The sequence below is a fragment of the Pseudopipra pipra genome, chromosome 14 (assembly GCF_036250125.1).
Source record: "Pseudopipra pipra isolate bDixPip1 chromosome 14, bDixPip1.hap1, whole genome shotgun sequence".
NCBI lineage: Eukaryota > Metazoa > Chordata > Aves > Passeriformes > Pipridae > Pseudopipra > Pseudopipra pipra.
The window spans coordinates 6,353,460-6,496,542 of record NC_087562.1 but is presented as its reverse complement, the minus strand read 5'-3'; the positions used below and the strand labels follow the sequence as shown (position 1 = coordinate 6,496,542).

Here is a 143,083-nt window from a genome sequence, read left to right as displayed (position 1 = left end):
AGCCCGAGAGAATGAATCACAGCTTTTAATCATGAAGAGGCACCTTGTACCCTGTCTGCGGTTAAAATAGTACTGAGATGCTTTCTCTTGAGAAATCCTCCTTGGGTTTTTAACTTTTTATTTATTGGTCACGTGATTGGGTCTGGAGCATATCTGGAGCTTGGGAAATTGCACAGATTTAATATTGGACTGCAATTCATTATATCTGACCATTTAAGTCTATATATGTTGGGACAGTGTTTCATTGCTTTTTCAGGTCAGGAAGTGACTATCCCGTATCCTGACTTGCACAGAGCTTGCCAAAAAAAATCAGTTGAACCTCAGATTTTATTCATAGTTCACTTAATTTTATAAGATTTTTTCTCAATTAAAAAGTACTCAGAGGATGCGTTTTAAAACATTGAAAGGTGCTGCTCATAAAATGTAAACTGGGAAAAACCAAACGCAAACTTGGGAAGAGTAAACTGTTTTATTTAAACTGAAAATATTTCATATGAATGGAAAGAGATTTTTTCCTGTGTTTATAAGCTGATCTTCTCTTTATTATTCCACATGTCAGTGCTCTACAAACTTCTTTGAATGTCAGTGATGACATTAAGAAGGGGAGTAAACAGAGGAAAACACATTAAAAATTAGCCCTTGACAGTGACTCAGGGTTTAATAGCATAAAGCCGTCCTTGTAGTATTTGTTAGAGGCTAAAATTACGTGGCTCTGCAAAACTGTAACTATCACTAAGTTACACAAAAATTATCTGTTAAATACATGCTTCTTTTGGTCAGCAGCTTGGTGGCCATGATCTGTGCCAACTGGCCTAGAAACTGTGAAAATCAGTTTATGGCTCTGTCCTGATTCTCTGGTAAAAGTGTCTGTTTGAAAAGTAGGGTTGGAAGGGAAGGAGAGGACTTGGGAAGTTTCATGTGGAATGGAAACCCAGTGTAACAGAGCACTGGCCTATTTAATACCTATATTTAGTGTCTCCTGATCCCCCAGGGCTGCTCTATGGACAGGTACTAAATGCTGGCCTTGATGGAGAATTCTGCACAGTTTAATAAGCTCTGGACAAAGCCTCAAATTACTGGTCCAGAAATAAGGAACTGTAAAGAACTTCTGGGGTCTGTTTCCTCTTTTTAATTACTTTGCTCCTTGCTCTGCTACTTCTGCAGGAAGTTTGTTCCAGAACCTTTTGCTGCCAGTGGAAATGACTTTGTCTAAAGAGACCACCAAATTCAGCAAACTAGACATTTTCACATGGTTTATTTCCCCTCTAAACCCATAAATGCCTTTCTGGCCAGCATGTGCTGTGTATGTCAATATTGCTCTTTATCCAGAGAGTTCTCCCTCCTTGCCAGTGTTTTCCCCTGGATGCAGTTTCAGGGGACAGTTGTGTCCCTGCTCCACCTCTGCTTAGCTGAGCTGAACAGAGTCCCTATCCCATGGAACATTCCCATACCTTCCCATATGCACATCAGCCCTCTCTTTTCCTCTCTTTCCCCACCAATAAGAATGGAATGGAATGGAATAAAGTAGGACTCTGACTTGCAGAAATCCTCACTCTCATCCCCTCAACTTGATACCTTGCAGTCTTAAATATAATATCATATACTACTTCAGCCTTCAGGGTCTTCCAGTTCTTTCCAGGTGCTACACTGAGCCTCTTTTGTAGGGATTTGGTCTCCAGGATACATTTGCTTCTCTGTCTAATCTTGTTTGAATTTTGTTACTGTAATTCTTGAGAACACCACTTAAAATTGGTCTCCAGTTGGCTCTTTGGGAATTGCCTATAACCTCCTACCAATCCAACCTTTCCAGACAATGGGATTAACACCCCTTTAAGTATGTTTCTTACTGGATTTCTTACTGGGTTACAGTTTGCAAGCTCCCACCTTCTTCACTTTAACTGGAGTCTTCCTCAGAAGCATGACATGTTTTTCTAAGTTCTGTTTAGAGAAAAAGATCAGGAAAAGACTTAATGTCAAAATTACCCCAAGTAACCTCACACCACATTTTGTTTCTTTCTTTACATTGATGTCTGCAATGACCCTTATTCTCTCTTTTCTTTCCTAAACTTTTCAGGTGAGCAGGAACAGCTGCAGCATCTGTAGCTGCTCAGCTCATCCCAAAGGATACATTTATTTCTATCCTGGCTCATGGAATGTGCCAGCTTTTCCACTCTTCTGGCTGATTTCCCCCCCCTCTGTTCACTGATTTCAGCACAGAGAGTCCTCTGAGCTTTCTTTCCACCTCAGATGTGTAACTTCCATTCCCATTCACTTATGAGCCATCCAGCCTTTCCTCCGTGTTCCACACACTCTTCCTTGCTGGAAACATGTTCAGTGCATTCATTTAATTTTGGGAATTAGACTCAGTTTCTATCAAACTCCACACCATCCTTCCTGCATAGCAAACCCACGTCTTCTTTTCTGGTTCTCTTTTTATTCTTCTGGTTAAGGAACTTCTGTTGTTTATTTTAATATCCTTTGCAAGGTCTAACTCAGCTTGACTTTTGGCAATTCTTACTTTACCCCTGTGCTTGCTGACCTCTAAAATGCAGCTTCCTTTGCAGATTCATCTCTTTTTCCACCCTTATCCCTAACAGACCCTATGAAATGAGCCAGTGAGCTCCAAACCCTTCAGGTTTTTCCTCTCTTATTTGCAATGTGAGTCCTACATCAGTTTTCCAGTTTTGGTGCAAAGAATTTTCAAACATCCTGCAAGTACAGGGCAGCAAAAGCTTAGCTGGAGCTGCTTGCCCTAATCAGAGCATTTAATAATCACTCCTTGAAATAAAATCACTCTTTGAAATAAAAATAATCAAGCAAACAGCCCTCATAGCTACACATTTGGGGATTTTTTTCCCCTCTTCTACTTTTTGTCAGTGACCACAATGGCTGAAGTTTTTTTCCTGATTCTCAATCTCCTTTTTCAGAAGATAATCTCTAAGTACCAGGGAGAAAAAAAAAAAAAGGCTTAAAATGTATTTACTTTTTGTGATTTTATGGTCAAGGTATCTGCCGGTGATCACATCTCACTTGCTATTATTAGTAGTGCTCATCCTTCCATGTGTCTCATGTTGAAACAATTCCTTGTGGTATTACATTGTCTAAAAACACCTCAGATCTTTAGTCAAACCCTGAAATCTGAACAATTCTTTAAGAATTAAAAACATAGCACTGATTTGAGCTTGACATTGCTGTCATGATGATAGATAACATGATATTCCTTAAACAACGGAGACCAAGGAACTCCAAGAGGTAAACTAGGTGAATAAATATATGGTATTTATATATATGATAACTTCCTCCCTTGAAAGAAACTTCTATGATATTGTCTAAGAGTTTAAACCCTGCAAGGAAGTAAAGAAATGAAAGTTACTCATTTCTTGGGTTGCCTGAAAACATTTTTCCAAACCATTATTCAACCAAAAACTAAAGGCTTTAGTCCAGTGAGTTTTTCCAAAAGGTGTCTGCTCTGGTTGCCTTCATTTTTGATTAGGAGCTTGCAAGTTTTCTGCAACATTTCCAATGAAAACCGAGAGATGTGGGCTCTCTTAGTCATTTTGCAATGTTTTGCATAACTTTGCTTTGGTGGCAAATGTTCGTAAATTCATGAGTAATTTTTTAGGAAAAATTACCTTTTTTTTTTCTTTTTTTTTCTTTTCTTCACAGACACATCCCTGGGATGAAATAAGCTGAGTTTTATTTTCCCAGTGCTATCAGCTCCCACAGTGTGGAACAGAATCCAGAGGAACACTCAGCTCCTGTCCCACAGAAATGCCAAACTGCAAATGAAACGGAACAGCTGAAACTCCCATCGAGATACACCAGGGCTGAGGTTGCACAATCATGATTTAATCCTCTGGTACTATTTGTTTTATGCTTGCAAACTCTGAACAAATATCCAGAGACCATATTTATTCAGCGTCTCTGCCACAGAATACTGTGGGGTCAGAAAAATGTGTCCAGGAAATGATTAGACCAATTAATGGTGGATAAATTCACTGGTGGCTACCAAACTTGGGAGTCTGGATGCAATATCTAGTTGGATGCAATATGCTGGGAGCTGGAAGGACAAACCAGGGAAAGGATCATTCTGTTCCTGTCCTTGTTTTTAACCTCTTTTCCTTAACCTTAGTCTGTTGCTAATAGAGCACGATGATGATGATGATTGTTATTATTACTACAAATGATCCGTGTTTAATTTAAAATTAGAAGTACTTGCATTCTGCTGCATCTTCAGAACTTCTATTTTCTCATGCCTCTTGAAGACCTGAAGTCTTCCAATCAAGACTAGCTTCTCCAATCAAACATCATTTCATCAGAAAAATAAATTATTTCCACAGCACACTAGACAGCCTCATCACCCCACCTGACTTCACAATATCTGGGACTGTGTGCTCATGAGAAATGAATCACTTTGATCATTACTCAACCATGGAAGCATTTGATGGAGACCCTTCCTGATTTTGATGTCATCTAATCATTCTTGGAAGTTACCAGTAAAGGACTCGATCCCACAGCTGTTAATTGCCTCATTCCTTCTCTCTTACAACTCCTCCACTAATTTTTCTTCCAGTAAGAGCTGCTCTGAGGTGATTTTCTCATTGTCCAACTGGGACAGGCACGTTACCACACTTGAGTTTCAACCTTAATTGGTCTGAGCTAAACATTAGTATGTGGTGGAATTTGTTATGATTATGAACAGTCTCTTATTTTTTAAAAAGTTCTCCTTAAGCTGGCTTTGAGATAAAGCTGGTGGCACAAATGGCCTCAGTGTCTTGCTCTTCTTTGTAAATCAGAAGTGAGTGTTCAGCAAGAATTAAGTTCACCAAGACCCAGCTAGAATGTGGTTTGGGAGAAAATGATTCTTTTTCACTGGGGAAAGTGAACCCTGTAAACTAAACCAGTGCAGAAATTCTGAGTGAAACATTTCTGAAGCACAGAACAACTTTGTAATTATTTGTGTTTTCAAACTGCTTCTGTTCACATGGTTTTCCCCCTCCTAACTAGCTAAAAGGTGTAATGTTCTATATTCTACTCTATTGTAGCTCTGTCAGCTAAACAGTAGAGTCATGATCCAAACCCACTGGAACTGAGCAGCTTAAAAAACAGTGGCAGACACCAACTCACTTGGTAGTTTGACTATTCAAACTGGATTAGAAAAGAAAACAAATGCCATTTTCAGCCAGCCCACATGATCCTACATTGCACCAGTTTCATTCTTCCTCACCAAACACATAAATATTTGCAGCATTTTACTCACATTATTAAACTGCTCTCAGAATGGATAATGAGTAAGTTGGTTTCTGGTTTACCAGAGACAAACAGAGCAGAGGGAAACCTCTTCTCTTTTAACTGACCAACATCCAGCCTGGCAAAACTGGGTTGGTGGCCACAAAATACCATTAGAATCACATCTGATACAAACAAAGATTTTTTATTTGCTATTACCACTGGTAATTTTATACCCACCACCAGATAAAAATTAACAACAAATATCCAATCCATTTTGAGATGTGTTTCTGTATTGGCTCGTGGACTCTCTGTGAGCAACTTGCAATACCCTTGAATATATTTGTTCTCCTGCTTTGTTTGATGAAAATCTCTAAGGAGTTTTTATTTCATCAGACCTTAAGTTTGTTCAGAAATGTTGGAATTAGAAGTTTGTTGCTCAGTTTTAATGGACCACATGGTATTTTTCACTGAAGGAGCATAGGAAAGAGATTTGAACCTGAAAATTCAAGGTCTGGTTTCTATAATACCTTGCAAATCACTTGGCACCAATTTTCCCAGTGCACCTCAATTCTTATAATCCCTTATAAAGCAAAGTGCTTAAGGGTTTATTTAGATGCTGAAATGTGTGGATGAACAGAAGATGTACTTAAAAACATGTTTAAAGTTAAGAGCATAACAAATACTTTGCTGAATAGCCCAAAGAGTTGCAAAGTGTGATTTCCCCCCCTTAAATTCAAATGAATACTCACAGAAATATTTAGCATTAATTTCCCATATGGTGTTTGGACAAGCAAAGGGAGGCAGCACAATCTGCTGTAGCCACAAGTAAATACTGCAAAGAAGTTTTCATGCTCTGGATCCATCCTTTACAGGGGCTGCACATTTGGGGAACAGGGACTCCAGCAGGTTTCAGCATCAGGGAAAAGCAGCAGCCCCATGGGAGCTGCCTAATTACTAATTACCTGGCAGTGACCAGTTGAGGAACATCAGCTTAAGATATATGCAAAAATTTCTGTCTATATTAAACCTCAAATACTTCAGAAGACCCATTTAAAACAATGTTCACTTGCATGACCAAAAATTTACGTTGTTTAGATAACTTGCTTCTCTTGGGGTTAATTGTATAGCTAATTGGGATATTTTTAAGCGCAGTTATGATACAGTTTCCTGGACCATTGCCCAAGGGACATAAAACTGTGCCCTTCCCAAAAAAACAAACTGATGGTCACCAAACATGACAGCCATGGCTCACTAATGTCACCCTTACTCAGGTGAGCCTTCTGCTGGCTCCAGAGAGCATTTTGCCTTAGGAAAAGAATAATTAAGAATGTCAGGATGAGGCCCAGGGCTGCTCCCAAACAACATGAGTCTTTTTGGGTCACTGTCTACTGCACCGCCATCAGAATTTTGCAGCCTCTCTATGGAAAGAGGGCAGAAGGCAGGATTTCTTTTAGAAAATTAAGGATTTCTCTGATCTTTTGGGGGTCTGTCATGCCCAAAGCACGGCAGGTCAGTGGCTCTTGTGTTCCTACAACTGAGCACTGGGCATTCGCTGCTTTCCTTCATTAAATTGGAGACCTTGGTGGGCTGCTGGAAAAAAAAAATCTTAGGAAAGAGGTAGCAGGGAGGGGAGGGCGAGCGCGTGAGAGAACCACATGTTCACGTTGCCTGTGTATGAACAGCAAGATTTCTGGCTTGACATTTATTGAAAAAATACATCTTACACTGTATCCACCCAACACCTGTTGAGAAACACTGACCCCATTACAGAGGTTGGATTTACACTGGCTCTGTATAACACCCTATAAAGGAGGCCACTGGTGCAAAAGATTAAAGAATGCTGTTAAGTAAGTTGTTTTATTTCTTTTGAGACTGAAAGAAAGCTGCAAAGTGAGAGAAAGCTTTCCTCGGTTATTTACTCTTCATTACCGGGGATCTTGAAGGGCCTTGTATAAACTGCTCTAGTCGGGTCATGACAACACTTTATAAGGTGCAAATGTTGAGGTGGAGCCAGTGCTGCACTGCCGGGGAAGCAAATGGAAAGGTCCCTCCCGACTCAATGGAAAGTTAGTGCTAATAAAAGCTCATGACTTTGGCACAGCTTCCCAGGCACAGGGGGCCCATGAACACCAGTTTGCACCGGGGCTGCAGAGCCCCGAGCAAGTGCCCCAGCCCAGCACATGGTACAGGCTGCCCCCGGTGAAGTTGCTCCATGTGAACTCCGTAAAGTCCTTGTTGGAGATAAAAATCGTACGTTTAAGGGTTGGGGGAGTGGAGAGGGGAGAAAAAAAAAAAAATCCCTTGTTTTTTACAAGCTGCTGTATAATGAATAGCCCGTTTCAAGGAATGTGTGAGTTCCTATTAGGGCTCAGTGAATGCTGCAAAATATTTTCAGTCAATGTGTGTCCCAGTTTTCAGACAAATGGCTTTCTGTGCGTTCGCTCCCTTCTGCTCTCTGCCTTCCCCAGTCATTTGGGGGATCTGGTTCTACCTGGCCAAAGGTTGGTGGACATGGCTCACCTGCCTCTCCCCCCCTTTTCATTCAGTGAACTGTTGTGATGGGACCCTTCAGCTTTTTGGGGCCAAGCAGGAAGTTGAAGGAAGGGGTCATGGACATGGAGTAGTTACATCTGAGTAGGGCAATGGAGGACTGACTGTGACCCAGCCATAGACTTTTTGGGCTTGAATGTATTGCCTTGAGACATCCTCAAATGTCTGAGACACCTACAGGGGGCTGACAGATTCAGTACAGGACCTGTGGGAGACACTTATCCTTGGGAGTAACTCTTAAGGTCAGAGAGACCCCTGAGGAGACCCCAAACAACATTAAACAGCCACATGTGGGTTGATAACTTTATCCCTTTAATCATCCTCTCCCTGAAGACTGGCTGGAAATGCAGAGACTCCGAAAACCACAGCTGAAGAAGACAAACAGAAAAGAGATCTGTCCACTGCTCAAAAAGGAAAAAGCAAAGGAGACTCAGAGGCAGGAGGTGTTTGTTCTCATCAGCAAAGATGAAGACTCCTCAGAGGGGTGAGGGCCCCAGTCAGAAACTGCTCTGCTCAGTCATTGTTCAGCAGAAACCTGAAGCTCTTCTGCCTCAGAATAAGCCCCTTGCTTCAGAGCAGATGCAGTGAAAAATCTGAATTTCTTCTTCTATTTTTACATCTGTCTGAAAAAAAATTGAAGCCCGGCTACAAAAAGCTCTGGAGAAGTGGGCAAGGCAGCTCAGGAGCCTCCAGAGGTTCTCTGCTGGCTTTGGGATGTCTCACATCACATAAGGGTTACTTTAGGCAAAGAGAGTCCTTGTCCCTCCCCCAGTTGCTCCTGTCCCCAAGCACTCCCTGGCTACGGGCAGGGATGGATGGACTCTGGGCAGCAGATGTCAGGGTGTGAGAAAGTCTCTCTTTATTCAGCCAGCCTTTGAGGAAGCTTCTTTCTCATCCCACCCTTTCCACAGCTCTGTTTGGACACAAACACAATGTTTGTGTAGGAATAATTCCTTCATAGCCAGGAAACAGACTCTGAATGAGACCTTCTTTGTAAAAAAATATATATTTTTTTTCCTTTTAGTGCCTCCAGGCTGGGAATAGTCCCTGATTTCCCATGCAGGAGTGGAAGGCTGGCATGTGCTCTGCATTTGCAACAGGCAGAGCAGCTGCACAGAGCTCGAGGAGTTGGGCTCCTTCTGTCTCAGCAGAACTGAGCCCTGCAGGTTCAATTAATAGACTTTGGAAATGACCCAAGGCCTGACGATCCACAGGCTCGTTTTAAGTGAAGGAAGGTGGCTGTTGGAGAAGAATTAGACCTGCCAGGATCTGGCTGCAGCTGGGACACACAGCAAGAGCCTGAAAAGCCAAGAGTCTGGAACCTGTGCTCCGATGGCTGCAGAGCCAAGAAGTCCCATTGCTGGGACAATAAACAAACAGGAAGGGTCTGTGCAGATGAATCCTCATCTTTTGCTCCACATGGACTCTAAAATCCATATGCTCTCCAAGCCCCAGCATTTACCTCTGAGGTCTTTAATGAAAAGGATGAACAGAAAGAAGTTTCACAAAGTAGGAAAAGGGAAATATTTATATTAAAAAAAAAAAAAAAATTATCCAACATCACTTTCTGAATTCTTAATGGCTCATTAAGCTAAAAAAAAAGTCTTTCCATTACTAATTTCAGTTAATTACCATCCTATACTAATAAAGACTTGGATTCTAGGATCAAAGGCTGGTACTTCAAACTAAGGCAAATTCTCTTGAAGTCACAGATTTGGAAAAGCTCCCAAACACACAGTGGTGCAGAAGGCCAGGGAAGGTGAGCAGCAGGAGAGCTGGTGGGGAACACAGACCCATCCCCACACCCCCCTTCACCTGGAATGTGGGCGTGCTCCCTTCTCGTCTCCACCATCCAGATCCAGAAGGAGTCACTGGGCTGGGTGTTACTGTTCCCATTCTCCTTGTCAAGCCTCTGCATTTTGGCTCTGGCAAAGCCCAAGATCAGAGTAAAACATCCTCAGTTGCTGATGATTGATGACTAATTTGCTGTGAAAAGTCCTGAATAAGGAGTTTTCCATCCAAGAACCTAAATTCTCCACTCTGGCACTACTTCTTTTAGAAGAAGTCCATTCAAAAACCAAGTTTCAGGATGAATCAACCAAGCAAGAGGAAGCTGGCATGCCAGCTGAATATTTAATTGTTGTATCTGTGCAGGCAGTAAAAGACTAGGAGGGGGCAGGCAAGGAGGGAGGAACAGAAATATTCTGAGATGGCTGGGAAACGCACAATTTTTTTATTTATCAACTCTGTTTACTTTAAAACACATCCAACTGGAACGGTAGGTGCAGACATAAAAATTAAAATAGAAAACATCCTGGGCCAGCCTCTTGGAGGATGCAAATTGGCATGGGAGTTCCCATGGCTTCCAGAGTCAGCTGCTCTCAGTGAAGTCAACTAAAGTCAACTCCACCACTGCTGCTGATTTTGTGAGGAGAGAGAAGGAGGGAGACAGAGATGAGGCCTCTGAGGTAGCTTGTGCTAAACCATTCAGGGCACGGGGGGGTTAAATGAGACCAGCAAGGAAGGGGAAGCCAAGGCAGGTCAAGGAGCACAGGTGGGCTCCAGATCCGAGTTGTGCTGCTGTTCCTGGGTGGTCCAAAGGTGTAGCCCCACCGAGGGCTCGTTGCAGCAAACCAAGCCCTCACCTCCTCCTGGACCTGCCATGGGCTTGAGGGAAGCAAGTTCAAGTGGGGTCAGCAGGAATAATACGACTGTTGAGTGGTAACAATGCACACAAATTACCAACAGGTCGTGAAATTCAGCTTCAGTCTGTTAAAACGCTGGAAATGTGGGGGAAAAAGTACAGTTAAACTTCATCTGCACCAAAGGGGATGTTGAGGGCTTTCTTAAAGTCTGTGTGATACTCGTCGTGTGTTATTTGTTCCCATGTTTCCTTACTGCACGGATTAATCCCCTGTGGAAGCATCAGAAAAGCTGGACCAGGCTGTGATGGAGCTTTGTGGGGCACCAAAAGTGCCTACAAATCCAGGGCAGATTGGAGCGATTACACATGGCCAGATCTGCAACCAGAAATGTATTTTCCCTCTCCTCAACAGGCAGGAGGCTCCATGGAGATTAGAGGTCCGGAAAGGTCCATTTTTCCTGCAGGATGCTGGACTGTAAATCATGGTTTAGTCCCATCTGGACATTTTCCTCAACTTTTAAATAAGTTGTTCTTCTCCTAGAAAAGCTGTCATGCTTGGTGTGGGTGCTGAAGAGCTTTTTCAAAGTGAACATGAGGACTTTTCGGGGTTCTGTACTATTCCACAAGTGCTACTGGCTGTGAAGAGCTGAGACAGTCACCCAAATATTCCTTTCCCAGCTGAAGCCCCTCCAGGTTTTAGGTAGAGAAAGCAGCGCAGAACCATTTAAAAATGAACAAAACATGTAAGAAATATAATATTTACTTTAAAAAAACTCTCAAATGAATTTATGGCCAACACACATTTGGTCAATTCTTCCTCTCTAACACACCTTTATTAGCTGAAGAGAAGAGCCAGCGACTGCTCTTGCAATAATACTGTCACAGAAACATGCCTCAGTGAACTCTCTCTGAGATAACATCTTCAATAATCTTTCCACTGTTAAATAAACAGCCAGAAAGGAAAACAAGAATGGCTCCAAATATTCATTTCTCCCTAGCAGTTGTGTTTCTGGGAGTGGAATGGTTCTGGATGGAGGATCCTACATATGGCTTAGTTAATGGGTCGTGATAGGAGTGAAAACCTTCCTAAAGAGGAATTTAACGATGAGGGCTCAAAGAAGAGCCTTTCTTGTAGTAATTTATGGGCTGAATGCTTGCTTAAGGAATGCAAATAATCCCTAGCAGCCATGGCTGTTGTTGACATCCATGGGAGCAGGAACTGCACAAAGGGAGCTGGGCTTGGGCTGCCGAGAGATGAGAGAAATGTGGCAGCATCTGGTAGTGTCTTTAAGGAAACTACTAGCTGAGGAAGGGGTCACATTTCTCTAATTTTATTAGTATTGGCCAAATCTGGGAGTTCTCACCTAGACCTTAATTGGCCAAAATGTCTCTTGAAGTCAGTTGGAATTTGCCTGGGTTACAGGCTCCATAACAGCTGAGAAAAGTCTCCAGGACTAAACCCCACTGCCCTTTCTTGTACCAGATGCTCTTATTAAGTGTCAAGAAGCCCCCACAAGGCAGTTTACAGCCCAAGTATATAGGCTTGAAGCTGTCCAACCACTGTGGCTGACAGTGAACAATATTTTCCCTCGCATCTGAAGATTATTAGAGAGAGAAAAGGAGACAGAACCACACTTAAAAATGTGAAGCACAAGCAAAAATTTACGTGGAGACATCTCTGAGTCTGCCAACACCATTAAGAGCACATGTTTTGCTGTTTCATCTCTATTTCTACCATTTTATAGAATCATGGAATGGTTTGGGTTGGAAGGGATCTCAAAGATCATGGAATTCCAACCTCCCTGCCATGGGCAGAGACACCTTCCGCTAGCCCAGGTTGCTCCAAGCCCCGTCCAAACCAGCCTTAAGCACTTCCAGGGATGGGGCAGCCACAGCTTCTCTGGGCAACCTGTGCCAGGGCTTCACCACCCTCACAGGGAAGAGTTTCTTCCTAATTTTCCATAAAACAACACTTTAAGTTATTTTGGAGAACATTTTAAGTTATTCTACCACTTGAGGAGCAAGGACAGTAACACTTTCATTGGGGTTTTTTAATGGGCTTTTCAATTTTTATTTACTTGTCCAAACAATGTCTTCAAAGAAGAAGGGTCAGGGGAACTAAGCTATGCCTATGCTCCTTGGGGTCCCTTGAGCACAGATTGCTGATTTTCAGGCACATTTCTAGAAGAGGACAGTGTGTGAGGTCCATGATATATTGAGTCCCTTCCCTCTGAGCTGGGTCTGTGTTAAGGTTTCATCCATTTATGATGGAGCCAAACTCTTGGCCATTTCTTGAAGCAAGATGCTGTTATATGTTTATAAATGAAGGCTCTAAAATCAAAGCATGAGGATAAACAGCAACTAAAAAGTAAAGAAAACTCATAAAGAAATATCTACCAAGGAGAAATCTTGACAAAACCAAGAGAAAAGGTTGAAGATTATCAAGCTTTTCTTCTTTCCTCACTGGAAGCAGCTGTAGTTTGGTGTTCCCCTGGAAGACATTCACATCTGAGATTTGGGAGCTATGGAAAATGATCAATAATGAATCCAAAAGAATGAAATTTGGAAAGAAAGGCTATGGATACAGTTGGGAATTGTGATGGAATTTTTAAAAGACCTTTAGAATAATGATGAGTGCAGTTTCACCTCCATTGAGCTACAGTACTGATACCACTTTTATCCTCGACCCAAACAGCTGGTTGATACTTTATACTTCAGAATCTTTTATTCACTCTCCGTTTTTCTCACTTCCCTACATATTTTTGTTATAAAAACATCAGTGCACGTGTTTTGATTTAAACAGCCAAAATGCTGGTGAACACTGGTTATTTTAAATGGTTGAGGGTTGTTTAACTACACAGAACTTTCCTATTCTACGGAAAAATGTAGGAAATTAATAAAATGTTCTTACCTTGGACTCTCTAAGTTTATATATATTGAGATTTGAGTGGTGGTCATGTATGAGTGTGTAGGCAAACACATATAGATGCATGGATGTGTGTGTGTGAATGGAGAAGGAGAGCCTTGGACATACTGGGAATTTCCTTGCAGCAGAAGTGATAGGCCATTTTTCTTAAGACTTTTATTGGGATATTTTTGGGGGCTAAGGTGTGAAAATTGGCAGCTCATTGCATTTTCTGACAGACTGCTGAGGATTGGCTAATTAGAAATCAAGTCTAACTCCAAGTCAAACAAGCTGAGGCCACTAAGTCTTCGTGGGATGTTTGTCTGAAACATTTCAGTGAGCACTAACGTTTTCAGAAAGAACAATATTGTCAACCTGTGTTCACAAGTCCGATACAGCACTTGCTCTAAAGCAAAAAAGTGATATAAAATTTGCTTTATGTGAGTGATCAGTCTTCACACTCCTTCCAGCCAGGAAACAGAGCCCAAACCATAGGACTGTTTGTTATTTGTGTAAGTGATAACACCGATTTAGGTGCAGATCTGGCTTTTTAGCAAGGGATTGATGGTTTCTACAGTTTCCCATCTGGGGTGATTAAAGTCAAAGGATTTCCCAAAGGTCTCAAAATTCGGTGATGCACCAGCCCCTGTAGAAGCCCCCATCCTCCACCCCTTGTCATTCAACTGGCTCCTCTGTGCTCTAACAAGCACCACACCAGGGAAGCTGAGGACAGAATTTTGGCCCCGTTTCCTCAACCTTATTAATTTCAAAGCACTCTTCTACTAAATACACACTGTGGGCTCCATGAATCCACGTTCTGGCCCGAGAGACCTGGTAGACAGTGAAATACTTTTCCCCAAAGATGTGATGGAAGCTTCATAACTCAAATCACACAGAATTGGGTCTGACAAAGCACGGGCAAACACGCTGGTGTGAACAGAGTTACTTTGGCAGAAGGAGTCAGAGCAGAGGATTTAACATGCAATGTGCTCTCGTGCATCATTACTCACCCTGTGGTCTGCAAAACACTGGTGGTCCATGAGGCATCAGAACATGGCCCAAGAGATGACAGAAATGTCTTTGTTGTGTTTTTGTTTCTAATAAAAATGCACGTTCTTAAACAAAAATAAATGAAAGGGGAGAAAATGTAAGCCCAGAGCACTTAAAACTTACCCTCACCTTTATCTGGTTACAAAGGGAAGCCCTCACAGCAGCACCACCCAAGAGGTCCCTTGGATTTTACATCCTGCAGAAGTGAGGTTGTCTGTGGATTTAAGAATCACAGAATCATCGAATGGTTTGGGTTGGAAGGGACCTGAAAGATCATCTCATTTCAACCCCCCTTTCATGGGCAGGAAGACCTTCCACTAGACCAGGTGGCTGAGAAGAACTGAGGCAGCAAATGTAGACTGGAATGGGTGAAGCCTCCTCCTTCTGAGAGTGATAGCGAGCTTTCCAAATGAATGGGTCATATAATTTCTCATTTCTGTGTCATATCAAGGTGTTGATTATAATCCTATGTCCACTTTGGGAGTCAAGAGCTCTACTTTCTTCCCACCACACATGGTACTTGGCTTGTCACTCTATGTGACTTCTTTTGCCTCTGTTTGCTTGTGATAAAATCAGGATTGTTTTATTGAGAGTCACATCCTTCTGCTGTTTTGAGGACTGACTAAACCATGCAAACTATCTACAAATGCCTGAGATGCTGCTGGAAGGTCTCTTCCAATCCTGCTGCCTGAATCTCCCATCCATCACTGCCCTTTAAAATAATGAGCAAGGCTGGCTGAAAGGTTTGGGATGAAATTCTGGATTCGGCAGGCAAGGGATGGGTACTATGAATTTTGCATTTTCCTACAAACAGACAAAATCATAATTTCATCAATTGTGACATTACCTAGATTCACAATCTCATCACAAAGAGGATTATCTGGAAGTATTTTAAGGATTAGAGAAGGTTTTGGGAGAAAGCAAAGAGGGCAATTCTTTGTCTCTGAAATCAGCTATTTTTATTCATTCCATGTTGACACTGAACCTACACAGAAAGAAACATCCTTTTTTTCCCCTGTGATCAGTTAGACAGAATAATGCCAGAAGAATGGGAGCATCACCCATTGTCTCACATCAGAACTGTTGGATTCCTGAGACTTTGTACATCAGCATGATGTTATAATGATATTAAAGTGTCTGTGATTTCGTGGCCACCATGGAGCCATGCTGAGGTGGCCTCAGAGACGAGCTGCATTCCCAAGACGTGTGGTCTGTACCATGCAGGCTTAAGAATGCTCTTAATGGTCCAAAAGTTAGCCTTAAGCCTGTTTTCTTTATCCTGACCATTTAAACCACTATCTCTTTTTGAACATGGCCATTTTTTATAGATTGTGGAGATCATTATTTGTACAGTTAACTGCTCTCTCTTTCGCCTTTAACTGTTTTTCTTATATACATATGAAGTGCTTTGGATCCAGCAGAGTTCATAGAGTACAAAGACTTGTGCTGGAAAAAAATATTTGCATTTTGCTCGCATTCAAGAGAAAGGTCAATAAAATAAAGCGAGATGAGAAATCATGGGGTGAAATTCTGGCCCCACCATAGGCAATGGGAGTCTTGCCATTGGCTTTAACGGTGGCCAGAATTTCACCCGTGTTGCCTCAGACATGGTGAATGACTCCTTTTTGTCCACATATTTCAAGCCTTAGGAGGCAAATGGAACAGAAATAAATCAATATCCCACCAGAAATGCAGATTTCACCTTGTCCTCTATGTTTCTGAATCCATAAAACATGGGCAAGTCTGGGCAAGCTTTGATCTCTGGGTTTGACCTGGATTTTTGTTATTCCTTCGGCTTTCAGGAAGGCTCAGCATTGCAGAGCTTGTCTGGATGGGCTCTATAGGTGGAACAACCTGAAGGACAGAAATGCACAGCATTCTTACAAGATGAAAGCACCCCTCATACAGATCCAGGACTGGACAGGCTGTCTGCTCCACACAGTAACAAAGACTGAAACCAGATTGGCCTGGTGCCTGATACAACACTCAGTGCTTCCCTGTGGCTTTCTACTCCCAGGGAGAAAGAGCAAAGGAATCAGCAGGGAGACTAGTGGAAGTCATGGTTTGACAACATCAAAGAGCAGCTTGGACTTTATCCTTATAGAGAGAAAAAGGTTGCCAGGATCCCATGAGTTGGCTGACTAATAAGTGAAGTGCTGCCAATGCTGCGATTCAGGATGACTTGGGCTGACCCAGTGAGTGATGGCCATTGCCAGTGGAAGAAGTTAACAGAGAAAAGCAGGGAGATAAAGAAAAATAACCAAGCAAATACAGGAATTGGGAATGCATAGGAGCACAGGGGGAGTCGCCTCTTGAATCAGAACCGTCTGGCTTAGTAGGAAGGTCAACAGTGACTTGGGAGAAGGCATTTGCAGCCTTCATTACTGCTTCTGTCCTCTGACAGAGACACTGGTGTGTGGGGCTATTTGTCTTGTCCACACTGGTCAGGACAGGGGACAACACTGGGAGGGAAGGGTGAAAATCCATTATTTATAAACCAGGATGGCCAGATGTACATCGGCACTGGGATCTCACATATTGCACGGGGGTCAGCCCCTGCTGGTTATTATAAATGACCTTGTGCTGCTTTATGAAGATGAAGTCCCCAGTGAGGGCTGAGTGATTTGACTTGCATGTTTGTGTGAGAGAAAGCAAGGACAGCATGTGATAGTCCAAGGCTCCCTGCTACAGACAAGGGACAAGGGACAAGGGACAGGCAGCTGCCTTTGGGCAAGAAAATATTTGATGACTGTTTATTGGGTGAAGAACTGCTCAGAGGGAATAGAGTTCCTAGTTCTCCAAAGGAAAATAAAGGGGCACAAAATCATTTGAAGAGAAGAGGAAGGAACAGTTCAGCATCCTTGAGGCTTAGAGTGCTTATGGCTAAACTTCAATTCCTGCTGCATATCTGATTAAAAATCATCTTCAAGATTGAAATCAATGAAATCTCCTCTTGGACTGAGGGGCTGCCCATGGAGTGCTCAGCTCCAGCCCCCAAGTTATCCACCCAGGCCCAGAGGGAGCCACACTGACCTGTGGGGTGATCAGGTGTCCTCACAGCTGCTGAGAGTCGAGTTTTCAAACCCCATTTGGTCCAAGTTCCTCTGTCTTCCTAGCTGGAAGCCTCCAAGTTATAGAATCATGGAATCACAGAATGGTTTGGCTTGGAAGGGATCTTAAAGCATGGGCAGGGACACCTTCCACTAGCCCAGGTTGCTCCAAGCCCTGTCCAACCTGGCCTTGGACACTTCCAGGAATGGGACATCCAGATTCTCTGGGCAACCTGTGCCAGGGCCTCACCATCCTCCCAGGGAAGAATTTCTCCCAATATCCCATTTAAATCTACCCTCTTTCAGCTTAAAGCCAAGTTGGAGTTCATTGTCTCAGCTGGTTCAAATTGTAGAGAACAAGAAGGGAGAACGGTTTTCCAGCTTTTAAGCCAGGATAATTTGCTAGCTTTATTTTTATTTTATTTTATTGTAAAAATGGTTTAAATCAATCAACTCACTCTTCAGAGTTATAGAGCTGCAATAAATCCTAATCTGTTTGGACTCAATTTCCGATTAATTTTTCTGCCAAGCACCTTAATAAAAATGGATTAATTTAAAGCTATGTGGAGAAAATATATATAGAATTTTACAGGAGCCATTTCTTTAGCTGGACTATGCTTTTCTCGTGTGCATGTTTGAATCATTAGAATAGCAACAAAAAGAACTGGTAATCACATTGCCTGTAAAAAGTCATTAGACAGGAATAGAAATATATAAAACCCCACAATTAATGGTAGATGTGTCCATACACACATACACATACACAGATGTGCTTGAAAAAAACATTAGTATAACGATGGGATAACATGGACAGGGAAGGACACTGGTCTGGGGTTTAAATGAGTTAGCTTTTAATTTTGTGGGCTCTAATAGTCTTGAGGAGCCTCATACATTCCTTAAAAACAAAATTCCTTCTTACCACCACCAAGCACATCCATGCAGCAGGTTCCTGGGCAAGGAGGAATGTGGGGTGCACAGGATGGAAGAGAAGGAACCCACCCTGCAAAGCTTGCTGGGTGGGAATGCCCCCCATTCACAGCAGATCCTAAAAGCTGGATAGAGAAATCAAAATGAGGAGGGGCTGTGCCATTTCTGTATCTGGACAAAAAAACAACCTGCCCTAATTTCTCAAAAGAACTTTGTATAAAGTGATGAATACCAAGGCTTGACCTTTATTGTCCACAGTCCCATCACTGTCTCGAGTCAGGGACAGCAAATAAACACTCCTGGCTTGAGAGAATCATTTGTCTGCAGAGACCTGAGTGTTTCTCCCTGGGAGTATTTCTGAGCCCCAGTGCGAGAGCTGCTGCCCAGACAGGTAGAAATCATCCTTGGGATAATCCAGGAGCAAACACAGCCTGAGAGAGGCCTTTTTAGCCCAAGGGATATGAAACACTGCTGAGCCCACGGGACTCCTCCACGGTTTTGTACAGTATTGCCGCAGTGGGATCTTGCTGAGCCTCCATTCCTGCCCTGCCAAGGGGTGTTGCTGGAATCCTGCACATGCAGATGATGGAAAACCACATTGAGGGGTTTCATTTGCAGTTCAGGGGCAGTGGGGCTGGAGCAGCCACCCCCTGCCACGGGACAGGAAGGTGGGAATTAAGCTACAGGTCTTGGGAAAGAAGAACCAGTGTCATCTCTGTTTAAACACTCAGCTTCCACCTCTCCAGAGGAACAGGCTCAGGAAAGATAGGGATATATATTTCAGGGAGTAAGTCCGTGGAAAGAGATGGGATCCTGTCACCTGGGAGCAAAGCAGGGAGACCTCCCGGTTACACCACACAGAGGTGGTCTGGGCTGGGCTTAATGAATGCCTGGGAAACAAAAGGAAAAGGCCAGGGGAGAAAATCATCCCTCTTTCACTCAACCATCACAGCACAAAAGGATTATTCTTAAACTTGTGCTCTAAAAGCATTGTCAATCCTCGAGGTCAGTTATTAAATTTTACAAGGAGCAGCAGCAGACACTCAAGAGTTGAACAGGGGGATCATTTACATGCTCAATTCAAAGAAAATGTAACAAAAAAAAAATCAAGCTTCAAGAAAAATAATCTCAAACAAGCAAGATTTTCTTGCCAAATTCATTCAAAGGATATTTTTTTCCCTCCTATCAGCTGCTCTTGTATCCAAGGACAATGTTCTTTTCCCCTTTTCAGAGAAGTTTTGGACTGGCATTTGTTTATAATATCTTATTAGAATTTACTAAAATATTTTCAACATAAGACCCGTGGCGTCAACTCATCTTTCCTCACTAAAGCAATAAGCACAACACATTGGGCTTCCTGTTTACATCCCCAGATGGCAAATCAATGCAGGCTCATTCCTCCCGTGTATTAATCTCCCCCTTTCCCACATAATCCGTAAATGAAGACCAGATGGAAAGAATTAGCTTGAAATCTCTCCCTCCTCCTGCCCACCTCCCCAAAAAAATGTTGGGAGAGGGGTTTTGGTAGCACTGATTATGCTGCAAAATTGTTCAGTGATTCCTTAAGTTCTTAAGGATGTTGCAGTCTCCCAATAGAAATATGGGATTATACAGCTAGTATGATATAGCACATGATATATTATGGTTTCTACGTTATTCCTCTGTTTACAAGACCAGGGATATTAAAAAGAAGCCACTGAAAATTTATAAAGCAAGTAGCTAGAGACTAACAGACACTAATCCAAGTTTAGGGAATTCAGGGAAGAGACTTCCAAACAACAAACATGGGATGAAACCTCTCCAAGATTTACAAAGCTCAGCTTGGTGTAGGTTATAAGATCTTACATTGTTTGTATGCTTTTGACAGCGATCTTGCTAGATAGAAGACTATGCTCTATATTCCTTATTTTTCAAGGGAAAAAACTTTCCATGAGATGCCTGTAATGCCTTTTGTAAGTAGAGACTCAAAGCTTGGGATGGCTGTTCCTTATGGTACCTTGGCAAGGTGACAGACCACCAACTCACTGTCATCAGCTGTGTTTTAATCCCTTTGGCATTTCAGGGAATTTCTAGGACTAAAAGCACGGCTGGGTGATGGATGCCTTCCCCACACAATGTGGAAGTGGAGGAGTTGCAACATGAGCTCATGCCCAAAGAAAATGGACTAGGAAGAGACTCGTGTCCAGCCCCTTCTCCTCCACACCAAATTTCTTGTGCCTCTTAGGACACACCTGCCTTATTAACAATACCCGCCACTTTCTACGCTTCAGAGGCATCCCCAGATCTCTTGGGACAAAGGGAAAATGGCCTTGAGTTGTGCCAACAGAGTTTCAGGTTGGATATTAGGAAAAATTTTGCCACTGAAAGAGTTAGGCATTGGAACAGGCTCCCGGGGAAGTGTTGGAGTCACCATCCCTGGAAGCGTTCAAAAAATGAGCAGACAGCACTTGGCAATACAGTTTAGTGGGAATGGTGGTATTCCTTTGAAAGTTGGACTTGATGATCTTGGAGACCTTTTCCAACCCTAATGGTTCTGTGATTTTATCATTCTTAATACTCTTTTCCACCCCTGCTCCACTTGGTCACCCCCAGCCCCAGGGATGTTGTGTTGATCAAACCTTCAGTAGTGGGGATATCTCACAGTATCCATTTTCTGTGACCATAATTATGTCATGGCCAATTCCTGATCGTCCTGTTGGGAAAAGCTGAACCTCAAGGGAGGCTGTGCTTACACAAAGGCTTTCCAAACTGCCAGTGGATCTTACCTGGCTCATGCGAACCATGGGAAAAATTCCTCAAAGGGAATTAATGAACTGGTCCAGCTACACCTTCATCCCATTCTAGTGAAAGCAGACCCACAGCTACATCATTTTAATCCTCAATTATTAAATTGTTTAAAGGATTTGACTTCATTGGGGAGCTCTGAAACATTTTAGACACAATGCCAACAATTTCTTTGAAGCCCTGCGTGCTGCCACATGCACTGAACTGCTCCTGAACTCGGGATGGCTTCAGCCTTCCCAAAACTCAGCTCATGCAGCAGCAGCTCAGAGTTTGAATCCCAAGTGGAAGAAATCCGTGTGCCAGGAGTTGAGCTGAGAGGAATATAAGCCAAGAAGACACATTTTTGGGTTTATACCACCATATTCACACTCCCTGCAGAAGCTGGAAAATTCCATTGAGAAATGACTCTTTTCAGTAGACAATAAATAGGAAAAGCTAAAAGATCAGCGTTAATTATCATGGCAATTACACCATTTTTTAAAGTTCTTTGGAATTTTATTTTGTTTTGTGAGCATTGCAATAGGCAGAAAGGTTATTGTTCTGTTTGAATGCAAGTGTTTTATGACAAAACATTTTTTTTGCCTTGAAAAACACCCCCCTCAGTGAGGAAAGGGAGAAATCCATGTGGGCAATGAGGAAAATAGATCTAAACTGAAAACCAAATGAAAAATAAGAATCAAAATGAAGAAATGAAAATTAGTAAAAATATAGACGAAAACCAAATTTAACAATGATCAGTGACTTTTAATTTAATATTCAAAAAGGGGGGAAACATCTAGAAAATCAAAATGTTTACCAAAAAACTTGCAACAAAAATACTCATCTCTACCCCACTAAACATTGGGTAGGACCCAGTGGAGGGTTTGTTGTTTCCCATCCACAAATGCTCTGAAAAAAAAGAAAAAAGACTAAAAAAAAGAAGTTATGCAACTTCAGTCTGAGCAGTTAATTGCTCAAGGAAACAGAGTTTCCTCCAAGACTGATAAATACCACAGGCTATTTCAAACAACTGAGCAGTAAATCAAAGAGAAGTGCTGTTACATTATACAATGAAATCAAAGTGATTTGCAGAACCCTAAATGTTTCTTCATTACCCTTAATCCTACACCATTAAAGTAATGAGGAACTCTGATAAGGTTTTCAGACAGTGACAAGGAACTGGAAAATTATGGGCATTTTTATTTCAAGCATTCTCTCTTGGAGGTTTTGGTTTAAAATATGATGAAATATTGTAAATACTTTTATGAGGTTGTAATAAAAACCCCTCTAAATTAACCTGAAGCTGTGAGTTTTGTCAAAAGCTGAGAGCAGGACTGAGCCATGCTGCAATCCTGGATTTAAAAAGAAAAAAGGATATTTTATATCTTAGTATGATTTTTGCATTCAGAATACTTAAAAAAATAATAAGCCACTACTGTTCAGTAATACAGGGAACATATTTAGAACGTAGAGAACTAAAAACTGTTTTGTAACCAGTATAGAGAAGAAAAATGACTAATGAGATATTTCCTTAAATCACAGATGCCATTAGTACTTTTGATAAAATATATAATAAAAAACCAGGGTACACTAGACCTCTATCATATATAGACATGCCCAGAATGACTTAGAATGTAGTGGATGTGCCAGGATAGAGATCATTCCCATTGTTATATGAACTAATTTTGTGTATGGATGTAGTGAAAATAAATAGATATTGTGTTCAGTTTATCCCACAGAATTAATAACAGCTGAACAAATATTTCCATCTATATGGACTCACAGAATCACAAACTGGTTTGGGTTGGAAGGGATCTTGAAGATCATCCAGTTCCACTCCTCTGCCATTGGCAGGGACACCTTCCACTAGCCCAGGTTTCTCCAAGCCCTGTCCAACCTGGTCTTGGACACTTCCAGGGATGGGGCAGCCACAGCTTCTCTGGGCAACCTGTGCCAGGGCCTCATCACCCTTACACAGAAGAATTTCTTCCTAATATCCAATCTAAACCTACTCTCTGTCAGTTTGAAGCCCTTCCTCCTTGTCCTGTCACTCCAGGCCCTTGTGAAATGTCCCTCTCCAACCCATATTTGTCTACTGACACACACAGAGGCATGGAGAGAAATCCAGAGCATCAGGCATCTCCTTTTCTCATGAAGCTGCATGGCTTATTTTCTGGTTCATTTTGGGATTTGACAGCTCCTTGGAGATTTTCACAATAGTGGATGATTTTCTCCATCAAATCCCAACAGGGCTGCATTGGAAGGGGCTGCCCAGGGAGGTGGTGGAGTCCCCATCCCTGGAAGTGCTCAAGGCATGACTGGATGTGGCATTCAGTGCTCTGGTCTGGGTTACAAGGTGGGGATGGGTCACAGGTTGGTCTCGATGATCTTGGAGGTCTTTTCCAACCTCAACGATTCTGTGATTCCCTGGAGTAAGGTCTGAGCGTCTCCTCCACCTGCGGCACGAAGGGACCTCCGACAAACCCTTGTCACTGCTTACCAGCAGCAAAACTCTGCCTGGGCTGACCTTCATCTGGATAGTTTGCAAAACCCCACACTTCCCATCGTGGGGAACAGTGCTTTAATTCTTCTGAACTGGATTAAAAGGAACATAAGCTAATGGAGGGGTGGCTGTTGGTGCAGCTGCTGGACACAACCCACAGCAGCGACAGCAAAGCCATAACTCACTGCTACCAGTGAGCCTTCTGCTATTTATTTATTGAGTTCAGCCAACAGACTTCTAAGTGATTTAGATGTTCCTCAAGATAAAAACAGTAGAGTAGTCAGGGTTTTTTACAAATCTAGCATTGCACCAGCAATGGAGCAGGAGGGAGGGTAGAGAGGGGGGAATGGCTTGGGTGTAAATGGGCACAGTTTTGTCTTTCTGCTGATCAGAGTTAGCAAAGACCAGGAGGTTTTGCTGCTCCTCAAGCACATCTTTTGTTTGGGTTTAGTACAGAAAAACAGGCAATATATGAATGAAGGGATGGAGGAGCACCTTAGTGGAATGGTGACAGTTCTCTGAGATGCCAAGCAAAAAGAAAAGTAATAAATGACACGAATCAAAACAATGGAGGCTCTGGGGAGAAGAAAAAAAATCAATTACTAAAGGGAATAAAAAGGTCACTGTCAGAGGATGACAGGAATTCCTAATAGAAGGGATTTAGCAGTGAAGGACAGATTCCTTTTTTTCTTTTACTTAAAAGCAAAATATACGTTAACTCCGACGAGCATTTTTGAACTTTGAACTCTCTGACCTTTAAAGCCTCCAAAATAAATCCTGGCCAACTCTGAAAAGCGGGAACAGCAGAGTCTGTCTCTCAGGTGCCTTTGGCTGCATCCAGCACCACTGTGGTGGCAGCAGTTCCTGTGGACAGATGGACAGACAGACAGACAAACAGACAGTGACCAAACTCTGCTCCTACATCCCAGCATCCAAGCAGGGTCACCTGGCTGATTTTTCCAAGCAGTGGCTTAAAGAATTGGGCTGGGGAGGCAAAGTGTTTTATCTCTGCTTTACAACAGATACTACAAAAGTCACATTTTGGCCCAATTTGCAATCTTTCTCCCTCCTCCAGTTTGCCTGAGTGAGGTTCCAACACTGCATCAACCACAGAATAACCTATGCCAAGGTATAAAACACCCAGAGCCATTTGACATTAGTGAAACCTTTAAATCCTGCCCTGCTGAAAATGCAGCTGCTCTCAGTCACTCCACAAGCAACTCTGGGCCTCAGAGGAATAAAAGTGTCACCCCTTTTAGCAAGTTTCTGGGAGCAAAGGAGACCTTTTGAAGTCATATGAATATTTTCTGAGCAGGGTTAGCTTGAGATGCTTGATAAGCACATGGAGGGATCCCTGCCTTAGCATCTCAAGAACCAAAAATGACAGAGATTGTCCTTAAACCTTAACCTCTGCCAAAGTACAAGGAAAAAGAAGAGTGAAAATCACACAGAGCAAACCCCTCACCTCTTCTTCACTGATCTTGGTGGAGCATTTTTGAAGGAGAAAAGAAATCTGTGTTTACAGCATCTCCTGAGCTTTACTGCTCCCTCCCTACCTGTCCTTTGTCCTCATACAGTATAAAATAGTGCCATCTACTGACATCATATTTTAGCAGCTCCTGTGTGCTCAGAAAGCTAATTTTACTGTTGAAAATGTACTTATTTTACCTTGAAAGCTGATTTTTCTATCCTTCCATCATTGTACTAACTCTCTAACCAGGGAATGCTAATCCAGTGGTACTAAAGCAGGAGTAAACTCATCCTGAAAGAAAACATACTTATGCTATTTGAGCTGTTGCAAGGGATTGAGCCTCCTGGTGTCAGTGCAAAGTCCCAAATGAGAAGGCAAAGATATTGTGCAGGTCTGGATTTTCCTCTGTGAAACACAGGAGGGTGTCCTGGGGAATGCAAAGATGGTGAGTTGTTTTCAGTAAAAATCACGTTGTTGTGTGAGATGAACATGAAATCCCTTGTTACTGTATTTAAGACAAGAGGAAACACCTTAAAGGAAGGACCAGAGGCAAAGATGCAGCTTGAGGCAATAACGTTTGTGGAGCCACCTGTGTCTTATATGGGGGGGGGGGGAAAAAATGCCTTTTGGGAGCTGCACACCTGTGGAGGGGAGGATGTGACATCTCCTGTCACCCACTGTCAGTTAAGGTGCTTTAGAGAAAGTTACTTCACATAGTTAACATTTCCCAGACGGGTTAAAAAGAAGGGACTAGGAAGCATGATTTCTCTGGTTTGGAGATCTGTGGTTGGAACTGGTCAGTGTTTACATGAACATTATTTTCTGATAACACCAAAATCACAGGGCAAAAATGAGATTGGCCCCAAAGGTAGAAATAGTCAGCATAGTTTCTCTTTGCTCCCAACCACTCTACACCCAAATGCCAAACACATGAGTAAAACAATGTGCCATGTGGAATTCCTTATGCTGCTGAGAGGGGTGGTGTATTTTAAGACATGTAACCCAGGTTTTCAAAGCACATACAATGCATAGAAAATGTGGACACTGGCCCCCAACAGAAGAAAGACATGGACTTGTTGGAGCAAGTCCAGATGAGAGTCACAAAGGTGCTCTGAGGGCTGGAGCACCCCTGCTCTGCACACAGACTGAGAGAGCTGGGATTTTTCAGCCAGGAGAAGGAAAGGCTCCAGGTAGACCTTAAAGCCCCTTCCAGTGCCTAAAGGGGCTCCAAGAGAGCTGGAGAGGGACTTTGGACAAGGGCCTGGTGTAACAGGACACAGGGAATAGCTTCTCACTGGAAATGGGGAGATTTGAGTGGGATATTGGGAAGAAATTTCTCCCTGTGAGGGTGGTGAGGCCCTGGCACAGGTTGCCCAGAGAAGCTGTGGCTGCCCCATCCCTGGAAGTGTCCAAGGCCGGGTTGGATGGGGTTTGGAGCAACCTGGGCTAGTGGAAGGTGTCCCTGCCTGTGGCAAGGGTTGGAACTGGATGAGTGTTAAGATCCCTTCCAACCCAAACCTTTCTATGCCTCTATAATTCTACATGTCTCAGAACAACCTTGATTTAGGAATAGCTTCAGCCTGCAGCACCCAAGGGAGCAGGTCCCAGAGGGTGACATCCCAGTTTCCAGCAGCATTGCTTAAACCGTGGCACATCCCTTATCTTTCCATGCTGGGTGAGGGCCACCCCACTCCTGGCAGCACACAGTCCCCCTGCAAGGCTCCACACTCCTGCTCCTCCATCCTCCCACCCACCTAATTCCAACGAGCTTTGGCTCTTTGTCCAGCAGCCCCCGGGTGACAAATGAATCCCTGTAACTTTCCATTCAGCGGCCTCCTCGAAGAGGATGTGCGAGAGCTTGATTACAGCCCGTTATCAGATCCCAGCACCGGGATTTTCCCCTCTCCTGTTGTTTTTACGACGACGATAAGTTGTTACAATCTTTCTCTTACAAGACAGCGCTCGTTGCCCGGGGCCGGCTGAGCGGGGTCGCTGATTGCCGTGACTTCCCCGCAGGTATAAGAGCTGCTGATTTATGGCAGGGGAAATTCATATTAACCGTAAATATCTTAATAACAAGCCGTCTGGGAGAGAGGGAGGGCTCTGCATCCAGCACGGACTAATTGCTGTTTAATGGGCAGCATCCACAGCACTCAGTAAAACAATGCTGCTGGCAGAGGGTGTTGCTGAGGTTACAGAAAGGGCTTTTAATCTGCAAGAGGAAATTTGCCCCAGCAGTGCTAACTGCTGCTCTCAGCCCAGTCCTCCTCACGTCCAACAAGAGATAATTATCTTATATTAAACACAGAGATGGAATCTCCCACCCTCAGCCAACAATCAGACCTGAAATACTCAGCCATCACCTGCTCCTCCCTCGCCGTGCCTGTGCCCACCCTCCGGCTCCCACGTGCCCCAAAGGGACCTCACATCTCCCAGCCTCAGCCTGAGGATTGTAAACTCCACTAAAAGCTCCCTAATTTTGTAATATTCTGGGTTTCCTTCACTCAGGAAGGCTCCCAGATGGGTGCTGAGTTGGCAGAGCAGGTGGAAGGTGGATGCTGGGATGTTGTGGGTTTCTACCCAACCTTCCTGCACAGAGGTGGGAGGTCTGGTGACCACCCTGTGTGTCCCATGTCCAAAAAGAGCTGCTTCTTACCAGCTCACCCTTTGCTTTTTTTTTCTCAGCCCAGGAGAGACTCTTTGGATCGGTGTCTACCCCCAGATATCGACCTCCCACTCCTCTCTTAATTCAGACTTCAAAGTAACCAAATCTCAGCAGCACTTTCACTGCAGGGAGAGATAAATTACTCTGAGGATACTTCTCATTTTTTCACATAAACCCTGCAGTTTTTGGTTCACAGGGTCTCTTTCAACACGTAGGGAGGTTTCATCTGTATCACATCCTTCGCAGAGGTCTGAGCCAAAGGACCTCCTCAGGGTTTACACCCAGCTAAGGCAGCAATGAAAATAAAACCCGTGGTTCTGCCTAGATGTAGGATCATTTCCAGGTTTTTTGGGATCAGCTGAGGTCTGGCAGGAAGCTCTGCTCACGTGTGAAGTCTCCTGCCTTTCTCTTCAGGATCATTGTTATGAGAGATCCTGTGCAGAAGTGAGTGATGAGGAGCCACAAAAATAGTTCAAAGGTCTGGCCATTTCCCTACTTAACCATGATATTTGATGGAGTGTAGCTGAAAACATTATTTAAGAACTCGACTTTTAGCAGAACTCTTCAAAGTTCCCTAAACCAAAGGAAAATGGCTTTCCACTGATCTTCCCTTTCCTCACTTCTGATCAATTTAAAAGCAAGAGTGGTTATAAATGCTGGTTATAATTTTTTTTTTTTGGACTTCAAATTTAGTCTAAAGTCTGGAAACAGATTACAAAAAATGTTGTTTGGGTTACCTGTGGCACATGAGCGGTAGACACTGAAATAATTAAATCCCAGGGAGAGAGGAAAATTCTCTATACAGAAAAAAAAAAGAGAAAAAGAACCAGTGTAACCCTGGAGAGCAGAATATGCCCTTTGAGCATAAAAAAAGCATCAGGTTTCTTTAAGCTCATGGTTAAAAGATGATTTCACCAAGGAGTAAGGCAGTTGGTGAAACTCTTGTGGAAGGTGAGAAATGCTCCATCATTTATTTATTTATCTTTATTTTGTGTGTTTATTGTTTTTGCTTTGTGTTTCCTTTTGTATTTTTGTAGGGTTTTTTTATTTTGTATTTTATATTTATTATTTTGTATTTTATATTTATTATTTTGTATTTATTTATTTATTTATTTGTGGGTGCCACACACAGCTGGCCTGAGGCTCCTGGATGGATCTTTTCAAACACACCAGAGCACTAAACCTGGGCTGCAGGTGCTGCTTTATGGGTCACATGCCCAGCAAATCCCTTCTGATAAGCACAGAATGTGTGGGGTGTTGCTCCTCCTATTCCATGCCTCTTTTTTGGCTGCTTGTCACTCAGTTTTCACTCAACACTTCACTTTGAGCATCAGTACTGGCAGATCAGTGTGTTGGCTGCAGATAATTAGAAGTGTTTAGGTGTTTAAATCCTCTCATAGACTCCTCAGCAGCACCCAGAGGAGTTTAACCTGTCAGAACCCGATGGAAAAATTGCTGCATCCATCACAATGTGCAGAACCAGCCTCTTCCACAGCCACCTGGAAAAATAAAGCCTAAATCCAATCCACCCAATAAAAACCAGCCTTTCCTGAGGAGATATTAGTGCCCTGTGCTGCACTTTGCAGCTCTGGCACACAGGATGGCAGATGCCTCCACACCTCAGTGCTGGTTGTCATGGTCTAAAAAGCAGCTTTTCCAGCTCTTCTGAAATCAGGATGCAATTCAGAACCTCATCAAGCTCTGATTTCTCCAAGTGAGGTGACTTTATGCTGAAGAACATTTACCTACATGAACAACTCTCCATTAAATTTCATTTTTTGGGAGTGAGGTCATTACAAGTCATTCATTGGAAGTGAACACTTCACTTCTCTGCCCCCATTGAGATGGCCCAACTGGAAATTACTCCAGTGCACTTGAATATTTGCCTTCTGGAAGCAAAGCCAGTGTGAGAGCGCCGAGAAGAGAATGAAATCACATGATGTGTGCAGGTTAAACACGCTCCTGCACCATGGTGCACACACCCATGAAAAGTGGTGAAAATTCAATTTCTGAGTTGTCTTCAGCAGCACATTCCCCAGTTCTTACCATGAGGGTCTGGGTGCAGAGGATCCCACGAGGGAGGGACAGATCTAGACCATCATGTGCTGGCACAGGGACTTGAGCCTCTTCTCGTCCAAAATGGAGGTGGAGGAGGGGGTAGGTTTTGTGGGGAGCAGAAATGGATTTCACAAGACCAAATGAGGAGAGGTGAGGCTCCAGGTGAGCTGGCTGTGAGCTCCACCTGGGAGATGGACCAAGTTCCACTATAGCTGAATTTGCTCCCCAGAAACAATGAGTTTTCCCATATCCATTATGGTTTTGCAGTGGGACAGATAATGTTTAACCCAGGGGGGTGTAAAACCAACAATGGCATCTTCCCCAGCCAAGATGAAGACTGAGAGGTGGAGGTTTACCAAGCTATTGTTGTTAGATGTCCTCCCAAATCCATGTCTCAGCAGATCTGGGGGCTGCTTTTCCCACACATTTCCAGGGCACCTCAGCTCCCTTCACCAGCTTTTCCTCAGTCCTGCAATCCATGCACAGCAAATGCTGTGCCCACACAGGGTGCCCAGTGCTGTGCATTAACCTCTGAAAACCTCACCACAATCTGAGCAATTTATAGCCCACTCCTTGTTTTTTTCTTTGAGATAACTCTGACTTGTAGAATTGCTGTGATAAATGAACAAGTAGATTCATGGCATGGAGGGTAATCCCTGAGAGGAGTGGAGAGGATACAGCTTGGCAGTAAAACTGGGCAGTGGGTACATAAATTTCTCCCAGGCATGAAGACAAGTGGCAGCAATGTCAGAGGCATTAACACCTCCCCTCAGGTGGAATTGTTTCAGTGTGTCTCCAGTCTTGGGGTCCATACGCATTTCAAAAACTCCTCGAGAAATCAAAGCCTGGGAGGTCTGTGTGAGCCATTCCAGGGGGCTGTAAATTTTATTTTAAAAGGAAGAATTTAGAATTGCATAAACCGTGAAGCTTTTCCTCACAAAGAGTGGAGTGTTTTACAGCATCAGCTTTAGCCAGTCATCAAATCGCCTGTTGTGTTAAAATAATTGTGCAAGTCAAAATTATATGCACATTTCAGGATAAAATACCCACAGTGAGACTAAAATACCAACAGAGGAAGTCTCGACAAAGCTTCTCTTCCCGCATAGATGCTTTTCCCTTGACACACAGTGTGTGGATTTTGATAAAACCCATTTGTAGATGCTTTTTTCATGCAAATCACTCCTATTCCCGAGAAATGTTATCCACACATGCAGCCATCTGAGCTACTCACGACCACCAGGGACTTCATGAGCAGGCAGCTCATCAAAAAGCCCAAACAGCAGCAAGCAAAATAATTTAACAACAGGAAAAACTCAGCTGATGGCTGCAGGGAGGATGATCTGCAGTGGATACCCACGCTGCTGGCAGGGCTTTGCACAAGTGTTTTACACCTGGAGATCACCTGCACTTACCTATCCCAGTGCAAAGCCCAGGGCAGGCTTTAAAACCCCTCTGAGGTATTTTGGAGTTTAGCTGATGACCACTCAAAGCTGACACAGTTCCAGCAAACTACATCATGGTCACACACCAAGGACTTCTGTGACTGTGATCCTGGAGGACTTGATGTCATGGAAAAGAGAGAAATGCCCTGGGGAGATCCCACTAACATCTCTTCCCCGTCTCCTTATATTGGTTTTACTGATATTTAAGATTTTTAAAGACTGGGGATATTTTCTGCCAGATTACAGTGAACCTTATGAGAGTGTTCTGCCACTGCAGGGAAGAGGGACTAGGTGCTCATCAGGTTCAGAGAGCAATGGAAAACAACTTGTTTTATCCAGAAAAAATTGGAAAATGGTGCTCAGAGACTATTTTTTTAGATAGAAGGTAGAAAAAAAAATCTATTTTTACTTTTTCTTTGTGATTTGCAAAAAACCCCACCCTGACACCTTTGCTGTAAGACACACTGCTCCTCTCTCTGCTCTGACAACAACCTCTCTGTGCACACGAGGGAAAATCCATCAGTTCTCCAGCAGTCTTCCTGTACTTTCTCCTCTTGGAGTTAGGAATCACAGGAAGGAACAAGAGAATTTTTTGTCATTCTGCAGGACTTATCTCAGTTTCTCCACTTCACAGTATCCACAGCCCCAGGGATGCCAGTTCAAGGCTGCAGCACCACCAGTCACAAAAATCTATATTTATTAGTCTCCACACAGCTTAATTTCTCAGTGCCAAACACAATTCTGCAGAGTTCAGAGACCACTTACTCCAAATACCAGTTTCATTGCTTTTTTCTTTCTTCTCCCCAGCCCAGGACAGCAATCTGGCTGCACTTAAAACACTCTGCTTCCCATCTTTTATCCCTTGGAAGGGACTTGAGAGGTTTATTACACACTGTGATCTTATCACCAGCTACTCCAGCACAGTCCTTGGCAGTAACTGGGGTGTCCCATGGTGGCTGGGATTGCACCATGCAAGGGGTCCTTTCCCATCAGGATTTTCTGCAAAGTACAACTGCATTTATATCTGTATTATATATATTTTTATATTTATATTTATATTGTTATTTTCAAGCAATGTTGGATGTTTATTTCATCACCAAATGGTCACTGGAAGATTTTGATGGGATATTTATGAGAGTTTTAACCTATTTTGTCAAAGTGAGGATGATGTTACACCACACACTGAAAGCATTTCAGCTTAAGGCTGTTGGGCACTCGTGGTGCTCGTGGCAGCTACAGCAAAAAGAGATTAATCTCCTTTTTTAGTTATCTATATCATTAATTACCAGTGGGTTGTGTAGCCCTATGTATCAGTCACACATGAAAATAGGTTTAATGTCTGAGGAGTAATGCTGAGAAAGGAAATAAAGTGATATGAAAATTCTCTTCTTTCAGTGTATTCAGCCCTACCAGGATCTGTTTAAATGAAAGAGGACATAATTTCATGTTTTCCAGTGTACAAATTCACCAGGATTAAACCTTGCCTGGAGGAAGCCAACTTGCTGTTGATTTACACCTGCCCAGGAGCTAATCCTCTGAATCCAGCCTTAAAGCTCTTTAAGAGAAAAATAAAACCAACAACAGTGATTTGTTCCACTAAAAAAAAAAAAAAAAAAAAAAAAAAAAGAAGAAGGTAAAATAGATGAAGTGATACATGGGAGGAGAAAGAGCTCCCCCATCCAAAATCAAAGCTCAGGGCAATGGCCAAAAAGAAACGGTATCATTTAGGGGCAGATGAAAGAACATGTAAGTTCAGCATGATGTCATGGCTGTTTGTGCAGTTAAATCTCCCTTTATCATCCACCAGACACATAATGACTTTCTAAGGCTCCCACTGGACGGATGGTCCGTCTCTGTAATAAATGTTGACAAGTTTTATATAAAACTGGAGATCATTTCCAATTCCCAGAGCAGCCATTTGAACCTGTGATTAATAACCTCGCAAATCTTATCTGTTTGAAAATAAGAGGAGCTGGGTTTGTTTCCTTCAGATTAGGGTTCAGGGCTTAACAACAGGAAAATAGCCTGCTGAGATCACTCTGGTTTGCATGGCACATAAAAGTGGAAACCAAGAAAATAGGATTTAAAAATATGCTCAACATTCCTATCACAAAGCAAATAAGATACTTCACGAGTCGTGATAACATTGATTCATGAAGTCTGTGACCAAGCAATTGTTTTATATCGGGCAGAATAGCTGTGAACTGAGAGATAGGCACTTGTACATTTAAATTAAAACACTAATTGGGTGATAAGATGTACCACCAAAAATAAATATCCAGACTCGAACTTCTTGGTGGTTTGTCAAACTGAAATGAGAAAGCTTTAGGTAATGATAGAGAGCAAAATGGGGCAAGAGTTTGGGACTCCAGATCCACATTTGACCTGGATACAGCCTCATTTTCCAATTCCAGATCCTGATATCCAGGATTTCAACAAAAGAGAGAAGAAATGGGGGAAAAAAGGAATTAAAAAAACCCTGCTACCACATCGCTCCAGGCTTTCCCTGATGCCTGGAAAAGGCCTTTTTTTTGTGGCAATATGATGATTTACAGAGACAGAAAGGATAAAAATCAATTAAGAAGTGGTGTCAAAATTAGGTAGGTACAGGAGCTGAGTAGAGCTGAATTTTCCTCTAAAATCTACTTAAAAATCCACTTAAAATCTGCTTAGAGCACGGTATAAAAAATGTTCCTAGCACAGTTTGGAAAAAGGAGAGCTCACTCTGAACCCCAACAGCTTTATCTGCCTCTTCCCAATTCCCCCACTACGTGTTTGCACCTACAACCAAAGCCGTGAAGGATGATTAAAAAAAATACTGCTGGTCCTTTCCCCTGCAGAAAAAGGGCAGAAAAGAATTAAAAAGGAATTTTTTCCCCTGCAAAAATCAAAGTGTATTCAGCTGAGATATTCTTTAGTTTTCAGCACTCCAGCACATTGAAACTTTCCTGTGAAATCAGGAGCTTCTTGCCAAGATTTTAATTTATTTTTGAAATGTAGCTTTCTGTCCAAAATTGTCAGTGGGTTTTCTCTTAAAATAGCTCAGAGTTATTGCAATATTAAAAAGAAGAATTACCTTGCCTCTGCCTTGCACCCAGTGGGCTGCTCAGGGGGCTGGAGATAAGCACTGAGGACTCTTTAATTATATCTCCTTAATATAAAACTCTTTGTCTGCCTTTAATTTTACGGCGCTTTCATGCAAAGCCAGGGTGGTGAAGAAAACAGCCATTTCTCCTTGTGCTTTTTGTTAAGTGAAAACATCAAGGGTCACCAATAATTCACCCAAGTGAGGAAAGGATGGAATTGGAAAATGAGGCGGATCGTGGAAAAAATCGAATAATCTCTGTAGAAAAAGCAATTTATCCCTGCACTGGCAGATGGCTACAAACACAGGGATTGTGGGATAACACTCAGCTCATAGGACTCACCTCCCTAGGCCCAACCAGCTTAACACATTTCTCAGAGGGAAAAGAAAAATTGAAGTTTTTCCATCAGTAAATAAAAATTCAATGGCTGATTTCTTGCTCGTTTAAGAAAGATGGTTTTCAACCATTGAATATCCCCTGCCGGCCTGAGAAATGCTCAGGAAACCCCAGATTTCTGTCTGGTTGATGGAAATGTTCTGCTTTGGGACAAAATATGGTCAATAAAAAATGAGGGGGAAAAGAGTCCATAAAATTGGTGAATCTTGGAATGTTTTTCAGGTGAGAAAAAAATACCACATTCCAAATAATCATAGTCAACAATAAGTACAAAGAAATGAAATTTAGTGTTGCTGTTTTAGTTCTTCCTTCTGTAGCATCTGTATTGTCTGACAAGTTAAAATATTAAGAAAAAACAAACCCATTTTGGTTAAGAGCAATATGGCAACGATGTGAATTGGAATGATTTTCACTGCCATTCACCACTTCAGAATGCAAAGATCCCAAAATAAAAATGAATTGAAGAACAAGACAAGGTGGATGAATAATATTCAAGGTGTTATTTGCTTGATCATCACCATAGGACCAGAATCCACGTTTGCTTCACTACAGAATGTATAACAACAATATAATATATGGTAATTATTGATAATAGTAATAATTGTAAATAAACAAAACCTATCTCTAAAACAAATATGTAGCATGAAGGAAACAAATGTGTTTGTCCACGAGAGGTCTCTAGAGTCCTGATAATCACAGGATATTTCCATGTATTCCTGTTCTCCTGCTTTGACATGAGACAGATGTTTGGATGTTCATGTCCCTTCAGCAACTCACAGGAATCTCCATGTGTGCCCCCTCTGGATCCAGCAGATTTTGGCCTAGGAGGAGGATGGATGGAGCTTCTGCGGGAGGGGTGGGAAAATGTCTCCAAAGGGGAGAAAGAAGTGATTTGTGACAGGAAGGGATTGAATCCCTGCACTCCCTGAGCAGAAAAAATATACATTAGCCCATGGCAAAGAGCAACCTTAAGGATTCTGTGATTCTGTGATTCTACTGCATGCTTATCCCATAGGGAAAAGGAATTCTGCCTTGTGAAAACATCTTATCCAGCACCACACAGTCAGTCAATGCTGGCACCACTGGCACTGCAGGTTGGGGGGAGGATGGAGAAGTGTCAAGTCTTTTTTTCATAGTTTTAACTGAAGAGCTCTACTCTGTGTTGGATATTTGCAAAAGCTGCTCTCCCAGAAATGAGAGGTTACTTTAGCAATTTCTCTGTTGAAACAGTGTGAATTCCCTATTGTTAACCTTTCCAGATTGTCAACATTTTAAGGGTCTGCACAACTTTACTGTTGAAACATTAATGTTGATTTTTTTTACCTCCTTATGAAACACATGGTTGTTTATGTTGGAAAATCCCTCTAAGACCATCGAGTCCAACTGCTCTCCAGCACTGCCAAGGCCACCACTGACCATGTCCCCAAGTGCCACATCCACACGGCTTTTAAACCCCTCCAGGGATGGTGACTCCACCCTGGGCAGCTGTGCCAGCACTTGGCAAACCTTCTGCTGAAGAAATTTTCCCAAAACTTCCCCTGGTGCAACTGGAGGCTGTTTCCTCTTGTCCTGCACTTGTCACCTGGGAGAAGAGACCGACCCCCACCTGGCTCCACTCTCCTGTCTGGGAGTTGTAGAGAGTGATAAACTACTGCAGAATAGTTACAGAAAGTATATATTTATTCAGAAATCAAACAAAATGACATTTTGGTGGTATAATTAACAACTATTTCTGCTTTAGTCAGTTACTGACCGGGAAGAAGAAGTGCCAAATATTTACAGAACAAACAGTTCCGTATGTAAATCCCATTCCAAGATGCCTTTGTAAAACAAAGGTTGTCTGAAAGTATTTACAGGTGATAATGGACATATTTGGAGAAAGATCTGGAGAATCCTTTCTCACAATTTCACCTGATTATGTTTCTTTTTGTTTGTCCAAACAATAAGTTGCAAATCATTGGCCAGTCCCATCGTTTACTTCTTGTGGAATTTTGTTTCTTCAGTCTCAGTTACTGCTCTTCTGAGTCCAGGTAAGATTAAATCCAGACTCCATGTATCATTCTCACAAAATATATCTCCTTGCTGATGAGCTGGAGCATTCTCAGCACCTGGGGATTTCTCTTACCACCTTTTGACCAAAGATTGAAGCAGAAGACACATTAAACAGCTCACTTAAAGACAGCAGACTTTATTTTTGGCACTCTTTATTTCCCTGTGATAGTCACAGTGACTGGGAATCACAGAGGGTACGAGTGGAGAACCTGAAGGGAAGGCAGAAGCTGGAAGACACTGGATTATTGCTGGTTTTACCACTTTTGAAAATCCCAGCAATCACTTTTGGCTTGGTCAGCCCTGGGGGCTGTTAAGTCTCATTGAAGGATGTCACGAAGAGAGCAGAATTCTGCTCTAGGAGATTTTTAAAGAGAAAGAAAGTAAGTCTTTACCTCTTTTAACACACATTTCACCAATCCCCACTGGCAGGGAATAAATCTCCATAGCTAATACCTTGGCATAGTCATCCTTGGGAATCTTTCTGCTTGCTCCCCTTACCAAAAATGGGAACATATCCCTGAAAGATAAACAGTGTGTGCTGAGAGCAGGACCCCCACCCAGCCCTGGGTGAGTGGGGTCCCAGAGTGGGATCTCAGGACAGACTTCCTCAGATCATGGCCCTGTGGAGCCTCCCTGAATCCGGCACTCCCAGGGATCTGGGCTTTGAACAATGAACGCCTTAAGTGTGGTTTTCAACTTTTTTTTTTTTCCTTCTGATTTGTGGACCATTAAAAATGTTCCAGCGGGGATACAGGATACCCTTTAAAATATGGAGATTTCTGTGTAGCACATGTGAACTCTTCTTCCTTACTCCCCTTTCATGGAGCCCCAGGGAGCTGCTGGAAATGCCGGCCCTGGGAGATCAAACAAACTCGGGGGCTGTGAATCAGACAGGGGAAACAAATTCAAGAGACAAGGCCCTCCCGGAAACACCCTCTGGAGTCATTCGAGAAGACAAATTGGAAGTGCAAGTCCCAGCAGACCGAAAGGGGAGAGACAGCAAAACCATCCTGAACTCATGAAAGGAAAAGCAGCATCCTGGAGGCAGCAAAGAGATGGACAGGGCGATGCTTCCCTCTGGGATTGCATCCATTTATAGATACAGAGGAGCTTTCCACCAGGACTGGCTGTGATGTGTCAGCACAGCCCCGCTAACGTGGAAGGGACAAAACCCATCCAGGTGCTTTCCTGCTCCTGGGACCTGCACAAAATCACCAGGGTCCTCACTCCTCAGCCAGTGTGAGCTAATAAAATGCCATCAATCATATTTTTCTATGGAATATTGTAAATAATGCTAACACACAGCATTTAAATCAGATGTCTGGTGTGAGTGAGGAAGCATTTATATAAAATAAATGCAGAAAAATATCTCCATCTAATGATTTGATATTTGCTTCTTGAGACAGAGGAGGTGAAGTCATGTAAAACAGGATGCAGAATCACAGCTCACCAATAAACCTGAGGAAGCCTGAGGGAGAAAGAGATGGTCAGAAATGGGTCTTCATTATCCAGTTTATACCAGTTGCAGAAGAGCCTCGAGCATCAGCAGAGCTTCTCTGTGCTCCAGTATGTCCCAAATGTTACATGAGCCTTTGAATGGCTTGGTGTTGACTGAAGTCACAATCCAGCTGAAACCAAACTCCATAATCCCTTCCCACAGCAGAAACATTTCGTATTCTGGTTATATTAGGATTCTGTGGGAAACCATCATGTTTGGAAGTCATGTGAAAATGCAGATCCTGAGTCTTTTTGTGAGCATCACTCCATTCCTGCTTGTGTGTAGAGCTGGATTTCTAGTGGAAGGTGCCCCTGCCCATGGCAGGGGATTGGAACAAGATGATCTTAAAGGTCCCTTCCAACCCAAACCATTCCATGATTCTGGGATTCTTTTCCATGCTTTGCCACTACATTCCTTTCTATCCAAGGCAAATGTAAAAACATGGAAATAATGTTTAAGGAACAATTCATCCACAGTTCATTAAGGTGAGGGATAACTGAGCTAATCATCACTCATTTCAGTTCTTTTCCATCATTTCCAGAATATCAAATTATCCAGGAACAAGGTACTCCAGCACTAAACATCCAGACAATGCCAACTGTGCTGCTTGAGCTGAACAGTCCTCACCAGAAAACCCAAAGTCTAGCAGTGAAAGGAAGGAAACCCCCTGGTATTATGGCACATTCATAATGTGTATTAAAACTGAGGATTCTTCATAGTCCAACACAATGATTTCCAACATGCAAAATAATTTCCTCAAAAAACATTTCATCATTCTATGCAGTCACCATTTAAACTATTTTACTGGGGGCAATTGCACAGCATTTACACGATGCATCACCCACCAGGTATCTGCAGGTTTCATTTACAGCTTTGACCATATTTTGGGGGTTTTTTTGCCGACTTTCCCCCCTTTTTCATCTTGCCTGCTCCATGCTCCACCCCGAAAAGCATAAAGGCTGCTGTAGGTCTGGGCAGAGCTCACAGGAGGCTGTGATGAACATAAACTCTGGGGTTAACATTCAAAGAATGCTGCTATAGAATCGGCCAGACAATTTCTTCCCCAGAGTTTTCCCGTGGGTAAAAGACAGACCATAGCTCTTCCTTTCCATGAAAGGCACTTTGATCTCCCTTGATGAAATGCTTTATGTATTTTGGGAGTTTAGTGTAATTGGCTCTGATGGCTCAAGGCTCTTCCTCATCCCCAAAACTTCCCCCTGTCGGTGTTTGTTCTGAAAGCCCCACACAGCACACGGCTCCTCCGAGTGCACGACAGATCAGGAGGAGCATATTTATGGCTTTGGGAAAATCTCAGTAGAGATCAGTTAAAATCCTCCCTCTCCATCATGGAAAGCATTTTGTGTGGCTGCTCTGCCTTACCGGGAGTCAAACCTCATGTCATCAGAAAGCTGCCTGACATGTACAATTATGAATTGCTCAACAGAGGGCTCAGTAGTGTCTGATGGGATTTATTCTTAGATATCTGGGCTGAACATGATGTCACCCCTCCTGTCGCTGCTGAGGTTTGCCAGCCCAGCAAAGCAGTGGTGTGATACCAGGGCTCCCACAAGGACAGTGTGTCAGGAGAGCAGAACATTTCTCATCACACAGAGATGCACAGATACATCAGTTAGGCCAAGAGACTCTTATTTTCTCACCTCTCCATAAATTATGACATTTATTCACAACTATTGTTTTGGTGTGGAGAGTATGGTAAATAAAGCTATATCTGAAAAGTCACTTATTTTGTTAATCTAATAGGGGAAGGAAAACATTCCTGGCATTATGGTTTTATCAGCTTATAAACATGTGATAGAAGCCTACAGGCCTTAGAATAACAGCAGAAACAAGACTGGGAAAGGAAACACTGAGATCTGGATGCTTTAGTAAAGACATCCAGCAGCCCAGCACATTGTGTAACCTCGGAGCTTTTCCCACTCCTCATCTGTTCAAAACACTATTAAATATTCCTAAACTTTGTAATTAATTTTTTTTTCATTCTTTATCAACCAATTATCCAGCCCTTACTCGAAGGACATTTAGGGCTGACAGCAAAAGCAACAAACAGTGGAATTTCCTGTGCTTCATCCAAAAGGGAGGTTTAAAGGTTAAAGAAGGTTACTCAAAAGGTAGCAAGTGTGCATAATTGGGGTCACTTTTCAGAAAGAAAAGATTGTGATCCATCATCTGATGGATCTCCTTCTGCAAATCCATTTCTAACACCTACAGCAGCAAGAAGTCCCTCACCAGTCTCAGCTGCCCAGGGCTTGTGACAAAGACCTCAGCCATGAACCATTCCCAGGTTTATTGAGCCCAGGGCCATTTCTAGGCTACTTTGATCAAAGCATTGGGGATCAGCACTTAAGCTACCAATAACTGTAAGAGGACACTCCAGTTGATTGTGGCACTCCTACTTTCCCCTCTCCATCCTTCCTGGAAAACATGATAAATACATGAGCAAAGCTGCTGAGACATGTCAGATCTGCATCTCCCCCCCCATGCTGTGGATTAAAAAAAAACAGGTCATTGACCATTCAGCATACTTGGAAAGTCTCTTATGCACGGAGCAGACACCTCCAGATGTCTCCATCAGCGACGTTATTTATAAGTGGACCAAACAGCTTGTTGGGCTAATCGCTCCTGGAGGGTTTTAACTCCACTGAGAAAGCCTGAGCAGGGCCCAACTGTTCCAGAGCATTAGCTACCACTCCTCCCCTTGATTTACACCCCTCGTAAAATTTTATGGCCAGATTAGAATGAACTTCACTTGCACCGTGGTTTTATTAAAGATTTTTTTATGCGGAATAAAAGCTAAAATCAATGCTGTAACTAATTAGAGCTTTAACAGGGAAAGGAAAGTACCTCGAAAGAGGGGGACCCAGAAAGCACCAAAGGGTGTTCCTCTGGAGAGCCTGCTTCAGACACCTGAGCCTGGAATCTGTTAGGAGAGCAACAATAAAAAAGCCACAGTTTAGGGAAGAGTAATTTCGGATGGAAATGTGACTTTTTATGGTAAACAAGAGTGAGCGTGAGGGAGTCGGGGTTCCAGTAAATGGGAGAAGGGAGTGCTTGGTTATCAGTCACTTTGTCTGGAATGTCTTTGAGTTATTTGACTGCTGAGCACGTTCTTATGGAGGGAAAAGTCTACTTTTGAAATAATTAGTTCCTTTGTAGAGATAATTTGGCCATATAGTGCATTTTTTTGATAAATTACAGAGCTCCCTGGGCTACACTTTGCCTCACCAACTGTAAAGCTACAAACATAAATCCAGTAGAAAAAAGACTTTTTTTCCTTCCTTTCTTTCTGCCAGTGAAATATAATGTCACTGAAAATGGCCTTTATATCTATACTATGAACACATGAAAAATTGCAGAAAGGAAGGAGAATAAATAAGTGTAGTAAAATATTTACCATTCTAGACATCAGTAGCCAAGGGCAGATTGATGGGAAATGCTTAGTTGGGGCTGACAGCCTTTAAATGACCTCTTTCCAAGGGCCTGAGTCTTGAAATTCCACATGCATGGGAGCTCCAGTGGGACGTGCAGGGATTTTGCCGTGTCAGGCGCTGGCCCATTGACAGCAGCAGGAATTACAGGTGTTCAGTTCCTCCCAGACGTGCTGGAAAGCAGCTCATCCCAAGGAGGCTCCAGCTGCCTCCCTTCATGCTGGATGAGAGCAGATCACATGCTACATTTCACTTCTGGCCAGGACTTACCTCCATTTATTGCTTTTTTTATGCTCCAAATTAATGCTTTCGGGCTGCAGAAGCACTTCCCGAGATGGATTTTTCCACCGAGAAAGGAGCCACAAGAGAAGGACCACTTCATATGGTCAAAGCGTGGGGCTTGGTAGATTTATTTTAAATTAAATAAGTTATTCCATGTGTCCTGGACACAAGCTCTCTATAAAGTAATTTGAAATCCAGGGAGAAAACCCCCGACAGTCCATTTTTTCAGTCCTCTGAGCTGAAATACCGACCCAGTAGTTCATCACCTGGCAAATAAACCTGCCAGCTCCAAACTTTATTAATCATTTTCTGTACCCTGCTTGAACTTTTCCAAACTGAACTCAGGGGTGCTCTTATTCTCCATCCAGTGGTACCAAAAGAAACAAGGAAAGAGGACAAAAGGAGGGCGATGAAGGCTACGTCATCCTCCTCTGCCTCCTCCACTGCAGGAACATGAACTTCAGAGTCCAAAATTTGGGGGAAAAACCCACCCTTTTCCCCCATAGCATCCCCAGTTTGTAGCCCAGTTTCTTCAAGCAGAAAACAGCCACACCAATACCTTTCTTGCTGGCATGCTTTTTTAATTTTTGGCCTGGACAGGGAACTTTTTTTACAGCAATTTCTCAAACTATCCTTCCAGAGTATTAATTAGCATTTTTTTTTGTTATCTACATTCTCTGACACCTTCAAAGACTTTGCTTGATGATGTGCCTGTATTCCTCCTTTTAAATGTTAATGTTTTAGTCTTCAAGAAATAAAAGAAAGGGAAAGAGATGACAAGAACTCCACAGAAAAAAAGGAACAGATGTTCCTGAGATCATAGCAAAACAAGCCACATACTTAGTAGGACCAAACCGTGATGTATAACATGGTTATTTTTCTAACCTTTCTAAAATTACCTATTTGACTGATTTCTTATGTGTAAAAAGAGGCATAAGGCCTTCCCTCCTGTCAAAGTACCATTGTCTCAAGTAATTTAGAAGCTCCCTGTTTCGGCTCATGGAGACCACGAGTGCACAGACAGATTTAAGACATCTTTGAGTCTGTGCAAGACCTGCAAGAATGTGGTTCTTAATACCACTGTAACTAGAGAAGTGTTTATAGAAGTCCAGCTAAAATCCAAAGCTCTCAGTCAAGGACTACCCAAAAAGAAATGCAACTGTAAGTCAGCTTGGCACGGACAGAGATGCTTTGGGGTGGAAGGAGGGGCACAAGTGTTGTGGTCCAGCTCACAGGCAGAACAGAACAGAGACAAGGTTATAAATCAGGGAGTGGGAATCTCTCCACCCCACTGCACAACTGCTGGAGACACTGATAAAATCAGCCTGTTTAATCATATCAGGCTGTTTCTTACATCACCTCACTTGTCCAGTGATGCATCCCAAGCTGGAACATGCAGTCCCTGCCATGGTATATGCAGGTGGAATAATTTCATATTCATGCACCTATTCTGCATAAAATGCTGTTGCAGCAATAAGTGTAGGAACTATTAGAAAGGAAAAAGTGTTCTTTTACTTCTAATAAAATCTCCTCCAGTGTCAACCTAAACAGAGATTATATATATATATATATGTATATATATATATATATATATATATATATGCACCCAGATTTCACCATTTTCTTAAATGGAGTGGCATTATAACTTAAATGGCATTATAAGGCATCTTTCCTTAATATCTCCTCTCACGATCTTCCACCTAACTATTTTTTTGACATGTTTTAAGTATGTTTAGTTTTCAGTACTTAATGGTAAGATGCATCTGGGTAGGGAATACACTGCAGGCTACCTTGGGCCAGCAGCTCTCAGTGACTAACGTGGGTGCTGGGATTATTAGGGCATCTACAATGAATGATGAGAAATTCAGATCACTTTCTAAATTGGACTCCCAGACCCTGGCTTCCCTTCAGACAAGAGGAAAACGTGTCTGTACCACTTATTTCATTGACCATTAATGCTATTCCTAGAGGACACCTCATTTAGATGTGCTTTCTCCTGCTTCTTCCACTTCATCTCTTATACAAGACTATCAAATCAACGGAGTTTCCTGCAGTAGCTTTTCCCCATGTTTTAATGACTGCAACAACAAGAGAATTTGGAAAGATACAGCTTTTATTTCAAAAACAAACCTGAAAGAACAGAAGAGGTGCTAAGTTGGGTCAGAGATCCCCATAGCCCGGGGTCCTGGGCTTTATGGTGGGGAGCAGCTGCAGTTTAGGAACAACACTGAGGGACAGAGCGTGGGGTGATCCCTCCCAGAGCACTCCTCCTGCAATCAGCTGCTCAGAGCTCTCCTTTAAACTGCCTCCAGACCACCATGGTTAGCAACCACTAAGAGCTGCACTAATAAAAATATATCTCATTTCTCTCCAAATCCTTTTATACCCCCGACGGCCACAGCATCCGGTGACGAGTTCCACACTCCAAACAGTGCGTTTTGCAGAGAATAATACTTTTTTGGAAAGCTGCTGCTTGCTAACATTGCTGGGACAAGCTTGTAGATGATCATGAGGGAGAGGCATCAGCGGCAGGGTGAGGTCCTTAAGTTTTGGGACCAAGCTGCAAATTCGGAACCAGCTGGGCGGCCTCGTCCCTGTAAGAAGAGCAGCAACGCTGAGTTGGCGTCTCGTGGCAAAGAGGAAGAACCAGACACCTACCCTTTCATTTCTAACATGGTTTTGATTTGGGAGCAGATATGAGACGGGAACTTTGTCAGCATTGCCAAATTAAGCCTTCCTGGGGCGGATTCAGAAACATCCAGGACTGTCTGGGCTTGCAGAACGTGCCCTGTTAGGGTTTTATCAGAGACTTTCTGTGCTGGGTCATTTCCTCCCCCTGTGCACGTTTGGACAGTGAGCAAAGGGAGAGGAGCAGGTACCTGGCAGCAACTTCACATTCTAGCTCAACCAGGGGGTGTTTGGCAGTTCAGTGGCCTGTTTTACGTGCTTTACGTGCTTCTGGTTTTCAGAAGCAGCTGAGCTCTCAATCTCCTGAAAGCCATCTATGGCCTTTCCTCTGACAGCCAAGGATTCGTGTTTATTTTAAAAAGCAAAATAAATGTAAACAACAAAATTTGCCTTTTTTTTTTTCATGAGAGAAAAGACTCCATAGGGAAAAAGACTCCAGGAAAAGACTGTGACAATCATGGGACAGAATAAGGCAGTGTCCAAAATGGATCATCCAACTCATAAACCTGTATGGACACCTATATAAGATCCTACACAAACCTTTATAACAAACAACTGAACAAGTGCCCATGGTTTGGTTTCAAGTACACAGTGCTTGCACAATCATTCCTTCTATAAAATATGGAGTGTTTATCAACTTAATAAACATATTAAGCACTAAAGGAATGATATTTTGTTATATCAGATAAAAAATCTGTGCATTTATGCTTCAAATATGGAGCCACATAGGTCAATATAGGAGAATGGGAGTTCTTTGCCTCTTCTTGCTTGTCATTATTTTACCTGTAATAAAATTCAACCAAGCCCCAGCCTTGTGTTGACCCATCCAGTTGGAAATCTGCAATGCACTCGTGGAAAACGCCACTTCCCACCAGGCCATTGAACACCATGGGGCAGGTCTGCTTATCCAGCACTGCAGAAACAGCAAAGTCCTTGCCACCTTGGATAAGAGCAAAAAGGGAAGAATGTCTTCAACCTTCAGCGGTATTTTATCTCAAAAAATCCCAATGTCTATTATTTTTGTGTACTGTTTTTTCTTAAAGAGTAATTGTTCTTCTGCCGCTTTGTAAATTAAGTAAAACCTTTGATCAACCATATTTCCAGCTGAATCCACCTCATAACATATGTGTTGACATCCAAAATTGAAAATCACATAACTGATGTGGACTAGCACAAGTAACAGTCAGCACAAAGAATCTGTAACTCTCCCTCTGGTTCAGATGCCTGGAATCCTGATCCTGCAGTGGGCACACAGTTCTACCCATGACACACCACAGATATAACTTAACTTTAGCACAGGAATGCCCATGGCAGGAGGTTGAAAGTGGATGATCTTTAAGGTCCCTTCCAATCCAAACCATTCCATGGGTTTATGATTCTAAGTAAATTTTTTAAGGTGCAAGATGATGCATTCAGCTCTCAAATTCATCCCCAGGATCACACGGAATTTCACTTTCCTCCACTAAGTTAACTTCACCCCAAAAAGCTGGACCACATTTATCTTACCAGCAGTAAAACTGACTCCATATTCATCCTTGATAACACCATCCTCAGCTATCTCAGCCAGAGAGGCGTTGGACCACTCAATGCCAGCCTTCCTCCCATCAGGGAAAAACACATAACCTACAGTGAGGCTGAGGGGGAGAGAAGTGGAGCAGATTTAAAGTTCAACCAAAACTCAAATGCACCAGCACAAAGGCTGAGAGAATTGGGATTTTTCAGCCTGGAGAACAGAAGGCTCCAGGGAGACCTTGGAGACCCTTCCAGTGCCTAAAGGGGCTCCAAGAGAGCTGGAGAGGGACTGTGGACAAGGGCCTGGAGGGACAGGACAAGAGGGAATGGCTTCCCACTGCCAGAGGGCAGGGTTAGATGGGATATTGGGAAGAAATTCTGCCCTGGGAGTGTGGTGAGGCCCTGGCACAGGTTGCCCAGAGAAGCTGTGGCTGCCCCAACCCTGGAAGTGTCCAAGGCCAGGTTGGATGGGGTTTGGAGCAATCTTGGTCCCAAGGGCAATGAACACTGGTCTTTAATCTTCTGGATGCACAGAGCACCAGTCAGCAAGGTGGGGCTCCCTATGGAATGCCCCACTACAGTTGGACACACCTTCTTAAACACCTGGAAAGTGCTCAGTTGGTGCCTCTAAATTATCTTGACACTCACACAGGCAGCTGCATCAGCCCAACAGTAATTGAGTGGAAAGGAAGCAAAGGAAGGTAAAAGCTGTCCTTGTGACTAACTGCAAATGAAAAACTGGGTGAAGGGAGTAGGAAGGAAGAGGATATGGATGGAAATTGGGCTATACAGGTTCAAAGCAAGGATGTGCCTATAGATGTCCTGCAGAGCAGCTTTGATCACCATTAAGACATAAACTTCCTTGGCTACTTACTTAGTTGTGGTAGCTGGAATGTTAATAACTGTTAAATGTGCTGCAGTCCCATCCTGCAAGAGAGAAAAAAAGGAGAAGCAGTCAAATTTCTGCAGACTCATTTCTGTGGGTTATTCACTGGTTTGACCAAGAAGACATTGGATATAACTCAGGTTATGCAATGTGCTATGACTTCATACTTTAAATCCTCTTCCTCTCAGTACATCTTCCATAAATGTCTGGCTGCAAATGAGAGTACAAGAACATAAATCAAAAACATTAAGGATAAATTGAGGACATTAAGGACAACATGAAGTCCACAGCAAGTGGACATAAGAGGGGGGGAAACAACACCTGCAAAGATGTACAAAACTGATGGGCCCCTGTTTGACCAGACACCTCTTCTAACATATATTCTGTGCCCAAGACCAGCATACAGGAAAAATGTTAAATAAGAAGGAGCTAGAATCTCGTGTTCTTATTAATTTCTTCTCTGCCTTTCAGTCTGGATCCCTTCATGCTCCACTTGGGCTGCTCTGAGGCAAATTTAAGCCTACTCTGTGATGCTATAAATGCACAGACACTTGGGGTATGAGGACTACAAACTTCAAACAGCAGTAAACTTCTTAGCAAAGTCAGATGGCTTTTAATTAGGAGTAGAACAGCCACAGTTATTTGAGTCCTGAATAGCTATGACAAAAAGGGAGAGGTTGCTACCTGATTATACACATTGTGGTGCCATAGCACAGGTTTATTAAAAGGTACACAGGCACATGTTAAATCACAGCAGCTGCTGGATCTGCACATAGGTGGGATTTTCCAAGCTGTGCTTTTGTGTCAGCCAGCACATATCTGGGAAAAGAACTTTTATTCTGAATTCAGTCTTAACTCCTGTAAAGCTGCCTATAATGAGAGTTTAGAATTCTTTATGCCTGAGCTGGCAGAGGAAATGCCTTTTCAGGAGCATCTGGTGGGGTTGGCTGGCAGCTTGCAGGGCCAGCCCTCAGCAGTTCCCCGGGGCTGTGCTGTCCCAGCAGCCCTGACTCTCCTCCAGCCACAAGGGCAAAGAGAGAATTAGAGCTCAGCACAGGCCAAAATATTTCCTGAGTGCTGTCACGAAGGCTTAGGGTGCTTCAAACACCTCAGGCTCCCAATTAGTGTGAATCAGCACTGCAGTGACTCCACTGAGTGCTGGGTACTTGCAGCAGCTGAGAATCTCTCCTGTAAAGCTGCCCATTTAATTTTTCTTTAAAAAACCCCAAACCAAACAGCTACAAGTCACCAAAACAACTCTTGGTTCAACAGTGTTGTAAAATCTCAGCTTTTACACACACAGCTCTGCTTTTGAGAGCTGCTCCCAACACTGGTATGTGCTGATGATGGCACTGGTGAGCACTTCTGATTGCACACTGTGGATGCTCCCAACACCTTATTTCTGGATATTAAATATAGCTGACAAGCTCAGAAACAATTTCCTGGTCAAGTAGCACATTGTTAATATGTTAATACTTACTTCAAAGTGTGCCAAAATCATGACATAACGGTAAATCTCAGCCCAGTTCCTGATACCTGCAAAAAAGAACAAAATCACCCAATCTAAAGTTCACCATTGCTGGAAAATGTGAACTAACAGTACTTGACTTGTCATTAACTTTGGATAAAGAAATAGCCAGTGATTGATAAGCTTGTAAGCATATGCATGTCCCCAAAATAGTTAATGGTATTTCCTCTGAAATGTCTTAACTTCACACCCAGCCATGGAACTGGTTATTTTTAAAGGCAATCTTTAGTCCCAGTGCCCTGGCAGTACCAGCTATAGTGAAGGCATTCCCAAGAGTGGGAATTCTTTCTGGTGCTGTTACCATAAGAGTGGCTCCGAACCCCTTTGAGGGAAAGTTCAATTTTCTCACGATTTTCTATTTCAATTTCTCCCACAGACTGGCCCCACTGCTCGTGTCGGAAATGTTGTTCCTTTTGTCTGGAAAAAAGAAAAGAGAGAACCAGCATGGGCAACATCATCAAGTCTCCTCAAGAAGCCTGAGTATTAATCTGATGGATTTATATCCCACAATGAAGGAGATTTCAGAGCATCTGGACCATGGCTATGCCAGATTTAATAGACTATAAAAACTGCTGGGCTGCCAAACATTTGCTGCTTAGAAATCAGCAGGTATCACCAAAGACCACACACTACTGCTATACAGATTTTCTCTTCTATTTAGACAACACACTCATATTTTCTTCTCATTTTTTCAGTTTTCCAAAGCTTGTATAGTAATTAAAACACCCAATTCTGCTCTTCTTTCATATGATTATATTCGATCCTTTGCTTAATTATACCTGGATCATTGACTTTGGAAGCTGCCTAAATCAATGAAAAAAAGACACAATAAGAAATATTTCTAAAGGTTAAGGTTTTATAGACCAAAACTGTTTGGACAGGTATGTTCATCCACTTATTAGGAAGACCCTGTCTCTGTGCAGGACCCTCCTTAGAACCTGCCAGGTCTGGTGTGGTGCTGAAACCAGGAGACACCTGACAGGAGCCATGTCCTTGATTAGAGCACTTCAAATGAAACCCACCTTCTAAAATCAAATATGACACATGATAAAAACTGAGGAGATCTGTAGAAAAATTACTATTAACCCCAGAAGACATCAATGTTGCCTCTCACTTTTTGACCCTCTGGAAGAACTGGATGGTCCAGGGTTCCTGGGCAAAAGCTCGTGCAAATGTGCTGGGGTGACTGTCAACATTAAAGTTAAAAACTTCTGTGAAGTTCTCCCAACTAGGAAAAGAGGGGAAAAAGTAAAAGACATTATTAGCTTTCAGCTCAAACCATGCCAAGTTGTGCACTTGCTACTCTGACAGTGGCAATCTTAATATTTTATTGGAAAATGCTGATTTCTGCCATTTTAAAAGAACCATGAACCCATTGTACATCCCAAAGCAAAGGTGAAACACTTACTGCAAAGAGAATTTAACTGGTACAAGATCACCTTCCTCTTCACTCCACTGCTGTCTGTAGGGTCCTTTCCTGTAAGGAAAAGCACCATAATTTTATATCACTCCTGAACAAACAACAAAATGTTTCTTATATGTTTGGAAATGGATGGAATATACTACTGTGTGCTAAGGTAGAATGGTAATATATAGTATTACCAGATATATTTTCATTCCTTAAAAATCAATGTGTGTTAGTTACCAAGTGGCTTTTGGTTCGAGTTGGTTAAATATAATTCCAGACAGTGCCGAAAAAGCCTTGGTCTCAAGTGTAGATAAATGGAACTAGAGAGTGCTGCAATACCTGAGCAATCCATCAAAGCTTATTTTCCAGCACATTTGGGGCTCCAAGTATTCAATAGTGAGCCCTCCTCCACTCCAGATCTCTTCAGACTCATCAGGCACCATCATGTTGGGATGTTGTGGGTGCTAAAAAGAGGAAACATTTCAGGCAAACATGCTTAATTCAGTTGTGAGGCTGTAATGTGGGAGAATTCCTGCTCTGAGGGTCCTCTGTGGTTGAACTGGCCTTTCAGATCTATTGCTCTCTGGTAATCAGGTTATTAAAGAGGGAAAATTGCACCTAAAACACCTGAGATATAACACACTGTTGTTTCAGATAATACAAGTTGTGTGAAGGGAGGTCACTGCATGAGCTCAGCTCCTTACACTGTCAGGATTACAGCCAAGTCACGCAGAGCTTTGGGGCTAAATTTATTTTTAGTCTCAATTTGATGAAATTCTGAAGTGATTTAGTGCATGAAAGCTCCCCAAACTCTACATCTGCTCTTTGAAAAATATGCCTTGTTCCCTAAAGTTGCCACCTCTCTAAAAGACAGTTTATGCCTCTTGCTGCAGAGAAGGATCTAAGAAGGTCCAGAACTTGTCTGGCAGTTCTGAGGAACAAGGCCACAAAGTATCTTGTTATACTAAATATCACTAAAAAACCAAAATAATGTACATCAACATTCTCTTTTATTTTTCTATATTCTGCAAATGGGATTTCTCCTGCCTTTTCTGGTCTTGGCTACTTAGCAAAACAAATTTGTGAATAGAGGTAGTTGAGTGCAAAGGGATTTATGTCAGACCTTCTCTTCTTCACTGTGTAGTCACTATTAACAAAAAAAACAAAGCCACAGGTAAGATATAGGACTAATACAGTTTTCAGCAAGAATGAAGCAGATGTACATCTAATTCCCTAAAAACATTCTCTTCTCTTTCAAAGAGGCAATTTCACAATGGTTTTTATAGCATTCACTCACTAAAAAAGGGAAAAAAATCAACCATGGCCCTACAATGTAATTAATTAACCACGTGCTGTGCCTTATGGGAAAGACTGGAGGCTCTAATTCTTCCTGGGAGAATTACCAAGCTATTTTTAAAGAAAATATGCCGGGTTTTGCACATTATGGGAAAAAGGGAATGAGTGTCAGATCCTACTGGGAAAAAAAATGAGATATAATCATAACTCTGGCCAGTTCTACCACTGCCTTTAGACACATCACCGGTGTCTTACTGGTGGGATGTTAAGGGGGTGAAGACACAGAGAACATTAATTTTTGCTCGGGGTCCTACCAGGGGTTTGAGACAGGAGTTAAGCACTGCTCCTGGATGTCACCCCACAGCCACCACTTACTTCAAACTGCCCAATTCCCTCCACCCTCAGGAAGAGCCACATCTCACACATCCCCGCAGGACGTTTGGCAAGACGAGCGATCACAAAGGTCTTGTTGGTCTCTGCAAAACCAGTGAAGTACACGGAATCCAGAGCCTGGGGAAAGGGAAATGGATTTCAGTTCCTGCTGGAGGCGGGAAAGGGAGGGGAAAAGGCCAGTAATTCTTTTTTTTTTTTTCCATAGACTTCTTAAGAATCAAATTTTACTTTCGCTTTTATATTTCATAGGAGAAACCCCAGCAAACAGACAGAGTTTTGCAAACAGCAGTGCAACCTCAGTCATAAGACAGGACAGCTCAAAATTGACTCAGATCCACAACATTCAGACAATCTGGTGTGCAGTATTCACATCATTCATTGCCACAAAAGCATTTTTCCTTTCTTTTTTGCCCATCTCCTCATCAAAGCAAACATAGAATGAAGAGAGCAAGCAGATGAGAAGCAGTTTTAGAGAGGGGACATAATTATTGCATGATAGCCATGGACGAGGTGAAATATTATCCTGAATTAAGATGATTATTTTGTAACAAGAAGCTCCTTTGACCAAAATCCTTATAAAATGTGTCCTCACAAAGGGTGTTTGTCAGGATGAAATTCAGCCACGAAGATGCCATTTCCCCTTCTAGCTCCAAATTGTGTGTGGGACAACTTACATATAGGGGAAACAGAAGTAAAAAGGAAAAAGGATTAGAAAGAAATGTAGGAAAGTAACTAGGAAATGTTGGACTTCAACATAATTAGAGGTTGTGGGCTGGTGTAGGGCAAATTTTAAAATTCCTGGAACAGAAGTCCGCAAGTTCAAACTCTGATGTGTGTTTTCACATATTTGTAGAGAAGTCGCTCAAAGTAAAGTTCTTAAAGCTGGAATGTGGAAATTTAAATTTCTGTATGCATTTTGGGGTGTGGATTAAGTTCTCCTCCTAAAAAAGTAGCCCTTGTAAAATCCCTAAAAACACTAAAATCAGATTATTATGCATAGAGGTAAGGGGGGATTTGGAGGGCACAGAGTCTGGAAATACACACAGAAAAAGCCTGTAGTGTAAAAAATTCAGAGACACCATTCCTGGAAGCATTTTCCACATCTGTTTTTAGGCCCCTCTTGGAAGTATTACTCCAGTGTTCCTGCTTGGAAGAGCAGAGAGGAAAGCACAGACCCCTTGGCTCTATCTCAAACCACCCTGGATGTCAGTCTGATTTGGAAGATGGTATCACTCCTGCCCTATCAAATCTGAGAGACTGGTAAAACATTTCAAATGCTCCAAGCAGCAGTTTAATTAGCAGAAAGGAAAAGCTGAAGAAAACAGTTTCCTTTTTCTTAAAGGCCAAGCAGAAGCCTCAATGCACTCCAGGAAATGTTAGCCAGGAGTTGATTTTTCACAGAAATTACTCAGGATCCCAAATCTCAGCTGGCATTTGCAAGCTGAATCTTGATGAGGCAAAGAAAAGCGAGGGCAATCCTTTCTCATGAGCCTTTCTGCTTCCCCCTCTCACCAAATAACACAGCAAAGCCCACACAAATCTCCCTTTTAGGCACTGGGAGTATTTTGGCAGGGAGCTCCATGGACCCAGGCAAGGTACAGGTTGTAGATAAAGGGCTTTTTATTTATTAAGCAGACAAGTGCACCTGCAAAATTAGATTCAATTCACTGAATGTACTAAATTAAAATGCTTCTGTGTCCCATAGTGCATCTGCTTTTTCCCATGGACACCAACTGGACTGACTAGAGGTGATCCCTCTCCCTGCAAGGGTCAGTTAAGGTGACATCTCCCACCCTCCCTTGGATGTGTTGACTGGGGGGGAAAGGATGCGGGTCCCGAAGCTTCTGGGGTTGGGTTGGGTTGGGTTATGAAGGATGCCGGGAATGGGGGTACCTGAGGGATGAGAGGTGTCAGGGGTGGGATGCAGGGGATGCAGAGGGGTGCAGGTGGAGGTAGCCTGGGTCTAGGGAAGTATGGGTCCAAGGCAAAAGGGTGTTCTGGGGGAACTTGCGTTCCAGAGAATGGAGGTTCCAAGACGTGGGGAACATGGGGATGCTGGGGATGGGGTGCCAGGGCAGCAGGGGGATGCCAGGGCTGCAAGGACATAAGGATGCTAGGAATGGGAGAGGCAGAGGTGCCAGGGAGTGGGAATGGAGCGCCGCAGAAGGAGCTCCCGGGGAAGGGGGTCTCAGCATCGGGGGGTGCCAGGACACTCACGTGGGGGTCGGGGCGGAGCGGGCGCGGCCGGCGCGGCTCGGCGGTGCCTCCTGCGGCCGCCCGCTGCCTCCAGGCGCCGTGGCAGAGCAAGAGGCAGCCCAGGGCCCAGCGCTTCAGCGGGGACCAGGCGCCGGGGGCGGCCGCTCGCCGGGCCCCGAGCAGCGCCAGCAGCGCCGCGGCCACGAGCGCCAGGAGCGCCGGCAGCGCCGGCATCGCCGGGAGGCACCGGGAGCGGCGGCACCGGGAGCGGCGCGGGATGAGCAGCGGGGCGGGATGAGGAACGGTGCGGGACGAGCAGCGCTGATGGCTCCGGCTCCGACCCCGGCTCCGGCCGCCCCCAAACCCCGCCTCAACCGCGGCCGCTCAACGCCGTGTCCCGGGATGGCTCATTTCCGCGAGGGGCTTGTCCCGACCGCTGAGCTCATCCCGGGAAGTTGCATTTGCTCCTTTTATTTATTTATTTACTACGCACTCCAAGGGAAGTTCAGGCAGAGACGCGGCCGAGTTCCTAGGAAACTCTCCGGGATAAGTGCTCGGGTGCAGGTTTTGGGATCTCTTCCCCGAGGATGAAGGCTGTGGGTGTTCCCAGCTCTTTGATGTGTGTCGCTGAAGGAGAGTCAGTTTAAGATTAGATAGATGAAATAAGTTTTTTACGCAGAGGGTGGTAAAACACTGGCACTGGCTGCCCAGACAGAGGTGGTGATGCCCAATCCCTGCAAACATTCACGGCTGGCTTGGATGTGGCTCTGAGCAACCTGCTCGAGTTGAAGATGCCTGTGGCAGGGGGGAGTTGGACTAGGTGACCTTTAAAAGGACCCTTCCAGCTCAAACTACTCTGATTCTGTGATTTCTGATCTTGTTTTATTGGGCTCCCAGTGTAAGTGGGTTCTTCACTCTTGCTCCCACTGATGGCTCCTTCCAACAGGCAGGGAAAGAGCCCAGCAGCCCATTTCATCTAAGGCACCAAAAAACCCCCCTACCCACAGCAGGCATCCCTTCAGTGACTCTTGTAGGTATCATTTCTAGGAGCTATATTTTGGCTGACTGCACAAGAGTTGTTTGCACTCCTTTTGCATCTACCAAGCATTTAGTCTCATTTCCCTATACTAAAACAAACCCAGCCTCTCAGGAGAATTTGAAGTGCAGCTGATCTCACTGTAGAGAAAGCTGGCGCTCTCAGAACCCACACTTTCTTTGTTTCCTGAGTGTTTTGACTCCCTGTTAGCTCTACAGACTTCTCAGCAGACTCCCTGTTACTTGAAAAAGCATTTATTGTACATTTTTATGCCTTGTTTCAATTGTCCCCAGTTTGGTTTTATAACAACCTCTGCTGTGGTTTGTGTTTAATGGATCAGTGCTTATGGTTCTTTCGATTTTCTTCTCTGAATGTAACTTGTTTTTAACAACTTTCTGAGCTCTGCTGCTCCTTTTTGCCCTTTATCTAGTCTTTCCTGATACTGATGTGCACTTGGGCTGCCTTGGTGATCATGTTTACATCGTTTCTCCAAAAGCTTTTAGCATCTTAGGAGTTCCTTTTACCTTCTTAAAAGGTTTCCTCAGTTTTACACAGTTCCCCTTTTCTGAGACCAAGCACAACTGTTCTATATTTCTTTATTGCTGCCCATGGACCCCAGCAATTCAAAAGGAGAAGGGCAGAAGGAACAAGAGATTCAGACAATGATATTCAGAAATTAATTTCTGTAAATCACCATTGCTTCAGTTAATATCAAAAGGGTACATCTTAAAGTTAACCACATAGGGTAGGCAGAGAGCCAGAGAGATAATAAGGTTATTTTCTTACTTCAGACTGTGTTGTGGAGGGATTGAAAATGGTCTAAAAATAGGAGATGTGTCACAATGTTATCACCCTGCACCTGCAGCCCTGCAGATGTGGTTCAGTCCAGAGAAAGGCTGCAAAGGGAATGGATTATGAAAAACAGCTTTTCTTTTTAGCTAGAATTAGTTAGAATTTAAACACATTATTGACACAAAGCAGGATTCAATGGGGAAATATCTACACAAATGATAAACCTTTGGGACTTTACAAACATGCACATAATTAAACCCTCAGCATCTACAGTCCGCCTGAGATGGATAGGGCTACAACAAATGACAGATTCCTCTAAACTCATCCTTTTTTTCCCAGTGCGGCCCCCGAGCAGCTTTGCTGCCTTTTGCCAAACTGTTGGGAGTCCTCACACAAATCGTTTGAACTTCAGTATTTGCATTTCTGAGGGGAGGATAAATGGGGCGTGAATATTTCATATGTTCCTCTGATATGTGAAGCATTCCAAAACTCCCAGAGTCTATCCAACTCACGTGAAGGCATTGTGTGTGTCTCTATGGAATCTGGAACAGAGATAAGCTCCCTTCCTTCCTAAGAGGACAGGAAGCACGAAAACAATTTGTTTTGTGCAGCAGTTATGTTTCAACATTTCTTAGGTAATTTGTTTGAGGACCTGGAGTTATCTCTGGCAAACAATTTATCTTGGCAATACTGTTTGTGGTGGGAATGGGTTCCAAACCACCAAGACTTGAAGAAGAACCAAAGTCCTGACATGTCTGGGAGTGTTTTTAGCATGGCAATACCAATGCTGTGTGTCTTAGAACAAGTCTAAGAGCTGCTGCTCAGCTTAGCAAAAGCATGAGGAGGAAAATACTCAACTGGTTTGGTTTTGAGATTAGGAGGAAATGAGGAACCTGTGACTGATGCACAGTACTAAAACACAAAGAAAAAGCAAACTTAATGTAAGAATTTCTGGTCAGCATAAATTTGCTGCCTTGCTCCTGAGCATCTGCAATATTGACCATCAAACTTCTCATTGCACAGTGAACACTTTAAACGGCACTGCCTCTTTTAAATCCAGCAGCCTGGCACAGGAAATGGGTATGTTAGGATTATATTCCAGGAGAAAAAAACCCTTGTCACCCTCAGAAATCAAGGGCCTGCAAAATCAGATTAGCTCCTAGGTCCAAACTGCTTCTCAAGGTCTTTGCAGTGCAGTGAGCACTGACTGTACTTGCTGTGCAAAGCTGTCACGGCTCTCAAGAAGTGTTTGAGCAGAAATTAGAGCCAAGAGGGAAAAAAAAATGCATCATGGCCTGCATTTTCATCCAGGACATCCAGAAATAACAGCTGGACTCACATCTGTAGCGTGAGCCCCAGTTGTGCCTGTACTTCAGGAAAGCTCAGGTCTGGGAGAGAATTTCCTTGTTTCAGTTTGTATCTAAGTTATATGTCATTATATTGATGTTTCTTTAAAAAAATGCCAAATAACCACCTTGTCTATACACCATATCTCCCTGCATTGGCACCTGGAGGTACTGTTTGCCAGTGTCACACGGTGAGCATGACAAACACTCTTTAGGCTGCCCTGGGGCTGCAGAAACAAGCGCTGCACCACACAGTGGCCGCAGGCAGAACTTACACTGAGGAGTTCTTAAAACATCGGTTCCACCGAAATGGATTGCAAAACTTCCGCTGAATTAGCAGCTCTCACTGATGGAGCAGGTGTGGGAACTGCTGACAACAGGCACAGTCCTGCCATGGAGTCACAGAATTGTTTAGGTTGGAAAAGCCCTCTGAGATCATCAAGTCCAGCCGTTCTCCCAGCACTGCCAAGGCCACCACGTCCCCCAGTGCCACATCCACACGGCTTTTAAATCCCTCCACAACTGCCCCAGGGCAGCCTGTGCCAGGGCTCAGCAACCCTTTCAGTGAAGAAATTTTCCCAATATTCAACCTAAACGTGCCCTGGTGCAACTGGAGGCTGTTTCTTCTTGTCCTATCACTTGTTACTTAGGAGAAAAGACCAATCCCCACCTGGCTCCACCCTCCTGTCAGGGAATTGCACAGAGTGAGAAGGTCCCCTCTGAGCATCCTTTTCTCCAGGCTGAGCCCCCCCAGCTCCCTCAGCTGCTCCTGGTGCTCCAGACCCTTCCCCAGCTCCGTTCCCTTCCCTGGACACACTCCAGAACCTCAACAGTGTTGCTGATACTGCTAAAAAAAAAAGACAGCACAGTACCTAACTTTTTTTGTAACTCCTGGGTAATTGTAGTATTTCGGCCACTTTAATATAATATAATGTAATATAATGTAATATAATGCAATATAATGCAATGTAATGTAATATAATATAATATTCACTTTTATTCCTTGATAAATGACATATTAGTTACATTAAGGAAAACATAGAGGGAAAAGGAAGTTTTAGAGAAAGATCAGCTCTTATGATTTTGTGCCTATAGATGTTGACTTGTGTTTGAATAGCAGAGACATTGAGTGATTTCTGTTAGTATGTGAAACCCAACTGCTGGGAAACAGAAGGCTACACATAAACTCGAGTTTTTCTGAAGTCCTCAGTATATCAGCACAGAAGCAGAGACAAACACAGGCACATGAGCAGCTGGATTTTGTTGCACTTACCAGCACACACAAGCCCTTATGCACTGGCTGCCCGTGTCCCACTAGATGGTGGTCGTGCTACAAGCAAAAAATCATGTAGAAGTGTGCCTGAGTTGTCATCATTTCTGTTTGTCATCTCTCAGCTTTTTTATGTGTATAAAAATGCCCTCAACTCACACTCTGCAGGATTTGCTATTTTGCATCTAATTTTTAAAGCTACTGGGTATATATTTTTCCTAATATGCAGTGGAAGATTCTGAATCAGTGTCATGTAGTATTATTTCCATATAAAACTATTTAACTACCGATGGTGAAGCCTGGATTGACCAAAGTTAGTGAACGACCACTGAACATGCTCTTGAATTAGGTGCCAAATCACCTTCCTAAGACTCCTTAAAGTAGAATTGTAGAATCACAGAATGGTTTTGCTTGGAAGGGACCTAAAGCTTGTCTTATTCCAAACCCCTGCCATGGGCAGGGACACCTATCACTAGACCAGGTTGCTCCAAGCCCTGTCCAACCTGTCCAGGGATGAGGTTTCCATCCCTGTAACGAGGTAAGGAGGGACTGTAATGAAATATGACCATGAAAACATGTGTAGACATAAAGCAAAAACCCTTCAAAGAGGAACTGAAGTAAAACCCACTGCATCCATGTTCAATTATGGCAGGGGCAGGTAGAGGCGTTGCTGCTGGGGATGGAGACTCCAAAGGGATGCAGGCAGGGCTGTGACCAGCACCTGCTCCCACAGGGAAGCAGTAAAACCATGAGGAATCACTCAGCAGCCTACAAATCCAATTTTACTCTCAAACTGTGAGTGTGCCCATGGGAATCTCATGTGGTTTAACGAGACCAAGTGCTGGTGCTGCACCAGGGTCGGGGCATCCCCAGGATCAATCCAGGCTGGGATGAACAGATGGAGAGCAGCCCTGGGGGCAAGGACCTGGGGTGAGAGGCTGGACATGACCTAGCCCAGAAACCCCAAATCCTGGGCTGATCCCACAGTGTGGGCAGCAGGGGAGGGGGGATTCTGCCCTACTCCGCTGAGGCCCCACCTGCAGAGCTGCCTCCAGCCCTGGGGAACATCAGAAGGACATGGAGCTGTTGGAGCGAGTCCAGAGGAGGCACTAAAATGATCAGAAGGATGGAGCAGCTCTGCTATGAGGAAAGGCTGAGTGAATTGGGATTGCTCAACTTGGAAAAGAGGAGATGTGGGGGGACTGACCTAACTGTGGCGTTCCAGCACCTAAAGGGAGATGGAGACAGGAGAGGGACTTTGGACAAGGGCATGGAGAGACAGGAGAATGGCTTCACACTGACAGAGAGTAAATTAGATATGTAGGAGGAAGTTCTCCCCTATGAAGGTGTTGATGCCCTGGCACAGGTTGCCCAGAGAAGCTGTGGTTGCCCCATCCCTGAAGTGTCCAAGGCCAGGTTGGACGGGGCTTGGGAGCAACCTGCTCTGATGGAAGGCGTCCCTTCCCATGGCAGGGGGTGAAACTGGATGAGCTCTAAGGTCCCCTCGGACCCAACGCATTCTGTGACTCCGCGATTTCACACACGAAGCCGTGACACTCCGGTCGCTCCAGCCGCTGCCCTCAGGGCGGACGCCACAAGGGCGCGCCCGCCCCTCCCTCCTCTCCGCGCCTGCGCAGGGGCCGCGCGCGCCCCTTCCGCCTCCCGCGGAAGCGCCGCCTCTCCCCTCCCGCTTCCGGGCTCCGAGGGCTCCGCGGGCGCGGTGGCGGCGGGCGCGGGGCTCCAGCGGCGGGGGCGCGGCCCCAGCGCCCCTCCGCGCCCAGGGAGCGGGGCCAGCGCCGCGGCTCCTCATGCTGCTGTTGCTGCCGCTGCTGAGGTAAACCCGCTCCCCTCCGTTCCCCGCGGGAGGCAGCGCGGTGGCCCCGCGAAGGGCGAGCGCGGAAGGTTACCGGGGATGATCCGCCTTGCGCCGGGCTGAGGGCTGGGCGCCCTCCCTTCCTCCCCGCCCTGCTGCTGTTTTGCCGTTTGGGATCAGTTAATGGGGTGGTTTGGGGGGTCCTGCCGCTGGTTTTTTTATTTATTAAAATAATCTGTAACCAGCCCAGCGCCCGGCCGTGTCCCTGAGCCCCAGCGCGGAGTCTCGGGGAAGCGGGAAGGGGAGGGAGCAGCTCCTCGTTCCCCTCCCCACCTTCCCGGCCGTGCCCCGGCTCTCGCTCCGGGGAGTTTCGCTGATTTACGCGGTGCTGGTTTTCCTGATTTCCAGGAGGGAAGGACGGCGCTTGCAGGAAGTGGGGATGCAAATAGCTCCTAAATGAGAGGGTAGGTTGGTGCAGCGCGGCGTGTGTGATCTATGCCGTGAAAAAGAGAACATCGGCTGCTTTCTGTACTGAATTTCTATACTGAATATACATTTATGTGGTGGTATCGGGATGCAGAATTGCAGTGATGTAACTGTTTGCTTTACCGGAGACATAATTAGGTTGAAGTCGCCGTGACTGTTCACATTAACAGACTCAAATTAGACCTTTTGAAGTGGATGCTCTCCAACTTTGAACATTTACAGATAAAAAGGAGCTGCGCTGATTCATTAGGAGATGAAACCGATGTGAAATTTTAGCGGTTTGAGATTAGAGTTAAATAGCTGAAAGCTCTTTGTGGCTAAAAAGAATTGATAATACTTTTCATCTATCCGAAACTTCTTTGGTTTCTCTTTAACAGTATATTTTGTATCGTATGGATCTGATGGATTTCTTTTTTGTGCCTTTTATGAGGACAGAGAACTCATAAGGAAAGTGAATTGATAGAATTCTGCAGCAGGTGAAAGGCTGAAGATGAGGAACATCGAGGAAATGTGAGACTTTATATGTGTTTGATATGAGAAACGACTGAAACAAAGGCTTTAACCTTCCTTTAATCAATATTGAAAGTTGCTAGTGAAAAGAGTTCAGCTTTGACCTCTAACATTATTCTTTGGAACATGGAAGGAGGAATCATGTGTGGATATAATAGCTGACATAAAAATGTGTTTGCCAGCTTGATATCCCAGTGCAATCAGTATATGTGATACCTGTGTGATATGTGATATGTGATATGAGCTGCCTTCGGTTGAGCGTGAGGGTGGAGAAGGTACTGATGAAGGCAGAAATTGAAATTAAAAAATTTAGAGTAGAATGTGATTCATCCAGTTGCTGTTGGCAAAGGAGTAAAACTTCCAGCTTTCACATAACAATGCTGATACTGCTACAAGCACGGAGCTTTGTGGAGTCTAATCTGAATTTGAGCCTGTGGCCCTGTTCCAAAGGAGGTCGGATTCAAAGCCCAGCCATAGATTGTGTTCGTGTCCTTCTCGGGTGAAGGTTGTTCAATCCAGAAGTGTTCTGTCCTTGGTGTTGTACCTCAGTGAGCTCTTGGTGTATCAGATAGTGTCTTTCTCTGCCTGGCACCAAAGTCTTGTGAAAGATGTTTTCTTTGACTTTCATGCAGGGGAAAAATGTGTTACTGAAAAAACGTCCTGCTGAACATTGTGCTTATGGAAAAGTGACTTGATATCAAGAATCTGTTGGTTTTATTTCTTATAGCAAAGCTGTCTAGTACTTTGTATAGATATATATTCTGAAGACATGCATAGGTTTTTTTTCTTTACTTTTTCATAACTTGCTTTACCCTGAATTCTCATTGCTGTTTTTTGAGGGTGATGCTGCTGGCATAAATCATAGATTGGTTTGGGTTAAAGATCATCTCATTCCAACCCCCTTGTGGGAACATCTTCAACTAGATCAGGCTGCTCAGAGCTCCATCCAGCCTGGCCTTGGACACTTCCAGGGATGGGGCAGCCACAACTTCTCTGGGCAACCTGTGCCAGGGCCTCGCCACCCTCACAGGGAAGAATTTATTATCTAAACTAAATTTCCTCTCTTTCAATTTGAAAAAAGACATGAGTAATTAGATGACCAGCTTCCCAGTAAGACATTCATATTAATGTCTCAGTACTTCTATATACCCTTTTTCTGAGGTTATTTAGAAGCAGCACATCCCTTTCAAAGCTGAAAAGAAACAATTCCAGTGTTTCCCCATGGGCTGGCACTGGCTGTGTAATAAGAGACTGGCATAAGGAGAAACTCGACTGTGTTAAACATGTACTTGCTGAAGATTCTGCTGAATGTGTTGCATGTAAACAGCATCACATTAATTCCATGTTCCCACTGTGAAGTGTCCCTGTGTAGAGCAGATATGGACCAGTACAAGGAAAGGACTACAAGGCATAAATGGGAAATTGAAGAGATAAATACAGTACAAAATATATTAAATTAGAGCAAAAGCAACAAGAATTTAGAGAGATGATAAGCCGTGCCACTGAGGGTATGGGATAGATTTCATAGCATCAAATAGGTTGGAAAAGACCTCTGAGATCATCAAGTCCAACCCTTGGTCCAACCCCGCCGTGGTTCCCAGACCATGGCACTGATGCCACATCCAGGGATGGTGAATCCAGCACTTCCCTGGGCAGCCCATTCCAATGTCTGATTACTCTCTCTGTAAAAAATTTCTTCCTAATATCCAACCTAAACCTCCCCTGGCAGAGCTTTGGGAATACACTGATAATAACACTCTGGAGTTGTATCATGGTTCTCCATCACAAGGTGTTTCAGCTTTTCCAAAGTCCCAGATCACTGAAACTGGGCCCATACCTTAGTAATTACAGCTAGCAGGAGTTGAGTCTGTCAGGCCTGAGCTGGGACTGTCGGTGGTGGACTGGTTCCTCTGAATCCCCACTATTCCAGCTGTTCCTCCACAACATGAGTGCTGAGGAAGATGGACCTTGGCACTGGAGAACGAGGTCCTGGTCCAGGGGAGGCTGTTGCTGGGCTGAGCTAAAGGGCTTCCAGTGCATTTCCTGGGTGATGGAGCTATTGGAGTAGTTTATTTGTTTGCTGGGAGGTGTCTGCTGGACCAGTCACTGGGAAAGAATTGAAACAAGCCACTGTTTACTTGTTAAATGGCTTTGCAGCTTGGCCTGCCTGGATCTGTAGTAAAAAGGAGGTTATTCATCCAAATTAGGTATGACTGTGTACAGTCATTATCTGATGGATATTTATCTGTCAGCACTGAATGGTCCAAATTGCCCATGGAGTTGGATGCAGTAGAAGGTTTGCCTGTTTTACTTAGAATTTCTGCAGTTACTGAAGTTAATGTTTATGCTGTAACCTTATAGTGAGTTCTGTAATTTTGATTTTTGATTTTTACCTGTGATTTCTAGGTAGGATTTATGTATGTAAGCGGGATTATTAGTCTACTGTGCAATCAATATGTGTTAGTGTCCCTACAACTATTGACTTACTGCCATAAAATCAGAAATGTTGAAATAAAGGCATTGTCACTGAAATTTGAGGAATCTTAGGAACTGTCTGTTGTGTAGCTTGAAGGAAAAGGTGACCAAAAAAGATTCAGGCTTTGGCAGCTGATGGATTTTAGCCTGTGTATGAATTTTTATCTTTGTATCTGTTGAAAAAAAATACAGATAAATTAGGGTTTTTTTCATGCAACAGTGCTTTTCCTTTCTTCCTTAGAAAATAGCAGGGAAAAGGACTGTGCTTAACCCTGAAGTGGCTTTTTAAAAATTTAATTATCAGCACAGGGTCCTCATGATACGATTAGTTATGTTGTACCATTTGTCTTCCTAATGCCCTTGGTAAGCTTTGAGCAAACACATTCTAGGCACAGTCACTTTACAAGACCATGTTCCCAGTGATCATGAGTTTATAATGCCACTTCTTCAGAAGTGGTGTTATTTTTCAATAATGTGTCTGCATTTCAGGCTTATGTTTCATTTACAGTAAGGTGTGGGTCAGATGAGACATTCTCAACCTGAGAATTTTGGGAAACCCTTGAGAGTGGAACTGGATGGGATCAGGTTTAATATAACCATCTGTGCAAACAGATGACATTGTGCATGAGGCACTGAATAATTTAGTGTTATCTTCAAGTGCTAGATAAAGATTTTTAAAAGGTCCAATTAAAAGCTATTGCTTGGAGTATTAGTTGAAGAGTAATGCTTTGTCCTTTTGTACTGTAATTACACAACAAAGGCTTGGTGTAAATAACAAAATAGCAAATAAATGAACAGTGGAGCAGAGCTGGGAGCATCTCAGTGGGGATGCTGAGCTTTTGGTCAAGTCTGAGTGCTTTCAAACATTGATCCTCCACCCTCGGAGGGACCAAGGTGGGGGGTTCTAGGCAGCTGGGGAGGAGAAGGAGAGGGGAAAATCACATGAGAATGACTAAATCTATTATTCTTGTGAAAGCTGAACTGGGGTGGCACTTCCACGTAACAGTGAGTGGCGAGGCTGTGATGAACCCAGCTCTTGCACAGGATTGCAGTCGGGATTAGGGAACTGACCGAGCAAATCACGTCCCGTTCTTGTCAATAAATTCTCTGTTTGCAATTCCAGCTGATCACTGTGACTGGAATATTTCACCTGCAGAGGCTGAGCAGTGGCATCTTCTATTGCCTGTCATCTCCAGCTCAGAAGGGGTGGGTGACACTGCAAATTAACGTGATCCACTCACCCTGGCTGCTGCTGTGCTGCTGCTCAGCTGCCACAAAATGCCATGTCACTGACAACTTAATGGGGGGGATTTCACAATATTGTGAAGTTTAACAAAGATGTAAAAGCTTCTTTGTAAAGCAAAGGGGAAAGCAATCAGTAGCTTCATGCAGTTCTATATAATATAGGCATTTTTAAACTAAAAGAAGGTCAATTTAGATTAGATATAAGGAAGAAGCTTTTTTTTAATGAGAGTGGTGAGGCTCTGGCACAGGTTGCCCAGAGAGGCTGTGGATGCCCCATCCCTGGAAATATTCAAGACCAGCTTTTGATGGGACTCTGAGCAACCTGTTCTAGTGGAACAGGATGTCCCTGCTCATTGCAGGGGGTTGGACTAGATGGCATTTAAAGGTCCCTTTCAACCCAAACTATTCTATAATACTGATATGTGCATAAGAAGCACTTGCATTACCTTTTAGTTTTGCAATGGAATATATGAGTTTGTTTAAATAAGGCAAGAGGTTTCTCCTTTTCAGGGGAAATTTGCATTTGTATAATTCCCCTTGAATTGGGAAAATTTGAAAATGAATAGTGAGGAACTCCATCAGGAATGTTGTATTTGGAGTATCTTTTCCAAACAAGCTGGTTTCAGAAGCTTTATTTTGCAAAAAGTGACTTTGTATTTTCCATAGTTCTTAAAAGTCAGAATCCTTATGTTACCCTCAAAATATATTAATTTAAATTAACCTTCCAACGGAGAGTGATTTCCATGTCACAAAAATGTACTTTAAATACTGGAAAATAAAACAACTGAGGAAACAAACCTGAGTGCTTCTTTAGCCAGGTTTAGTCAGACAGAAATTCAGGCCCACACCTCTTCTGTTCTCTTCCCCAAATAGAAATGTAACACAAGGTTTTGTGCTGCAGTCCTGCTCCACATGCCATGTGGTGATTTCCAAAAGTTAACAGCTAAAAATTTCAAGCTTTCAAGTGCCTGGTTTTTTAAATAAAATACAAACTTTTTCATTGGAGGTACATGCAGAGTATTTTGAAGTCCTGCTATTGATGTCTCTTTATTTGTGTTTAACACTGTTTTCCTGAGGAAGCTTTACTGATCAGTTTGGTGTGATGTCTTTTCAGATTACATCAGATATGACTGCATATATGAATAGCCTGGGATAGCCCAAAGGAGGGACAGGATGTCACAATAACATACAAAACATTTGGGAGGTATGTGGGGTCTTCTTTCTGTTGTTTTAAAAAATTTCTTGGTTAAACAAAATGAAGTTATTTTGTGCTGTTCCATTCTTAAAACATTTCTCAAAAGTTGTATACACCCATTTTTGATGAAATAATAACTGATTTGCCACATTGTCTTTATATCCAGGTGCCAATTATGTAGGGTTATGAAACTTGGATTTATTTTTTTTTGACCACAAAGGGTGGTGGATATCCCAAAGTGCTATTGAACTTAATTGGCATAGACTGTAATTTTGAACTACAAACACTTAAAAAGATTGGGATAATTTGAAGTGGCTGAAAAGAGGACCTTATCTAGGTTAAGTCAAGCTTGACTTGGGTTCAAGTGAGGTGAAGTTTGTTAGTTTTTAAGGTATTTTTCTAGTATGTGACTGCCTTCATCCATGGCTTAGTAGCTGCACTGTGGCAAGAAGGGGGATTTTTGTCCATAAAAAACCCAATGTGTGGACAGAAAACACAGTTTAACTATAGAAATTGTACTGGATCCAAGCACCAGAGCTGTGCTTCAGTTGTGCTGTTTCACAACCAGGGAATGTGTCCTTCAGACGTGTCACTGTGTCCCAGGAATTTCCCAGCTATTTTAGCAGTTGCTCTCAGATCTGTGCTGCAACCTGCAGATCCTTATTTTCATTTCTAGTTTTTTGGATTTTTCCTGCCTAGTTCTAGCATTAATGTGTAAGGATCAGAAGGATTTACTGGGCAGAATATGTTTCTCTGATTCCTGATACAGTTTTTTAAAGGTTGTAGACGGACACACCTTCATCAAAAACAACCTCAGTGTGAGTCTCTTTACCTGGTAATGGTCACTCAGACCATTCTGGAGGAACAGAGTGATCCCATATTCAAGGTCTTGGGATGGAAATTGAAGTGCCATAATTCCTACCAGTCATATAATAGGCTGCCATTAATAAGGGAGAAGAACAGAGAGCTCTGCATGGCTGTCATAAATCAATATAAATGCTCTCAGGTTTCTCTCAGACGTGGCCTTTAATAGCATGAATCAATATGATTTTTAGAACACAGTATACTTTTAAAGCAGCAGGGTAGTCTTGAGGCATAATGTTTAAGCTTTAATTTGTCTCCTGTTTGTTGGTAGCACTTCAGTTCTGCCATTCTGTGTCTTTGCTTCTCTGGAACATAATTCTGTTTTCATGAGAACTCTTAAGGTTTCAAGTCTTGTTTTTGTTCCACGTTGGAACGACAACAAAGCCCTAAAAGAGTTTTCACAGAATTAAATTAATTAATGTGTTCTTTGAAAATCTGATTCATGTAATCCACTGCCATGCTAATTTAACCACTACCATTTGTTTCCCTTAAGTTTAGTCTGATCTGAGACCATTTTGTAAGTTATCCAATATATCTTTGTAACAGGCTTGTGGTTTTTCCAAAACAATAGCACTTTTGTCAACAAATTTAGCTGCTTTCTAACTTGCTGTGTTGTCTGTTGTGAGCAATGTATTAGAACAGCTTTATTTCCATTCTGTTTTTCCTTTCTGCTCTTCCCTCAGTTGCTGGAGCCGAATGAAAAGTGAACAGTCTGGTGCCATAATTTGCTGTTTTCAGGGAGACATGAGCTGTAATTTAATGAAGACTTTGCCATTTTAGTTCGAGATAGAAGGGAGTGGCTGTGCTTTTTAGCAGAAGAGGAAGAAGGGTTTATGAGCACAGCAAGGTGGAAATGAAACCATTCTAAAATCCTTTTTTTAGGCACTAAAGTTCTGTGTTTGTGCTGGGGTGACCCTGTCTGGACTCCCCCCAAAGCTGGTCTGTGACTCCCTTCGTCTGCTGGACAGGGGAGAGAAAATATAACAGAAGGCTTGTGGGTCAAGATAAGGGCAGGGGGAGAGAAAATACAACAAAAGGCTCATGGATCAAGGTAAGGGCAGGGAGAGCTCACTCAGCAATGACCATCACAGGCAAAATAGGCTTGACCTGGCGAAATCAGCATAATTTACTGCCAACGAAATCAGAGTAGAATAAAAACTAAATCTTAAAAACTGAAACCTAAAGAACTGAAAACTAAATCCCTTCTTTCCTATTTCATCCTTCTGTAGCCATAGAATTGTTCAGGTTTGGATCCAAAAAACATCTCAGTAGTCTGTTTCGAACTTGGATACGTTTTATCTTCCAGAAACAACGGACTAGAGCCACTTGGATTTCAAAAATGATGCTGATGATAATAACAATGCTGGTCTGTTTGGTTCCTGCAGGGCAAGGCCAGCAAACCATGCAGTCATCAGGGCACAGGTTCCGGGATGTCGAGCACCACCCTCTCCTCGCCGACAATGAGAGCTACGACTCCTCGTCCTCGGAGGCCGACATGGCAGAGAGGGTCTGGTTCATCAGGGATGGCTGTGGGATGGTCTGTGCCATCATGACCTGGCTCCTGGTTGTCTATGCAGACTTTGTAGTGACTTTTGTCATGTTGCTGCCTTCCAAAGACTTTTGGTACTCAGTGATCAACGGGGTTCTCTTTAACTGCTTGGCAGTGCTCGCGTTGTCGTCACATCTGAGGACTATGCTGACGGATCCAGTAAGTATCCAGGAGCTCCTTGGCATTGGATTGTTCCACTTCTTTGTGAGGGGAACAGGGGGGCAGGCACTAAGCTCTTCTCTGTGGGGACCAGTGACAGGACCCAAAGGAATGGCCTGAAGTTGTCAGGGGAGGTTTAGGTTGGATATTAGAAAAAGTTCTTCCCCCAGAGGGTGGTTGGGCACTGAACAGGCTCCCCAGGGCAGTGGGCACAGCACCAAAGCTGACAGAGCTCAAGGAGCGTTTGGATGATACTCTCACTCATGGTGTGACTCTTGGGGATGGTCCTGTGCAGGGCCAGGACTTGGACTCCATGATCCTTGTGGATCCCTTCCAACTTGGCACAGTCTGTGACTCTGTGATTTGCAGAAAAGTTTGGAGAAGCCAGATCAGTCTTCTCCTGCTGGGAAAAGGAGTGTCAGACTCAAAACCTTCAAGGTTGAAGGCATGATATCTGTACCTGTCCTGTTGTTCTATTAATGAAACCATAAAGGATGAGTCAATTTAAAATTAATTTATGAGTAATTAGACTCATGGAAAATACAGTTGCTTTGTAAAATATTAACCCAGGCCCTGAAAAAGCTAATAAAGCTTTAGTCTTCTCTGTCCTATTCTTTTCTAGTATTTTTTCATCAGATATATTTTCAAAACTTGTATACCTTCATCCTATTGTGCCATTTGAAATGTTTTTTCCATTTAAGGCACATGAAAGAGCTTTTAGAGGTAGACAAGCTGCAAAACCCCAGTCACACACTGGCATAAAGTAAGAACCACTGTCCTACATGATTCCTGCATTATTGTCTGTAGGTGTTTGGAGTCACAGGGAAGGGAGGTTTGAGTTGAACACACGTTGAAACAGTGTAGGTATAAGAGCTCTTGGAAGTGCTTAATAAGACTTTTATTCTCAAAGACATTAACTAGTTCATTTTGTACTAAAATCTATTATTTTTTTTTAGGGAATAAATTCAGGGAAGGAGAGCTCAGGGGAAACCCCTCTATTTTCTCCAGATTTTTAAGACAATAACAGTGTAGAGAGAAGTTATGGGAGTGTTCAAAAAGCCAGCAGGGCGTTTTAGTTAATGATTTTCTAGGTCTCTGATTTACTCTGAGCCCACACCCAGTGATGAAATATTACAACTTCTACAAACTGTCACAGTAAGAAAGTTAATGGTTTAAGGATGAATTGCTTAAAAATACATCCTGGTAAAACTGGGTGTCTTTCTAGACCTGTGTTGTTCTCTATGGATAAAACACGATAAAAATTGAGATGAGTCACTGCTTTTTGCCTCTGTTCCTTTTTTGCTGACTCCCAGAATGGAAAACACAACTGTGTGATAGAAACTAAGATTGAAAGAAGAAAGGAATAAACTGCCTCTAAACATATGTGAATTAAATTTATTCTTATAAGTACAAAAATGGATTTTTCATGGAAAGGAATTGGTGACTGAGACTGTGAAAGATGTTTTTGAAATAGAGCATATTTTTGTCAGCAAAATGCTAAGTTATCACCCTTAGTGACAGGTGAATAGGGCAATGTGAGACATTTTATAAGCCTAAATTTACCTGGAGCAAGATAAATCTGTGCTTTGGGAGTTCTCTCTGAGATAATTCACCATGTTTACACCAAAGTATTCACCTCCATGGGAACATTCATATTGCAAAATACACTTCAGGAGTTCACCAGGAGTGTTTGAGGAACTCTCTCAGTTTGTACCCCTTCAAGGGCCAACTGGCTCAAGCTGGAAGCAGCACTTGGCCAAAGAGTTTGTCAGGGGAAGGGCTTGGGCTGTGTCTCAGATAATACAAACACAAGTTTGTTATTCCAGGCCATAGGCAACAAAAAATTCCTGCCTAAGCAGAGGGGTGTTTTGGAATGGGATCTGAATGCCTGCTGGCTTCTTAATTCTGTCCCAGAACTTCCTTCAGGTGTGTGTATGGAGTGAGGATGTTCCCAGTGGGCTTTTCTTGAATGAGAATGAACTGCAGAAGGTTGCAGGGGATTTAAACCGACCCAGAGAAGGCTCTCCCTGGGGGAAGGAAGTGCTGACCCGGAGGGGTTGGTACAGAGAGGCCCCTGCACTTTGTCACATCCCAGTTTATTTCACAATCACTTCCTCTCCCAGATAAGCCTTTAGCTCCATAAATGAGCAAGGGGACAATGGTGCTGTCCTTTTTCTTCTTACTGATCCAAAGTTAGATTTTGAACTCAGGAGGCTCTGGGTTAATATTGTTCCTGGAAGAAGCAATTCCTGACCATCCTCTTCCTAGTTGTGTTCAAACAGCAGCTCTGTGATGAACAGCTCAGAACTAATGACTAAAAATCAATTTCTTTTTCTGATGGGTTATTTTTCTTCTGAATCAATTCCTTCCCCTCTTTACCATGAAGCTACACAAACTTTACCAGCAGCAGAAGGTAGCAGAGGATGCAAGATGTAGAATAAAGAAGCCAGTGGTGGTTCTTGCCAACAGCATCCGAGCTAAAAGTTTAAGGAAAAAGGGATGACAGTTGGTTCTAAAAAACTTGGGTGCATGGGGCGGGTGGCTAAACCCTGGTTCAGAGACTTAAAGTAACATCTTTCAAGTAGTTACTGATTTAACTTTTGTGGATGGCTTGGCCCAATAATCAGATGTCACAACAAACATTCAGAGTAACTTCTCAGCAAATAATGTACCTGGAGGTCAAGATGTGTCTCCTTCATTTCTGTAAGCTGGTGACAGTATATTCTATGAGAATTATGCTAATACTTGGCCATAGATGAGTCTTGCTGAAATGAAGCTGAATTTGAGGTCAAACAGAGGTAATTTATTCATTTGGAATTGACTGAGGCTTATAGCAGACTAGCTTTGAATAAATGAACTTATTTCAGCAATTATCCTGAGGTTGCTGGGATGAAGTCTATGAAAGGTATTTTTAAATGCTCTCATGCCATTTAAGAAGCTTTCTCTCCTCTAATTGAAATGATTTCAGGGGGCTGTGCCCAAAGGAAATGCCACTAAAGAATACATGGATAATTTGCAACTGAAACCAGGAGAAGTGATCTACAAATGTCCCAAGTGCTGTAGTATCAAACCTGAGCGTGCACACCATTGCAGGTAGGCCAGGGGGGGCTTTAAACAGGTCTGCATATTGAATTGTGGAATAACAACTGATATTTATGTTAGTGTTTTTTTCCCCACAAATTCCTTTTGGTATCCAATAAACTTTCAAATTCGTACATAGCAGAGTATTTTATAAATATAATATACTATGGCTAAAAATGAATGTGAATGAGGGGAAAGGAGCAAGAGACTCGAAGAGTTTTAACAATAATTGTGCTCTGGTGTTTTAAATACTTTTTGATCTGTGAATATACTTTTTGATCTGTGAATATTTTTTCCTGTGCATCCTTTCAATTACTGTGCTGTATTCTGGGTAATGCAGAGCAGAGAGAAGAATCTCAGTTTTCTGAGAGAAGCTGATTGAAGAAATGACTCCTGCAATCTTAAATTAACAAAATACAGAGTAATTTTAAACAATCACTTTAATTTGTTCATATCTTCATATGCATTTGAGGTTATATGTGAATTGGCAGATTATTTTCCCAAGATTGTATAAATAATTGGTTAAATTGAAAATTTATTTTAGTAAGGACAGAAGTGATGATAATTTGAACTAAACATGCTGTGGAAGAGATAGTAAATGCATCCATTTTTAATTAATCCTCAAATCTTTTGAGTTTTCAGGCACTGTGGATTTGCTTTTGTAGTGTTTATTGTGTGAGAGCTGAAAATAGAAGTGGCTGCATAATCAGGACTTACATAAATATGTAAATGTTTCTGGTGGCTCTCTCTAGGTGTGGGGAGTGCTGTGGATTGAATTATGAGGAGCATTAAATTTTAGTGCCTGTCAAAAGGACAGAGTGAAGTCCTGTCAGGGCTCTCAGATTGTTCTGCAGGTTTGTGGTTTGTGAATGCAGGGTCTGGGTGGGTGTCACTAATCCCTGTGAACGTCACGCCCGAGGAGCTCTTTCCATTAGAAACACTCAGCCTTGGCACTGGGAGCTTGTTCTTCTCTCAGCTGTGAGTGGGTTTTTGTATCTGGAGTGCGAAGAGAGAAGTTTCATGGATAAATAGTCAAGTGTGGAATTACCTTCAGTAGGTTTCTTGGGGATGCAGTGACACTCCCCTGCCATGAGTCTGGTTCTTTGGCTTTATTAGCTCTGGAGTGTTCCCTGAGCACAGCTGTGCTCCGGGCTGGGGGTTGGAAGCAGCACAGCTGCTTTCTTGGGGCAGAATAGAAGCTGTAAATCCCTGGGGATCCAAAATAGCTGCGTGCAGTCTGCTCAGATGGCCTGGCATCGTGTCCAGGGGATGTGCCAAAGGGACACCTGAGAGCTCAGCTGAGCGTGGGCTGGATCTGGGATCTTGCTAATTTTCTCATCTCATGTTTAGGTAAGTTCCCACAGAGACTTTGCAGGTAGCTGTGTGAAGTCTTTCTCACATCTTCAGTCCTGGTAGGATTTACTAATTTGGAAGGAGCCCTAAATGAAGACATCATATGTTGAACTCTCAATATGGGAGGGAAAAAAAGCTGGAGTGTCAGAGAGCCTGGGGCTCAAATCCGTTGTTTGTAGCGACAATTTGAGCAACGTTTATTGTTAAAGCAGAGCAAGAACGGAGAGTGTCTACAATGAAGGAAATCTCTGATACTTTCAAAGGCTTTGTTTTCCCTAAGCACTAGTTTAGGGACCCAGCTTTGTGTGTCTTACGAATTTTTCTGTTTTAATCCTTGGTAAAATATTCTGTAAGATGTTCCATGGGCAAAGGATGCATTTTGGTGCTTGCTCAGGGGAAAGCACAGAACATGTGAAAGGGAAAGTCAGAGGCTCACAGTGTATGTGGTATCCTTTTGAAAGGCTGCTCTCATGTTTTTCTCAGCAGTTGGATTTCTGGTTTAGTTGTCTTCGTTTCTGTTAATGTGATTCTTTGCCCTAGATTTATCACTGCAGAAGTTATCAAATAGAAAAAAGGTTTCTTTGATTATACTGCCAATTTTTTATTGGTTTACAAACCCATTCCAAGGACATTAAAAGGATGGTCTAGTCCCAAGTATTTAAAGTGGCAATTTCTTGGTAGAAGAGACTTGAAAATGGAAATTGAAGTTGGTTCCTGTTGGGAAATACTTACACTCAAAGCCACAGTGCATGTTTTGAGTAGTAAATTATTAACAGAAGAGACTCTTATGATGTAGTTATGAAAATTGTTGTGCAACACTGCAACAGTTCTTTTAAGGAAGAAAAATAGTTTCGTAATACACATTAGTGATGGGAAAAGGAACAAGAAACTTCTATTTACAGCTAAGTATCTATGAAATGCATTAAACCAAGATTTTACTGAGCATTTAACATTCTCACCATAAGGAAGAGTCTTGTCCTGAGTTAATGGGGTTTGGATTTCACTGAAGGAGCACAGCTGTCAATATTCCTGCCTGTTCTGAGCACCTGCATTTGTGTGGGGGGAATTGTCACTGAGAGTCAAGTCACTGAGATGTTTCCATCAGTCTTCCTGTGGATATCTGTTATCCAGACCAATTTTTAGATGTGTCTTCCTGAATGTTATCTTTGGCATCCAGAAGTGCAGTTGCACCTGTCTGAGTTCCTGCAGCAGCAGTGCCCAGCTGGAGAAGACCTTCCTTCACCCACAGCTCCTTGTTCTCACCACCAGTTCTGCTCCTGCCTCTTGTGTGGGGTGGGAGTGAAATGACCCAGACTTCCCCAAACTCCTGCTGCATAAACATCTGTACTTGCACTATGGAAGGAATAAAATACAAGTGATGGGGTAGGAAGAAGGCACAACCACTGTTTTAAGCCTTGCTGTGAGTTTGTTGGTGTGAGATTGGGAATGAAGGCAGGGTTCCAGACATCTGATGTCTTGGAGAGCTTTGTGTGGGCTTGTGAGAAATTCTGAATGAGCAGAAGTGAGTCCTGCCCACCTGACATCCTCCAGTGCTCAACTTGATTGAGTCTGGATATGATTTTACTCAGCACTTCACATTAATATTGTGTTTAGAGTGGCAGCACAGATTCTGTGTTACATCAAGAGTCTTGCATGGTTGTGGTACCTGGAGTTAACTCACCTTCCCCCAGAGCTCAGGAAAATGAGAGGCTGAACTTGCAGCAGCAGGTGGTGAAATGAAAATCTTTTGAAAAGCCTTCTGAATGTCTTCCCTTAAGTGATACTTGTTTTTCTGTGCCAGAAAGTTGTTGCAGTGTTTAGTTCTGGTATTGGCATTTTCAGATGTAACAGGCACTGATAAAAAAAGTCATTTGCACCAGAGTTTGGATTGTCTTTAATGTGCATAAAACAAGAGGCAGTGAGAATGTGAGGTTTGCTCATTCAGTGCCACAAGTGTCTGAAGGGCCTGGATTTGCTTGATTGTGTATTTGGTTATGGAATGATTCTCATATTAATACTGGGGGAGGGTTTGGGAAGAGCATCTTATAGTTTTGTAGCAACCTAAAGCCGAGTTGTGAGCAAGCAAACAGTTCCTATAAAGAAATGCAAATAAAATCACTGTTTTGCAGTTTGTCAAGAAATATTTCAGCACGTCATCATATGACCACTGGATACCCTTGTTTCTGCTTTAAAATGTGAGGTGTGATTTCCCAACAGAAGCCTTTTTTTCCTTTCTTCCAGTATTTGCAAGCGCTGCATCCGAAAGATGGATCATCACTGCCCCTGGGTGAACAACTGTGTCGGGGAGAAAAACCAGAGGTTTTTTGTTCTGTTTACGGTGGGTGAAAATCAACATTCAGTCTGAATCAACATTCAGTCTTAATCTACCTTAATTATAACAATTTGGGTTGTGCTTAGTACCAGCTAACGGCTCAAGGGCACAATTGTGGTGTTGTTTTGGTTGGGTTTTTTTTTCCTTCTATGCCAGCTATTCTCCAAACAGGAAGATATTTCTCCTCATACTCATTTAAATCTTGTATAATGCTGTTATTTTAAGCAATCTTTATTTTGCTGTGTTCTCTGCAGTAACAGTCAGTGAAATGGTGCTGTCTCTTGTTTCCAGATGTACATAGCCCTAATTTCAGCTCATGCTCTCGTGCTCTGTGGGTTCCAGTTCTTCTCCTGTGTCCGAGGGCAATGGACTGGTAAGCAAATCTTTAACTTTCATTATCATAATCTAGCAGATATTAAGGAAAAGCCATAGCATTCCATCTATTTCAGTCCCTCATAGGAAATATTACAGGAGTTACATCTTTAAGGGAGGTCCTGAACATATTGTACATCTTTCTCCTGTTTTTCTTTTGTTGTTTTTTCCCCTCATTCCTTTAGGCATTCATTGTAAGAGCCGTGGCTGTCAAGGGCATTCTCACACCCTTTACACATAGAATAATTTACTACCTCTGTAATAGGAAGGAAACAGAGCTGGTCCTCAGCCACCTTGGCACTGTATCACCTAAAGCTGCCAGCTGGGCTTTGTGTGTTCCACCACAATTCTGGGAATTACATCTGAAATTTAGACAAATTTCTCCCTCATTCTGTTGTCTGGACCCAGCTGTGGGGCTCTGGTAGATAAGAAATTTCCTAAACTCTCCCAGATTTTTTGTTTAGGCCTCTGACTTGCATTTCCTAATGTTCCAGTGTGCTCATTCTGGTTGTGTGCTTTTGGCAGAAGATGGTTGATTATGTGTTCTTCCTGGTATCTGAAGCAACAGGGAAATCCGTGTGACACTTTTTTTTGCTGAACATTTCATTAAATGGGTGGAATCTTAGTCCATTTTTTACTTGAAACATTCAGCCTCCTGTATATATCCCATCTCTTCCTTGTTTAAGTATAATTGAGTTAATCAGTTGACCAAAGGATCTCCAGAGATGTCGCTGTCAAGTGTAAGGCAGAACCTGATTACTTTGTGTGGTGAATTAAAAAAGAGAATAAAGCAATCACAGCCAAATGGAACATCTGTATTAACTGGCAAGTCAGAGCTGACAGTGGGGATGGGTTTTACAGCAGCTGTCGTGCCTAGAACTCCAAGCTGCTCTCACATGTGCAGTTCTGAGCACTTAAATCACTTCATGTGCAAACATCTATTTGATATCCTTGAAATACCAGAAATGGTATCTCGTGCCTTACAGGAAGCCAGAAGTGTTACTTCCATGAAATTCTTTATTTCCTTGCTCAGCAAATAGAGCTGCTGCAGTGCCAGAAATTAGAAGTTTGTTTTAATTGTGAAATATTGTTTCAAATGTCAGATATTTATAACGTGCTCTGTAGGTTTTTTTTTTTTTTTGAGTTATTTATAACTACATGTATCATTTTCACAGAATGCAGTGACTTCTCCCCACCTGTAACTGTGATCCTGATGATCTTCTTGTGCCTTGAGGGTTTTCTGTTTCTCACTTTCACTGCAGTCATGTTTGGCACCCAAATCCACTCAATATGCAACGATGAAACGGTAAAAAACCTCTGCTTTTTTTGTATCCTATAACAGTAACTCTGGGGAGATGTGATTAGATATTGTTTTATTGCATGAGGAGGAAATTGCAAACCTGAAATAGCTCATTTTTATTTTCTGCAGTTGCAAGGATTGAAATCCTTTCTTGGGGGTTGCTTTTTAACAGAAGTTACTGTGCTGTTTGTTTTTCTGACACACATCAATGACAAAGATTGCACAGCTTCTGACTTCAGTTTTGACTTTCACTTCTTAACTCTCACAAACTCCTGGGATGTGTCATGGGAAGTGTCTGATTTTTCTCAGGTTTACACTTAAAGTAGCTGTTCTGTCTCAGCCCTTCACACTTCACTTTGATACACTTTGTTACAGGATAAGCATTGTTTAGGCCTTAGATCTGCAGTGTTACACCTTCAGAGCATGGTTTGGGATGGGCAATTAACTGGAAACATAAGGAATTTGAATCCTGTGACTGTTCAGTGTTTTCTTCTGTGAGGCTGTTTAAAAGTGTATTTCTGTACTGAGGAATAACTGTGAAAAACAGTTGGTAAATATTGAGCCTTCATTAGTGGGAAGTACAAAAAAATGATCATCAGAATAATGCATTTGAGAGAGTAATCCTGGCTCCAGTAATTGCAGTGCAGGAGCCTTATTGTCTGGTTTCATTAATTAAGTAAACAGCTTGTAGTGTAGGTTTATTACATGTGGACTCTCTACTGTAAAATCAGCTTTTCTGGTCATTTTACCTTTTAGCTTGAGGGGGAAAGAGATACAGATAGACAAACCTTCTTGTACACATTTAGTATTCTAAGTCCTCTGCCCTGTACCCACAGGGCTAAAAAAATTTCTAATTTTTTCCTTACTAAATAAGTGAAAGAATAAGGAACTAATCAGCTCAGTAACTCCACAATAAAAATGCAAAATGAGTTTTGATGACAGATATTATATTTTACTAAACTTTGGGCTCACCAGTATGTGTTTATATACAGGAGATTGAAAGACTGAAGAGTGAAAAGCCAACATGGGAGAGGAGACTCCGCTGGGAAGGGATGAAATCAGTTTTTGGGGGTCAGCCTTCACTCCTGTGGATCAATCCCTTTGCAGGATTTCGGATCAGGCGACTTCTACTGAGAGGAAAGAAAGGAGGACCTGAGTTTTCTGTTTGAGCCTAAATATGCTGGAACTTGCAAGAATTCTATATAATATTTATTTTGGGACCAGAGAAGGCTGTCTACATATAATCTGTGACCAGGTGAAACTGATATCAGACATTTGCTTGTAGCAAGCAGAGTTTTCTACGTTTATTGTCACAGACATCTCATTAATTCAGAGACAGGAACTGGATCTGCAATGGTCTGAACAGCAAGATACCAGAGGAAAAGCACGTGGTCACACTAAAGAAGCCAAATGTTGTCATGCTACTGTAATTTATTTTATGAGATTACTTACCCATTTTTTGTTAAACCCTTTTTATTTGATAAATGTTTGGGGAATTACCTGTGTGTTTTTATAAGAAGTATATCCTTAGGTGCAGTTGTCAATCAGAGGGAGGAGCATTAGGGTGGAAGTTGATCTCCAGTGAGACTTAGCCTTCTCAATCCAGATTTCAGGGAATAGTGCTTTGTTCAGTTCTCATTTTTCAGCTTGTCCTAATAAACAGAGCTGTAAGCTGTACTCCTGTGTCCCTCTCCAGGCACACATTCCTCATATGCAAGTGACTCCAGGGACTGGTGCCCAGCACTGCACAGCACAGGCACTGTCACCCCCTGCCCAATGTCTTCCCAGGCTCACTGAAGCACGGCTGTGGTTGGCACTGTTCATCTCCTCTGGCATTTTGGGAAATGCTAAATCTTCCCTGAACAACTCCTGGCTGTGGGCCAAACCCTGCCCAAATCCTTAAATCACTGATTCCAGGGGAACTGGATGTGGATAGTTTGTGTCTCAGGCCTGTGCAGGGATGAGTGGGACCAGTGACTGTATCCTGCTGTGTGAGATTGAAAGAATGTACTGCAGATGGAGGGAATTCACTGAAAACAGTTGTCTTTGTATGGTCTTGCTCTGCCCCTTTTTTATTGTACAGACTTTTCCTAGAAGGAAAGGTGTTAATGATCCCTTAGACAAAGACATCAGGGGAATGAGGGGAGTTGCCTCTTTCTCACCTTCAATGCATCTTAAATGTAGAAACGTCTGAAATAGAACAAATTATTTTGAATTTAGCCATTTCCAACCAAAACTACTCTGAGGAAATGAGAGCAATATAGATCTAGAACTGCTTTATGTGGGCCTGACAAACAACAGTAGTGCTAAGAAATGTTCATAAATCTGCAAGTAATGATAATACAAGCTGCAAGTAATGAAATTCAGATAAAAGTGGATTCTTTAAAAATTACATTTAGACTATTTTTTTGTATTACTGTTAATCTATAAACCACTGACAATATAAAGGATAAAGCAGGAGCCTTGATGCATAGCTTGAAATCGTGCCTAGAAAGTAAATAGCTCCCTGTTTTGGGACTTGCCTTAAAATTGTCCTGTTCTTGCTTTTGCTCAGCCAGTAGCACTGATGACCTGTCCCACCTCCAGCAGTTCCACGTGCTGAAGAATCTTGCATTACAATGTTTATGCACTGCACAAGCTGTACTTTCTTTTTTTCAGTGAGCTGCTTCTCCATCTCTTTGTAACAGTTTGTGGCATCTTGATTCAGCTTCATCAGGTTTTGTACTACTGGGTGGGTGAAATTCCTGAGGGATCCATGGATTATCTACGGCCCTGTGAACAAAACTGTGCAATACTATGGAATATGTTCACTTTGCTGGGGGGGGGATGGTGTGTGATGCTGGAGAATTCCTAGGTGGAAATCCACTGAAATTGCAGTCAAAAGAACAAAAGTGTCTCGTGTAGCTGAGGGGAAAGCTGGAAGTGCCACAAAAATTTGTGCATATTCAGTTGCACACCTTAAAAGTTTGGGGGGAAAAAAAATGTGTCTGGCTTTATCATGAGGCTCTTAATGTGTATATTGTTTAATGATGGAAATCAGAAAATATCACTCCAAGCAGTTAAACCCTGTGACTTAGCAAGTGTGTGTGTGTGTGTATGAAATCCGGGTTACTTGGCTTTTCAAACCCTTCTGTTGTAATTTTTTTAATGTTAAAAAAAAAATAAACTAATGAATTGAAGTCTTAGTTGATTAACTTCTCTATATGTCACTTTTTTTTGCACATCTATGTTCATATTCACATGTGTTTAGGCTGAACAACTTCAGGGTAATTGTCTTGCATCTTTTGGCTTGTAATTTGTATTTATTTATATCAAGTGACAGGTGATATTCCTCCAAATTAAAGATGCTTCTCTGCTTATTAAGGGGATTAAGCTGCACTACCCTGCTTAGGTCTTGGGCATTTCCTTTCCTGCATCCTTGTTATAGAACCATGGAATGGTTTGGGTTGGAAGGGACCTTAAAGATTGTCTTGTTCCATCCCTGTTTGTACGAGGAGAGTGGGAAAACATGGGAAAACTTAGCGTGGTATTTCAGGCTTTGCACTTCCAAGGTATTTGTGTAAAATACAGGTTTGGATTCCCCAGTTTCTCTGTGCAAGTGTTGGCTTTTTCCACTGGTTCTGCAGCTTCAGGTGCAGGTTAGAGAGGAGCAGCTCACAAGTGTCCACCCCATAAGGGTGAGAGGAACAAGGTTTCCAACAGTGAAGGATGGAGAGGCTGGAAACAGTTTATTTCCCATTTGCTGTAATTCTAAAAAATACTGGGGTGTGTTTTCTGGGTCTGATATCACACTTTTCTACACTGCTGTTTCTATGGAGAAAATAGCTCCAAAGACATGAATACAGACTTTGTGCCAGTGCTGCTTGTGTTTATAAGCAGGTTAATGATTTGATGATGTTTGTGTGCCACAACAGTCGGGCTGGGCTGTGTTTACATATATTTTAGGGAAGAGCTTGTTTACTCTCCAAAGGGAACAGACGTCTCTGCAGATGGATCCTGCCAATTTATCTCCTTTTTATTTTCTTGTTTAATTTCCAGTAGTAACATCAATTTTGTTTCCTGAACCCTGGGCAAGGAGCAATTCATTTATGGGCTATTTTATGCCCTTCTGTGTGCAAATGTTGTGTTTCTACAATTGTTCTCACTTCTTTCTGTTGGTACCATGGTCATCTGTGAATGTATTTAATGCTACTGGAGAAGGAAAGTGGCTTAAGGGGTTTTGAAATACAGAAACTGGACTGTAAAATGATGATGGAATATGTTAATAACACTAAAACAAAGTGCACCAGCGCTGGTTCTGTATATTTTTTTAAGTGTTACTCTTCTGAACAGAGTTACAGGTCAGTTCATGTGCTGTACTTTGTGGTTTAATGTGAGTTGGTGCTTCTTCATTGATGAGATTAATTTTTTATTTTGCTTCTTTCACTCTTTTTTTTGTGTGAGCGTGTGTTCTGAATGTCTTAATTTATTTTAGCCTTTCCCAACTGTGTTCTAGTAGCACATGTGCTACTGTAAAGCACATCCCTCTTGTCATACCCAATTAGAGCTCTGGGAAACAGCCAAGAGGCATCAAAGCAATCACAGGCTTAATAACATAAGTGAAACTTTGCACCTCCAAAATATTGCTGCAATTTCTCTTTAATACTGTAGTGCAAGATAAAGTTAATGTAAGATCTAAATTCATTGTTAATGAAGCCCAATATTATAATTGCTAAGGAAACAGATAACTTAGAAATAGGTAAGACTTTACTACATGACATGCACCATTCTTATAAGCAGTGGCATCTTGCCCAGCCACGGGAATATTCTTAAATAATGGCTTGGAACCCCTTTTGTGAACAAAATCATGATTCCAATAAATCTAATGAAATAGTCTCTTCCAAGGTATGTTTGCATAAGAACATTGGTTTGATTTAGAGTGGGGTTTGACATAGGGAAGCCAGAAAGGGGTTTTTGCTGTGAATCTATTTTGGGCCTTAATGGAGTAAATTATTCTTGCTGCAACCAGCTGAACAGTGGGGGCTGAATCTGATATCCACTGGTTCCTGGACAACTTTATTTTCTTCTATAATATCTTAGATTGTTAATTCCATCAGTCTCAGTGAAAGCTGGGTTTTGAAGCCATAGATGATTCTTTTTTATGAAAAATAATTCCCAAAGCTATTTGCATTGGAGAAATCAGTGGAGAACCTCGGGAAGGGTTTTGAATGAAAGACAAAAGGCAAACTGTCCATATGAAATATGAGAATATGGAATTTATTTCCCCCCTAGATTTATTTTCTTACCATTAACGAGTATAAATGTACATTTAATGTCTTGAAAAGGAATGTAATCGACCTGCTGGAGGAACTGGGAGCAATGTTGGCTCGGTGCAGTTGCATCTGTCATGCAGCAGGAATGCTTCCAGGGGAACCTGCTTTCCAGTCAGAGCTGTTTCAAATGGAAGTTATCAGCATATAATGTCAGATCAAATTCATCACAGGCAGGAGAAAAATAAAACATTGTGATCCAGGTGAAATTCAATCCAGTCTTTGATGGTTTTCAGATCTCTCTGGTGCTGTAGAATGGCAACACTAAATATCTCCCCAAGGAATGAATACTGAGTGTTCCACTTCTAGTGGAAGTTCAGATGCTCCTTCTAACTTCTCTTTCAGTTGATAAGATCCCATTTCCATGCTGTTCTTCCCCCAAGGAGCTCCAAGTGCTTCAAAAAGCCACCACTGGGCACCATCATCTCAGTTTTGCCGTGAACAAGGCCATGCATGGGTTGGGATTTTATCCAGTGGGACAGCACTAAGAGTTTTCCATCATGTCCTGATGTTCAGTGTGGCCACTCCTGCTCCCTCCAGAGCTGTCTGACAGAGGTCATTGTACAAATGAGCATAAGTTTTGTAGATCTCTGATGCTCTGCTTTCTAATGAAGTCCCATTCATTGAAATCCACTCCACAACACAAATACCAGGCTTTAGGAACACTTGAGGCTGTACAGTCATGGTTGGGCTTATTTAACCAGTTGTAACATGGTTAATGGTTGGCCACCTACCACTGATTTAAGTTTTACATTAAGTGCAGAAACACCTAATGTTTTAAATGCAAACAGTTTTTTCTAAATGGTTCACAGAAGATCTGCCTCTTCCTTTTTTGGCTAATTTTGAACTCTGAAGTTAAGGTTGCAGATACTACAAAGAAGCAGGAAACTACAGCAAAATCATATCTGTGTACAGGGAAAATGTGTTTTGGGGCATTTTTTGTTATGTGTGTTGCACAAAGCAGGGATTGGGTAAGTCAACAGCTCCTTGAGCTGAGGGTTTCCCAGACCAGCAGCCACAGAGTGGGGCAGAGATCCTTGCTGCCCTCTTGGAGCTGTGTTAGAAGTGCTCACAAAATAGAAGGTCCATCAAATGACTTACAACTGGGCTCCACATATACTGGGAATGATGGAAAATGACAAAATGTTGGCATTCCTGATCATAAATAATAACTAACCAGCATTAAATGTTGGCTGGCCTGTGTGGAACAAGGCACCTCTCTGTGCAATAAGAAATGTTTGGCCTGGTAAAGGTTATGAAGATATTCCTAAAGCTTAACATGCAGCAGGAGAAGGGAGTGTAATTTTTTGATGGGAATAGACCTTTCCATACCAATTCAGGACACGCTGTACATGTCAGTGATTACCAGGAGCTGTGCAAGGCACTGGTTTGGATGAAGAAAGTGGCTGAAGGCTTTAAAAGGGTCGTGATGGCACCAAGCAAGGCGATAACAAACGCAATCGGAAGCCCTGCCCCGAAGAGCTTGCACTCTCGGTCCTGCTGGGAAGAGCATGAACCCCAATCCCTTGTGCAAAGGTGGTGGGAATCCCCAAGGTGAGGATGCTGCTGCAGGCTGGGACCTGGTGCTCGAGTCACGGCCGGGACAGGGTGTGAGCGACGGGTCCGGCCGCGGGCAGGGGGGTGCTGTGCTTTGCCTCTGCAAAGAGAAAGGGCCCGTTTCACTGTCAGCAGGGTTTCCACGTTGCTCCCAGCTTCTCCTTCCACCTCTCCCTATAAAATCTCCTGCTTGGGCATCACTGTCTGAGGCAAGAGCTGTGCTACGGCGCTGGGTCCTGCGCTAGGGCCTAGTTTATAGTCTTCACTGCCTGTGCTTGTAGAAGGAGATGGAAGGGATGTTTCAGGAGATGCTGTGGGAGAGAAAAAAAAACAGAATTAATGTGGACTTGGATGCTGTTCAGTAGAGCAGAGCCCAAATGATGTCAGCAAACCATACTATGAACCAAGGAGCAGGAGTTTGGGGGATGGGGCAGGGGGATCCATCCCAAATTCAGGCATGTTCTGGCATATTCTTCCTTCCTGGTTTGTGAGGAGGCACAGGGTGGGCTGATAAGCACGTGCCAACTCTTCTCAGTATTTTGCACTTGGGAGATGCCTGCAACTGCTTTTCAATCCTTCCTCTCCTCAGAAGAGAGCTCAATCTGCAGGCCACTGTACAGCATTTCCAGAACACAGCATCTCCCTAACCTGGGCTGTAAGGTGGCTTAAAAAACACTAAATAAACACAACCTAAAATACATGATGTCAACATTTATATGGCAGAGAAACAAAATACACTACAAGAAACAAGAAACAAAAATACCCTATAAGAAACAAAAATACACTACCAGAGGTATATGATTGTAACTGGCAGAAGGAGACTGTGTGCAAGACATTGTGATTACATGACAGCAGTTGTTAAATTACAACTGCTGTTCTACTTTCTTTTTTTAACAGCATGGTCCTACAGTGGACAAATGCCTTAACCAACAGCCATAGCCTGGCAGCAGTGCCCAGGGTGGTTGAAGATAGTCTTGTATTCAGTTTGACAACAACCAGCTTTACACAGGGAACTCCTGCCACTAATAACTATGTGTCCTGTTTTGTGGCATTTCCCAGTGCTGCCCACGACCATAGAAACACACTGTCCCCAATCTTGATTTCTTTTTCTTTTTTTTTTTCTACCTTGTGATGTTTTAGTAACATCTCAAAATCTCTCCGGATCGTGCTGCCATGTGAAAATCCCAGTTTCTCTTTGGAAGCACGTAAAGGAGTCAGCCAGAGGGGCTGTGAACTTTTTCTCATATAAATAAACTTAAATATCTTTTCCTTAACTGTTTCTCCTGCCCAGCCCCTTCGTTGTGCTGACAATGTGAAGATGGACACCTACGGTCTGGAGCTGTGTGAATCACAGAGTTCATGTTGCTTTGGAGGACATGTCCTGGCAGCGGTTCCAGGTTGAGGTTGGGAGGTCCTGACTGGTACTGGACATCAACGGTGGTTCCTGCAGAGGAAGTGGGAAAAGACATCATTCTTTGCATAGTTACTGAGAAACCAGATGCTCTGGGCTAAATCTTCTTTATTGAGAGGATGTGGAAGACCTCTGTGGGTGAAGGTTAATGGCTCATCTTTGCTTCCTTCCTGCTCTGCTGCCCTCTTTACTCTCAGCCTCTCACTGTCTAGGAACAACCTCCTGGGATGTCTGGGCTTTCAACTAATATCCAGCCACATTGTTCTGTCTGTGTGTGTGTCCCAATTGCTGCTCTTATCAGGGTTCCCCATATAGTTATAACTTCTGCATGTTGCTAACAAAAAGTGTGTTGTCTTCTTGCAAACTGCCTCAGCTTGGTGGAAGGCCTAAAAGTCAAGTGCCCCACTGGTGACACACCACAGAGAGTACCCTTTGCTATAAAACTTTTCAGATTTTTAGAGCTAGACTGGAAAGAAAGGGCTCTGGGATTGGACTGGAGTAAGAGAGACCCATTTTCAAGCCACAATTCACGGAGTCATAGAATGGTTTGGGTTGGAAAGCCCTTAAAGATCATCTAGTTTCAACCCCCTGCCATGGGCACTAGATCAGGTTGCTCAGGGCCCAACCCAACCTGGCCTTGGACACTTCCAGGGATGGGGCAGCCACAGCTTCTCTGGGCAACCTGTTCCAGTGCCTCACCACCCTCACAGTAATTTATTCCTAATTTCAAATCTAAGCCTACTCTTAGTTTAAAACCATCCCTGTTCTCCCTACCCCACATCCTCCAGAAGACACAAGCCCAGGCACGAAGCCCTGTAAACAAAAGCTTTGAGATAATCCAGCTTTGGTGTCCTTCCTCAGCAGTGTTCGTACCTCCCAGCAGCATCTCCTGCAGCAGACTGTCGATCCTGGCTACTCCAAAGAGCTTCATGAACTGGACCTGCTCTATCATCTGCCAGGTGATGCTCTGCAGGGGGGGCAGCAGGAGGAGGATGTCGCTGAAGCGGCCCCGGGAGTCGTACTGGCGGTCGTTGATATAATCCTCGAGGTTCACCTGCACCTGGAAGCGCATGTTCTTCACCTTCCCAGGCTCACTCAGGCCTCTGCAGTCTGGGGAGGGGGAAAAGGAAGTTAATTGCTGGCCTGTGTAACCAGAGAAGCGTTGGCCTGTCAGTCAGGCTCTGCAGAGGGAAAAGGATGAGATGCAAGTGATCCTCTGACAGAGTCCAAGATAAGGTGATAGATTAGCCTTGGGATATCTCACGTGGAATAGGGAAGCAGTAAGGGGAATTTTAGGGGGAACAGTAATTTGAGGGGAAACAATAATTAGAGGAGACATGATAATTTGGGGAGACTTTGAAGGGAAACAGTAAGAAAATAGAAGCTTGATTGAAATGGACATCTCTGCCTACTGCCGTTAGTAAAGAGGAAAGATTCAGAAGTTAAATCATAATTATTCTTCCAACCAAACAACTGACAAGAGGGAAAAATGATACGAAGTTAAATTTTTTGGGGGCCCCAAATTTTCCCCTGAAAACTTTGAATTCCAACTACTACCACTAAATCCATGCAGTTTTAGTGCCTGTATATGTTGTAATTACACCTCATGCAGCAACAGGGTCTTGTCTCGCTCTCCTATCTTTGACCTGTGGTCAATCCTATTTTTCATGGGTCACTGGTCCAGCTTTGCTCAAGCAAGTAAATGTGACTTTGGGTAAGGATGAAGTGCTGGTATTTACAGCTTTCCACTGTTGTCTCTGCTGGTATCTAAAACTGAAATTTCTGGATCACTGCACCATTTTCTTCACTGTCTACAGAGAAACCACAGGCACCACGTTTTAGGGATCATAGTGCCAAGAGATGAGATAAAGTGGTTAACAAATGACTGTATGTCAGCATGCAGCTCTGAGGACGTGCCTGCTCGTTAGCATGAATGAACTTCACTTCTGTAGAGCTTCACAGAAGCTCCTTTCAGCTTTCCTTTCAGCTGAAATCTCAGCTCCTCACTGTCACATTGATCTTAAGCTGCACAGAGACACTGATCAGCTGAGAAGGTGATTTGTCAAACTCAATTTGCTAATACCACCCTCACTCTGTTCACTCTTTGGAGAGCTGAAGTTTGTGGTGTTTCTAAAACTCCTGGATCTTGGTTTTGAATCAGCAAACGCAGCAGAAAACAATAATTACTGGAAGATACTCTAATTTCTCCATGCTAATAGATGCCAAGGATAAAAGGGCATTGTTCTGGGCTTGGGGTTGTTCCCCTATCTCTTCTCTGAGCTCCAGGGCAATGCACACTGAAGGGACCCCAGTGCTGTAGCAAGAAGAGTTGTGTGTGTAGAAGCAGCAGTGCCTGGGGAGAGCCTGGGCTGAGACAGAACCCCCAGGCCTCTGGAATGAGCAAAGCTTCAAAACAAGCTGTTGTTTGCCTCTGTGTTTCCCTGTTCTCTGTCCTGTGTGGATCAGCCCTGCCCTGGGCCAGTGCTGGCTGCCAGCAACATCCATTAGCAGATTCCTGATATTTCTGGGTGCCCTGACCAGCCCAGCTCTCTGTGGTTTTTAATGGTGCTTTCTGGACCCTGATAGAGCTCCACTGCTGCTCTGCTGACTCACTTTGCTTATACATAATTCACTACAGGCATATATGTCCTTAATAGTCATCTCCTGCATTTCAGGCTGATGGGCTTTCCCAAAGCCAAGGTAGTGAAGCAGCCAAACTGCTCCAGGGCCTGCAGTCTTGCACATTAGCCTGGCTGGAGTTCTAACTTGCTGAACAGCAAAACACTCAGGAATAGGTCACTTCTGACTGCACTGCTGAGCACTGGCTGTTACAGCACAGGTAGGGTGAAACGCAGAGCTGCTGCCAAGGGGTTTTCCTGGTTATTGGAAGGCCCTCAACTCCTCTCCAAGCCCATCTTGGCAGTCAGGAGGAAGCTCACCTGGATCAAAGAAGATGATGGCTTTCAGGCAGGCGTACTCGTTGTCATCGATCTGGATGTCCCGCAAGGGCTTCACCAACTCGTCCAGGATTCTGGTGGCCACACGAGCGATTTCCAGTTCTGGGCAGTGCATTGGGATGATGAAATCATTCCCTGGGGAGACAAGAAAAAACTCACCATTAGATGTTGGCTCTAGGTCTGCAGACACGGTCTCAGCCTGCAGTTACCCCAAGGCCTGTTTGCCAGCTAGTCCAGGTGCCCATTTGCAGCAGATTTCCAGTCTGCAGCTTCCTGATCTGATCCCCAGTTGAGAAGCAAGCCATGGATCTCATTCTTTGGTCCTTAATTATCTCATTTGCACATGTCAGTGCATCCACACTGCACACAAAGCCTGCTCCATGTTCTGCTCTGCTTTATCCTCTCTTATATAGAGCACCTGTTTGTAAGCAGTGTTGCATCTTTATTTTTGGTGTGGGTTTTTTTTAAACAAATATATCCCTCCTTCTTTTCTTTAGGGTGTGGCTTTCAAGGTCACATTCTCATTTTTCCAAGAACAATCCCACCCGTGGTTTTGGTGACAGAGAGCTGCATGAAAAGGCAATACCTATGTGCACTATCATTTTTAATAGACCTTTCTGCTAAGTCTTTAAGGACTGATATCCAAATACCTCATTGCTTGTGTTTTAGCAATTTCAGTTACAAAAAAAGGCAACACAGTCTGAGATGCCAGTTAAATACTGAGGGGGTTCTCATCCACAATTTCAAAGCAGTAAGGGAAGATTTATAAAAAACCCATTGAATTTTCTTGCTGCTTTTTACGCTTCTCCAGACACTTCCCAAGCACTGAGTCTCATCCTGGGTGTGCAGACCATGCCCAGGAGAGGGGATTTCAGGTAGGCAGAATACTTGGCAATGACTTGGGGGAGTGAATTACAAAAGCAGGAGTGGATTTCACTACCTTACCTAACAACAGAAAATCAGTGTATGGTATGGACCGCTTGGCCACCCCGAGGAGCAAGTGCTCCCCTGCATGGGCTCTGAGCAAGGCAACCTGGAGAGGGCACAGAAGAAAGACATAATATTATATTTGAGAAGCAGGGAAAGGGGTGCTGAGATGTTGCTGTTTAATTAAGTCAAATTTGGTGTTTGCTTAGATATGTCAGATCTACAGATAAAGTACTATTAAGAGCTAGAAAATATCAGAATATGTTCACTTTGAGAAGTGCTACATTCACAGCAAACTAAATAAGAAGTTGTTTTCAGCTAAAAGAGCAAAGAGGGGCTTGAGTTAGTTGAGTTCTTAGGAAATAAACAGCTTTTAAATTCAACTGCCAGGTACCAGTAAAGGGAAAATCAGTCTTCTTTGATTGGGTCCTTTTGCAGACTGGACTGACCAACCCTATTATATTTAGGGGACTTTGCTACTCAAGTTATTTTTAATTGATCCTTTGGCCTTTATTACTCTTTCTCTCCTGTTAGTTTATCACTCTGCATAGGGTGATCTGTATGTTAATGTCAGATTCTCCTGTTGAAAGGTACAGCTGGGAATTCCTATCCAAGGCTGGGAATTCCTATCAAAGGCAGTGGGTTTGCAGGGAAAAGGCTTTTGCATTTTACCTGGTCGTCAAGTGGGAGCTCACAGAACGCTGGGATGTATTTTGCCCATTCCACCAGCACCAGAAGCTGCTGTTTCATGGATTCACACACATCATTGATGGTTGCAACCTTCTTCATGGCAATGTCCGTGCTGTGCACCGGGCTCAGGGATAAATACTGGAAGAGGAACAACCCAGCTGCATTGGGACCAGATCAAAGCTGCTTTCCCACTCTCCAGAGCAGCAATTCATTCTCATGAGGCCCTTGACAAGTCGTTTCCCGTTGTGGTTTCACACCCATCTGCTCAGCAGCGTGTTCTATCCAAGCACAGCCCCTGGTGCAGCCTCCACGAGGTGGTGCTCGGTCCCAACACACTCCCCTCCCTCCCCCGCCTCCCTCCCCGCTCTCCAGGCTGGCTCAGGACAAAATCTCATTGATATTCCCATTCCTAGCAGCATCAGGGCTCAGCTTCCTATCAATCACTTAACCCAGCCAAATGTATGAAACGCATCCAGCCTTTCTCCTCCAACTTACTGTCTGGGACACAAAACACCCTTTTTGATTTCTGAAGGGCTGCTTGGGGGTGGGAGGGTTAAAACATCATTTTTGAGAAGGAAATGGACTCATTGCTGCATGTAATATGCAACATCTGGACCATATGTTTCAGTGGAAAAAGGGTATTTGCATAAGAATTTAAAGGACACTCAGGGTGAAATTCATGGTGGAACATGAAATGAAAAAGCAATCAGCATTAGCTGAAGCCCAGTGATTTTATTCACATTGTTTTTCCACCCTAAAATTCTTACCCTGATAAAGAAGTTATAAGAGAAGATACAATCGACCATGAGGGAAACATTATGTTTGGAGCAGGACAGAGTGTGCAGCAAGGAGGGATAAACTTCCATGTGAATGCCAGGAGTTTTTAGGGGTGCAGCAAAAATTTTAGGATAAGGGAATAGGGGACCCAGGGTCAGCAACATCCCTAAGCCCTGGAATTTCAGCTTTGTTCCTCACACCTCAAAGGCAACAGGGTATCTTACCCTGATAACGCACCAAGGATTTTTCCTGTCTGTTTTTGGGTATCTCTAATGCATTTTCTTCCCTGTGGGTTTGTGCAAGAGCCATCCAAGGACAGAAAGAAGATCCAAAGCCAGTTTTGGCTCATTTTTACCTTGCTTCCTCAATCTCAGGATTACCTTTACCTCAGTCATAGGATATGAGTAATTGTAAAAACTGCAACATTAGCTGTTTTGTCTTTCCTTAGACTTTTTCCTCCTTTTCTCTTTCCCAAAGAACTTGATAAGGATTTTTGTTTGTTTTCTTTTCTTTTTAATTTAGAATCATTTGACTATGAAGAGGATTCTTTTTTTCTCTGCAGCTGTTCAACTTCACTTTCTGAATTGTAAAACTTTAAAAAAAAGAGAGACCCTTTCCTTCAACAACTTCAAATACAAGTTCCTTTGTTCTTTAACTGCCTTTCTCTTACAGTGAATGCCTAATGATAAAGAACATGCTGCCAAACCATGGCAAAGGCTGAACACACACGGCAAAACAAAAAATTGGATTAGAAATTCCACCTCAAAAGGTGGAAAACCCGGATGGTTTAGTGGGTTGGAATAGCTGAAGGCCACGTTTGGAGGGCTGTCCCCACATGTCATACCTGCTGTGCCATGGCCTCAGCCTGGGTGAGCACGTGGATGGAGAGGGAGCCGTTGTCCTCGTAGCTGCTCCTGCGGATGCTGATCCTGTCGCGCTCGTTCTGCACGGCTGGGAAGAGAGTGAACAGTGGTTGGGAGAAAATTCCCCCCACAGCCCATGGCTGCTGCTCCTTGTGGTGCCTAAACAGGAGTGGACAAGGCTTTAGCACCTGCAAGACACTCCACTCTTGTTGGATGCTGGAATAAGACTAAACAGGCTCTGAGGGAGGGAGAAGACCAAACTTGAGAGGGAGATGAGGCCATCTGGGAGTCAGAGCAACACCTGTGGGATATCAGCTGCTCCCATTGGGTTTGATGCAGCTCAGGGGGAGTTTAGGGATTTAGTGTGAACCCTTTTCACCTGGCAGTGCACCCACAGTGCTGGAGCCCTGGCCTTTGATACCCTTTCTGCCATGTCTGCACTAAGGACTCCTCCCCTGAGCTCCCAGTGCAGCAGGATGCTCCTGAGGCTGCAGCTCCACTTACAGCAGCACTGGAAAACTCACCCTCTAATCCCACCTCAAAGCAGCCTTGAAATGTCCCCTGCCCCTGAGGCATCACAGGTGGTGGTCCCAGGGGACATCACCACCGCTCATGGGCAGCAGGAAAAGTGACTCATTAAGCAAGGTCCAAAGAAAGGAAACTTAAATTCACTGATTCCCCCTCAAAACCATTCCTCAGGCTTGCCCTTCATGCTGCTGATTCCAGTGAGCCTGAAACCCTGACAGCAACACTGGGGAACAGACCAAACCAGGGTTTGTCCCCAGCCCAGCTGCCACCCTCTACAAATCCCTGGAAAATGAGCTGGAAGTCAGCTCAGAGTGTCCCAAACTATTAATAACAGTGGTACCACAGATCCTGGGCACATTATAGGGACCACAGCAGAGTGAACACCAGCCCAAGCTCTTTGCAGACAGAAAGTTATGACCATGCCAGAGTGAATTTGAAAAAAACACTGATTTTTGAGACCCATTCCACCCTTTAAACCTTCGTTGTCCCTGAAGCACAAAGCCCATCCAGCCCCTTCTCCATCAGCCCTGCACACTGAACATAAGGCATGGATTGCACTTCAGCAGCTTATTTTTGCAACACGGGCTCCAAGAGCTGCCTCGCCTCCACTGCAGCCATCAAATAACACAGCAGCAGAGAAAAAAGGAGAATTTAGGCACAGTCCAATCTGTTTTCAGCATTGGTTTCTCCCCTAAGCCCCGTTGCCTCTGTCCAGCAGCACACAGGGCTGGGGAAAGGAGCTTGAACACAGACTTGGTGTTTTCCTGGCAGCTCAGACATCTTGCTACAGCTCAGAAAGGCAGTTGTCAGGTCCTTAAAGCAGAGGGAGCAAGAAGATTTAGCATGTGGTGATAGTGCAACACATCCCTCCTCCTTCATCCAGCAATTCCAGACTCCTTTGGTTTTATTTAGGAGGAGTGACTCAGACAAAGCTGTCAAAGCACGACTCACTCTGTGCTTTAACCCCTTGGGTGTAAAACACTGTGGTTTTGTCTCAAAAGTGGCCACTGGAGAAGATTTGTCCAGGAATGATTTTTTTTTTTTTTTTTGCAGAGTCAACAAAATCATGTTGCCATCATTCTTTTGGGACTTTGCCTCCCTGATGGGTCTTGTTTTAGAGCATCACTCTGCACAGGACTCATTCCCGGGAATTCTTGCAAAGGGGGAACGTGGGCACCGTTTTGCCCAAGGAGGGGGAAGGTGGGTTTTTGTCAGCTCGTGTCCAGCTGCTGCTCTGTTTTCCTAACCAGCCTCTGATGAAAGGCCAACAAAGTGAAAGGGCAGAAAACAAGCAGCAGTGACAGAAATCAATATCTCCCCTTATCGGCAGGAGTATTTATTTTCCAAGATTTGGGGCTCAGCCTTGCTGTCAGTCAGGACCTGGCTGTGCCTGGGGGGGTCTGCTGGGCTCCAGCCACCAAAACCACTCTGTACCTCAGAATCAACCTTGCCTGTGAGGGGCTGGATGGGTACATTGATCTGTGACAGAGACAACACACAAACATATTCCTGGAGCCTTTACAAACAGTTAGTCATCAATTTAGGGAAAAAACAACTACAGCCCTCAGAAAGCTCAACTAACCCACCTTAGCACCTCCCTGTGCATGAGGAGTGCTCAGCTAAGGACCCTCACCAGCCTGAAGGTGAGGGTGGTTATAGGAATCACAAGCTATGATTAATCTCTGGAATGGATTAACCCTTCATGGCTTCAAATGGGACACCAGGAAGATGGGCAGCAGCACCCAGCACTCAGCCTGACCAAACCTGTGTCATCACTGACTTTTTGGAAAGTCCCCACCCAAGCTTCTACACCTGGTTTCATATCAGATGCTCCCCCATGTAGCTCCCAGGGGCTAATGGGGCTCTTTTTGCCCACTTTCAAGAAAAGGTACAAATTTTGCCTTTCCAACTGAGTTACACATGTTATTTTACATAAGCCCTACAGACCCAGGCAGACCTGGTCCCCAGTGACAGACTCCTTTAAGAAGCCTCAGCCTGTTTTTCTTCCAGATCTTTTTATGGCACATATTTCAGTGCTTCCCTCATGCTCTGATAAGCTCAATCTTCAAGCGTAAGTGGATGGTACAGACCAACTTTCTCAAGGTGATTTGGGTGTTATCTCTGAAAGTACCCAAGACGTGATGGAATTAGATACGAATGGGAGGGAGTTAATGTTTTACCTGCCACAAAAATTAATCTATTACTGTGTGGTAATTATATTGCTATATTTATTGTATTTGTAAAAAGGAAGGGATAGGTCACTTGTGGTGAGGTAGTGGGAGGGCTCAAGGGACGTGCTTGCCCTGGGGGTGCTGGGCTCAGGTGTGATCTTGGCTTTGCATCAGTAAAACTTGGCAAACTTGCAGGAAAGACTAAAACTCTAGTGCTGACTGACTGACTCCCAGGGGCTGCCGTTTCCAGTATGTTTCTGGCAAAAACTTTGCTCCTCGTTTTTTTTTTCCCCCTAATCTTGTCCTCTGCACATTCCCAAAGCAAATAAACATCGTGAGGGGCCACTGCAGCCCCACTAAAGGGGACGTCAGTGGTTGTGAGTCCCCACCATGATCTGAGCAGGGACAGTGTGGCCCCAAGCCGGGCTTTCCCCTTGGGAAGGGAAGAGAGGGTGAGACGATGCCCATGTCTCCCTCCAGGGAATTGTCATTGCTACAGCACATCCTGACTGTGGGAAGGAGATGGGAAAACAAACATATTCTCCCTGTGACATAGAGGAGCCCTCGGAGGGGGTTTGTTGTTCAGAGCAAGGCTGGACCCTCCTGCCAGGAGCACATGAAGGATTCTGGACCGGCTGTGGGACACGCGGGCGGCTCTGAGCAAACAGCGGCGTGTTTGTGGCATTGCAACAACCCCCTGTGCCCCAAACAACGTGTCCTTGCTGCTTTGCCATCCCAGAGCCTGGGATGAGGAACCTCCAGGGAGTCCAATAAATACGGGCACAGGCACTGGCTGGAAGAGGAGAGCAGCAAACCAGTAACTTTCCACGGCAACTGTGGAGGTTAAAGCCCTGTCTATATGGGAATTAGTGTTTCCATTATTATTCCACTAAAAACATCCTCATTTAATGCTGGGGGAGTTGGGAATGTATTAATAAATGGCATAGGGAGAGAGCAGGAGGAGGGAGGTGCGAGTGCCCTGTGCAGTGCTGGCATTCATTGGTGCTCACAGTGTTTCTGTCTCCACCAACAGATTTACTCCTCCTGCTGCCTGATTAATTTATATCCACAAATAATCTTTTTTCCCCAAGCTGCCTCAGATTTTGTAGGTGTGGTATGTTTTATTTGCAAATAAATCCCAGTGGTACAAACACATTTAATCCTTTCATGGGTTTTGGGGTGATTTATGACTAATGCAGGTGGAGAAGATCCTTTATCTTTTCCATCCTTCTTTGCAGTAAACTGCAGTCCCAGTTTCTGAAAGCTGGCAGAAGAGATGTGTAAACAAAAGGTATGAAACAAGACAGAGGTCCTTCAAAACACTAATAAAACTGTCCTATAAACCTGTCCAATTTCACAAAAATAAATAAAAAATAGCCACATACCGTCCCACTGTGTTGTGGCAGTAAGTGATACGATAATTCTTTTTACTTCTGCATGAAACTAAAGGAGTTCATGCACATTCATAAATTACTTTGAAGGGGATGAAGGGTTAAATATTAACCCCTCTTTTTTTTTTTCCATCAGCAAACTGAATCCTGACAGTGCAGTGCTGGCATTTCAAATGGCTTCCAGGTTTTCACTCAGCTCCATGTGAGGAGATGACCTGGCTCACTTGAGAAATCACATCCTGCTAATTTATTCAAGGTCAAACATGATCTCAGTGAGATGCTAAAAATAGTATCCTGCTGTTTCCTTTGTGTGTTTAAGTACCTGGTGTTCCCCTCAGACACTGGTGGTGTAGTGACCACAAACCTGTCCCGTAGCATTGAGCAAGACAATGGAAATCGAACCTTCCGTGCAAAGAGAGAAAACCAGGGAGAACAGCCAGAAAATCCCCCAAGCACCCAGACCTCCCTGTGGCACAGTCCTGGCCCTAACCACAAAAAAAGGATAAAGGAGGGAATCTCTGTAAAAATCTTAAATCCTCATCTTAGAGGTGTTTCAGGAGACCAGAAGGGGTTTGTGTTCAGGCAAGCCTTTTGCTCTCCCCTTGTCCCAGTTCTGATGATTGATGTTAAAGTGAATTCCTGGCACCAAAAAAGTAATTGGGAAAGGAGTGTTCCTGAATGAGCTAATTTCTAAGAAGTCTGGGGACTGGACTTTCCACAAGACTCAAGTTTAGGCCCTATCTTGGTCTTGCTGGCACTAATGGAACCTGGGTCCCATCTCAATGCACAAGCTTGAAGGTGTGTCTCATGTGTGGGGCAGTCTTGGTCCTTTCTTAAGGTAGGATCAAATTCAAGTATACAAACTAGGCAATCTAAAGATCCTATTGATAATTTTCTTAAACATCTGCCCAGCTGCCCCAAATGGCAAACCTCTCCTGACACAGTTTAAAGCTAGCTCAGGTGTTTGCATCACAGGGATTTTTCTTTAGGCAGAAATTTCCCTTCTACGAGGCTGCATAGCATCCTGAAAAATCTTATCCACTAGAATTGTTTCCAAAATGGAAATTAAAAAAAAAAAAAACAACAGAGAAAAAAAGAAAGATCCAAAAGTGTCACATCACGTCTTACAACACAGGAAGACTGGAAAAAAAAGATCACTCTGGATCCAAAGTTGCAGTTTATCAGTTAGTTTTGCTGGGGAACAGCAAGTTCTCTAACACTGAACACACAGACACTGAGCAGTGGGTCAGTGGGGCACCCTCAGTGTAAGGGTGATACAGCCCTGGCTCACCCCATCCCAGGTGTATTTTCCCTGGGAAAAGGATCATTTCCAGCTTCTTCCCCTCTGCCATGGGTAAACAGTGCTATTACCACACCCTGGAAAGTCTGATTGCTGTTACAGGGGCTGGCTGGGAAGGGATGTGCCAGGGAAAGAGTGTCAAGCTCTTGGTTCACAGAGCACAGCGAGTGTGGATGTCACCACTGCCACCTCCCAGCACAGATCTGTGCACACTGCCAAAAGGTTTTGTACAAATGTTTGCATCCTCCTAATAGAACTCCATCCAAGGCATGGCTTCTCTTTTTCCCTCAAGCTTCGCAATTCTGTTTAATATTAATCTAGAACCACCCCAAGGCAAACAGCTGTGTTCTTTTTGCGCACACAATTGTGCAAGAAAATTTCTTTCCCACTCCTGCACACGTGCTTGGGATATAGCTCTGGTCAGCTAAGCTGATTTCTGTAAAGCACTTGCTCAAGGTGCTTTAAAATCCTCCTTCCCAAACACATGAGCAGTCTGTGAGCACACAACCTGACTGTGCACTCATAAAAGAGTTTCAAAGAATGTGACCATGTGGAACTTGAAATGAGTCATCTTCCATCAAGCTGCAATCAGTGACGAAGGCCTGAGCCAAGGTTTTATAACTTTTACCATAAAACACAATAAAAATCATGCTTCAGCTCAAAGAATGGAACTGATAGCCAGATTTCAGCCTTTCCAAGCACTGGAGCTGCATCAGCAATCGGCTTTATCCCCATCTAGAATTGATCAGATCAGCTTTGGTTTGGCCTTAATTAATTTAAACTCTAATTACTTTTTCATCTGCTGTATTTACTCCATTTCTCCTGAAATAAACCAGTAGGCATTTTTGCTACATCCATGACTTATGCCAAATTTCAAGACACTCTTCTCCAGGAAAACATATGGTCAGAACATTGGAAAGATTGTCTCATCACCAGTGAAATCTTATGAATTACCAGAAAAGAGTGGCAAATTTCCCCTTGGTTTCAGTGGGACCACAATTTCACCCCTTAAGTGAACTCGGTGGCATGGAAAGAAACTCTCAAGCTCCTTTCTACCTCCTTCATCTTTCAGCTGTCAGTGGGTTGGAGAACAGCACAAATACAGGGTGGAGAGTGTTGAAACCACCACCCAACCACCGAGACGTCACGGGGACGTACCACCCATTGTGGGTCGGGTCCCCACTTTGCTGAGCACTCAGTGGACAAGCACAAAAAGCTTGGAATCAGCAAAACAGTATCATCCACGCTCTCCCAGTATGAAGACACTGGATGAGCAGGGACCAGAAATGCTGGGATAGGTCCCAGGCTTTCCCGGAGAAGCCGGATATAGGCACAGGTTAACAGAGTGGGTTTTCTCATGCTCAGCATTAGTCCCTGTGACACTCAATGTTTCCTTCAGTGTGTTGAAAGGGCACTTGATGGTCACTGGTACCCAAACCTACAAAGCTCCACCTCCTTCCTAAAGACAGCCAGTGGGAAGTGCAGCAAAAGGCGTTGGCCAGGTTTGGATTGGCCCTTCAGTACTGGTGCTACTGGTGGCTCATGGCCATGCTGTAACCACCAAGAGGACAGAATAATTGAAGGGCTTGGCTCTGACGCACATCCCTGCTCGGGGGACACCTGAGTCATCTCCTCCAGGAGCGCTGCCCGTGTGCCCTGTGCCACCAAGGACCAGCTCTGCCACTGAAAGGATCGTGCCTGGGCTGTACCTTGCCCTGAGAGTTGCAGGAAGCTACACGAGCATCAGCCAAGCCCACCACACCATCTGAGGTAGTCAACTGATGGCATTCATGAGAATGGCAGATCCTCACTGAGATTGGCACAGCTGGGATTAGGAGTCACACTGGCAGGTATGGAGAGAGGAAATTGCTGCTCTAAAGCACTTAGAGACCAAACAAACCCTGAGGAAGCTCATCCCTTTCCCAGTACTACTTTCCAGCATCCCAGGAGAGGTGAATAATGTCACCAGGCTCTCATTGAAATTGAGATAAAATGGGAAGTGGGGCTTTCAGCCACAACAAAAAAGTCTCTCACTGCAAAAAAAAAGCATCATCTCTCCAGTCAGGGCTGCTGCTGTTCTCCACAATGCTCTGCAGTGGGAGAAGGGTCTGAGACAGCAACAGGCAGTTTGGAAATGTCTCTTTGCACCTACCTTCTTTCTTCATGCCAGCTCTGAAGCACTTCTTCAGCCTGCAGTACCTGCACTGGTTCCTCTTGTCTTTGTCTATCACACACTGTCGGCTGAACCTGGGAGGAGATGGGAAAGAAAACATGGAGCAACCAGCCTGGCATCTGCAACCCTCTCACACTGAGCACCCTCAAATACAGCCCCAGACCTCCCTGATCTTCTTCATGAACCTAGAGAAGAGCCAAAGATTTGCAAGAAATGGGTTGGATCAACATTGGCTTGGCCCAGCTCCTCATCTTCCCGAGCGCTGCTCCTGCCAGACGGGAGCACAGCGACTTCAGACTACCCATCCTGCAGGGACTGGGATGGTTTTGGCTGTGAAAGCATGACTGTGACTGGAGCTGTGCTGCTGTAGGAGCTCCATCTCCCACCTTCAGACAGTTTTTGGGTATTTGGTGTTGGGGTTTGTCTGACTTCCTTGTTATCTGTCCCATTTCATGTACAATAACTGCATTATGGACCACAAGTCCTTTGTGTCTGTGGCCTTGTTTTGAGGCACGTGGTCACCTAATTCATCCTCATTTCTGTGGGGATTTAGGAACGTCTGTGCTGTTCAAGGGGTGGCCCAGGCAGACTTGGCAGCTCTTGCCATGTTGGGTGAAGCGATGGAAGAGGAACCTGCCGTGCAGAGAGGAGATGACAGGGACCATCACCAGGTTGTAAATGCAGGGGCAGTTTCCCAGACTAGTTAAAAGCCAAAGGTACAAAGGCCCCAAGACTTTTCAGTTACTTCATGTACCCGAGCTCTGAGCTGGGCTGAATGCAGCACAGCTCACCAAATAAGGACTTGCAGACAAGCTTGGCCATTTCCTTGGCTTCGACTCTGTGGATCTTCCCTGAGCTGCCAAATATCACAGACATTCATGGATTCCTGGGAAGGGGCGGCAACTCCACTCCCAGGAGACTGATAGCTGAAATTCCAAAGAAACCAGTAGTAGTTGTAGTCTCCTCCCTCAGGAATCCCACAGTTCATGGGATGGGCACCATGTGGGTGGACACTGCTGTCACCCCAGGTGTCTCATGGCTGGGGTGCCCTGGAGTGATAAGGACACCAGGAACATTTTGAACAATTAGGATGACTCACACTGGAAAAATTTGAAATGCCCTTAGAGGAGGAAGAGCTTTGGAACAGAAAGAAAACTTCCAGGTTTTAATTAGAGATGAAGAATTTGAGTGTATTCAGGTTTGGGGTTTTTTTCCCTTTTCTCCTGTGTTGAAATAAACACCATTTTCCTAAGGTCAACCAAGATAGCAGATTTATAATTTATAGCCTTCTCCTGGTCAAAAAATCCTCTCAAATGCATACCTGTGCCAAAGTGGATGTGAATCATCTCTGGTCCATGCTCATTTCTCAGAATGATCATACAATCATCAGTGATATGTCAGTACACATAATTTATTTTATTTCAAAACAAAAATGGAGATGCTGTGAGGGGAGGGATGTGCGGAGGCTTTGGACGTGACAGACCCTTGGATGCTTGTTGTTTTTACAGGGAAAATCAAGAAAAACTGGTTTTGAGATGAAATCTCTGGAGCTTTGGTCCTTTGCCACTTTGGCTTTCCCTTGCTGGGCTGTGACAAGTTCATGGCATCACTCCACACTCAGGGCCTGTATTTATGTATTTTACACACCAGTCAAACCTCAGGTCTATGAGATTCCTTGATTTGCACCATGGGGAAAGCAGTGATGCTGAATTCACTAAAGGGATTTCTCAGTACCACAGAAGGCCTCAGGGTCCAAGACGAGATAGGACTGAGTTTACCCCTCATCTCCCTGTCCTCCAGCCACAAACCAAACTACAGCCCTACTGCTGGCACCCATGGCGTGGCAATTTGGCATTTGACATGGTGGCCTCTTCCTTCGACCTGATCTCTCCACCCCAAATCATTCACAGGGCCCAGAAATTGCATTTTAATCACAGCAGGGGCAGGTACCTGCAGGAGTAGACGTGGTTCTTGCGGACGCTCCTCCTGAAGAAGCCCTTGCAGCCGTCACAGCTGGAGGCCCCGTAGTGTTTGCCGGTGGCCCGGTCCCCGCAGATGGAGCACAGGGAGCTGACACCGTTGGGGAGCAGGTTGGTGTTTGCTGATTCAGCCGCGATGGCCTCTGTGGGCAGAGAACAGGGACCATTAGACCCCCCCTGTGATGGACACCAGAGCCAGGCAAGATGCTTTGTGCAAGCAAACAGCACCGAGCCAGCCCCACACACGTGAGAAAAGCCTCCAAACTGATGGTCGTGCTCTTCCCAACCTCCCCTGAGAGTAGCTCAGCTGCTTTGCTTCTGCCATCAACATTTTCCTTTGCTTCGGTGAACAGGGGGATTTCAAGCTGCCTAACCCTAACTGCTTGTGAGGATTTATCAATTATCACTACTTTTTTTTTGATAGATTTAGAGAAACCTCACCTGGATGTGAGATACATGTTTTTGAGGGATGGAGAGCCACCTCCTCAATTAGTCACCTGGAGAAAATGGTTCAAAGCTGGTGTCTGCAGAGGACAATGGACAAAAACTCCTTAACTTGAATAAATAGAAAGCAGAGAAGAGGTAGCAGAGGCACAAAGGATGAACTGCTTCATGCAATGACAGATGTGTTGGAGATAAAAGGCTGCTCTTGAGAGTTCCTCTGCAGCTGAAAGGCAGAGACAGCAGCTCCCACAGGGATCACTTTAGTTCTAAGTCTGGTTCCTGCTCTGAAATTCCCTCTGAAGAGCTCATTGCTTTCCACTGGAAAGCAACAGAGGTGTGCAAGAAGATCAACCTTCTAAATTAGGGACCTAAAATTAGGTCATATGAATGCCCTCTGTCATGTCCTCCATTTGCACCCTCTCATTTGGGGCAGGAATAGCTCTGCCCCTGCCTGCCCTGGGCTGTGTGTACACACTGCTGAAGACTCCCCTTGGAACCTCTCCCTTGGCTTTAACCACCAGACTCTCTGCCCTCTTAATCCTCCTAATTTGAGGCACAGCCTGGGGACGGAAAAATAAGGAGACACTTGCGAAGACGCAGATGAGTGTTTACATCTCACCAAGAGGAGGAATATTTGTGGAGTCTGCCCTGACCTGGGCACTCACTGCAGGATGGTTTTATGAATTTATCACACCTCTGGGAGCAGGTTCTGCACTCCAGGGGATCTGATCTCATGCTACAGTGACCTTGGAAAAGTCTCGGGGACAAAGACACGTCCTGACGCATCTCTGGGATGACACAGAAAAGATGGGCAGGGATGAGAAAAGCTCAGCTGATGTTGTATTGAGCAATGAGAAATCTTTGAGAAAATTACTCAAAGGGGAGGAATTGTCATCTGGTCTGGACAGCCCAGAGGGAATCTTCTAATCCATAAGGTGTAAAAATAGCCCTGGGTAATCCACACACGACGTGTATATACAGAGAGTGAGAGAAGGCTATTTTTGTGTATGAATACACATCAAAAATTAATAGTGAAAATATTTGCTATGCAATGAAAGTTGTAATCAAAAGCCCCCCAAAAATAATACAGCCAATAAAGCTTTAATTTTTTCAAAAACTGGAAAGTTTTTTAGCTAAGACTGAGACTAAGACATTTTTAGCTAAGACTTCACAAATGCAAAGGTCAGAATTCCCCTCAGTCTCTAAAAAAACCCCTTTTGGTCTTTATTCACTTTCTGATGTATGGATGAATAAATAAGTAGGTTGTAGCATTATGGGAGCAACATGACAGGAAAGAATGACAGTATTAAAATCGTTCTTAGGTCATAATGACAGAAATTGAGATTCACTTATTCCCAAAATCTGTGTAAGATGGTCCTAGCTCTGACATTTGTCAGTAAGTGACACTTGGGTCCTTTAGGAACATTGCCTACATCAGAGCTGCTTAATGGTAATTTACATTGATTTTTAGGGGTTTTTTTGCAATGATTCTTCATTTTATTTTACTTAATAACTCAGTATTAAATGAGCTGTACTACAATATTCCCTTGAGGATAACTGTACTGCTAAACATATGTGCATCTGTTGTTCCATCTATTTTTTTGAAGGAGCACATGACCATAAACAAACGTGCTGAGTGTGCTGGATTCCATTTAAAAAATTGCACAACAAAAATAAAGATAAGAAGGCCAATTTCCTCTTAGCTCCACTCGTGCTTTCTCTAGTGACTTCAGGGGAATCAAGCCAAGGTCATCCAGTTTGGGTCTTAAATGGACCTCCAGTTCCTGATGCTGGAAAGTATTTACTCACCAGAAAAGACTTTTTTTCCTTTGTGTAAGACATTGGAGGAGCTGCTGGCTGATAGAAGGAAGAAATTAAAAATCTGGCCTTAAACCAAGTATTACTGGAGGAAGGACCATCAGCACTGTGTGTGTGAGGGCCCATGGAAATTAGTAAACCAAATTTTGCCCTCACTTGTACCCGTGGAAACACAGACAAACTGTGAGTTGGGTGTTACACAGCTAAAAGTTCAGTCCCTGCTCAGGAGCCATGTGTCCTTTTCAGCTTGGTTGAACATGAACAGAAACAATAAAAAAGAAAAAAAACTCATTAAAGAAAAGGAAAGCCCTAAGCCAGAATGCACATGTTAATTATGACGATAAATTTTAATTACAAAATCCTGTCACCAATCAACTATGAGTTCCAAGTGAGAATTAGCTCAGAGAAGAGCAAAGGCACAACTGGTATCCCACACACCAGAAGAATATTTTGATGCAGCTTTCAAACCTGCCCGGTATTTGGGGAATTCTGGGGTTTCCCTGAAATGACCACTGTGAGAAAAGGCAGAGGAAGGCCAGGATCCCTGCCAGCACAGCCCCCTGCCTGTGAAATCTGCTTCCTTCACTCCATCCCTGCCTGACACCAGGTGATCACCTGCTCAGGGCTTCATTTCCCACGCTGTGCCTCTTTGCTACCTGGAGCTCAGCACCACCCAGAGCTGGGCTTGAGGGCCACTAGGATGGATCTGACCAGGACCCACCTGTCTCACAACAACTGTGCCAAGCTCACAACTGTCCTCACCACCTTAGAAAGGGATGTTGAGAGTTATATATTGGTTATAGATGCTCATCACCATGGTAAACAGAACAGTTCCTAAGCCATGCCACAATGCCTCTGGATTTCCACTGGAGAGATTCAAGTGATTGTGTTCTCCATGAAGAGACCATAACTCCTCTTGACCTTGTGTGGGCCCCAGGCTGAGCTGAGGACTGCTGGTTGTGTCCAGGCTTCTCACTAGGACTAGTCCCAAGGGTCACTGGCAGAAAAATCTGAATTTCAAACATTTTTTGTGAGTTATATATGATCAGTGTGCAGGTTGGGAGTTACATCCCTAGTGCTGATGAGAGTATCCCAGTGGCTTCACCAGCTTTGGGATCAGCCAAGCTCACAACCGAAATACATCCCAATTTTTGGTACCTGCTGCCTCTGTTTGTAAGTCATTACCTAACCAGGGCTGAAATGGTGATGCCAGTTTTGCAGTGATAGGAAATGATGGTGAGGATGTTCTCCTGTTATCTGGCCAATTCCTGCTTTTCCTTTCAGCTGTATTACTGGCTGCATGTCTTCTAGATGCACGTTGTATAAAAGAAAATGGTCTTGCAATACTTTCCAGAATGGCTTTTGCTTTGATCGACCCAGGAATCCAAGCCAGTCTCGGTGCACGTAATTTGCAGCTAAGAAACCCCTGAATTCCACGTGCTGGGCTAGAACGTGAAGAGGTTCCCAATGTGGGTTTGCACACACAGTCAAAGTTGGTGGCCAAAGCCAGCATTGCAAAATCTGTGCACACAGATGTAGGGCAGGGTGGGGGTTAGCACTGAAACCCAGGCAGGTCAGTGGCTTTCTACAGCAGCTTTTAGCAAATACAAGGGGGTTTTGAGATCTAAAACATAGCTTTGATTTAGTGTTCCCGAATCCTACAGGAACAACGATGAAGAGGCCAGCCAGAAAGGCCAGAGCTCCTCCCAGGCACAACCTGCAGCTTGAGAGACAGCCAAGCGTTGCCAAAACATCTCTGGTGGCTTTTTTGTGGTCTGAATTGGGTCAGCAGCAGGGCTGGGAAAGGTGTTTCACCAACCCTGTGCCAAAGTCCCAAGGATCAGTGTGGTGGTTGAGTGCTGAAACAGGAAAACCGTGGGAGAAAACACTCCCTCAACTAAAGAATGAGTGCAGAGTTGCAATAATGCTTCATATTTTAAGCAAAATGAGACAACTCTGACAAGAGCATGAGGAAAGGGGTATTAACAGCACATAAAAACTAAGTGAGAATATGGCTTGTAACACCAGCCAAGGTAAAGCAAAGAAGTTTGTACAGAATGGGAAAATTTCTGCTGGTACAACACATATTTTATAAAGGAGAAAGGGAATTAGCGTTGATTTTTGTTCGTTTCCTTTTGCTGTTCTATTTAAACCAGACAATTTATTATATTCCTCCCATAATGGATTCTATTCTTTATTTTGAATTAGTCTCAAAATATCTGGCAAAATATGGGCTACTTAAAAGTGGAAAAGCCAAAACACATATCTAGGCAAATCTCTGACCAACAGCAGCTTCCTGAAGCAGAAAGCTCAGCACCCAAGATGCTCCACAGCACTAATCAACCCAAATTTTTGATAATGTTCCAAAGAAGGAAAGAGTTGGTTTCAAGAAAGCATGATCTTATTTGAAAATATTCTAATTTTCACATTTGAAATTGTTCAGACTGTAAGAAGCTGCCCTGAATCCATTACAATAAATATTGCATCCCTTCCTGTTCGTGTTTATAGAGGGCAAAGCTGCCACTAGATTCAGTAGGGGAAAAAATACACACAAGTCTTGGGAAAAATAAGGCTTAAAAAAATCCAGTATAATTGTAAAAGTACCTAAAATGAGATTATTTCCTGATTCTAACAAATTTTAAATTATTTCTGAAGCTACAGAGGGAAGTGTGATTTTGAGTTACCCCTGGGAACTGAATTCAGCTGGTAGGCAATATATTTCCATGCATGGATATTTCAGGCCTTTTTTGAAGTTATTTTTACAAACTGTAGAAGAGGACACTTACCCAAGACAAACAAGCTAATTTCAAAACAGCTCGTTCCCGAGAGAACCAGTTACTCATTAACAGCTCAACAAATAACACAATCCCGATCTCGATAAAGTTCAGAAAAGACTCAACCTGTCAGTTCCACTGCATGAATCACCAGAGAGCCCCAAACAGGCTTTCGTGGTTCACTTGCAAAACAATTTTGAATTTTGAGGAAATCTGTACCACTTCAAAAAGTGAAAAGCATCTTGTTGTTCGGCAGCAAGCGACAAAGAGAAACATCTGTGTTAAATATCATTTCTGGAGTAGGATAGGAGGTGGAAAACCTTTCTGCAAGGATAAGAAATAAGAGCCAGTCTATCTGCAGCTGGCAAAAATATATATTTAGTTGGGGACAGCCAGAGCTTTATTGAAGTCAAACTTAAATTCAAATTTCTATGGACCTTTTAGCTTTACTATCCCTCCATGTCCCACAATAATAAGTCTAATCATTTTATATTGTGGACAATAGCCCTACTGAAACTCTGATTTCTTTTGATGAGCCAGCTAATGAGAAAACACAAAAATCCCATCTTAATTTCACTAAGCTCCTTAACAAATTTAATGAAATGCAGCCAAAACTCTCCAAAGGCTTCATTAATGTTGGGATCTCATTCAGTTACATGGTGGTTTCACGCAATATGACCAAAATGCCCTTTATTTTTACACAGTGAGCAGTTAATTTCACAGAATAACATTCACTTTATGTCAGAGTAGTTTTGGCTGCTCAAAAACTAAATAACAAAAACTAAACACCACAAAATGAGCTTTATTTCTGTGAACAAAGCGGAAGTCTCTGCCTATAAACACTCCCGCCTCGCAGCCAAGTTCTTTTGTGCCATAAAAACTGTTGGACCATCTTGGTAACCCTTAAAAATACAAGTAAAGTAATGATTTGGATGTTGTTTCTCAGACCAAGTCCTTAGGAACAACTTGAACGGGACACACGGTCATAGACAAATGTCATTTGAGACGACGTGTTTTCCCGAGGATTAAATATCGACCTAAGCCATAGACGGGAATGAAACATGCATTTGAAGGAAGAAATATTGGTATTAACTCCTCTCATAAGCCACACAGGGGGACAGACCTAAGGAGTGCCATGAAAAACTCTACCAGCATTTGCCAAACTCTTCAGGACATGGCGCTCAGCCCACCAAGGAAAAGAACAACTCAGAACGGGACTGGCAAGCGAAAGAGTCGCATTTCAGCCCAAACACAACCACGGATGCCACAGGTTGACAGATCAGCTGCTTAAATATTACCCCTTCCACCCTTTGCCCCACACCTCCCACCTGCCTTTCCCAGGATCTCAGCTTTGCAACAGAGGTAGTGGAGGTTATTCAAGAGGAAACGAATAAAAATCTCACCGGTGTTATTGGGGAGCACCCGGAGGTTGTCGAATTCCAGCATGGTGTAAGAGGAGTCCAAGGAGTCCACATAATCTGGCATATCCATGTCCATGATGGACTGACAAAGCTTCATTATTACTTGACAACAGCGAGGGAAGCGGCAAAAACCAGCCCTGCTGTCAATCACGGCCAAGGTTTCCTCTGCAAAGAGAGACACCCCGGCCCTCGCGATGACAAATCATTACCCAGCTCTGCCCACAGTCCCCTCCCCGTGCCAGGGGAGAAGGGACGAGGCCGTTCCCTGTGCTGTGCACAGTCCCCTCCCTTCCCGGGGTGCATCGGTGCTCCCTCCTCCTGATAAGGGGATGCAGATAAGGCCTAGACTCAAACACTTGGATTGCATCTTGGGGTCAACACAGCCCCATTTATGGCTCTTCCTGCACAAACATTTGGAGAAGAGCTGTGCAGAGGTGTTCACACACAAGTGTCGCTCTCCCAGGGCAAAGCAGTGGTCACGTCAAATCACACCTGTGCCAGTGGCACCTTGCTGGGCTCCCAGCCCCTGGGGAAAGGGCAAGTGATGTCACTTGAGGCTTGTGAGGACAACAAATCAGTGTCACCAGTGGCTGAAGGCCGTCAAGACAGGCCAGCGTTGAGAACCTGAGGCATTGCCCTAAGATCCCAACAGTGCTGCACGTGGATCACACCTTGAGTTGCTGCTGGAAGGGAAAAATGAGGCTTCATTCCAGCTGTACACATTGTTTCACAGAGGGGAGGTGGAGGAGGTGACTTCTCCTACTCATCACCCACTGCCCCTGCCACCTGTGTCTTCTCCCTCCCAATTCCAGGCAGCCCCAGTGTCCCAGAGCTCCCACTGAGTAGGAGCTGGGTTGTGGTGTGAGTTGTCACGGTGGAAGGTTTCAAGAGATGGCGAATGATGAAAATGGAAAAGGCTGGGAGGAACTGGGCACACTCCCTTGCAGATGGGTGGTGTTGAACTGGGCACACTCCCTTGCAGATGGGTGGTGTTGCATTTCACGCTGACCCACGCCTTTCTGGGAAAGGTCCGTATTATGGAAATACAGTTCCAGTTTTTCCCCGCAGAACTGTGGTGGTGGTTTTGTTTGGTTTTTGTTTGTTTGTTTGTTTGTTTGTTTTTAATTTACTGGATTCTACACAGAAGTTCTTCCCCTATTAAGACTCATCAGCTGTACTGAAAATGACCGGAAATAAAACTCAGCCACGCAAAGTGATGTAGCTTGGAGTGATCGGCTTATTCCCGGATTCATCTTCCAGACGCCTTCCCTGACACTACAGTTCCCTCTCCAGTGACGTTGTTTTGTGTCAGAGGGGCTTTCCTTTCCATGAGCTGTTGTGTGAGATCCAGGTCAATGTCCTGTTGAATCTGGAGGAAAAGAAGAGTCTTGAGAAACAGGGGAATGTGTTGCCAGAAGAGGAGCCTTGGCCAAAAGAAGAGGATTGTCAGACTGCCTGAACTCTCACTGAACCGAGGAGCAGCCCGACCCCATGTATCCTATAAAGCTCCAAACAACAAGAAATATGCCTAAACTGAGTTTTTAAGAGTCTTATTTATATTAATTTTGATTTAATCCCCAATTCATTTTTATTTTTAATGTATTTTTTCACATCCTGGGGATTTACAGTGGACATTGCAATGGGTTAACTGGAGATAGGTTTTTCCTCTATAAAGCTTGGGTGCAGGAGCACTTAGCTTTGCTTTCTTATCATTTCTGGGGCATAAAATAATTTCATGTGCCACAGATATTTTCTTTTTCCTCCTTTCCTTTTTTAAGGACGTGCTGTAACTGGCAGTGCACAAATGACTCCTTGGTTAGATAAGATGTTATGTTTTCATCCTTGGACTGTGCCCCCAGGCCCTCAGTAATGCCAGCATCAGCTAAGTTTGCATCTGATTAGTTGTTCTTGTCTCTTACTCAATGTCAGCCTTGATAATGCCCATTAATCTGGCACTTTTCTTTTTTTTTTAAACCGAGCTATGGGCACAATCCTGCCTGATCCCCAGCACTCTGCTACTATTGCAGCTGAGTTTTCACATTCCTACAATTCCAGGGTTTTTTTTGTTGATTTCTCACCATTAAAATCACCATGTATTGGTATTTACCAGGTTTTTGGGCAGTTGTGGCCCAGAGGGAAGAAATATGGGCTCCTGCCCTGATATTGCTGGCCTGGGAGATCCCTCAATGTTTTCGATCCCTCAGTACAATCAGAGGGTCAAGGCTCATTTCCAAGGAAATCTGGGCAATGAGGCTGTTCTGGGAAAATTTTCATTCTGGGAATGAGAAAAGGTTATAGAGCAAATTTCACAGCTCAGGACCAGATTTCAGCACCACATCCACACTGCTAATCAGGACTGATTTTCTATGGAAGGTGGTGTTGGAGTGATCAACATGGCATTTGTGTTTCAAACAGGTGCCAGCGCCCTGTTCCAAACCACTCCAGCACAAAGTCATCCCTGAGGAGTGACAAAGCTTTGCTGAGGGTTGAACAGTTTCTTCCTTTTCCCCTCCCTGCTTTCTTACATCCCTTTCTGAGCCACAGCTGCAGTTCGATAAGGCTGGGGTTGAGTTTTATGAACATCAGGAGGAATCCAGCTCCCTCAGAGGTGCCCTCACATCTACTCCCACAGTTCATTGTCACAGTGAAGGGACACCTGTCCCAGCCAAGAGCCAGGAATCTCTAGGGGCCTTCTTCATTACCTTATGAGAATTGAGCCTGACAGAGCAGACTAGGGAGAGATATCTCTCTGGTTGACCTCAAGCAAGTGTTAGATATAAAAATCTACCCTTGCAAATCTCTCTTTGATGTGGGAAACAGGTTGGTGACAGGTGAGAGAGGGCTGGGGTTTGGCTTTAGCATCACCCTGAAGGACAGAAAGTACCTGCAGTCCCTTGGATCTTCTCATCAGCAGCAGGACATGGATCAGCCTCTGTTGGTCTGTGGTGGAAACATGACAAGCACAGGAGGCACTTTGGGGACAGGGGGAATCTCAAGTCCTTCACACCCTAAGGACAGATTTAAAGGTAAGGATCTGTAAGGTTGACCAACAACTCTCTGCTGAAATACTTTCCCCGGGATTTGAGATCTCCATGGGGCACAGATGGAGCAGTCCTTGAGGACCTACTTCAGCTCCATCTGTGTGCAGAACTTCTGACCATCCCTGCAGTGTGCCAGTGCTGAGAAGAGCCAACCAGGTCAAGGACTTCTAAATCAAGTGTAGGAGGCTCTGGGAGAACCTCCTGGCTTCTGGGATGAGAGGAGACCTGGTGGGCCCAAAGCCCCCCTGATCTTTCTCCATCACTCATCTCTAACCTTCTCTAAATGCAGAAAAGAGATGGGACCAGTCAGGTCCTTTCATAAGCCAAGCACTGGCCACAGGCAAAGGTAATTCCAACAGGATTCAGAGATATTAACCCCAGTATAGGTTTCCAGAGCTTTCACCAGAATGAATCAGGAAAGCAAAAAACCCACCTCCTGTTCCACATTTCTCCTTTTTCTCACCCAGAGGAGGAGCAGGGGTGGGGGGGGGAGCATGTGCTCAGCATAGATGTTGATGCTGCTACTGGAGCTGCAAGGAGGGGAGCTCAGCAGATGAGAAACCCCCCTGAGATGAGAAACCTCACTGGCAAGAGCAGCAAACGTTCCCCCACAGGCTTCTACACCCCAATCTTACCAAGTAACCTTACAAGAGGGGATGAAGCAGTATGGAAGAGCTCCTTCTGGGCTGCAGAACTGATGCTTTTGGAGGTGAGTTGATCACAATTCATTGCAAAGAGACAGAACTGCATATTTTTTGCAAAACACCTTGTTGGTTTTCCAGTGAGGGGACAGGACTGAGGGTGTCTCTCCTTCCCTTGGGTGTTCAGTCATTGACTCACCTGCACAGGCATCTGAGGTGTGGGGATGACCAAAGGCAAAACTGGATGGTATAACACAGTCTTCTCAGTGTGGAAATGGATGTCAATCCTCCTCCATATGGACATAATCCTCTTTTTAATGTGTTTTCCATTTATTCCTGTTTTGACTCAGCGAGGCTGGATATGGCTGGAGGGTGCAGGGGAAAGGGGAGAAAGGAGAGAAAAAGCAGAGTTATGTTTAATAAAAATAGTATGAATGTTCAACGTTTGTGCTCTGGGAATGAATCAATATGGTTTCTCAGATGTGCTGCAGGGAGGACACAGGGCAGGCTCTGACCAGCACATGGTCCCAATAAGACAACACACTTATTCCTAGAAATAAAATTCAGATGCTTTTGGGAATGCCTGTTGGACAAGATGAAGTGCAGATAAGATAAGAACACTTTGATTAATTAAGAGAGAACACAAAGTACTGTGGGCAAGGCATCAGAAACAACATTTCTTTGGCGAGGTAAGTGGTGGGAGAAGATGTTTGCAAGCCATGGAAGCTGCACACCCATCTCTGGAGGAGGGAAAGGTTTTTAAAGGACAGTAACTCAATGCTGCATATGGGGAGAGGTGTCTGAGACACTAAAACTTAACAAAGACTTGTTGCTATGCAGAATGAGGAGGCAGACTTAAGCTTCTGTATTTTTGGCACAGAAGTTTTCTTCTTTTATTCATAGCAGCACATTTAAAAGCCCTACCACTGTTCTGAAGGTTTTCTCTGACTGAAATGCAGCAATAATTATACTTTTTCCTGAACTTGCTGGGTTCAGAAAATGGATTTTTATGTAATTAGCATAAATCCATCAATGTTCAGGTGGTTCTCAGATACCAGAAGCAACAGTAGCCATAGAATTACCTACTTGGAGAGACGGTGTCTGGATAAAAACAGTAATTTAAAGACAGAAGGCAGCAAGGCCCTTTTTCTGGGTAATGTATAATTAGAAACAGTTTGCTTCTGAGATTACAAGCAGTGTGAAATCATATCATTAGCATGTAATTACAGTGGCAGATATTTCAAAGTTATCAAGACCAGATGTTACTAAATCAGTTCTCTCCTTTCCTGGGTGCAGTTTGATATTTGTGTCACAGCAACAAAACCCCTCTTTACATTTTCAGGTATTTCTTATTACAGTGAACATTTCCACATGCTGTGACTTTCACAGCACAGTGAGGGGCTCCTTCTTCTTCTTCTTCTATCTCCACGAAACATTTTGTCTGTGTGGTGATTATTCATAAAATAAAAACAGTTTAAGAAATTTCCCAAGTCCCCATTGAGATGGACAACGAAGTGATGGACATGGGAGGACATTACCCATCATACAGGGGGATGGAGAGGAGAAAAACAAAAGATCAAACTTTCACCTCCTTTCTCTCCAAGCTTATTTTGCTTTACTACTGCCAAACATGTTCATTTATCATTTCCTCATTTGCCTTTAGAGCAATTAGGTTCAATCTTCCCTAACAACCCTTTGGAGTAAATAGAAAGTTAAACAAGCTCCAGTCACCATGCTGAAAAACAAAATTTCTTTAAGTTGATTTAAAAAGTAACAATCAAAAAAAAAAAAAAGATAGAAAAACCCCAAACAAACTAACCAACCAAAAAACAAACAAACAAAAAAAAAGACACCAAAAAACTTTTTCCACCAGGTTGGAATGATGGATTCTGGTCTTTACAAATTGTCAAGTACAGATCACACAGAGACCCTTCTGAAAATAGTGACTTCAGGTTGGCTAATTTGTGAAACTCCCAGTTATTGCATTGGTGTGCTGACTGTTCAGCACAGATGAAACCTGAATTGGATTTGGGGAATAAATCTGAGATATTTCACATTCTTCTGCTGACCAGAGGGCAGTCTGACGACTTGTTCTTTCTGAGTTCACATAACTTTTGTTCTTGGCTGCAGCGTTTGGCCGAGGCCGGAATTTCGGAAGCGCCAAGAGATCCTTTTGACTTCAGATCTGTTGAGAAACAGGAGCTCCCGCTGGGAATAACAACTGGACTTGCAAAGATATCCTCATGTAGCCACAAGTCACTGGTAATTTAGGAACAAATCCCCCCTTTTTTTGGACACCTGAGCGAAGAACCTCATTTCCCTTTGCAAACCTGTTCCTGGCTGGCAAACACCTGATGCCTTCATGCACCACTTGGAATTTTTCTTCTTTTCCATAAGCAGGAGTAAGTTCTCAGAAATCAGAAATGCCTGCAATAATTTTGAAACAGCACATTTTTCCTCACATCAACAAATACCTCTACCAGTGGGTATTCCCTGGGGATATTTCAGAGGACTTCTTGTCTCTTTTTCTTTCTTAACAGAGATGAGCTGATCAACACTTGAAATAATTATGGAAAAAAGAAAAGGAACAAGCTTCATTTAATACTGTTTTGGAAAAAAAATATTTGTTGGCTTCAAAATTATTTCTCATTTGTAACTGAACTCTGAAAGTCGCCAAAGGGAAAGAAATTAAAATATTTAATAATGAACAAAATTTAAAGTACCAAAGGGACAGAAACAAAACATTTTGGTCCTTCTTTTTGTTGGTAAATGTTAGTCATGGTACCAGCTTCTGACTTAAATTTGACACCTCTGGCAGCTTGTTTTCTGCTCAGTGCATGTGGCTGAGAATTCAAAAGTCCTGATCAGCTGTATTTTACCTTCTGGAACTAAGAGGAAAGTTATGTCCCAGGTAGCAAAACTGACAAATTTGGGGGAGCAACACATTTTGTCTCAAAATATAAACATTTCAGTGGAAGTCATATCTGGCACCATCAACTTGTGAAAGCATCAACACATTCGTGAAGCTCCACCTCACTCATCAAAATTAAGATGTGATTTGTTTCAATGAACTTATTTTACTTTTTCATAGGTGAGACTTTTGCAATGTTTCACTCTCTGGCAGAGCAATGTTTTGTTTCCACTAATTACCTACAAAGATAACATCTACTTCTTTCCCCTGTGAGTTTTTCCTAGGCCGGGCTTACACAGGAAAATCCAGACTCAAACAAGTGCAAGAGTTTGGGCTGAGTGTTACTTTGTCTTAGAGCAATCCAGCCCAAATTCCTCCAAACTGTCAATACATTCAACACTCCACAATAGAAAGTGGAAAACACACAGAGAACCAAAACATGGGGAGAAAAATCAATGGAGAAAATTCAGTTCTTCCCTCATCCTGCCATTTCCCATTGCCCTCAGAATAAAAGGTTCCCCATGTATCAGTCCAGATTTATGCCAGTCAGAGAAATGTGGGTTTGCATCAGATCACCCAATGTCTGCCACACTGGGCAACTCAGTTCTTCTAATTTTCACCATCCCAAACTAAAACTTCATACATGGATTGGAAAGGTCAGTATCTCTGCAGCCACTAATGAAAAATTGGCACTCATAGAATTATAGAATTATTAAGATTGGAAAAGACCTCTAAGATCAAGCCCAACCATTAACCAGCACTGCCAAGCCCACCACTAAACCGTGTCCCCAAGTGCCACATCTACACGTTTTTTAAAACTCTCCAGGGATGGTGACTTCACCCCTTCCCTGGGCAGCCTGTTCCAGTGCTTGATAACCCTTTCCATGAAGAAATTTTTCCTACCATCCAATCTAAACCTCCCCTGGCTTAACTTAAGGCCTTTTCCTCTCATGCTGTGTCCAGAGGCTGATTCATCCCAGACTCAGACAGGTGTCCAAGAGACCAGGGAGGAACTGCAGAGCAACGCCAGTCTCTCTGACCAGAGCTCATGGGGAGTGTAGGTGAGTTACACTCCACCTGCAAATTTTATGGAAGGTGAAGTCACATAAGACAAATTCCCCCTGCCAAGAATGGAAATGACACACAGAGCCAGCGAGAATTAGGCTGGATTTCTTGACCCTGACTAAAGCAAATACTCCAGCCTGAACCAGGGCTGGCAGCGGGAGAGGAGAGAGGAGCCAGGGAGAGGGGAGCAGCATTACCTCACCCACTGCTGCCTGGAGGAGACACGGGGCTCATCTGGATCCCTCCACTGCCTGTGGGCAAGTTTTTGGCTTTTCTTGCTGAAAATGAGATGCTGTTTAGTCAGGAGTCACCAACCTTGGAAGGAGTGTTTGCTGTGATTCCCCTCTCCCCTGAACAACGTTCCAGCCACCTCGAGCTTTTTCGGCTGCAGTGTTGACACTTCTGCAGATCTGTCATTAGCTCAGCTGAGGAGGAAACAGAAAAGCTATTCAAGACCCAGCTCCAACGTGGGAGGTTGGGAGTGCAAAGTCTCACTTCACACTGAAAGTACGATGAGGGTTTTATGTTGCTGCTGGGCTCTCTATTTCAGGGGATGCCTTTGTTATTCTACAAGCCCTTTTCTATCACATAAAACACCATTTTTAAGGGATTCTATCAAATCCATGCTCTTACATCTTAAAACATAATCTCCCACATTCCTAAAAATTGACCCAGGACTTTGATTTTGATTTGTTTCTTACAAATTCCTAGTTCTGGGTCTTAAAGCATTTACCTTATTCCTTGGGTTTTTTCTGTATTTTGTCTGTGGTGGAATCAAGATCCAGCTTTACCACCACGAAGATTCAAATTTCACCTAAATCCGCCTTTTCTCACTGTAAGCTTTTGTAAGACTCTGTACCTTCACACTATAATTTTGTTATATGAGATAAACCAAGGGATTTTATCTCAGTTTCAGAGAAGCACCGAGAATGAGTCGCCCTTTGACTGTCATCTCACAAATCATCATCTGCTTTACAGCAAAGTGAGAAGATGAAAGCAATGTTCCTACCAGGAAAAGAATGCAGCATTTGCTTTGGTAGTTTTGGTTTCTGTTTCTGTCCCTGAGATTTTCCACCTTTGCCATTCTCCAGATAAATAGGGGATTCCTCCAAATTTCAGCACAAAATGGAACTCCTCCAAATTACTCCTTTCAGCGTTGTCTCCTAAGTAAACCAAGGGCAAATATAAAAAGCTCAGAAAGATGACACTTCAAAAAAATCCTGGGTCAAGTGCACTTTAGCTGTAGTTAATCCATTATAGATTTGCACATCTGACCTTGCAGCTCTTGCACACACACACACAAAAAAAAGAAGGAAATATCTTTACCAACATGTGTTGAGTGCTCTGGAGAAATATCTTCCATTTATGCAGGGGACTGGAAAGCTGAAACAGGCACAAACCTAAAGAAATATTGATTTTTAAATTTTTCTTTTAAATGATGGATTATCTGAAATGTTTATGGTGTTGAAATGGATGAGGCTTTGGAGAAAATATCTGTGAGTCATAATAACATCAAAGGAGTAAAGTCGAAAAGAAAAATGAGAAAATCAATAGGAAAAGATCATAAAATCATAGAATAAAGAATAACAGAACATCCTGAATCAGAAAGGACCCACAAGGATCATTGAGTCCAAAAGTTTAGTCTGGAGAACTGAGGAATAGAAGCAGCCCCTTTTTATCCGTTTTTAAAACAGGAGATGAGAAAACCCAGTAATTTGGGGAATTACTGCTTGTCTCTGCTCTGCAGCTCTGTACCCAGAAGTAATTATTAAAAAATATCCATCTCAGCTAGACACTGAAAGATAGAAAATTAGAAGCATCTGCAAATACTTAATGCAGCACTGCTGTTCAGTAACTTCTCCCAGTGTTCCTTCACAAAGCAAAGCTCTGAGGAACATTAATGGCACCATGGTCTCTGTTAATATGGGAAAGAAATGTTGGTGTTTTTTGGGTGCATATTTGTACCCTTACAGTGTTCAGCACACTCCAGTGTAATTCACATCTCCAACAAGCTGTTAGTCCTATATCCCATGGTGAATTTTCATTTTTTCTTAATCCTAGTATGGATAAATTTTAAAAATACGTAAGTGACCATGAAGAACTCACGGAATTCATTGGAATTCCATTCCAATTCATGGAAACAGTGATTCGACAATGTCCATAAAGCAAGTGGTGCTTGTTCATCAGTAAGATGCCTCTTACTCAAACCTGAAACTTCAGGATGACTGAGTTCATCTGCTGGAGAAGGCATGTAGTGATAGGACAAGGGGGAATGGCTTTAAACTGCAAAAGTGTAGGTTTAAATTGGATATTAGGAAGAAATCCTTCTCTGTGAGGGTGGGGAGGCCCTGGCACAGGTTGCCCAGAGAAGCTGGGGCTGCCCTATCCCAGTGTTCAAGGCCAGGTTGGAAAGGGCTTGGAGCAACCTGGGCTAGTGGAAGGTGTCCCTGCCCATGGCAGGGAGTGGAACTGGATGAATATTAAGGCCCCTTCCAACCCAAACCATCCTTCATCATCCAAAATGACAAGCTATTTTTAAAGTATTTGGGGCAAATTCAGACAGATTTTTCTTTCTAAAAGATTCTCCCACCAAAAAAAAAAAAAAAAAAAAAAAAAAAAGAGAGAGAAAAAAAAGGAAAAAAAAGTGGTAAGTAGACATATTGGCATGTGGAAAGATGCTTTTTATTACTTTAAATTGGAGAAATTATTGTAAACAGCAAGCTATATTTTCCTCATCATATCCATTTTTGAACACTTCAGTCTCTTCCAGACTGCCTTCCTCATAATTGCTGCTCTCTTAGTGGGCATAGGAAAAGTAAGTGACTGTTTGCCAAGTGCCAAATACACACATACACAAACCTCTGGGTTTCACAGATGTTTTCAGGAAGCTGAAACCCCTGATAAATCCTTGCAGACCACTGAGATGAATAATATTTGTGGATACATTTTTGAGGCTACCAAACTGGAGAGGTATTTGTGGCTGTGGGCTTTGCCACTCACATGGAAAAGTATGTTTTCCTTATATCCATCATATAGGCTGTATTTTGCATGTCTGCCTTTAATTAGAACTATTTCATATCTTAGAGAGTATGTAGCATCAAATGAATCATTGAGAAATTGGAGTTAACCAGCAAACTGTAAAGTCCTTTTTTTCATTCATGGGTTGCCACAGTGCCAAAATTTCCTCAGGGCAGAGGTTTTAGCAAATCAGCTGAACCCAAATGTGCAGTAAATGTCACAGTCTCAGGGACAGACTTGACATGCATTTTTACACCATATACCAATTTACATGACCTGAGGTCACACTATACCAGTCCTTTTATTTAGCACTGACATCAGAAGGGTTTTGAAGATCATAATCTGATCCACTTATTTCAATAAGATTATATGGATTCAAAATGTATTAGGATCTGGCCTAAACCTAACTGGCAAGTTGCACAAAAATATTCATTTTATCAAAATGACCTCATGGATATGAACTAAGTGTCTCCATCAACCACACCTCAGCCCTGTGCCATCCTCTGACACACAAGATCCTTCCTAACCTGCAGACCTGAGCCCACCCAGAGGTCCACATTTACCCTAATGGGTCCCAGAGCTTTGGGAGGCAGTTTGAGAAGGGGGTAACAAAGGAGGAAGCTCATTTCTGGTTTTCACAGATCTCTTTGGCAGGTTTTTTTTACTATTATTATTATTATGGCAATGAACAGAACCACAGTGATTAACTGAATGAAATATGGAACATCCTGCAGCCCCCTCCTGCCAGATCTCTGCTCAAAAATAACCATCTGCAAGTGTCCAGATGCCAAAGCCATTCTCAAAGTGAATCATAGAATCACAGAAAGTTTGGGCTGGAAGGGGCCTTAAAGATCATCCTGTTCCACCCCGTGACAAGGGCAGGGACACCTTCCACTAGCCCAGGTTGCTCCAAGCCCTGTCCAACCTGGCCTTGGACAATCCCAGGGATGGGGCAGCCACAGCTTCTCTGGGCAACCTGTGCCAGGGCCTCCCCACCCTCACAGGGAGGAATTTCTTCTGTAAATCATTGCATTATCGTTTGCCTTTGCCCAAGAGTAATAGGAGGATTTAAAACTTATGTCTCAGGCCAAACTTCAATTTCTGAACACCAAGAGTGTTTTGGAAAATGTCTCTGACAACGCTGCAGTCGATGCTGCTAAGCAGTGAACAGCAAGATGCAAAAAAACCCCACCATTTTTTCTGCTTTCCTCTTTCCTCCTCCCCAGCTTTGGTCCTGCACTCACCCAGTTTAAGGAAAATATCCTAGAAAGCTTGACTTGCTTACCTGGACAGTCAGGGTGGTCCCACTTTAGCTGGTAGTTCTGCTTGTGCAAATTGAATTCCATTGGAAAAATCCTACCAGTCTCACAGAAATGGTGTCAGTGGTTTGCCTGCTGTAAATCTGAAGGCAAAAGAAATGAAGTTAAAAAAAAAAAAAAAAGAAAAGGCAGTGGCATTTACAACACATTTTTACAGAGCAAAGAGCATATACCATGTTAGGGAATGGGGATTTTACAATGGTTCGAGAATTAGCTACTGGCTTATATGGATGTTTGTACATATTTTATAGAATATATACTGTGTGTATATATTGTATATATGCTTAATACAAAATTGCTTGGTTTTCTATCTAACCTGCCTCCTCAGGCTACACCAGGTTTTGAAAGAGTGAAGGCAAGATTTAACAGAGGAAAGAGAAATGAAAGACAAATGGAAGGTCTTTCCCACCACTAATAATTATTACTTTCAGGAGAAAAGGAGGGGCAGCATCTGTGCTAAGAAAATGAACTGTAGGGGCACAGCTAAAGTGCAACATGAGATAATAATGCTCAAACTACAGCTATTTTTCCACTGCCATATGGAATAACCTAATCTCTGTCCTCCTGTTTGTTTGGATTTTTTTCCCCCTGATATTTCAGGGAAGGAATGGAGAAACCAGCCTTAAATCCTGGAGGAGCCCTCAAACCCAAAGTTGTGTTTCTGATTTCAGTTCTGTTTAGAGCACAACATGGGTTTGTTATTCCGTGGCCTCTTGCTGAAATAGGTCACTGTGGCCTCCCCTGTTAAAAGCTGCCAATTATATTTTGCTCCAGGCCAGAATTCTGCATAAAAACACCAATGAAATATTAGCAGAGGGAAAAGGCTCTTTATTGCTCTTATTTATACTCAGCAGCACTTAGGGGGTGGATGCTTCTAGACCAGGTGCTGTTCAGAAATGCAGTAAGAACCATCCCCGCTGGTAATAAAGGCAGCAGAAAAGAGGTAAGAAGGAAAAATGAGGAGGGAAAACAGATCTCCTCAGGCTCAGATGCACATCTTTCCCACCAGATCAAGTCACTGCATTGGGAGGTGCACCCAAATCCAATCTCACTGCGTGGGAGAGACTTTAATTATGCATCTAATTGATTTAATTTCAAGAGGCACCAAGGAGCTGATCCACAGAACTGATTCCTCTCTGCAAAAGAAGAAAGAACGTGGCAATTACTGAAAATTATTTAGCAATGTCTTACAAGCCAAGAGATTGTCCACAAATTTAGGGTGAAACACTATCCCCAGGGACTGGAATAAGTCCAGTTGGGCCTGAATTTCACTGATGGGTGTACAAGGTGTAAAAGAAATCAACTGTGACTCTAGGACTCTGCTTTCCCAATTTTATACAACAAGTCATCACATCTTTCTCCAGGACATCTCCAGCCCCACTGCTTGATTCCATTTAGGACTTTTCAACTTGTATTGGCCCCAAGAATAACCAGCCTAAGAGCCATAAACATTTAACAGTCCATAGTTGCAATATTCTCTTTATGCATGTAGTTTCTGGCCCATTTTTCTCCTTAGAAGATTATGCAACACTAATTACATTCATTTTTTTATCCAGGAGAGTTGATAGAAACACATCCAAAGGCATATTTCCCTAGGCAACAGCCTGCTTTAATAAATTCTTGTTGCACTGGAAATATTTGTATTTGAATCTATAAAACAGAGATTAAGCAAAAGTTTCTAATATTGTTTAAGCACTTTGTGCCAAACAACAATTCCATTGCACTGTAAATTAAAGAAAACATGGGATTTGTTACTTTTATGTCATAGTAAAGAAGAGTTAATTCATTTCTTCACCAAATGTATATTCCAGTGATATATTAATGAGTTTAGATCAAGGTATTAAGAAACAACCCACCATTTGCTGTGTGCACACTAAATGTCACTCAGGCATGGCTAAACCCCACACTTCTGATCAAGTACATTAAATCTTTTTACAGAAGTTTATTCTAATCCCTGCTTGAAAACTAAATCCCAGAGAAGAGCAATAAGGATAAGAGGCTCTCAGAGAAAGCAATACTTGCTCAGGCAAGAAGGATAAATCAAAGACGAAATGGATAAATTAAATAACGAAGCCCACACCTTCAAAAATCACTTTTTTGTCTAAGTTCTGTTAACAGTCAGATCCCTGTACATTGTGACAATCTAGAGACAACCAGATTCAGCTACTGGCTGATTTACCCCAGTGAGAAACACCCAAAACTAGGGGGAAAACCATTCTCTTACCTACGTGTATGTAAATCTACACCACCAGTATTATAACCAGCTCGCCTAAAGCTGGGTTATTCCGGCTTTACCCCCATTTTGAACAGAATCCAACCCAATTAAATCCACCTAGAGCATAAAGAAATCCTGCTGGTAGCACAAACCCCATTTCATTCCGTTTGCTGTCAGTTTTGACGAGCACAAGGACACTCAGGACCAGCCACGGATACCCCGGAGCACTGCTGAGCATGGAAACCCTTCCCGGGGCAAACAGAGCCTTTCCAACACATTGCACACCAGATATCAGCCTGGCCTGGCTAATTGAACTAAATCCACTCCAAGCAACTTGATCAAACAGGAAAAGGTTGATCTGATGCTCAGACTTTCCTCTTACTCAAGATGGCAGCAGAGATACTATGAGTCACTGAGCAGAGCTGGCTCCTGGGTGTGTTTTCTGCACCTCTAACAGGACTGTTCTCAGTCCCTGGAAACAGTTTCATTTTGGATTGGAACGAGGCAGAACCGAATAGAAAATAAAACAAGAGAGTCAGGAGATGATTCCGGATGTTACTTACTGTGTCCTGTTGCTCCTGGCATCTCCCCTTCTTTCCACAGAGGAACACATGATGTTTGCACAGCCTCATTAGAGAAATGACTTGTCTCCAGGTTGCAGTATCAGAGAGACAAACTGGAGGAGTATCCTGGAAAAGAAGAAATGGATGATGTGAAACAGATGTTTGTCTTTAATTGCTTGTTGCAGATGCAGCCCGGTAACTAATCCACCTGCTTTCTTCCCATAGGGATAATTACTCGCCCCGTGATCCCAGCCAACTGGATTTATGTTTTCCATGCCTCATTATACCCAGCTCTGCTCTGCCCAGCAATAGGCCCCAAAGTGCTGCACAAGTGCAATGCTTCTATAAATACCCATGTCTTTCTTTCCCAGAGAAACTGTGGATGCCCCATCCCTGGAAGACTTCAAGGACAGGTTGGATGGGGCTTGGATCAACCTGGTCTAGTGGAAGGTGGAATGGAACAAGATGATTTTTAAGGTCCCTTCCAACTCAAACATTTTATGATTCTGCACCTCTAGGTACAGTTAGGAAGTTTTCCTAGCTTTCTTCATTCTATCATACAGAACTAAAGCCCCTCACACAGCTCTTCCCCCAAGGCAATGCCCTGGTTAGACCTTTCGGGCTCATGAATCTTTCAGAGAGAAAAAAAAAAAAGGTTTCTAATCATAAGTGAAGTAACAGTAAATTGGTAACAGTAAACACAGGTATTTTCAGTGTGGTTGCTCAGATACAAAGATTCATATGGCAAGTAAGGTTTTCCAGAGAATCTGGATATGTTAATTCAAAATAATAGTGCCATCAGGATGGTGCATGTGAGAGCAGAGCTTTTAAGTCACAGCAGTAAATAGCTCATGTCTGAAAGCCCCATTTCCCTTTTGTCATAAGAACTGATCAGAAAGACTTGGTGAAGGTTTCTGAATATCCAGGTTATGCTAATGCTGATTTTTAATTTGCTCATATGTTGCTATTCTAAGTCACATTTAGCACAGAGCAGTGGTCCGTGTTTACTCAGCATTTTCCCCAAACATTTATGACTTGCACTCAGTGGTGCTGCTCAGTGAGGACAGAAGCACTTGGTAGCGAGTTCTGATCGTGATTAACAAGCAATTAACAGTTCTAACCAGCTAATTGAATCAAGAACAACAGAAGTTTCAAGAGATCTCTGCTTGTCACCTACACCAAGCAACCCTTGGAAGCAGGGGCAGCTCCTGTCTCCGATGCTCCAGCAGTGGGACTGGTTGTCTTCCTCACTGCCAAAGGAATTTGGCTTTGGTGGAGGAGCTGGTGGACAAGTGATGGGAATGAGAAATTATCATTCACTGAACTTGACAGGACTGGAAACAGAATGTGACCTGAGGCCCAAGCTTTGTTATGGTCCTCATTAGCACAGCCTCCATCTTTTCTTCTTTTCAAGGGAGCTACTCATTTCTGTGCCTCAAGCGAGAGCCAGCACCAGCTGGAGATAATTTAGTCCTACTTCACTAATGTTGATGCCTCTGGATTTAATACTGGCTTTTCTGGAACCCTACTAAGACTCTTTGGCTTGGCAAGGTGGCTCAGGTAGTTATCCTGAGCATAATATTTTGTTAACCAACCCGGTGCAGATCTATTTCAAAAATGAAACAGGAATCTGGTCATCCAGGACTAACAAACCTCCTCAAGCTCTTCCACTGCTCGAGGCTCAGCAGCCCTCAGCTCTGGGGAACATCTTCAAAAGCCTTTCAGGCTTAACTACTGCCTGCTGGAGAAACACTCAAAAGCAAAATGAAGTTTTCAGAGGGAAAATCCAGTGGCTGGAGAGACGTGTGGGTGCTGCTGGGAATGCAGAGAACAGGGGTGTGAGTTGAGTGTTATCACTGGTTGTCACCAAGGGCTTTGCATCTGGATGCAGCCAGCCCAAAACCCACTGCTGTCCTAGAGCCTCTGGGGGCCTGTGAATACCTGATCCAAAGGGCCTAAGCAATGGCCTAAGGAGAAGCTGGGAGAGAGCCCAGATACAGCAAGTCTTAAGAAGGACAGACAATAAAAAGCTGAGGCACATCACCACAGCCTTTGTTCACACTGCTGTGCCTGGGGACAGGCATGAAACCACGAGTGGAAGTCCCTGCCAAACCAGAGAGACACAGGGAGATTAAAAAATTGTCCCATGCAAGACTGCTCAGAGAATATTTTACACTCAGGGTTGCTCCTGAACACTACCCAGGGATGGTCTCAGCCTTGTGCTGCCTCCTGCTCCTCGTGTGCAGGATGATTTGGTCCAGAAGGACATCAGTGCCAGAAAGGAGAGACTGAGTGTGTCCTCCTCAGTGTTATACAGACCATGGGTGTTGTCAGAGGACCAGGCCAAAGGAGGAGCACACAGAGACACGGTGGGTCAGAGCCTGTACACACCTCTAAGCTCACAGGAACTTCAGTTTGACCTATCAGCACCTACACTTCCCTCAGTTGTGTTCAACACACCAGCAAATTTATATCTTTTTGTTTAATTTCAAACAGTTCAGGTCCAGTTTGATGCCTGACTTGCCCACAGGTCTGGTGAGAAATGCTGGTGTGATGTATGTAACAAGCAGACTTTTATTTTCCAAGCTCCTCAAGATCTCACCTTTTATATCAGTGGCTGCTGTTACACACAGGCAGGTAAGTGGAGTTCCATTACTTGCCCGTGGCATGGAAAAGCCCTGGAATTAACCCAGCAGTTTGGATGTCTGCAGTAACTGTACTCTGCCTTCTCTTTCACAAAGAACTTGCTATAATACTGAAAAAAAAATAAAACCAATATGAAATTCCAACTAATTGAATTAAATGGAATAGCCTTTCAGACTGCCCATTCTGTGAATCACATTATCTTTGTGTTTACTGACGGTTTGACAGAAATCTAAATGATCCCAATTTTATCAGAATAAATCAACTAAACAAACAAACAAAAAATCCCTTCTAAAAAGGAAAGGACAGACGTTCTTAATAGCCATCTGGAATAGATTATTCCTCTCCAAGTAGCATTGTTGATACTGAAAGTGTTGTAACAATATCCTTTTCTAATGTGGTTCTGCTGTGGCTCCATCCATAATAAAACCAGCCGAAGCCAAGGAACCCACTTAGCATGATAAGATCCCCAAAACCTGGATTATTTATGTAAGACTCTCCTTTGACAGTCTGAGTTTCATGGTCTGATGAAATTACTTTTAATATTTTTAAAAGAGACCAAAGAATGAGCATCACCTAATCTGGGGAAGTGCTTTTGCTGAACTATACACCCTCCAAGTTCTTGTAAATCCTAAACCCCACTAAGGAGAGATGGAGACTGAAAATAAAGACAACTTTCCCTGTTTCCTGCCTTGTAAAGCCTAAAATAACTGCACTATTTTTATTTTTTTGAGTATATATTGTCATCTCTGCAGTATGACTGCATTCAAAGCTTACTGTAGAAAAAGCAGAATATACATTACTTTCATAAATGATGGATAAATATCAGTCAAAGCACAACACCTTTACACCAAAATACTCAGAAAAATCTAATAATATTGGGCTCAAACAGAGGAAACTGAAACAAAACTACCCAGCAGAAAGAACTCAGCATTTTTTAGCTCAAATAAATCGAAGAGTAGCCTGCCAGGTTCCCCAGTAAAGGCATTTCTACCACACTGACAGTGGTCAGTGCTGGGAAGGTGTTGTTTTTCCTAAGAAACCTCTCCACTTCTGCCACCTTGCAGCTACTTGTTTGTAGCTGTGTCTCATTTCCCAGCATTTTTCTGTCTCAAACTTTGAAGTGATCAGGGCCAGAGAGATGGGTACTGTAAAAACAATTTCCCTAGGAAATTGCACTTAATATTATAGAAGTTCCATGCTTTTCACCCTATTTTTTCCTTCTCCTATTGCCCACTTGCTGATGCACTATCTCATCCCGTCCTACTTGCATAACCTCAGTTTCTCCAGCTGTACACGCTCACGATTATGCAAAGAATAGTCATTCTTTGTAAAAGCTTTTCAGAACTTCATGGGGAAAACCAAGGAAAACAACATCATAACAGGGCCTGTTAGATGCTGGACATTACCAGTTCCAGCTGTTCTATCAGCCAAACACTTCCAAGCAATTTAGCCCACAGCAGCAAATCTCAATGAAAAGCTGATCAAAAAAGAAGGGATGAGAAGAGTCAGAGCCATTTCAGACCTTCTTTGAAGTCTCAGTCTTTGCCATCAGTCTGCTCTTCCCTGAGGTCACTCTGCTCAGCCCAAATGCCATCCCCTCACAGAGAATTAAAGAGCCCTGGGTGCAACTTTGCATTGTTGCTCCCCCACTCTGAGAAATGAAGCCCGTGATTCGTGAGAAGCCACAAAACCAGCAAGAAAACTTTGTCTGTGTGGTTGTTGGCAACTGCTGGGACAAAATATGGCTTGAAGTCATAACAGGACCTGGGGTCCCCTCCCTCCAGCCCTGCCACCCGAGCTCAGATCCAGCTGTGAGCCTTTCTTCTTCTTCTTCTTCTTCTCTTTATTCTCTGTGTTGCCTGATAGCAGAGGTTCTGCCAATCTACAATTGGAAACAAGAGCTGTGCCTTTGTGCTCTGCCTGCCCAGAGATAGGGCAGTAATTTATGTAGCCACATGCCAAGGACTTGCCAACAATGTCAAAAGCAAGCTCATAATAAATTACTCTTCTCGAGGCACTTCCTTCTCTTGCCAATGGAGGAAAAGCAAAGAAAAATTACAAAGAGCCTCCGCTTGTTTTCTTCAGACAACTGTGATTTATTACAGGTGAAACGAGGAGGATTCCAAAAACATTATTCCTATAAGGGAAGGTAACCCAATCTCCAGCAAAAATAAACAGCCATGTTTAAATAAACATTCTGAGAATGGCTACTACCCTTTTCTCTTGAAGCATTTCTGTCCTGATACTGTGCTGCTGCACGAGAGGCTGCTCTGAAGACCCAGGGACCTCCTCTGGTTTGGGTGGCCTGGTAAGTCATCAAAGGATAAAAGGGAGAGAACAAAGGGAAAAATAAAAGTATTATGAGCTGCGGTTGAAGTGCCTGACAGATGTTGGTTTGTTGCTTATGGGAACTGCCTTTCAGCTTCAGAGCAGAGATTCACCCAGCTCAGGGCTCAGGCTCCTACCCCTGGTAGGGAAGGGGTGGGATGTACAAGGTCTTTCCCCAGTATACCCTCCTGGAGGCCACTGGTCAGTGGTTTAGGGACTTCCCACAGCTATTCCATGAACAGAGAAGTCAATAAATCACAGCAACTTTGAGGCCACATACCCTGCAAAAATCTGAGCATTTCACAGCAGTGAATGATGCCCCTCATGGAAGCCTGGAGAGAAAAACTCAAGCCAGTGAAATAGAAATGTCAATAAAAGTCTCTCATTTCATTTCATGGATGCAGAGGGTTTAAGCCCACTTTCCAAGTGCACATAATGGAAATAACAGCAAGCCCTACACAATGTCCTTCCTGACTCGCTCAGGAAACCGAGCACCTTCTTTTAGCTCTCTCCACAACTGATAGACAAGCACCACTTTCTGCCCACAGCAGCATCACATCCTTTTTTTCTGTGCTCTGGGCTCTTCCAATTGACACCATGTAGAAAAAAAAAATCAATCTACACCAGGCCAGAAAAAAGACCATTAACAAGGGTCCAACTGCACATTTTCAACTGAGGGGGTCACTGGGGTATCCTCATTTCAGGCACAACTCCTAATACCCTGTATTTCATATTGCTGCTTAGTCAAAATTCACAAAAGGAAAGGAAATACCCACATTTTCTTTTCTCTGCAGAAGGATAGTACTTCAAGCATTGCTGCAGTGACACATCTCAGAGTTTGGGACCCACCACCCTTAATGTAAGTCCCTTCAAAGTATCAGGGTCCTCGCAGACTTTAGAGTTTCAGCAGTACTAAGAAAACCAGGGACAACAACCTTCCCTGGATCTGAGGACAGGATCCAGCCTCTCTGCACTGAAGGCTTCAGACCTTTTTTTCTCTCCCAAGTGGGAAGGGTGGGAAGGTTAAATGTCATCTTCTTTCCTCCTCATCTGCTTTGGCACCAGGACAGCAAATTGCTCAACACGACCAACAGCAAATGGGTTGGTAAGAGTTCGAGAACAAATCAGGTCAGGGGGATCCAGCCCAGTAAAGAGAAAGGTCATCTACCTGCCCCCTGGCAGTTTAGGTCATGCTTTTCCTTCTTATCAAGCACACAAAACGCTAATCTCTGATCCCATGAGGTGTGGAGAGTCCCAGGAAATTGCCGTGTTCCTCAGTGCCCCTTGAACAACCCACAGGGATTTATTGCCCTGAGTGTGATCAGCACATCACACCCTGTGCCTCCTCTGTCACTGGCCTTGCTCTTTGCTTTACTTTCCTTTTCTTCATTAACATGAGCTATTAGGAAACCTTGCTGCAGTAATGAAAATCCCATTCTCTCCACTGAGATAAGACAATTAATGGCACAGGGCAAATTAATCCCACAGTTGCTTGGGATAGTTGTTCTCTTAGATGCTGTGAACACATCACTCAGACTCAGGGCAGATTTTTTCCTTATTAAGCTTATTGTGCTTTCTGAAGTTTATTCCTTCACAGTTCATCACCAAGAGAAAGGTAATTAAAACAGCCTTTTTTGCCACACTTAAAAAACTAATGGGATAAAGGAGTGGGGAGAAAAACAGCAAGTCTTGTCTTGATTGATTTCTGTGATGACGAAAAGGTTGCAAGAATAATTTGCTCATGAATTAATAGTGAGCTGAGCATCTCCAGCCAGCTGAGAACCAGGCTGAAAAACAGAGCCTGCACACTGGTAAACCAGGCAGGGTTAAATCCCCCAATGAGCCAGGGCAGCCAGGACATCCCATGGTGCAGAGCAGACAGCTGCTGCCAAGACTCCTTTTCCAGTCTGTGGAGACAGCAAGACACCTTGGCTCAGGCCCCAAAAGAGCTGGCACGGGAATCAGGGAGCTGCTGGCCAAGAGAAAATGCCAAGGGAAGAAGTGTGCCTTCAGCCACAGCCCTTGCAGGGAATTAGGTGTTCCAGGTGCTGTCTCCCAGTGTCACTGTGACCATCTCCATGGCTGGACAGGTGCCCTGAGGACAGGCACCTCACCCAAATCACAGCCCTCACGAACTCATTTTCTGAGCTGTGCTGTTGGAGGACTCACCTTTGAGCTGTGAGGCATCTCTCTCATCCCTGGGCCAAGAACTATTCCAGTATCCTGTGTCAGTGGTGTGCTGGGCCCCAGATTCCAGCCCTCATCTCCACGTGTGCTGGGCAGTGCAGCCGTGCTGACTGATGGTCCCTCTCTGGCTCAGCACGTGATGAACCTTCCAGGTTGAGCTCAGTGACTAAAACCACCTTGGGAATACCCTCCCCTTGTAGCCAGATGCCTCTGGAGAAGAGAGGCCAAATGGAGGAGGACCCAAAGGCTTCATGGAGGACTGCCCATGGTCCAAGGATGGGGTAAAGAGAGATGGACACCTGATCTCTGCTTTCACTTCCTTGGGGCAGTGATGGTCAGTTTGCCCAGAGACATTGGAGAAGGGTCCCAGAAAGAGACACTCTGATGCCTCAGGAACCTCCTTGTGGAAATGAAGATGCCAATGGATTTTCAGGGGCATTCTAACCAGGCAGCAAGCCAAAGAGTGGGAGATTAGGGATCTATACTTTGGACTGAGACCTGCTGAGCTAAACCTTGATCAAACAACATTTTCCATTTGTGGCTTCAGCCCAAAGTGCCTAAATTGTCTGCTTAGGAGATTCAGCTTTTCATCCCATGCCCCTGTAAGGCAGGAGGTACCACGTGAAACCTTCTGCAGAGCTCCTAAACCACATAGGCTGGATAAATAACCCTGCAGGAAAACTTCATTTCAAAATATTTTGCAGCGAAAATAAAATAGTTGAGCACAACGTGTTCTTCGAAGTACATTCCTGTAAGTACATCTTGTTGTGATCTTTTTGTAACATTTTTCAGATTGATTAGGAATGTATTTATTTTTTTAAAAAATAAGCTCTGCAGAGTGGTTAGGAGAGCCCCTTCTGAGTTATGTCCTCTTGCTTCCCAGTCTGGGCTCCCTTGGTGTGAATTGTCTCATCCATCCTCACAGAACTTCAAAGGAAACACTTGAAAGAACTCAGAAACCATCACCATAAACTGACTAAGAGACCATTTTTAGAAGTCTACTCAAAAACCTTTCAGAGACAGATATAGCACTGAGCTACAGGGCTTTATTTTTTTTTTTCCATGAGATAGGTAGTTTCATTCACCCAAAAACTGAATGCTTACTCATTTGGTCCCTGTTCTCCCTGGAAGTCTTTCAAGTTTCCATCATTTGGTAACGTAGCGAGGATTAGAAGACTTCCTGATGTCCTCCTTGTGTCTGAAAAGGAACACATGGCTGATGTCACCGTTTTTTGCTTGTAATATTTGGGCACACAACTAATGGGGATCTCTTACCTGCTTTCCATTTGGTGTTACTTCTTGTACCCTTCCTTCCTGATACAGTGCCAATGGAACAGATGTGCTTTAGCCTGGAAATTAGTGTCCTCTCCCCATAACCATTCCCTGCTCCTAACCCCTTGTAAACCTGTGAAAACACACCATGCAGCTCCTAACAGGGAGAGGAAAACAGAGGAAAGAAAACAAGCATTTACATGGTAACAGGTTTATGATTTTGCTGGGTTGGTTAAAACAGGGAGTATATTCAGATTATTGTGAAAATTTGGTATCTCCTTAAGAGTTCTGGTTCAAAAAGTACTTCCAATCCTGAGCCTTTTTGGACAGATCACCACAGCGAACGTGGATGGAAATCCACTGATTAAACAGTGTACATTTGCAACACTAAAAGATATCAGCCAGTCATAAAAGGGCTGTAAATAATTATTTCATACCTAGTAGCTGTAATTAATTTGTGGCTCTCTCACATGTCTGATCCTTGACATCTTTTATAACTTCATTTGCAGATTTCCTCAGTCCTGGTAGTGTTCAAGGCCAGGTTGGACGGGGCTTGGAGCAACCTGGAAGGTGTCCCTGCTCATGGCAGGGGGTTGGAACTAGATAAGCTTTAGGGTCCCTTCAAACCCAAACCATTTTCTGATTTTATGATATTCCCAGCATATATTCCCTGAATAACAAGGGTGTTTCTCTACAACATCAGGAAATAAGAGCTGCCTGAATAAACCTGTATATCCCCCCAGCCAGGTTTCACATAATAAAAGGACCCCCCCTATGGGAAAGTCAGAGGTGTGGGGGTTGTAACTGTCTCAATAAATGCTTCATCCAAAGCAAATGCTTCATAAAGGAGTAAAGACACAAATGGGGTCTTCTTCCACATGAGTGCCCCTGTCTCTGCATTCCCGTCTCCTCTAGGTCACCTTTTGGGGCTGCTCCAAGGTGGTCTGCCAAGTAATTTTGGCAGGTGAGCCAGGCTTCTCTCATGATCCTATTACTAAGTTTAAATCTGCTCATCACTGCCATATTTTAAGTAATGTTAAGGTCCCAGGTATTTAGCTGTTTAAGAACATTTACTGATGGAAATTTAGACTTCCCCAGCAGCTGAGCATGGGGTTTGAAGATGTGAAGTTTAAATTAAGCCACTTTAAGAGTGATAAAATAGGACCATTTATTCTGCCCCTCAGAGTAACTTGGCTGACATCACCAGGGCAGCAGACAGAAAAACAGGGAGCTCCACATCTCCCACAATTGGCTGAAGACTTTGGTGCAAGGAAATCCCCAAGGACCTCGTTGAGTCTGTGCCCTCTCCACATCATGAACAAGGACATTAAAGTCTCTCAGACCTGTCTGCCCCTGAGGATGATCTTTCCTCCTTGATTTGACTGCCCCAAAACTTGGGAGTAGAACTGCAGTTTCAAACTGGTAATTACTGGGCACTAAATAAACTACAGCTTTGCTGGACCCTGAGCAGTTAAACTACCATGTCAGCTTTCATTCTATACTTTATTCATACTGATTTTCTAGAGAAAGCCTCCCAAATTTGAACTAGAACAGAACGGAGAGTCAGCATGAGGAGACAGAACTAAGTAAAAGCTATTTTCTTTTTGCTGTCAGTTGCTGCACTATGGGCAAGAAGCCAAGAGCAAAATATTCAATAAACATTAGGCAATATTAAAGTTTTGGTGTCTCACAACAATTGTATGCCTGCCATCAAATACGGTCCAAGGGAGGATAAGTGATTTAGTCAAAACCCACTCCCAATCCATCCAGTTCACTCCAGTGAGCAGTGAGGGTTATTAACACCTACACCTTGCCATTCAGGAATATTTTTCAGGATAGTCTTCAAGCAACATTCCTGCAAGGTCACTACTGCCAGAAGCATCCTGTTGCAAAGCAAAACAAACTGGTTTTCCAACAAGATCAGAAGCTGGCTTGGGCAGGAAGATGCTTCAGGTGAGACCCGCTGTGCTAAAGCCTCATATTAGGAATTCCTGTTGCTCAGAAACAGAGGGAATTAAATTGCACTTAGATGCCACCAACAGAGGCTGACACTGCCATTGCTCCTCCCATTGAAGGAGCACCAGACAAAAGTATTCCTGCCCATTATGTCACATCTTTGGCCTTTTCCAACATTATTTGGAGAGTATTTGACACCCATGAAGTTAACCAGCCTCTGGAAGGGAGGGTTTGGAAAAGCACAAATGCACTTGGAACAGGCAGCATCAAGCTAAAACCTGGTCCAAAGAAAAAAATCAACCTGCAGGAACTAATTCAGAAAGGGGTGTGAATTCCAGCAATAACAATGGAGCAATATTCCTGTCCTTCCCAGCTGCAGAAGGAAAAAGCCAAACTCTGTCTGTTCCAGGTCATCTGTTTCGACACATCTAGGAAACAAGTTACCCATAAGGTCAGGCAGGACACTCAGACACTCAACCCCATCCTGAAGAATAAACAATAGGGAGAAGGAATTTCTTGCCTTGCCTTTCCTGAAATCTGAACTGCTGTGAACCAGCCCTGCTGAGCAACAAACCCACGATCCCATCACTTACAGTATCTCTGGATCCAGCAGGAGGAAGAAGGAAACCTGTGATTTTGTGATTCCTGTCTCCAGAGAGGTGCCCACTTCTGACGTTCTCTCACCAGCCACAGGACACACCACAATTCATGTTCTCTACCACAGTCCTTTTAGAAGCAAAGGAAGACATTTCTCCAAGACTTCTGCCTTCCAGGAATGAAAACACAAGATCAAATTTATTTACAAGTTTCTTCAAGGGATGGCAAAAAGAAGGAGAGTTAGAAAGGAGTTCCTAGTAGGTGAGGTCCCTCCTGAAAGGTCCAGCTTAACATGTCAGTCTTACATTGAATATTTCCTTTTAGCAATGGAATTGAAGGCTGAAATCTAAGCTCTTGGGACCCTGGTAGCTTGAGTGCCAGAATAAAGCTCAGCTCTATACCTGCTCTTTATTTTTTAGATATCCAGGGAATATGGGGGTTGAAATTAGGTGACTTTTAAGGTCCCTTCCAACCCAAATCATTCTATGCTTCTATGAAATAAGAAAATTTGAAATTGTAACCAAAATGCTGCCCGTGCTTTGTAGGCAGCCTTTCCTCTTCCAGGTGGAGAAAAATGAAAAGTCTCCTGGGAAAACCTTCCATTGCCCTAAATGTGCCTGAAGATCCAGTTTGGTTTTTGATTATGTCCTAGGGCTTGTCTAAGGGTTGTTCTGCTCCAGCTGATGTGAAGGACAGTGGGGACTGGTTTCATTGCAGTTTCATGCCTTGCATGCTGCACAGGAGATGTGTCCTCCATGGCTAGTCCATGTCTCCATGGTTAGTCCATGTCCTCTGGCTGGTAGTTCTCCACCTCATGAAACAGGATGGAGCTATCAGTGGGGCCACCTAGTATTCTGGGGATTTCTCTACCAGGAAATAATCACTTTGTAGAGGTCCTTCTTGGGGTTAAGGAGCTTTTCTTGCTCTACCATTGCCCAAACAAGTCCCATGCCTCAGCAATCTTCTATCCACTACAGTCCATCCTTCACGTTATTCAACCTCCTCTGTGGGATGGCAGGAGACAGGATCAAGAGAACCACAGTGGGTGTGCAGGAAGACCCAAGTGACCTCCAGCTCTGCTGAGGTGGGTGTTTATTGCTTTCCCAAGACGATGGAGCTGAGTTCAGTCCCTTTCCTGCCAGCACTGCTGAACTGTTATTGTTTCCTGCCTGTGGAGGTGGGAATGTCATGCTTCAGCCCTGCTTTGCTTTTTACTTATTTTGTGGTTTCCATGTGCTAAAACTGACTGAGAGGAGTTATGTGTCCTCTGTAATGGTGAGAAGCAGCTGCTTTCATGTGATCTCACAGCCCATCAAGCAATGCCAGTCCTGAAGGTGTTATTGGAGGAAGCACTTTTATTGCCAGGATTCCTTGTGTCTCTGGGGTTGAGGCACCACAGCAGATTGTTAGCGCTGCTCAGAGCAACAGCAAAACCCTCCTCACAGCTATTTAGGCCAAAGCTGACAGAGTTGTGTGCTAAAATGGATTTGTGCACATTTATGATCTGCATGGGATTTTATCACAGCATGCAAGTCTTGGGGTTTTGCCTTGGTGCAGAAAACTCAAACCCAAACACATCTCTTTCTGTCTGCTCCATCTTTCTGGAGCCAACATTGGCACAAACAGCTGTCTTCCAGTACTTTCCTTACCCAATCAGCAATTTATACCCTTCTTTCTTCCTTTTTTCAAACCAACTGGCTTTATTTTCCATTACAGTGAGGGCTGATTAACCTGGCACTTTGCTCTTCACATCATTAGGACATGAGGCCAGCAGTGACAGACAGCAACAGCAAGAGTCACCAAGGAAGGTCCATGCACAAACCAATTGCCCAAGACAAATTCTAAACCCTCTAAAACCTCAGTTATTCCTCTGTAATACACAGGAATTGTTCAATAAATCTGAGAAATACTGTGTAAGGAAGAGCTGGAAGACAAAGGCCCTGACCAGTGTAAGAACTTGAGCAAGTGGGACATTATAATGACATTAGTAGTTATTATTATTACATCAGTAATTGTACTTGGAGAGATGATTTTCCACTTCTTTTGTATTAGATACAAAAGGTTGACTTCAGTTTATCTGCTTTCAGTTTCAAACACCTTTAAAATTATAAGCCTTTCAATGACACAACGTATATCCTACTTACAGATAATTTGCCTAGAGAATGATCCACATCTGTACCTTTACATAAGCAATGACACAGTATCTGTGCAGCCCAAATATCAGCTCAGCTCTTACCAGCCCACCTTTCCTCTTGGTGAATCCCCTACAAGTCTGACGGTGCTACAGAAACGACGAATTGGCCCAAATCATTTCACTCTCTCTTAAGCACGTTTAGCAAAACAATTGTCACGAAGATTTCAGGTATCCTAAAACTGAAACACCTCACTGAACTACTGGGTTGAGAAAAGATCAGGTTAAAAAAAAAAAAAGATGAGTCTGGCAATATGATTTCATTAAGATGCCAGTTAAACTTGCAGTGGGGACACCAAAAATAGGAAAAAAACCCCTAAAGGCTCCACAGTGCGGCCACTGTTGCCCTGATAGGATGTGAAATCATCCAATGGAACAGAAAAAATTGAGAGACTGAAGTCCTTTCTTGTGAACTAACAGTCTAATTAGAGAAGCTACAGAGAGACAAGACAGCTTTTCTTGACAGAAAAACCCAGGAACTAGTGAACTCCCAGCAGAAATTACTACACTTCCAAAGTCATCATGTAATTTAAAACATCTGTTCCAAGTAGGGAAAAATCTTCCATAAGAAATAAATCAGGAACTCCTTTTTATTCTTTGCTTTTGAGAACTTTCCAATTAAGGGAATTTCCTATTTTTCTTAATTATTTTAGGATACATACTCATTAATAATTATTACAAAAAATAATAAGGGAAGAATTGTACATACCTCAATTCTGGCTCCTTTAATTCCTTTAGTCTTCCTGGGATGACCTTGAAGAGTGGTTTCCACATCCTTCAGCATCTTCTCCTAGAAATAAAACTAACTAAATAAATAAATGATCTGTCTTTCAGGTTAGGTTGTTTGTTTTTTTTTTCTTAAACAAAATCAGAAATAACTCCACTTTGCCCTCTACTTTTGCCCAAGTGCTTCAGAAACATAAGGCTTCCTACAAACCCCGATGAGATGCTAAGGGCAGAAATAAACAGGGGGGTGTTTATTGCACTGTAAACATAAATCAAAAACAGCTCAAGGGTTGCCAAAGTGTCATTAGTGATGGGCAGATCTCAGGAAAGCGATGGATAAAAACTCAGCATGACACAATGGGCCTGAAGTCATAACCAGTGTGGTGTTCCCTGGTCTATCCCTGAGCAGGGGCAGGAGAATTTCGAAGGACACCCAAGCAGCCCTTCCAGGACCCTCCAAAAGGTCTCAGAGCAATGGACACATCTCCCATCACTCCCAAACTGGGCCTTCTGCCAGCACATAGCTAAGTCTAACCAGTGAAACCACAAGGAATTTCTCCTGGTCCGGTCGGGAGAACTTAAATATTCCCTTTTTTTTTTTTTTTTTTCTTCTTTATGTCTGGAATTGCTCAAGAAAAACTTTGCAATGACAGAATGTCTGTGGGAAAAAAAAAGTTGTGCCTGTCCCTGCCAGGACTGAGGGAGACCTGAGCAGCTGCCATGGTTGGGAGGGTTTCTGCATCTTCTCACTGTCCCATGTCTCTGGACATCCCCATTTGGGTCCATCACCTTTCAGAGCCAGCAGGTTTAAGGCTGTATAAATGGAATTCATTCAGCAGCCAGAGATTAGTGATACAAAAATCTCAGCTCGCTTTTAATCAAAGTTTTATATGAAAGTCTAATTTCTGCAATGAAATAAGTTAATTATTAGGGAAGAGCAGCAGGGCATCACTATGGAAGCCAGACTAGAGACACTGGTTGTTTGCTGAGGCACATCCTCTTCCCATCCTCTGCATTTTCCCTGAAATAGCTCAACCAAGCAGTAATTCATGGTTATTGACTAAGCTATAGAAAATCTCATGGGAATCGAGGAGATAAATGGCCTTTGGTTTTCCATAAATAGAATTGATGGAAACAGAGCCTTTATGTTGCCTCAGACACTGCCAGAAGGGTTTGCAGCTTCTCTGTAAATCTGTAGGATTATATTGCTCTGTGCCTAAAAACATATTTACACTGGGAACAACAGCCCGGGAGGAAACAGCATCTTTTTATACCGACAAACCACTGGAAAATTAAGCCACAGTCCTTGATAGACTTTTGGACCACACTGAAAAATAGAATTCAGGAGAACATAAAGACACTTGGATTGACATCAATAATGGTGAAAATCTCCAGCTTTTTCAACAAGTGATTTTCAAAAGCAGCTTCTAATTGTGTCCACCTTCCTGCAGCCCATTGTTCTGGTCTCCTCCCATTGCTCCCTGTGGAAACCTGGTGCTGAAAGGACAGATGTTGGATATGACCCACCTCTTCCCTGGTCATTTTTTTCTTTCTGGGTAATACTTAGACTCTTCCAGCTGGATAGGCTGTCGAAGCAAGGTTAAGTCTATTAAATACAACTGCCCTATAGTTGCTTAAAGATGGGATTGCTGTTGCAATTGTCCTTACTGCTACAGCCTAATCCTTCCTTTGGAACCCACTGTTTATAGATTATAACCTGCTGATTATAGGGATTATAGACATAAAGGGTGATTTTTCTGGAATTTCAACACAATTCCTGCATGCAAAGCTGTGGGGTGTGATTAGTATCAGCAACACATCACAGCAGCAACACTCACTTGGGATTTGGTGCTCACAGTGTTTCACAGTCCAACCACACCAGGTGAGCAAATGCTGCATCAGACTGAAAACTGAGTTCAGGTGAAACCTGCCACATCTTTGGGTGGTGACATGGTGGGAAAACCCTGTGCAGGCAGCAGAAGGCCTCTGCTGTCATCTCCCCTGATCCTTTCCCAGCAGTTGCAGCAATGCAATGGATACAGGAGGTACCAATTCGGGTTTTTCCAGTCCAGAAGCAAAACCAGGAGTAAAAAGAGCTGCAGTGTGTGGATCCTCAGCACTGATTCATGCACACAGCCTGGATGTGCATCAAATCCTCCACTGGAAAAGCTGGATTAGTCATTGTTTCCAGAAAAATAGATCTTGCAGCAGACACCACAATGTACTTCTTCCCCTCTGCAGTTACTCATGCAATTATTACTTACAGTCTTCATTGGCTGATTCGAAAAACTCAAACATGAGATTAATTATATCTGTCATTATTTCCTCTGATCCTGGACAAAACTTGCATAGACAAAGCAAAGGCAGCAGAATCTCATCTGACATGGCTGAGGGTCTGTTGCTCCTTTATGCAGTTGCACATGATTCCCTAAGGGAAGAGGGTCAACTTTTCTCCAGGAGACAAAAAAAGCTTGGCATGAGGGCAGGAAACACTCTGGCTTTTCTTCTTCTCTTCCATCTCTCTCCCTGAGAACATTTCCCCTCTTCCAAGGGCAGGGTTGACAGTTTTGCATCCAGGTTTCAGCTGTAATCCATCCTTTGAACAAGCTGCCCTTCACCAGGGCTGTTCTTCCTGACACTGGGAGCGTTTGTTTGTCATGGCTGAGGGAGAGAAGTGAACTGAATTACACATAGATCCATTTCTAAGAAAGGCTTTCAAAGCTCTCCAGGATGCTTTCCTCTAAGTATTCCTATGTATCATCTGAGCAGCTGCCAGACCACCAGCCATGAGGAACTATCAAGTGCAACAACTCTGGGTTATTTTATGTATCCCTCCAGTTGGAAATAATCATCTCTTGCTAGAGTTCTGTGAAAAAGCAGGGCTTGAATCATTAGTGACGTTTTAAGAAAGAAATAAGACTGTCATCACATAATAATAGGCAAAATTATCTTTACATCTGTCATTTCCTGGAACAGCACTGAAAGGAGACAAATTTAAATTTATCTTAGCTGAGCTAGATATCAACACAACCTTTGCTTCCATTGCTGCTGGGCTTCTGTATTGTTTTTTTTTTGTAAGTAGAGCTAACAGAAAAGAGGGAAAATGTAAAGATTTTCACAAATTCTAAAGCTTAGGATCATGTGAGCTCTTGGACCTTGATAAACATGCACAGAACTACCATTACCATGCCAAAAGCCTGACCAAACCCCATCTCTGCAGGGAAGTGGACACTGCAAAGACCATTATTTTATAAATACCTGTTCCCATAACTCTGGATTTGCTTCCACTTCCAATCATTCTGCACACAAATTTCCTCTGCACACCTCAGAGTCTGTGGCCACACCAGCTCTCTCTCGAGCATCACTTTTGGATAACGAGCTGTGAGAGACTCAGTGAAATCTGTAGGAAAAGAGGTGAGTCTGTTATGAACATCTGACCCCTGCCCAGTGCAGGCTGCTGCCAACTCAACACTGCATTTGCATTTTCAACTCACTCAGGTGCCTTGGAAAGACTTCTTGGATGACAGACAAACCACAGCAGTCTCAATACTTTGTGCATTTGGTTGGTTCTAGGCAGTAGGGGAGGTGACCACTATTTATTGCAAAGATATAATGCCAAGAAAACATCTGATAGTGATGGACAGGTGCATAGCAGAGGACTGAGGAACTTCAGATTCTTCTGTCCTTAAACCATCTTCTTCTTTTAAATGCAAAAATATAAAAAATCCACGAATTCTCTAAACGTGAACTTACACTGAGCTAACAGTTCCTCCTTGCTGCCTTTGTTCTTGGTGATCTAATCCAGAGTAAGACAATGATATCAAACTGCCAAAATGTAGCCCCCTTCTTCACCTTGAAGAATTTACAGCTTTAACTAGATTAGGAAAAAAAAATACGAGAAAATTAACAAAACAGATACAATATGCAGCACTTCCTGGAGAGAACATGACTGGGAAGATTTGCAGAGATGGTATTAAGAAAAGATTTGAAGGAACGAAGAATACAGAAGGTATAATAGCTGTCAGGGAAATGAACCGAAAATATTTCTTCCCCCTGTGGAAAAGGTTGGATCTCTGTTGAAAAACACAGAAAGGAAAGCAAAGAAACTTTTGTTTTCAAGCTGTGTCCAAAACACTTCCACAGGTTCTGACAACCTTTTGAGGCAAAAGTTTTGGCAAATCCCATGTTGAGCCTTATGAAGACAGATGAGAGGGCAAAGGAGAGCAGAGGTGCTGGGGTCCAGAAAAGCCACTGCTGGGAGCAAGAGCAAGGAACCACAAAGGATGACACCAGGAGGACTGAGGTCAGTGATATTTGTGACCCATAATCTGTTTTTCCCCAATTTTTCTTATTTTTTGAATTTGGAAATCATCTTGACTCCTCTCTTTTTGCATTTCAACATGTGAATGGTCCCCACAGCAGCTTTTCCAGCCACTCCACAGCCTACAGAGCAAATAAACCCTTTGATACAACAGCTTAAACTCACACACACAAAGATGCAACGTGGCCCAGGAAAACAAACAGCAGAGAGGGAATGACCAAGTGCTTGGTTCTTTATGACTTGGAGACAAATATGTCTAAAATCCAGCTTGGGGGATATCTGGCTGGGCTTCTCTTTGCTGCTGAAGCCCCCATTGCCAAAGCAACGTGAGGACCACAAGAGGCAGCAACTGGTCCTAATTGCAGTGATTCTCATTAGTTTGATGAAAAGCAGTGAGAGGATGGACAGGCAGCATTTGGGCTGCTATATGGAACACTTTGGAAAGGCCAGGTTTAAAGAAATAAAAAAGAGAAGACAGGCTGCTTCTGGGAGTGGAGGGAGGGTGGGAGATAAATCAGTGCTGCCCAAAGAAAATCCATAAGCTGCTTTTCAGGTCGTAAAAGGAAATATGCTGCACATGAGGAATTTGTTCTTAGCTCTGCTTCATGAACGGGCAGGCAACAGCCTTAAATAAGTCACTGTCACTTTTATAGAAATTAAATATTTTCACAAGATGTTCTGTCCTTGAACAGAGTCTATTCCCTGCCTCCCTGGGCACTTGATCCCCAGAGTTAAACGTGTGGGATTGCAAACCCAGTAGAGGAAAAGTCGCTGCCTCCCTGCAGCCCCACAGCTGCCAACAGGAGCTGCTCAAACAGGCTTTCTGCTTGTCAAACACAGCGTAAATCTCTGCTCCTGAAACAGCTCCCTGAAAAACAGCCATTCCTTCCCCTTCCCGATGGCTCCTCAGCAAACCAGACTGCAGGTGGCTCCGTGGGGAGCAGGGAGCATCCTCACCAGGGACCAGGGTTGTTGGCTTCGGGTTCATTGGGCATTTGATACATCTGCCAACCCATTTACAGTGTCCTGCTGCCTCCCAGCACGCTCTCAGTTTGGAAAACAAGAACAGCTCCCAGGACAAACCAGGTGTTTTTCCATGCCTGTAATACTTTCTGCCTCACTGACAACTTCAGGTAAAATTTTGATGGAATCGAGTGTCCCTCCAGCCACATCTGAAGGGCTGGTGGACCCACCAGGGGATTAATTATCCCAGCAGGACTCAGGAATGTGCCTGTTTCTGCCCTACCATGGAGGACAGGGGATGGATTATCCTGCCACCAAGCTGTAACACATCCCTGCAGGATAACCTTAAAAAGAAAGATGGTCATGGCACCATCCCTTCCTCCCTCTGCTTCAGCCACTCATTTCCTTGTGCTGTGGGTGCAGCCACCACCCTTGCAACACCCCAGAGAAATCCTTATTCCCCTTTCGAGATTAATAACCTAAATTTCCATACTCCAGGGCAAGCTGGCAAAAAAAGCCACATCCTGTGTGAATCAGGTGCAGTGGGGATTGTAAAATGTGCCCTTGTGGTTCCCTCGAGCTGTGATGTGATGTGGCATCCCGGGCAGATGATGATATCCTGTGATGTGACATCCTGGGCAGATTCTTCCTGCTTCTGCCTGCCCCATGTCTATGAATATGCCTAGCAGCCTTAGTCAGACCTTGTAAGCTCCTGAGGATTTGGGAAATTAATATGAAATACACAGTCACAGAACAGAATCACAGAATATTCTGAGTTGGAAGGGACCCCACAAGGATCATCAAGTCCAACTCTTCAGTGAATAGCCCATACATGTCCTGAACCCACAGCCTTGGCATTATTAGCACCAGGCTGTATATTCAGAAATAAATATAAACAAAGTGTTTTGCCAACTGTTTCTGGCTTTGACAGGTGTAAGACTTTGGAGTGGTGCAGAGTGATGCAAGGATGGTGATGGGACCCATCAGAGGAAAAGCACCAGCCAGGACATTTGAGCAAACCTGTACTTGTCTCCAAGCCACAGTGTTTATTCAGAGCCCTGTGTAAAGGTATTTTTCTTTCCAACAGCTCATGATATGTGTCAGGTTATTGTTGGCTACTCTGTATTTGTAGATATTTTCACATCTGTAAGTCTGTAAAAGGTGACATTGTTCTCTCCTCTCTCTATTTCTGTGGGTGAGATTGTTTTGGAAAGGACACCTTGTAGGTGTAGGATGGGCTTCACCCTGCCCTTTAATCATATCAAAATGCAGGTGGTCAAAACAATATATATATATACATATAAAAAAAAAAAGGCCCAGTTTCAGTTTTGGAATTTCTAGGAACACCAGGTCTTGTTTATTGCCCTCCATCTGTACAGTCAAAACTCTTTGGGCCATTTTCACCAGATTCTCTGGGATGACCAAGAGCAGTTAAAAAATGACAAGAGCAAATGCACTCTGACTGAAATATGACTTAATTTCAGCCAGCAGGAGTCTCAGGAAAAGAAAAAAAAAAGAAGAAGAACTT

At 43.4% G+C, this 143,083-nt stretch overlaps 3 protein-coding genes and 1 long non-coding RNA gene across 8 annotated transcripts; 1 reads left to right on the top strand and 3 right to left on the bottom strand.

Annotated features, from left to right (window-relative positions):
- Window positions 1-28,898: 28,898 nt before the first annotated feature.
- LOC135421795 (uncharacterized) lies at window positions 28,899-31,347 on the bottom strand. Of its 2 annotated transcripts, none has more exons than XR_010434194.1 (3): window positions 31,221-31,347; window positions 29,807-29,884; window positions 28,899-29,259 (listed from the first exon to the last, which is right to left on the bottom strand). It is a non-coding gene; the product is annotated as an uncharacterized LOC135421795 (long non-coding RNA). The 2 variants fall into 2 exon arrangements; XR_010434195.1 differs by having other exon boundaries at window positions 28,899-29,116.
- Window positions 31,348-44,115: 12,768 nt separating this feature from the next.
- On the bottom strand, window positions 44,116-54,314 carry LOC135422032 (uncharacterized). The gene is made up of 11 exons (XM_064670977.1): window positions 53,949-54,314; window positions 51,714-51,848; window positions 50,382-50,506; window positions 50,043-50,111; window positions 49,749-49,862; window positions 48,936-49,051; window positions 48,587-48,642; window positions 47,095-47,147; window positions 46,215-46,342; window positions 45,492-45,648; window positions 44,116-44,614 (listed from the first exon to the last, which is right to left on the bottom strand). Exons 1-11 carry the CDS (start codon window positions 54,159-54,161, stop codon window positions 44,563-44,565), a joined length of 1,218 nt encoding a protein of 405 aa, XP_064527047.1. The 5' UTR covers window positions 54,162-54,314; the 3' UTR covers window positions 44,116-44,562.
- A 5,750-nt stretch (window positions 54,315-60,064) lies between these two features.
- Window positions 60,065-80,284, top strand: ZDHHC7 (zinc finger DHHC-type palmitoyltransferase 7). 3 transcript variants are annotated; one of them, XM_064670979.1, is made up of 9 exons: window positions 60,081-60,205; window positions 60,593-60,648; window positions 66,015-66,104; window positions 68,345-68,667; window positions 71,636-71,760; window positions 75,343-75,439; window positions 75,725-75,806; window positions 76,981-77,111; window positions 78,098-80,284. In XM_064670979.1, exons 4-9 carry the CDS (start codon window positions 68,362-68,364, stop codon window positions 78,272-78,274), a joined length of 918 nt encoding a protein of 305 aa, XP_064527049.1. In that variant the 5' UTR covers window positions 60,081-60,205; window positions 60,593-60,648; window positions 66,015-66,104; window positions 68,345-68,361; the 3' UTR covers window positions 78,275-80,284. The 3 variants fall into 3 exon arrangements, with proteins under 3 accessions (XP_064527048.1, XP_064527049.1, XP_064527050.1); XM_064670978.1 differs by lacking the exon at window positions 60,593-60,648 and having other exon boundaries at window positions 60,065-60,205; XM_064670980.1 differs by lacking the exons at window positions 60,081-60,205; window positions 60,593-60,648 and adding an exon at window positions 61,157-61,180.
- Window positions 80,285-82,338: 2,054 nt separating this feature from the next.
- On the bottom strand, window positions 82,339-119,670 carry LOC135422031 (hepatocyte nuclear factor 4-beta-like). 2 transcript variants are annotated; one of them, XM_064670975.1, is made up of 16 exons: window positions 119,557-119,670; window positions 116,580-116,653; window positions 116,263-116,416; window positions 115,569-115,678; window positions 111,477-111,642; window positions 110,480-110,603; window positions 107,578-108,964; window positions 101,110-101,281; window positions 99,139-99,233; window positions 91,578-91,684; window positions 89,939-90,094; window positions 89,285-89,372; window positions 88,322-88,474; window positions 86,256-86,492; window positions 85,302-85,415; window positions 82,339-84,282 (listed from the first exon to the last, which is right to left on the bottom strand). In XM_064670975.1, the coding sequence occupies exons 7-16, from the start codon at window positions 107,690-107,692 to the stop codon at window positions 84,146-84,148; spliced, it is 1,374 nt and encodes a 457-aa protein (XP_064527045.1). In that variant the 5' UTR covers window positions 107,693-108,964; window positions 110,480-110,603; window positions 111,477-111,642; window positions 115,569-115,678; window positions 116,263-116,416; window positions 116,580-116,653; window positions 119,557-119,670; the 3' UTR covers window positions 82,339-84,145. The 2 variants fall into 2 exon arrangements, with proteins under 2 accessions (XP_064527045.1, XP_064527046.1); XM_064670976.1 differs by lacking the exons at window positions 115,569-115,678; window positions 116,263-116,416; window positions 116,580-116,653 and having other exon boundaries at window positions 119,557-119,663.
- Window positions 119,671-143,083: the final 23,413 nt, after the last annotated feature.

Bases quoted from the DNA above. Each gene is read 5' to 3' on its own strand.
- LOC135422032 (XM_064670977.1), bottom strand. From the start codon at position 54,161: ATGCCGGCGCTGCCGGCGCTCCTGGCGCTCGTGGCCGCGGCGCTGCTG. The intron at 50,507-51,713 runs GTAAGTGGTGGC...TCCTCTTTTTAG, and splicing joins AGGGAATTGGGCAGTTTGAA to CACCCACAACATCCCAACAT. The intron at 44,615-45,491 runs GTAAAATAATGA...CTCTTCTTACAG, and splicing joins TTGGTTGAATTTTATTACAG to GGACGAGGCCGCCCAGCTGG.
- LOC135422031 (XM_064670975.1), bottom strand. From the start codon at position 107,692: ATGAAGCTTTGTCAGTCCATCATGGACATGGATATGCCAGATTATGTG. The intron at 90,095-91,577 runs GTATGACATGTG...TTCCTCTTCCAG, and splicing joins CTGAGGCCATGGCACAGCAG to TATTTATCCCTGAGCCCGGT. The intron at 84,283-85,301 runs GTAGGTGTCCAT...TCTCTCCCACAG, and splicing joins GATTCACACAGCTCCAGACC to CATCTCCTGAAACATCCCTT.
- ZDHHC7 (XM_064670978.1), top strand. From the start codon at position 68,362: ATGCAGTCATCAGGGCACAGGTTCCGGGATGTCGAGCACCACCCTCTC. The intron at 68,668-71,635 runs GTAAGTATCCAG...AAATGATTTCAG, and splicing joins GGACTATGCTGACGGATCCA to GGGGCTGTGCCCAAAGGAAA. The intron at 75,807-76,980 runs GTAAGCAAATCT...TCATTTTCACAG, and splicing joins TGTCCGAGGGCAATGGACTG to AATGCAGTGACTTCTCCCCA.